The sequence below is a fragment of the Equus quagga genome, chromosome 6 (assembly GCF_021613505.1).
Source record: "Equus quagga isolate Etosha38 chromosome 6, UCLA_HA_Equagga_1.0, whole genome shotgun sequence".
NCBI classification, from domain to species: domain Eukaryota; kingdom Metazoa; phylum Chordata; class Mammalia; order Perissodactyla; family Equidae; genus Equus; species Equus quagga.
Window position 1 is genome coordinate 11240465 of NC_060272.1, and position 144179 is coordinate 11384643.

Sequence of the window (144179 nt, forward strand, 5' to 3'; positions counted from 1 at the left end):
AAGTGTTGTTTGAATGGTTTTTGAAGACCTACTTGAAAATTTCTGATGGTGGTCTCTCTTTAGCATGACAAGGAAGCCACGTGTTCATGCCCCAGCCAAAACCAAATCCAGAAGAGTTCCATTTTAAGATCCTGCTTTGGAGGCTTTCCATCAGAGATGCTTCTAAGGGCTGGGGAGTCTAAATCTTAACATCCCCCCATAGCAGCATCAATGGACCCTTTCCCTTGACATTCTCAGGGGCTTCCCCCAGAAGTCTGGCAAATGAGAGGGCATTGTGGCAGCCCTAAATAATTTCACACAGAGGATAATGAACTTTGAGTCACTGTGTTACCAGATAATTGAGGGACCAGAAATTATGGAACTGCATTTCGCTGTGACCAAATATTTTCTGTGTAACATACTGAAAATCACACACATTCTTGAATGTTAGCGGTTACCAGCAGTTTTAGAGAACATCTCGTTCTCCAATGAAACCCTTACCTCTCTGGAAGTGAATTCCCACCACAGTCTCTCCTATAAGTAATTAGCCATACTCATATCTCTTATATTTGTCTAATCAGCATCCCTTCCTTTGTGGAAATTGTGGGGAAGATCAGATGACAAGAAGTGAGCCTCTCATTCATATTCTGGGATGAGAAGAGCAGCCCATAGAAAGCAGTGACGAAACAGCTTATCAAGTCATTGTCTGTGGTCACCTGGGATCATGGGCCTATTGAGGAAAAGGACATCATCTAGAGATTTGAACTCGGAGAAGAATGGTTCCATTCTTTCTAGATGCAATAGACAATGAGACTTTAGGTTATCTTCCATTGTAGAGAGGATAGGTCTCCATTCTGAAATTGTGTTTATAGAAATAAGCAAGTTGTGTATGTACAGGGTAGCCAGGAAGGAGAGGAAGGCCGTACATAACTCTTGCTTGTTATTGGCACAGCATCCCTCTGTTCAGCTGCCAGCCCTACACTTCATGATTTGGTGGGATGCTTCTCATACCACTCAGCTCTGACTATAAGGGTGAGCTTATGACCAAGTAAGACCCATTAGAATCTTTTCCCCTAGATCTTGAATCTCAACCACAGTTACACAAGCCAGAAGGTGATAGCGGCGGAGGCCTCCAACAGCACTATTTAAAGAGAAGGTCCATGAACTCAGGCTGCTGAGACTTCTGGGACCAGAGCAGCCCTGGGTCCTTTATTTCTCAAGCCCCAGTGCTCAGCATTTCCATTTAATTCAGTGAGGGACCCAAAATCCTTTCAAAGAACTCTGCTGATTCAACCCTCTACTTGAATGGCATACAATTTAATACAAGACATTTATTTATTGATGACCTTCTAGGCACCACGCATTGCCAAATTCTTTCAGATATGTAAAATAAGGAATGATAACATCTTATGAAGCCGCAGCAGATGCTGTTGAGGCCACACTCGCCTCTCTCAGACATATCTGAGTGCCCAGCTGCTAGTCCCTACATCTGTGCTGAGTTGTTGGTGTATCAAGATCCCAAAAGCCCTCTGAGCCTGGACTGGAATAATCCTGAGGTGTGTATTTTGCCCTGTTTCCCAGCCTTTCCCCACGGGTTTCAGTTTTCATCGCCCACTGTGGTAGCAGGCTTCATAGAACACTCTTTGGAGGCTGCCACCTGTCCCTGGGTTAGTCTCCCTTCCTCACTTCCCAAATAAAATACTTTCTCTCAAATCCTTGTCTCTGAATCTGCTCCTGGGAGAAAGCAGATGAAGCCAGGGGCTGCGGTGTTGGATCTACATGAAGATGTGGCTAAGAATCTGGTATAAATGCTAACTCACACCATTGTATAGATGTGGACACTGAGACAGAGGGGGCAGGGGTCACCTTTCTAGAAGATGGTATATATAGGATGGCAATGAAATACCCTGAATGACAACTCCAATCCGTCACCTGGTGCAGGGTTTCTCAGCCTCGGCTCTGTTGACATTGTGGGCTGGGTAGTTCTTCTCTGGGATGGGTTGTCCTGTGCAATCTGGAAGGTTTGGCAGCACGCCCAGCCTCTGTTCAATAGATGCCAATAGCACCCCATCCCAGTTGTGATAAGCAAAAAAGTCTCCAGATTGCCAAATGTCCCTGGGAGGCGGGGAGGATTCCTCCGTGTTGAGGACCACTGGCCGAGAGAGTTGGGTTCAGTTGGAAAGAAGCCCCGTGAGAGATCAGAGGTCTACGATGATGGAGAAAGGCAGATGACAGCACACACACAGCCTATTTATTGACCCTGTACAAACCTTTGATTCAATCTTGTGTCTTCTGACTTCAAATCTGGCCCACTTTCCATTATGCTAGGCTCCCTGAGATCAATTGTTCCATTGCTCTGCTTGTTAGAAAGTTCTTTCCTGTTGAGCCCAAATCTGCTTCCAGGGCACTTACTTCATCCGTGTGCCCTCTGGAGCCATGCAGAGGCCTAATCCCTCTTCATGGGGTGGCACTTCAACTATGTGAAAACAACTCATGTGTCCCCTGCCCTATAGATTGCACCTCCTGCGTGCCAGGTGCTGTGGACACACAGGGAGCAGTCGTCAGACTGGGAGTTCTAACTTCTGGGCTCTTTCTCAGTCCTTTGAAGAGGAATTTCCAGGGCCTAGAATCAATGTATTGTAAAGCTTCCAGGTAATTCTGATGTAGCCCATCTACTGTCTAGAATTTAGGAAACTTGAACCTAACTTATTCCAGTTATAGGTCAATAAAGTTCCGTTTCTTAAAGCAGCTACCTGAAAGGTGGTTTTTGAAGAAAGCATTAAAAAAAAAACTCTTAAAATAATAGGATATTCCATACTAAGTCAAAGAGGTACCTGTTTCTGTCCAGTTTCATTTTCCGTAAAACAGCTTTTAAAGTTTATACAAAAAAAGCCTGGAAGTTGATACCGAAAAATGTTAGGCTTACTTCTCCAGATAGTGAGGTTAAAGCAGATTGAAATTTTTTTTCTTTTTTTGTCCTTTTCTTCATTTTAAAGCTTGTAGAATGAATACTGCGTGTGTGTAAATATACATATATACATTCATATACATTGCAATTGGTTTTCAAAAGTTATTTATAAAACTGTAATGACTATCTTTTTGCTATTCCCTATAAGGATGATGACATCTGGTGGAAATAAGTTACAGACTCGCAGGACACAATCACAGAACTGGACCACTTGGGGAATGAGAAAGCATGACAATGACAGACTTGGGAAAGACTCCAGGTCACCTCCCTTCATTGAAGGGAGTGGGAAAGAAGACCTAATAGTCATGGGACCACCGCACATTCGGATGAAGATCCTGATTTAAAAGAAACAGGCGTAAAGCAAAAAAAAGTGACAGCAGAGAAGAAAGTACCCAAGTTGGGTAAAAAAATGAAAATAGGCTCTTACATCTACTCAAACTAAACCACCATTGGTTCAGTCCACTGGTTAAACTAATTGTTTAATTCCCATTTACCTAAGGCTCAATTTACACGCCATATGTTCTATTTGAAGGGTTTCTAGGCTCCCCAAATAAGCACATGATTTCCCTCCTCCCTTTTTAACTCTGTCTTTTTTCAATTACATAAATGACAATGACTTGCTTTTTTCTTAGAAGAGTTTTTCTGATTTCCTAATCACGGCTGCCCCAACTAAACACCCCTTATCCGACTTGAAGCCTCTGACTCACGCCCCTTCTGGTGGGTAGCTGTTCTCTTGTCCTCCTCTTGGCAGTCTTCCGTGATTTCTGCTGCTAGAAGCAGACTTTAGGGCAGAGCCCACAGCTGCCACGCCCCTTTCTTCAGCCACAGGAGTTTGGCTAATGAGCACAAAGTCTGCAGGTCCATACAAAACGCCAACTATCCAACTCCTACTTCTTTTGAAAGTGAAATATAAATCTACATTTTAAACTACATCACAGCAACTGGATACCATAGAAGACAGCCTCTGTTCTGCTGGAGTAATTTTCTGAATCTTTTGAGGGTGATTCCATTTCACGTTGCAAGGATTGTGTTTGTGTATGTAAGAGAGAGAGAGAGAAAATTGAGAATTGAGAAAGAGAGAAAGAGAGAGGAAATACCAGTAAAGTAATGTGTCTGAATACTGGTGGATAATGCTACCCTAAATAACTTGGACTCCCACTGGCTGGCTTTTGTTCATAAAATGCTAATCCTTTCAGGTGCAGATCTATATAAAACATTGGGGATTAAAGTGTGCACAGAAATCTCAATCTCTTCCGCTACATAAGGTAAAGATATATTTAAACTAACAGTTCAATATTATTTTGAGGTTACTAACAAGGAGTCATTTTAAAAACTCCCCAATTCTTTAGTAAATACTGACATAAGCTATATAACACATGATGTGTGCAACTAATGATGAACACTAGGTAGATTACTGTAGTTATTTTCTAGGTTGCTTTTCAATGCACAGCTGTCTTTGGGAAAAAGTTACTTTCTCATGTCAACTATAATGGTGGGGGAGGGAGGCAATTCATTTCAGGAGGGAAAGTGCCACCTGATGTTTGACTGAAAATGATTCTTTCCTTGCGGGCAAAATGAAGAAACGTCTTAAATTTAATGCGCAGAGTCCTGTGGTGCTGGATGGAAGTCCTGCAGAGTGCTGTAGTGCAGAATATCTCTAGCTTCTTGAGATGATGGCGGTTGAGACTGCATGTGTGAGAGGCTTTGTGTAGATTACTTCTCAATTCCTACACCCACCATGTGAGGCAGGTCTCACCATTATCTACCTTCGCAACAAAGATTGTACATGGCAGAGCCAAGATTCAAGTGCCGGCCCACATCACAGCTCTGAGCCTTCTGCACTGAAGATGCTCTGCGTCTTCATAAACAACCAGTCTGTTGTCTTTTAGCGGGAACAATTAACTTCCTGGAGTTGTAGGAAGGTGCAAGTAATTATCTACAAGAGAAAAACTTCTCCTGCAAAGCACAGACAGGTAGAGCATGCTTGGCTGGTTGATGAATTGGAGAATTGGAGTAAATATTTGACTACTTGATTCCAGAGCCAGTGAAAATGCTAACTTACTTTCACAGCAAAGGCATTTGCTTGAAGTCCTGTGGCACATTAATGTGAGGGACACACAACCTCTCCAGGTGCGGAATGGGATTGTGTTGGCTGTGGGGCTGGCACTCTTCCTTGCGTCTTGTCCGTTTGCTCGATGGAGTGAGTCAACACCCAGTGGCTGGATTTCGTGTTGGTTTTTAGGTCAGCTGGCTAGTAGTGGCGTGGCTGATGTGTTTAGCTACTATCCTCAGTGGGCTGAAACAATAAGATGAGGCGACTCTGCACGTGGAGAATAAACTCAGGAGGGTACACGGAAATAAGGAAAATCAATTACATTTTGTGAAAAAGACTAGAAAACGTCATTGACAGCTAAGGATTATGAGTATTTTCAGGGCAAACTAGGGCAGGAAACCCAAGGCTGACGGAAGGCATCTCAAGCTGTGTCCAGCCTCGTGGTTAAGAAGGTAGATTGTGCAGCTGGAGCTCCTGGGTCTGACCCCATCTCTCCCACTGGCCAGCTCTAGGGCTGCTTTTTAACCTCTCTGTGCCTGAATTTCTCTCATCCGAGAGTGGCACAATAATAGTGTCCACTTCACGGGGTTTGTTGTAAGGACTAGATGAATCGATACCCTTAAGGCGCTAGAACGGTCCTTGGCAACAACCCGATGGGTCCTGTGGTCAGGGCAGGTGTTACTATTTTGATGCAGATCAATGATCCCAACAGCCAGGTCGCCTTTTGTGAAACAGGTAGAGTTTTCCTGTGCTGGACGAATCACTTTCGCTCTTCTGTTTCTCGCTCTGGGGGTTAGCGGATATTATTATCCCCTTTTTGCTGATGAGGAAATGGCTCGGAGGGGATTAAGCGAGTTGCCAAGTGTTAGCGTAGGGAGCCAAATCAGGCTCCTGGCTCTCAGCCCCCAGCGCTTTCTACTGTCTTGCGATAAAGCCTCAGATGAAAGGGGAGCAGCCCTATGTTGGTCCAAATCCCAGCTTCTCATCCATGATGTCTTTAACCCCTCAATCCACAAGGTACTCGCAATGGTACTTACTGCTGGACCAGATTTTAAGATTTAGTTCCAGATGCTATTGGCAATACATTTTAGAGCTCAGCCACGTAGTGCCTGTCCTCCGGCTACCATTGCTCTGTTTTTGCATTTCTTCATGCACAGCACAGGTTTGGTCATGTTTGATGGTCTCCCTCCACTTTGCTCTGCAAAACCAGGATGGCAGCTCCTCGGGTGGCCACTTTGCTCGCCTAGGGAACTAAGCTGAAAAGCAGGTGTTCTTTTCGGCTCAGCAGATACTAAAGCGATAAGCTGCACCTTTTAGAGCCTTCCGGGAGATTCAGACAGCCTGGGCTGAGCACCTCGGTCTTGTGCAGTTCTCTCCTCTCCAGCCGGCTCCAATTATGGATGTGTGTCTGAGCTCCGAGCAGCAGCCCGGGCACCTGAACGAAGGACCGAGCACCCCAGATGGCTGGTTAGAGGCGAAGGAGGAGGGGGTGCTCCACGAAGATGGCACCGGCGGACCCCCAGGAGGTAATCTCCTTCTTCCTCACCTCAACACCTCTTTTCCTGGTGATGGCATTTTCCGGTGGGCTTCAGTGACAAGAATTTCCATTTCCTTTTAACTCTAGATTTTTCCAATAATGAAGCGTGGTAGAAAAATGCCTTTATACAAGCATAAGCATAGCATTAAAAGTAATCCTATTTTTTATTATTTACTTATCAAAGTCCACAAATTTGTTTTATCTTGTCTGTAAATCTCAGATTTTTATATTTTTTGTAACAAAAACTTTTAAAAAGAAACAAAATCTAGATTCATTTCTGCTTTTTTCTAAAATTTATTCCTAGCCCAACGCCATACAGTGGATCCTTGTAAATCGAAGTGTAGCTTCTCATTAAGACAATGTAACCCTTAAGGCTGCCTTTCTGGACAGGGACTCAGTAGTAAATAGATAATAGACATAACAAATGCTGTCATAAAGTCCAAGATAGAGCATTTGAAACTCCTACAATCATTTAACATGGTAAAATTTGGTTCCAACGCTACTAAGATGTTACTTATTTTTACTAAACTTTTTACACAAAAACGCAACTCTACCTACCTCTAAAATCTGATCTCTCTAAAACTATCAGGCTAGCATATATACAATACATGAAAATATTTAATGCACAATAAACATAAATTTCTGTATCTTAGTAGAATGTAAAGGGTCTTATAGGAGAATATTTATATGCCCATGTTTCTTTACATTGTTGATTGGGGAAGTATAACCGTCAGCTTATTATTTGTTGGTTTATTTCCCTGTGAAATGAGCCATTCAAAATCAGTCCATTGACATTTCCTACAGTCCCAAGAGAAAAATAAGTCCCCAGTTGGTGATACGTGGGAGGAGGGAAGGAGGAACAGTCTGGGTCATCCTGAGGGTGGGGGGAGGAAAGGCTGCAGGAGTTGGCACGAGTCCCTGATGGTCTGGCTGCTCTGAGTCACCTACTGCAGTGAGGAAAGCCTCAGAGGAAAGGAGAGAAGCCCTGTACCGACTCCTGGTACCGACCAGTCTGTACCAGCTCCTCAATTTCAGGAATTTTGTGAGCTGGTTGTTAAAAATGGCCCTTACTGACATTTAAGTTATATATACTTAGATTTAAATAGATTATATAAAAGGCAAAAGTATAGGACAAAATGCAAGTAATAAATACGACTCATCGTGAATCATTTTACGATAATCTATGCTATTGAGGCTATTGACGTCCATTGTATCCGTGTGGCAGAAACACCACGTGAGGGTGTGCTGCTGCGCATCTTTCCCCAGTGACGTCCCGTGGGTGGTTTGAAATCGCAACAGTGGGAGTATTTACACCAGGGTAATCGTCAAACCCTACGAATCAGTGCAGCTTCTCCTCACCCCAAACTGGTTCTTAAACATTTACCAACATGTGGAAGTCCGTTCCTTTGCCTTCTTATTGTCTCCGAAACAGAGTTCAGAGTCAACCTCTGGTACTCAGTCCTGTGGGGGAAGCTGGGTCATTCATAAATATTGGGTTCGCATTGTTAGATGTCAGTGGTTTCCCATAATAAGAGTAGGCCAGGGCCACAGGTCTCCTTCCCTCCCCTGCAGCCCCCCCACGGCCTCCACCAGGACATGTGACAGGAAAGGACAGTGTCTAGGGCTGAATGGGCCACTATTTAGTGGCAGATTCTTGCAAGTTCAGTGAAGACCCAGATCTCTGGAGCTCACCCTTCCGGTTAGGGCAGGAAATTTTCCTTCCGGGGTGGAATACACTAAATCGGAACCTGGGGCCCAGAGCAGTGCTCTGAAGAGCTGTGGACATCCGTCATGCGAGTTTACAAACCAGTCCCTTTGCTCACGCTGTGGTCAAAGACTGTTTTGACACTTTTTTGTAAAATGAATTTCTAGAAAAACAAAATGAAAATACACACAAAACACAAGACACGTTTCTTTGTAATTAGATTCAAAAGACATGGCCAAATTATTATAAACATTTCTTTTTTTTTTTAAAAGATTTTATTTTTTTTTCCTTTTTCTCCCCAAAGTCCCCCAGTACATAGTTGTATATTCTTCGTTGTGGGTCCTTCTAGTTGTGGCATGTGGGATGCCACCTCAGCATGGCTTAATGAGCAGTGCCATGTCTGCGCCCAGGATTCGAACTGATGAAACACTGGGCTGCCTGCAGCAGAGCGCGTGAACTTAATCACTCGGCCACGGGGCCGGCCCCTGTTGTAAGCATTTCTAAATGCTTACTCCAAACTTCTGTGCTTTTTCACTGTGAACTTCTTCTAAAAGGTTTGCAGGGCAACAGCACAGAACTGCTCTGGTGCACGTGGAAATCAGTGCTACTGAACCGGCCTGTCGGACCTGCCTCGGAGGGGTGCATTGCACTCTTGATTAGGTTTCTTCAAAGGCCCGTTACCCTTCACCCTGTATTCCTGCCCTCCACCCCTGCCTCCTCCTCTCCCAACTTAAGTGTATACGTGTTTCTGGTGAGAGCACCTCAAACGTTAACTGACTGCTCCTTTCTGCTATTTTCCAAAGCCCACATTCCACCCATGGTTAAAAATGTCCTGGGCGTATCTCAGGCAACAACAGCAGGTTTCAAGCAGGTTTCCCCCACAAGCTCCTCGCTGCTAATTCCTTCTCCCCACTGGTACCAACAGCTTCTCCTCTTCTGCTGACGGCCCCTAAGTGTGCCTGCTCAGCACCTTCATTCCTGACATTTTTACTCCCTGTTCTTTTCACTCTGAAACACTCTGCAAAGCCTTCAAGAACTTGTGCTTCTGTGATGTCAGCCCTGATCAGGCGCTCTTTTCCTCTCATTTTATATGATATTTGAGAGCTGCAAGAGTGGGTCATGAGAGTAAAGGAGTATTTAAAGCAATAGTAACTTAATACCCAGAGCTCATCTGACAACCTCCCCCAGGACTGTGGAGCTGGCTCTTCTTTGGGTGACCTGTACCTTTTGAGGAGCAGTTGTAGGAAGGGTTTAAGGAGCATGCTCCAGCCAACATGTGGGAATGTTACTTCACTTCAAGACCTAAAAATAGGCAGGTTCATGTTTGCCTAGGTCTTCCTTCTCCAGACAGCTCATTCGTGCCATTCGGCTAATAAGCTATCTTCCCCCTGTCGTCAAAACAGAGGGTAGGATGGAGCCACTCCTCGCCCATCCTCTCCTAAACACAGGAAAGGACCCAGGGCAGCCTTTGGTATTTCATCATATTGTAAAAATGTCACATCTGAATCCACGTCCCTGTCACCCCATATCATTCAGTTTTGTGCCCATTTGCTGGCATTATCCCCTTTTTGTGGGAAGATTGCTCAACCTGTTCCCCTCCTGCCATTTGTACCTCGTGTACACACTGGATCAACAAATCATGGAATCTACTTTCTCTGCCCCACAGAGTCTAACAAGATAGAACCATCTCTTCAGAGTCTCCAGAAATTTGTTCCTACTGATTATGCCAGCTACACTCAGGAGCACTATCTGTTTGCAGGCAAGAAGATTGTCATTCAAGAATCGATAGAGAGTTACGGAGCGGTGGTGTGGCCAGGGGTGAGAAAACCGTTACATTTGGGATGTCAGGATTTCTGAGGACCATAATAACAATTTCGTTCATCTGTGTTGCCCTGGATGATTTGCCAAGTGCTTTTGCATTCTGTGCTTCTCCAACTGACGGGCAATTCTCAGCCCCTAGAGGATTGGGTGGTGTGCTCAGGCTCCGCAAAAACGCAGCATGTCTCTCAGAAGCATTCCTTTCCTCTATGCTATGTTTCTTGAAACATTATTTTTTACATTAAAATAAACTTGAATATATCAGGAAGCAAGATGAAAGTTCATATGAAACATTATGAAATTGAATTGAAGTCATATGAATGAATTGAATTTATATGAATTGTTAGCATGGATGTGAATCATTTTGGGTTCATGTTAAAATGCAGGTTCAGATTCAGCAGGTCTGGGGGCCTGTGCGTCTGCATTTCTTGCATGCTCCCAGGCAATGCAGACCTGCCGTCAAGGGACCGCACACTGAGACATCATGATTACAGGTTCCGTGGTGCTTCCTCACGGCCATCTGGGGTACTGGGGGCAAGTGAGAGGGGAGAAGAAGGAGGGGGGAGAGGGGAGGGAGGGACAAAGGGCTCCAGGCTCTCAGAGCTCTACCCTCTTCTCCCCCTAACTAAGGAAGCTTGATCTCTGCGCATTATGCATATAAGTTTGATTTCCTTCAAACAAAGGCTTTTCTTTAGCTTAACAACAAGTTTGAAAACCACCAAACGACTCCACAGCTTCCTATTATAGTATGTCTGGCAAATGGACCACTATAGCAGGGGTATCAGAGATCAGGAACGGAGAAAGAGCAGTGGTCCACCGGCCTGTTTCATTTTTAATAAGGCCTCAGGCTTTCATGCACCAAACGCTGGCCTCTCTTGGGACCTCAGTTTCCTGAAAGCTGCAAAAAATGGGGGTTATGTAAAGTGGGAGGACACCCTTTTCCTGTGTGACTTCATGCTGTGAGAGAGGTCACTTTGAGGAGTTTGCTGCGAGGCCTGAGGAGCGGGTGGGGACTTTGCAGAGAGCATTGGGTGGGCTGGTCTCTGCCAGCGGTGAGGGAGGAAGCCTGGGGGTCTCTTCAGAAAAGCCCTCAAAGCATATGTCCTCTCGATGGCCCCAGGTGACACTCTTCCTAATACTGAAACCCCCACAGAGGAAATAATTATCCTTGCTCCTCAAGAACCAATAGACTCTTTTCCTCACAACCTCCCGTCCCGCCCCAGAGCTCCTTGCAGTGGGCAGCACTTTGCTGCTGTCTCACCTGCTGCCCCTTGCCTGGTGTGTCGCCCCCTCCTTGTGTGTGGTCACTCATCCTTCAACATGCACGTCACCTGTCACTGGGCTTCCCCTGAGTACCCGGTAGTGCCTCCTGCAGGCCTCTTACCTCCCTGTCCCCCACTGTCGTGCAGTTTAGAATCAGTTTACAGGCCCCTTGCCCCACCCACACTGAGTCCCTTGAGAGGAGAGATGACCATGTCATGCTGGTCTTGGCGTGTGACTGCTCAGTATGAACAGAGGAGGATGAGAGGGAGTGACCTATGGGGTTAGTTTGCTCCGGATCCTGCCACCGGCCATCGTGAGAGCAGCATGTCTCAAATAATCCTGGCTGCCCCCCTCTGCAGCCAGGCTCAAAATAGAAAGTGGGGTCATAACGAGTCCTGAGCATCTGTAGGAAGATGCAGGCTAAAAGTGTACACAATCTAGAGAGTTCGATTTGTTTTTCCATCTCAGTGTTCACATTCCCAACTCAAGTAATTTCCTCGTGCACGACTTCCCCCAGGCCCTCGGATCCATGACATCGCTAACTGCTACCCTGTTGGCATAAAAGTGAACACCTCATGAATCAGTGCAAATTGCATATCCTTTATCTCTTCTAAAAAGGTTAAGAAGGTGGAGGCAGAAGAGAACGAATAAAGAAGGAAAGGGACATTTGATTTTCTGTATAAAAAGCTACCTTAACTTATTCACATATAATATGTTTTTTAACATCTCTCTGCTAATACTCAAAGAGTGGTCCACAGGCCAGCAGCATTGACATCACCTGGTGGCTTGTTGGAAATGCAGTCTTGAGCCCCCAGACCTACTGCACGAGGATGTGCCTCTTTAACCAGGCCCCGGAGGATCTGCGCGTGCACTGAAGTTTGAGAAGCACTGTTCTGAGCACTAAGTCAAAGCCCTAACCAGCCTGGGTTTTGATAAAGGAGTCAGGAGGCAGGTGTTGAAGAAATCTATGCAGCAACATTCTTAAAGCAGGTGGAGGCCTGACATGAATAAACCAGAGGAAGAAGTTGCTGTTCTTTAGGCTTCCTTTCACAGATTTGTAAGAGCTCAGCTGATCTTCCTATTTCTGGAGATTGACCCAGAGTCTTCTGATATAGGCAATTTAACAAATCTGTTTCTCCAGTTCCTTTGATGCATATTGTAACATTCATATTCCAGAGGTCAGAATATGGCATTGAATGTATATTTTGATTCTTACGAACCCCTCAATAAACTGACACTATCAATAAGATGTCTTTTAGAATTTAACTCGGGGTGGGGAAGGGGATCTCCTGGTTTCCAATGTTCCAATGCCCAGGTGACAACTGCAAATGTTTTTTAGGCAACGGCTCTGTGTCAGTATTTGGAGGAACACACAGAGGAACTGAATCTCCAAGATGCTAAAATACTTGAAATTGGTGCTGGACCAGGCCTTGTTTCCATTGTGGCCAGTATTTTAGGTTTGTGTGTTTGTTTCTTCCTGACCTTGTTTCAAAAGACCTTTACTGTGACAACAATGACAGTGAGTGCTTACTGTATGACTGGCTCTGGTTTAGGTGCCTGGCCAGGATTTCATTCACTGAATCTCCCCCAAATGTCCCCCTAAGCTGTTATCCCAGAAATGAGATAATCGCATCTTAGAGAGGTTAAGGAACTTGCTCAGTCCACTGATCCCTGTGTGATGAAGCTGAAGTTCTGGAGCTGTGACCCCTGAATCCCTGTTGTAGACACTATGTTCTATTATGTCCTGCTTTGGGCTGCAACTAAGATTTTAAAGAAAATAAGTGTGTTAATATAAGATGAAGACAGATTTATACCCCAAATGCAGGTTGTGAGTTCCTGGGCTACTGGGCAAGAAGTGGGTATAAAGCTGGCATACTTCTGCCTACACTCTTACAGTTCTTCTCTTAAAACCAATCTGGAAATACGCTGATCTACTTTGTGAACCCTAGTCACTAGCTTTAAAAGGCCTAAGAATTAATTTAACGATGTTAGGCAGCGGGGAAAGTCATGCAAAATGGATTATCCTTTGTGGAAAGAACTGGGTGCTGAACGCTTCATATAAGAGAAAAACAAAATCTTCAAACAAATACAATTTTAGAAGGAAGAACATTATGAATTATTAATATAATAATGCTAGGAATCTTAGTATGTTTAGCTAATTATCCAGAAATCTCCCAACATTGCACCGCTGTTTAACTTACAGTGTTGGCTGCCACACATCTTGCAGTGCACAGGGCAGGGCTCCCCACGAGAAAGAATTATCCAGCCAGAATTATGTCAAAGATGTCCAGCCCATTTGTCAATAGCCAAGGCTGAGAAGCCCAGTTCTATTTCTGTGTTTCTCCCTGAGAGTGTATGTCCACTGTGGCTGCCCAAATGTTTCTAGGTAATTACAATTTTTCTCTTTCTCTCTTAGGAGCTCAAGTCACAGCAACGGATTTGCCTGATGTCCTAGGAAACCTTCAATACAATCTTTTAAAGAACACACTAAAATGTACAGCACATCTGCCTGAAGTGAAAGAACTGGTGTGGGGAGAGGGCTTGGAACAAAACTTCCCCAAGTCAAGTTTTTATTACGATTACGTTCTGGCCTCTGACGTGGTCTACCACCATTACTTCCTGGACAAGCTGCTCACCACCATGGTGTACCTTTGTCAGCCAGGGACGGTGTTGCTTTGGGCAAACAAGTTCAGATTCAGCACCGATTATGAATTTTTAGATAAATTCAAGCAAGTTTTTGATACAACACTCTTGGCCGAATTTCCAGAGGCATCAGTCAAACTTTTTAAAGGAACACTAAGATGGGACTAAATTAAACAAATGTCTCTCAAAACATTAGTGTGTCTTTTGAGCAGTGTTAGAAATTGTATTGTTAATAAAAGACTTCTTTTATAAGATTGAGAAGATAGTGCATAAAAATAACTCATATGCCTAGAATAGATATAACTCAGTATCACAGCCGCTTTCCAGACTAACCTATTTAAGATTATCTGGTTCATCTAAACATTCGGAAAGAATAACATGAAAACAGAAAAGTAGCTTTGTTGGCTTCCAAAAGTTTAATAAATTTGACAAGAATAAATTAATACACAAGTGGGTTTCCCCTTGTTATTTCTGCTGTAGATCACGGTTTTAAACTTGTCAATATACTTTTGTCACATGATGTTGGAAACTGAGCTTGACAGCGTCCTTGTGCCTTAATTTGAAGAAGCTGCTTATATGCATTTTAACTGTAGCAAAGGGAGAGAATACTGAGTGACAGGAAACAGTTACAGGCTTAACATTGATTAAAAGTGAAAAATACCAAAACAGGGCTGGAATGAGGAAATGGATGTTGTCTTAGGAACTTCTTAGGAGAAGTTACTCTACAAATACTCTCCTTTTGTGTCAGTTGTCTAGGACCACTTCAAGTTAGATTTCTGGATTGTCTGCTTTTTTTTTTAATAACTGATCTATAATTAAAATTCTTGGAAAAGTAGGAAAGAATGGACTTTTTGTTTGTTCTCATAAAGGAAGGCTACAAAACAATGTAAAACAAACATCATAATTATAAAATGTTAAAGGCTTCTCCTTTGAGACAGGGGAAGAATTAAAAGTTCCAGCTAATGCCATTTCTCCATATTTTACTAGAGATTTTAGTCAATGTTGTAAAGGAAGGGAAAGAAATAAAACCTGCAAATTCAGAATGGAAGGAATAAAAGCAACACTGTTCCTGGATGATACGACTGTCGTTTACATAAGACAGGCCAGCAAACTTTCTCTTGAAAGGGCCAGATGACAAATACTTTAGGCTTTACAGGCTACATACTGTTTGTGTAGAATTTTTTTTTTTTACAATGATTTATAAAACTGCAAGAACCATTCTTAGCTTGTGGACCCTGTAGAAACAGGCTATGGGTTGATTTGACCTGGAGGCCATAGTTTGCTGACTCCTGAAACTGGGAATAATCTACAATGGAACTATTGGAATTTTTAAGAGTTCAGCAAGGCTGCCAAATGTCAATATATAAAGCTCAATGGTTTTATGAATTCGAACTATAGATAGTTAGAAAATGAAATTTAAGTAACGATATCACTTACAATAGCAATATTAAATACTTAGGATAAATCTAACAAAAGATATACAAGAACTCTACAAAAATGTATAGCCGCATTGAGACAAATTAAAGATAACAAGTAAATAGAGAGACACCCCAAGCTTGTGCACCGGAAGACATTATCAAGTTGCCAGTTTTTTCCAAATTGATCAATAGATCACGTGCAGTTTCATGTAATCTTTCTTGTGGATCTTGTCAAACTGATTCTAAAATTATATAAAGATCAAGTCTAAGAAGAGTCAAGGCATTCTTGAAGACGAACCTGGTGGGAAGATTTGCTCTACAAGAAATCAGAGGTATTTTAAAGATGTAGTAATTGAGAAAACAATTAGTATTAGTTGCTAATACTAATACACATTGGTATTTCTTAATACACACACACATTGGTATTTCTTTCTTTTTTTTTTAAAGGAGACACACAGGAGGGAAGGCCAGGTGTTTCCCTGTACAATTTATGTTTAGATGGTCTCATTTTTTTTTTTTTTAAAGATTGGCACCTGAGCTAACATCTGTTGCCAACCTTCTTCTTTGTTTTCTTCTTTCTTTGTTCTTCTATATTCCAGTTGTGAGAGCCTCTGGTTGTGCTATGTGGGACGCCGCCTCAGCACGGCCTAATGAGTGGTGCCATGTCCGTGCCCAGGATTGAAACCGGTGAAACCCTGGGCTGCTGAAGAGGAGTGCATACACTTAACCACTTGGCCATGGGACCCGTCCCTGGTATTTCTTAAACTTTAAAGCCAACTGTAAACCAATTAACATAAGTATCTATGAATTTAAAGGCCAAATAAGCATTCTAGATACAATTCCAAAGATTTAGCTGCCTCTATATTCTCCTTTATTGTTACTGCATATTAGAATTTGAGTCTCTAGGGTATTTATTTAGTGATCAATGTTTTTAAACAGTCTTCAATCTCTCTGGATAGAGATGAAAATTTCTTCTTTCTTTTATGATAAATAATGTGTTCATCAACTAACAGCAAAGTCTATATGGTAAAAGTACTTCCCTGATTTTGAAACTAATACTTGAAAAAATAAGCAGAGGAAATTATTGTGACCCCTACCCCCACCAAAAAAAATAAAGTTCTTGGCCAAGACAAATGCTTTAATTTCCTTCTCTTAAGCAAAGAGAAAGAAAATAAACATGCCTTTCACAATGCCCTCCCTTAGGATATGGAACTTACAAGATCAGGTCCCTAAAAGCAGAAGAAAAGTTGTGGGAAGAGCAGGATATCTTTCATATCCAGATACTGTGTGGCAAGCTCTGATGTTCACGTGGTGATTCCTGATTATTCCACCCAATTCTATGTGCTGCTGCTTCTCTGTCTCTGGTGAGCAAGGGCGGCAAAGACAAGTCAATGTAGAAAACACCGGTTAGTGTAAAGCTCAGTAATCACATCAGCTGATACCAGCATAAGGATGGACAGAGAGGTCAATGGAATAGAAGAGAGTTCAGAAATCAGCCCACACATGTGTGCTCTACTGATTTTTGACAAAGGAGCCAAGGTGATTCAATGGGGGAAAGTATAGTCTTTTAAACCAGTGTGCTACAACAACTGATTATCCATATACAAGACAACGAAGCTTGAACCTTCCTTCCTACCATATGTGACAGTTAAACTGAAATGGATCATACACCTAAAGAGTGTTTAAATACTGTTACAATTCTAGAAAAAACATAGGATAAAATGTGTTACTTTGGGCTAGACAAAGATATCTTAGATAAAGACACCAGTAACACAACCCATAAATGAAAAAGAAAGTTAAACTGGACCTTATCAAAATTGAAAACTTTTGCCCTTCGGGGCCAGCCCCATGGCCAAGCAGTTAAGTTTGTGCGCTCCACTTCTGGGGCTGGGGTTTCATGGGTTAGAATCCTGGGTGTGGACATGGCACCCCTCATGAGGCCATGCTGAGGTGGCATCCCACATGCCACAATTAGAAGGACCCACAACTGCAATATACAACTAGGTACTGGGGGGATTTGGGGAGAAAAAAAAACTTTTGTCCTTCAAAAGACATCATTAAGAAACACACTGGAAGAAAATATTTGCAAAATATATATCTGATAAAAGACTTTTAGCCAAAATATATAAAAACTCTTACAACTCAACAAGAAGACAGACAACCCAACAGAAAAAATGGGCAAAACTTTTGAAAATTTAAATAGAAACTTTACCAAAGATGATATACAAATATCTAATAAGCTCATTATTTATTAGGGGAATATAAATTAAAACCACAATGAGATCCTCTTACACAACCACTAGAATGGCCAAAGTTAAAAAGGTGACAATACCAAGTGTTGATGAGGTGGTGTAAAATCCGCACCTCTCACACATTGCTGGTGGGAATGTAAAATGGTACAACCACTTAACAGCTTACTGGTTTCTTAAAATGTTAAAAAGAAACTCAGCAATTTCATTCTTATGTATCTACCCAAGATAAATGAAAACACACGCCCACACAGAAGACTTATAAATGAATATTCATAGCAGCATTACTCGTAATAGCCTCAAATATAAAGAATCCAAATGTCCATCAACTTGTGAATGGGTAAACAAAATGTGGTCCATCATACAATGGAATATTGCTCAGAAATAAAAAGGAACGAATAACTGAGAAATTCAAGAACACTACGCCAAGCGAAAGAAGACATAAGACTACATGTTGCCTGATTCCATTTATATGAAATGTATAGAAAAGTCAAACTTGTATAGATAGAAAGCAAAGCATTGGCCGTCTGGGGTTAAGGGTGGGAGTGGAGATTGACTACAAATTCGGAGGAGGGAAATTTTACAGCCAATGGAAATGTTCCAAAACTGGATTGTATTGATGGTTGCACTGCAGACAGTGAACTGTACACTTAAAATTGGTGAATTAAAATGAAATAAAGCAGTTTTTAAAAATTTCATGGTTTGTCCCAAATGTTTTGCAAATTCTCTTTCAAATCTCTTTGAAGGACATGACGTAGAGAAATTTGTTAAGAAAATTATAGCGATGGGACCTGACCCCTAAATTTCTTCCTAGACTTACCAATGGATCGCTTTCACACTCCCAGGACAAAGGGATATAATGACCATGCTTCTTTTCTTTTCTTTTCTTTTTTTTCCTCCCCAAAGCCCCAGTGCATAGTTGCATATCCTAGTTGTATGCCATTCTAGTTCTATGTGGGACGCCACCACAGCATGGTTTGATGAGTGGTGTGTAGGTCTGCAGCCCAGGCCACTGATGCGGAGTGCATGAACTTAACCACTTGGCCACAGGGCCGGCCCCTCATTTTCTAAATGGATAGAGGCCTGCCTTTTTAGAAATCTGGACTGATTGCCATTATAAAGAATCTTTGTCTTTAAACTTTTACTATAGAAAAGTTTACATATATATAAAAAGTAGACAAATTTAAATATGTGCAGTTCATTGTATGGCAACTATAGCTCAATAATGCTGTTTAAATAAGTAGATGAAAGTATGATGAATCCTCATCCCCATATGAATTTTCATCTCATGGCAAATCTCATTTCACAGATACTTCCACCTCTCTCTCTGCTCCTATATTAACTTAAAGCAAACAACAGACACACCCTTCCTTCTGTATATTCTGTTCATATCTATATAAGACACAAAACCATAATACTATTATCACATCTAAAATACATTTTATATAAAATTTTTATATTAAAAAATTTAAAATTATTCATATATTAAAAAATCCAGTGTTCCAATTTCCAATTGTCTCATAAATTTCATGAAATTTATTTTTAGAGTTTGAATCAGGACTCAAAGAAGGTCCACGTTTGATTAAATGATTGATCGGCATGTCTCAATTCTTGTAATCAACAGGTTCTCCTTCCATCTTGCTTTTTCCTCTTGCCACTTAACTTGTTGAAGAAGCCGAGCTGTCTGTCTTGTAGCATTTTTTTTTTTTGAGAAAGATTATCCCTGAGCCAGAATCTGCTGCCAATCCTCCTCTTTTTGCTGAGGAAGACTGGCCCTGAGCTAACATCCATGCCCATCTTCCTCTACTTTATATGTGGGACGCCTACCACAGCATGGCTTGCCAAGTGGTGCCATGTCTGCACCCGGGATCTGAACCGGCTGACCCCAGGCCGCAGAAGCAGAATGTGCACACTTAACTGCTGTGCCAGAGGGTTGGCTCCGGTCTTGTAGCATTCCTGCCTGCTGCATTATGCTGACTGCATCACCAGGGTATCCTTTCATACGTCCCTCTAGTGTCTGTTCTTCCTGTAAATTGTACATTTCAGTGACTCGGGCTGGGAACCAGCCAAGCCAAGCCCAGCTTAAATCAAACTCCACCCAAGTTACACTCTGAGTGAAAAGCAATGATTGTTGTTGGAAACCACTGGGTTTTAGGTAGCTTGGCACATAGAATCACTGAGACATACGTTAGTAACTTTTAAAATCATACATAAAATGAAAGATATTTCCCATTGCTTTGTATTCTAGTCACGTTTTGGATATGACCTGGCATGGTCAGATTCTGGGATGAATTTGGTTTACACGATTGGAAATGCAGGCAGGCCCACCTGCATAGTGAAAACTGTGGCATCTGGCCTTGATACTGCAACTGTAGCCACTCATGTTTGACCCTCAAGAGGACATGACTTGAATCAATCATACACTTGTTTGTTAATTCTTTGAAATCCTCTCACAAAAGCAGGGGTTCTAAATAAAATGCAAACACCACCTTCGCAGAATAGGGTGTGGCCTGTCGTCTCTTGGTGGGACAGCCCAAGCCCTTGTGTTAGGGCAGTAGTTACACCTTCCTTCTCTTTCCTAGTATCCTTTTTCAATTATTACTAATGTAGTTTTCTCTTCTTGTTAACTACGCTCAGACTAATAGAGCTTAGAGCTTATTTCTTACTTTCTTCTTCCTTAGAAAATTCTCTCGAGTTTTTTCAGAGTGGGAGAATGAAAAGCATTCCTCCTTCCCATCCCTCTACGCATGCCGCTCTGACTTACATCCTACAGGGAAAGACAAAGACATACAGTTTAATGCTGGGCCATTGAGAGTACAGACAATGAAACACTGCTGAGAGAAAGACTCAGTTAACTCAAATTAAATGATTTTTGACTTGGAACAGACATACACCACCTTAATTTTCTTGATGAAAACCATGGCGTCAAGTGATTTGGCTTGTCAGTGCCTGAGTCAGGATTAGTGAGCAGAGACGGGGCTGGGCCGTCCAGCCAACTGGTCTCAGGACATTTCATCATCAGATTTGGTGGGGAGGTGAGGAGGGGACAAGAGTTGGAAGGAGAGGTTTGAGATTCGTGGTGCCTCAGGAGAGGACCAGGCAATGCTCTTCCGGGGCAAAGGGAAGTTATCCTGGGAAGCACCTACTAAGGGAGAAGTGAGAAATCCCGTGATGGCAAAACTCCTATCAGTACAATTGGGAGCTGCCTCCTGTCACTGGAAAAGGGCCCTGGGGCTAGGACTGAGCACACACCCTGAACCATCTCTACTGTTCTTTACGAAGTGATTGTCACCTAGCTGACTCCCTTGTTTTCAGTGGGTGTGGTGCAAACATTGGCCACCGTTACCAGAAACAGGAAAACTCTCCCTGACTTTTTAAAGCACCATTTTACCTCCTGCATTAATCTAATCACACAGAAACAGTAACGATTCTACTGTGCACATCTTCTGGAGCTCATTTGGTCCAGCTGTCCCCGTGGGGACACAGTGTGATCCAGACAGAAAGCAGAAGCTGATGAGGCCACCTCGTGTAAGTGCCCGCAGCTCACAGCATCGCTTACCTAGGGTCCCCTGATGGAACCGGTCTTTCTAGGAATCTCAGTTCAAAGCAGGTTTTGCCAGTCTGTGGGTGCATCTCTAATTTCCATAGCAAACTTAATAATCATCATTCTAAAATTTTATCTGAGACTTTAGCCCTATGGAAAGAGATAAGTAAAAATTACAGATACAGAAGTTCCTGTTATAAAAGAAAACCAGAAGTACTTTAGGGAGCCTTTTTAAAAAACACTTGCCTATAAATTTTCATGCTGTCCTGAACCTCCATTAGTCACTATCTCCCCCCGCAGACACACACCTCTTTTGTCTGCTTTTCACTACCAGTGAGGGAGGGCTGTGAACCCACCAATTCGCAGCACCAGACTGTCAGGCTGCTGTGACCTGGCCTGGCAGGAGAGCTCAGCTGCTTATTACACCTGGAACGCTACACTTTTCTCAAAAAAGAGAGTATATCCAAAACCCGCCATGGGCTTAAGTTGTCCCTCAAATTAAAAAATACAGTGAAAAACCCAAAACCTGAGGAATAAAGTGGGAAATTAGGGAGCTTAGGAATGATGATGCCTTTATGTAAAAATAAGTCATATTTGAAGAATCCTAGAATTTACTGTATCTTGACATAACTCAGAAGGTAGCACTTTGAAACAAAAGTATTACCAGCAAGTTTCTAACCCTAAGATTACATTAAAATTGGATACTAAATTCATGTGCTAAAAAAAGAAAAAGTGTGACATCAGTGAACACGGTGCACCAATTCCTTAGTGAGAAAGCACCTCTGAAAATGCTCTCCTCCATTAAAGCCATGGTAGAACGGGAGAAACAATCAGAAGCAACTTTTTCAAAACTCTGGAAATGAACCAAAGGCATGGAGCAACCTGAGGCATGTTCACTCATGTAAAATGGCTGAGTCTCGGTAAGAGGAGAGCACTTCGTGATGTTTTAACCTGCCCTGACCTGTCCCATCTCCACGGCAGCCTTGAAAACCAGCAGTCTGGCGATCACTGGAGGGGGCTGGAGAGGGTGGGCACTCCTTCAAAGCTCACTCCCAGAGAACTGTCATCATCTGACTTGTCTGGTTGTTCCCAAGAAGACTCCAAGTGCGAGGCCGACTTTAATTGACAGGACTCAGATCTCTCTCAGGCCAAGAAGCCTTTTCCCATGGGGTGTTTGTCTAGATAATCACAGGCAACTCTGTAATTCTGTGGCTGCCTGAGATGGTGAATAACAATTGGGACTCATCAAAAAACTTAAAAGAAAATGCTGGAGAATGAGATGTCCGTAGGGGCTCTGACATATCCCTGGGGATCTAGAAGGCCACACACGTCGTGGGGCTGTGCACATCCTCGGGAAAGACCTGAGAAGGACCCAAGCTCTCCCCTCGGGCTGACCCTGAGCTCTGTGCAAGCAAGCAGCACTAGCCAGGAATGGCAAAACCTGGGTTGTAAAACAGGTTCTATATTTAATAATCAATCAGTCACTCAGTCAGCAGTATGACCTCAGGAAGTCACCCTAGCCTTCCTGAGCTTCTCAATTTCCTTATTGGACTGAAACTGTACATATGGTGACCTGTGTGTGTGTAGGTGAAAGGACGTGTGTTCGTGAGGGAACATGCATGTGGCTGTTCACGGACTTCAGACTCCACATGGCTCAGAAATTGTGTGCAAAATGTTTACATGCATATGTGTATTTCTCCATAAAGGCTCTAACGTTTTCATCAGATAAAGGGGTTAGTTACCCAAAAACCAGTTATAAATGACCAGAGAAGATTACTGGTAGGTCTTTTGCAGTATTAAATCCTAAGGGAACAAGATTTAAAAACCATACAAACACACACACAGACACACACACATGCATTTGCTACAAGTGAGTAGAAGCTTTTTTATATCATCTATATGTGTCTGTTTATGTTTTGGAGGAAGGTTGAGAGAAGCTAGTAGCCAAAAAGATAGAAACAATAAAAAGTTACACATATAAAAAAGTTAATCACATAATTAGAATTGGAAATATATTTAAATAATTACAAGCCTGTAAGAAACACTATAAAATAATCTCATGTTGAATTTTTTGTCAATGGATTTAATATTTCTGTTCTAACCCCAAATTTTATTCATGAGAAATTAAGACCAACTTTAAGAAGCTTCAATATTCACTTTTATTATTTATAAAAAAATTAAGGTATCAGAGTGATATGGTGTACTGTAATCTTGGTTTTGCAATTTATTCACGTGTTTACATTATTTCAACTTTAATAAACATACCATATGTGTATCTTTACAATACCTGATAAAGATTTAGCTGTCTGGCACTTATACATCTATTATTAATAAGTTCATTCTGATGCTCTGCACGTCAAGAGGATGTTAAAAATGATTGGCCTGAAATAACTCCAAAATGAAGATTTATTGAAGCAGTTATGCTCCAGCAATTGCCACCCATTTATTTGTGCTGGTTTCATTTTTTTCCCCTTAATTGAATGTAAACGTTTGCCAAAAAAAAATCTGAAAATGAAGTTCTGTTACTTTTTAGTCCAATAAATAATTTCAGCTACGCTTAATGTAGCTTTTTTAAGGCCTTCATACAATTGAAAAAATTAAAGTCAAGCATGTTAAAACCCTGTTCATTTATAAAATAAAAAACAGAATTTTACTGGTTTGCAGTTAAAAGTTATGGTTTAAAACCTATCATGCATGTAATAGCTGCAACCCAACTGAAAGTCCTTGGTGCTGGCAGACAGGGCATGGCCCGGTGCCAGCAATGTGAGGCATTAAGAAAACACCATGATGTCAGAGGTCTCGGTTTACATGTATTAAGCCACACAGCGAATTCTCTGATAAATACACATCATTTTAATAACTGGTATTTGATAGCGGATGAAAACATGCATTAGACTAAAAATGCGACAAATTTGTTTTTATATCCATTCACTATAAAACTTTCTTTTTTAAAATTTAAAGTCCTGGTTCCTATTTTAGAATACACAATAATCAGGAGGATACATGATGGGGAGCCAGTTTTCAGTAAAAGACGCACAATGGGTCCATCCAAGCAGCTTCATCAGCTATAACAAAACACAAGGATATATTATTAAAGAACAGATTTTTCAAGCTCAATCTTTCGGGTAAATTCTGAATTAAATATTTAGTAATAATACAGTAGTAGCATGTAAATCTTCCTCCCCCCAACCTGCCATCAACCCACCCAGCCACCTTCCTTCCTACCAATCACCCTTCCTACCAGCCCACCTGGCCTGGCAGTCATCACCACCCCTGCAACTTTCCTTCTGACTTAACTCACTTGCTTCCTTCCTTCCTACCAGCCTGGTCTCCTTTCATTCATTTTTTCTGAGCACCTACTCTAAGTCCAACACTGTTATAAGCATCAAGGAAACAGCACTGAACAAACTCACTTTTCACTTTCATTTATGGAAATTTATGTTCTACTCAGGAAAACCAAACAATAAGCAAATTAATAAATAGATGAGTAAGTAAAAAAATTGATATATATCATGTATGCAGTAAAAATAGAACTTGACTAGGAAGTGAGATGGTCAAGAAAGGGAACTCTGAGGAGGTGACATTTAAGTTGAAATTGGAATGACAAGAAAAAACCTACTCTGTAAATGTGGGACAGAGCTTCCATGCAGGGGAACAGTTAGGGCCTCTGCTGGGAAAGCGCCTCGCTCTTTCAGCCAGGCCGAGAGGGGTTTGGCGCGGCACAAGCAGAGCGCAAGGGGAGGTGTGATGTGAGATGCGGCTGGAGAGCAGGGCAGGAGCCAGATAACATGGGCCATGTGGGCCGCACTGAGGAGTTTGCATTTCACTTCAAATGTGATGGAGATTCACTGGTAGGTGACTAAAGCCGTCATTTTTGGCTGCTGGGTAGGGAGATCAGGCAGTAGGGGAGCAGAAGAGAGAGGAGACAAGTTATAAGACATCGCTTGATGTGAACGTGTAGGTGGATCACTGGTTCACAAATATAAGAGCTGGACTGACTGATGAAGGCACAAAGATAACCTACAGTTTATACTAATTAGAAAAACTCTCCACAGGAACCTACTGGTTAGTTTTACATCCAAGGACTACCTTAAATACAGAGATGAATCCCTCAGCTGCACTTGGCCCAACCAACATTCCCCAAGCTCCAGACAGCCTTTAGGCCTAAACCAATTATGTGCGTCCAAAGACAGGGCGAGGTCCAAATAATTTCCGTTGAATTCAGTAAGTTTTTACACTTGACAAGCAACTTGTATGGAAAGCTCAACCACAGAATTTCTCTGCATATAATACAATCTTCGGTAAAATAACAAAATGGTCTATCATCTCAAATGAAGACTAAAATCAAATATAAACTCTAATAATAGTTCAACCATTTTAGAATTGAGCCAACACGTATTTAAACTAAATTACCTGTTTCCTTCATAAAGGAAAACTTTGTCTTTTAACTATACAAAATACATGATGCATTTTTGTCTGTTAAAAAACATTTGAGGCTAAATACAGGCTTCCTAGATAGGAGTAAAACATGTTTTAAAAATTTAAATAGCTTACTGACCATGTCTCATGCATTTATTTGATAGTTCACATTACGTTAGAGTACTAATCAGTCAGGATAAAGTCAGTATCGTTACACCACTATCATAAGGCCTTTTAGCTATCTTGTCGCTATGCAATACTGAAACGATACTCAACAGTGACAATTTAAATATCACTTACTTGAATACAATTTTTCCAGTTTTCTTTTGTTGGCTTTTCTTCCACAAGTTTAGTTGCAAATTTAAGGCCTCTCCCATACATTTTATTTACTAATGCATGTTTGTATGCAAATGTCAAAACCTATAACAAAAAACAAGACAAAGCTTACCTATGAAATATTTACATTTTAAGTCATATAGCTTTAATAATGAAAGAGTTAAGGCTGCAACAGAAATGTAGGTTTTAAGATGAACATGTTACATCAAGTAAGTTTTAAAAAATTTTAAAACAATTAAATCTTCAAAAGAACTAGGTATTCCACAGAACAGATAATTTACTGGGGGGAAGAAAATTATTATGATAAATCACTAGCTGTTAGAATCCATACCAAAACACCTCTTTATGCAAAATAAAGCAAAGCTAACATAAATGATTACAAAACTGCAAATTAAGATAGAAGCACAAAACTATGAAGTCACTATAATTTATCAAAATTGCAAGAGGATAAAAATAAAAAAAAGCATTAGATTATATAAACATGTTAATTTCAACTACTTCCTTTTGTACAAGCTTTGTATCTTTAATTATTGCATCTGTCAGATATACTTGGAACCATTTATTTGTATTTTGGGGCTTCACTTTTAGAATGTGGAGAATGTCCTCAAAGAAGGGAATCATAGCACATTTATTTGTATTCGAGAGCCAAACTGCAAAAACGTTTGACAAATGTTGCTAGAAACGTAGTAAAAAGACAGGTAATGTAATGCATGGCCCCAACACTGTAGTACTAGGGCAGAAAGAGAACTATTTATAACAACTTTATCATGATGTTCATCAAGTGTCTATCGACTTGCTGTTGGACCAGGTTCTTACTCATCTTTTGCCAGCCGCGCCCCCAGTGTCTGGTACACGGCAGATGTGAGAGCCTTCTGGTTAGCCACAACAGCAAACGTTGTTGAGACCCTCCTACGTACTTAACACTCATTCACAAAAGCCTAGTGTAGCAGTGTCACTATCCTCCTTCAACAGATGAGAAAGTGAGGCACCAGATTCAGTAACTTGCCTCAGGTCACACAGAGAAAGTGGCAGAGGCAGGATTCACACTCCAGGGGGCTGAGGTCAGGTCCAAATTCTTAACCTCGGTGCAATACTGACTCCTTCAGTGTCCTGAATGAAACTGAGTTCCTTCTACGCACGCACTACTGTACTGTGCTGGAAAACCTGACGCTTTCCAGAAAGGAAGGTTTTCTCACCCGCTCCCATGGTTCTTTACCACAAATTACCATAATTAATCCTGAAAACAAGCATCCGTCTACTAAAACAAAACAATGGTTTGTGCTGAGTGAGAATTCCACTTTTACTTTTTTTTTCTTTATCTCCAGAAGAAAGGAAGATTGACAAAAACTTGTAGTTATACAATCTCTACTGTAAGAATTATGGTAGAGAGCTAAAAGGGATGTTTCCATAATCAAAATCCAAAAAGTTCATCAATGTTTCTTTTTCTAAACTGGGTTTTAAAACTGATCAGCTACAAACCAAGATGATAATTACTTAGAATTTAAAGAGTTTTGAGAAAAATAACTAATGCCTAAACTAACCAGAATACCTCCTTCTCCGTTCCTGACAAATTAACACACAACTAGACATGGTGAGGCATGAAGACAGCTTCTAGATGTTCTTCATTTTAGCTTCACACATAACTGGCTTAAACCACAGACCACTACATACATTCTCAAACTGTTTTCCAAATTAGTGTGGCTAAACAGCCGCTTTGCAGACAGATAAAATAATGGTAAAATGGTTTTAAAACAGGTAAGCCAAACATGAGGTCTCGCTAGATGCACTGTCTTCCTCAGAGCCCGGCTTAGCCTCCTTCCATTGCCTCCATTCCCCTTCTGGCTGGTCAAGTGGGCATCAGTAAACAGCAGGCAAATGGGGCCCAAGAGGCATCCGCGAAGTCACCACCAAGAACTGTGCGCAAACCAGAGGCAGAAAGTTACCTTATTGTCAAAAAGATCAGTCCATTTTGTAGTTTCCCAAAAAGTTTCCACCAGAGAATCCAGAGTACTTTCTCCTTCTTCCTCCCTTCCCTCTGCATCACTTGACACGGCCCCGTCCTGATCCTGTGCGTGAAGAAGATGGTCGGCCAGGGCACAGCCTTTTCTACAAAGGGCATCTACTAGGGTGGATTTTTGTTTGTCCATGTCACTGTATGCCAAACCAAAAAGCATTTCACAGATCAGCAAAACTTCTTTAAAAGTACAGCCTTATCTGAAATTAAATTCATGCATTCTTTTGCCTGAGACTTAGAATGCAGAAATATAGTATAGCCTACATGTACATAAATATACATTTATACTGTACATCAAACAAGATTTCTTATTAATAAACAGCAAATGAGCCACGATATTACACATACATTAAATGAGTTAGGATGGTGGTATCCAGTTAAAACAGAATACTATAAGCAATAGAACTAAAAGATTATTTAGTTCTAAATTCTGTCAGTTACATAACTCTTCATCAGAACAATATCTTTTAAGTGTTTAAATTTCTTACAAATAGCAATTATTACATATTTGTCTATGCGTATGTACAGATGCACCAAAGTTCTTTTAGTCAATAACTTTCCTGTATAAAGAGAGCAAATATAACACATACTCTGAATATGCCAGCAACTGTTCTAGCCTTTTAACATATTAACTCAAGTAGAGTCAAAACAATTTTATGAGTAAGACACTATTTGGCAAAGGAGGAAGCTGAGGCACAAAAAGATCCAGCGATTTGTTCAGGATCCTGCAGTTAGGAAGTGGCAGATCCAGGATTCTCAGCTTGCCAGCCTGGCTGTGCACCCGGTGCTCTCACTCACTAGCGTAGACTGCCTTGCTCCAGGGCAGGCATCTTTGTTTTCTTCTGATGCATTCCAAGTGCCCAGAACAATGCCTGGCACAGACGACACTCAATAAATCACCATTGAATGAAATATAATAACCTATGCCCCAGGGGAGCGTAGACTAACAGTGTTAGTCTCTAGAATGCTTGCTTATTTGAGGTATTTTCTCCGACTCCTGTCGGATATGTGTGAAGACAATGAGGATTACAAGTGTTGAGAAAATGACCCTAAGGCACTCAGATATGGGAGGGACAAACCGTCCAAAAGTTAAGAAGAATTCTGAAGGACCCAGCGTGAAATGAACAACATATGAAATCTGCTGGGACTATAAAATCAACAATAACTAGTATGAAAGATAATTAACAAAACGAGGGGGGAAAAAACCCCAAACCACCCAACAAGGTGTTACAAGTGACAACTTAAAACAAGTTGCAACGACTTGTTACAACCCAACAACAAAACTATCGACCATAATACATTTGTGATGTAGATGAAATTATGGCTAAAGGATGCCTAAGAGTACATCAGCAAAGAATTTCAAAGCTTAAAAGAAGCAACTTTCATCTCTTCTAGTAGAAATGTGTCTAGGGGCTTCTTGGTTACTTTGGACTTCAGAAAAAATGGATTTACAGGTTTGGGGCATCTGCACAGCTTCTCATTTACTGAGCGCTCCCCTGCTCCCCATTTTGGGGGGGGGGGGGGCGCCAGCTGAGATGTCTTAGCAGTACTTCATCTATGCTTTACAGCAACCCTAGGAGTTAGGCACAATCACTGACCCCATTTTGTGAGGGAGAACGGGGGCCCTGGAACAGAACTGGATTGGCCAAGCAGGTTTGGCCAGTTTCATCACCCCCAGCAGTCCTGCCTGACTGGACCTAGCTGCACAGAGAAGGGCTGCATGTATGCAGAATTCAGAAGGCAAGCTGAGGGGGACACAGGTGTGTTGTACTTGCCAGTCCTAGGTCACATTACCTGTAAGATCTCTTTCTATTTTAGCACTCTCTGATCCAATAACCTAAATTCCACATATCCGGACTATTTCTTTCCTATCCTTTTCTAACTTACAACTCATCTGCTCATATTTAATACCTACGAATCCATGAAGCTTTCTCCACCCAAAAGAAAGTCAGCTCTCCTTCCCATAGGCTTTCGAAATTTAAAATTCAATTCATTACATCTCTTAATCACCTCCTATCTTGCAATTCCATCTTTTGTATTAGTGCATATGCTTTCTAAGAGTAGAGAGTGTCTTGTTCATTTTTTTTTACATGTTTATGTGTTTGCTCACTGAACATCTCCGAATCAGATCTAGGTAGGCACCAATCAAGGGGGTAACAGCTATATTTTAGGAAGCAACTTGAATCATATATAATGGCCTAAATGGGTAAACTGCAGCTTAAATTTAACTAAAACTTAATTATTAGATGCCCTATAAAAAAGTCAATATTTTTAAGATGACAAAATGGCTATCTTACAACTTTTGACACGAGTGATTTAAGTGAAAGCAGTTTTGCACGGAAATGAGAAGTGAACGCCTAAACTGCAGCTACCTGCCAGCAGATACACCTACAAGGAAAACAGACGACTCCTGCGAGCAGCTCGCCGGGAGCGTACGGCCTCTAAGGCCTGCACAGGCTCCTCTGCTCTACGCAGCCGCCTGAGCCCACTTCGGTCTGCTCCAAGGCCTGGGGCAAACACTGTAACTACAAGGGGGGACAAACTGACCCCATGTTGCCAAAAACTTAACCTATCTTCACTCTTAGCATTTTTATAATGCTTTATGGCTCCTTTCTAGTTTTATCCCAGTATTATCTGAAACTCTCTACAGCTATAATCTTAAAGCCAAGACCCTATTTTATTATGTTTTTTGATAGCCGCGAGAATCAGTGTCTGAGATGAAAAAGTGAGAAAAAAGACTAATACGTGTGAAAACACAACTGATCTTGTTTGGGCTCACCTGAACCTAGAATTAAGAGTTTCCTCTACGGATGGTAAAATTTAGAAAAGACAGGCCAAAATATCAGCAGGGATAAACTGACCTTAATATTTAATGAAATTTCAAAATGAGTCACACGAGTTATTTCATATATACCTGAATTTGAGGAACCCACATTATTTCCACAAACTGTAAGACATAACAGATGCCAGAAGCACAGGGCACAGCTAATGGCAGATGCTGCCACACGGTCAAGGATGATGGAATGGGCCATTGTTTTTGGCAATTAGGTTATCAACAGTGATCAAGGCCAGATTCCTCTTGTAACAGGATTAGCATCACCTGGTATTAAGGAAGTAGAAGGGCAGTGTAGACTACTCCCGCAATAAGCCCGGGGCCTCAGGAGACAGGAGGTGTTTGAATATGACCACAGGCTGAGGTGAGGATGCCTGAAAGGAGCGACTGGTCAGTGGAGTGCAGTTATGAAGGAAACGCAGGGGAGAAGACGCAGTGTTGGGACAGAAAGCTCAGCCTTGGAGAAGGGCATCGCCTCACCCCTGCACAGGAAGGAAAGCAATGACCAGGGGAACAGGCAAAGTGGAGCTGATGCTCTACTTTTTTCTGTGAGAAAAAAATGAGGCATGCTACTCTTCTCAAGATGGGATAAAAATGTAAGGAGTTTCTTATCAACAAACGAAAGGGCATAGCTTGACAGACCCTGCTTGAATCCTGGCTTTCCCACTTCCTGGCATGTCACCTTAGGCAAGTCATTTAACCTCTCTGAGCTTCAGTTTCCTCTTCTATAAACATGGCATAAAAAGGTCTCCACTTCGCCTGTTATCTAGAAGATTAAATTTAAATGAAATAGTTTTGAAAATGCCCCAAATAATTCCTTGCACATAATATGCACTTCATAGATGGTGGCTATGCTTTCCTCTATTACTATTATTAACAACAAAATAGCAATGTTTCACACTGTGGAAAGTGTGAAAGGTGGTGATAAAAGCCAATAGCTATTCTGAATAAACAGGTTGAAAATTCCTGCTTGTGCGATTCATAAGACCTATAATTTAATACAGTATCAGTATAAACAATGTAATGCCAAGCGTTCTAGCAGTTTAGAATCAAGTATTTTCTATAGCAAAAATACTCTGACTGAAGCAGATGGGATCTTTAAGGGAAATTACAGTACTTTCAGGCAGCCTGAACAGTTTTGGTTTATTAATTATAACAACTATAAGAGAATATTTCTACCCTTGTAAGTTAATGACCCCCTTGGGTGAAAATAAATGCAAGCGACAGAGTAAAAGCTGATACTGGGAGAGTCAGCATGAGATGAGGCGAGAGCACATGGGATGGCCGGACCAACACACCAGCGTGTGGAAACCACTCTCTCACGTGGAAGGAACCATGAGGTACTGGCTGAGGCTGAACATAAGCGCCCCTCCCCTTCTCCTCAAGTAGTACTGCAAAGCCAGTTCCAGAAAACTGAAGTTGCCAGATAATGGTTTTAATTTAATTTTATTTCTCAGGCATTACAAACTGCACTTGGGTTTTTTCATGCCATTGGCTAATAAATGGCTTAAAAACTAATTTTAACGGGTATAACGTGTTTGCCTTCTCCATACATCCAGTTCACACAAACCCCTAAGTGGCTGGACTGCTTGATCACAGCTACTGAAATCTCTCCATGACTGTAGCACCTGATGGTAGAGAAGGCAAACCACTTTTCTTTTGCTCAATCTTAAACAAAGGAAGAAAATTACTACAAAATAGCTAAGGATAGAATACGCAAATATCAATAATTCCAATTATAAGGATATAACAAATACCAGAAAAGAAGAATATTCTTAGTAATTTAAAAAAGTAACTAAGAAATGAGATGCAAGAAAGATTATTTACTGGTTAGGTACTTTTTTATAGTAGCTGCATCGGGCCTGGGGTCAGTCTTCATTGCAATATAAATGGCTAGGGCCGTCTGATCTATATGAGAAATAACAGCATTTGCGGCTTCAACAATTTCATTAAGTCTTTTCATTCGTTCCTGGGGAGGAAAAAAGGAAGAAATAAGAAAAAAATGATGTATCCATGAGTACACTGAAGCAGTTTCCTTTCTGTTGTCTCAACCATGAGAGTTACAAGTCCAGTGTGAGGGACCATGTATTTACTTGCAGCCCAGGGGCTCTGCGCTGTCTCATAGTGGGATATTTTAACTGTCAGCGTCTCTAGAAAACCTGAGCTCAGATGGGAAAACACCTAATTTACATTCCCCACTGTGGTGTTAAATAGCGAGAGTAAGCAAGATACGAAGTTCATAAAAATATAATAAGGTGTTTTCTACAAAGGCACCTCCTTTTCTGAATATCTTAAGAAAACATTTTAGAAACGTGATTGGCTATGTTACTCCAATCCCACATCACATGAAAACAGAAGTGAAGAAAGCACTAGCTGATGAAACAAATTCTTTCTAATTTATAATTAAAAATGAAAAGATGAGGGGCTGGCCCCACAGTGTAGTGGTTAAGTTCAGCACCAACTGCCTCAGCAGCACTGGTTCGTGGGTTCAGATCCCAGATGCAGACCTACACCACTCGTCAGCCATGCTGTGGTGGCAATCCACACATAAAGTGGAGGAAGACCACCGGCACAGGTGTTAGCTCAGGGTTACTCTTCCTCGAGCAAAAAAAAAAAAAAAAGAAAAAAGAGGAAGATTGGCAACAGATGTCAGCCCAGGGCTAATCTTTCCCAGCAAAAAACCAAAACAAAACAACCAAAAAAACCCAAGAAGGTAAGAGTAAATAAGAATATACTCAACAGAGTCCAACTATGATTACCATGGTGTTCTCAGCAATTTGCTTCTCTCTTGTTAAAGTTTAGATAATTTCTAGTTCTAGTTCAACATCTTTTAGTTAACTCTAAAAGTTTTAACTGATTGTTAAGTTTTACTTGATTATGGTAAGTTTTAACTGATTATGGCTAACATTTTCCTACTGCCATGATTACTAATGAGAGCTGGTCCCTGGTAAGAGACTCTGGAACTAGGGCTCATTCTTAAAAATGAGAATCATTAACAAAGTTAATGCAAAGTAGGGGTTCTTCTGTTACTGAAGGCATTTATATTTGCAACTGGCCAGAACCACTGCCTTTGGTTCCTTGCTCTTCAGGTTATGGTCAGAAAAGCAATGCTTAGGGTCCTCTTATCTACTCCTCCTCCTACTGACCAAAAATGTGAGCAAGACGCCTAAACTGAATTCATAGTATATGGCTAATTTCTGTAGTTAGCTTAAGAAAATAGTTTAACAGAACATTCAATTTGAGGAAACATGCTTTCAGTCAGGCCAGAACAGAAGACAAATATAAGGTTGCACTCTTATTCAAAATATAAACCTTATCTAATATTAGAAACAAAATAGGATACTCAAATAAAAAATGAACACATCCAACCTTTTCAGCATCCAACTGATGAAGTCGAGCAACATATAGAGGAAGATAATTAGGATACGTTTCTTTCAATTCATTATAAATGTCACTAGAATCCAGCCTATGTATATAAGAGAGAAACATTCATTATTCCATTTCTTTTAGAAAGAAAACAATTTGTCTTTTCTATTATTTAACATTGTTTTGAAGTTCCAGTCAATAATATAAAGCATCAACACGAAATATAATTATTGACAAAGATTATCATTATTTGCAGGTAACATAAATATACTTACCTAGAAAACCAAAAAAATCAAACTGAAAATTATTTCAATTAAGAGTTCAATAAGATAGTCAGATAAAAACAAGCATCAATAGCTTTCCTATGTACCACCTATGACTAGATCTATAAAAAGGAGGAAGGAAACATTCACAAATAGCAAGACAGATTAAAAGAATTAGAAATGCCTAAGAGATCTATAAGAAGAAAAATTTAAACTTTCCTGAAAAATCTGAAGTTTTGAATGAATGAAGAGAGATTCCATGTTCCCAGGTGGAAAGCTGAATAAAACTATATTCATTCTTCCTGACGATACGGAGGAGTGCAGACCACAGCCTGAGGTCTTCCTGGCTTGCCCCGCCTGGCACGAAACCACTGCTTCCCAGGCCGAGTGGGGACGACCAGGCCTCAGTGTTCTCGGCAGCGCCACACCCAAGACACTCCCTCCAGTTCACAAGTAGGGGCTGAGCAGAAGGAGGAAGCCCCATCCCTCGAGTAAATCACCCAGAACTTAGCCTCAACAACAGCAGCGGGGCTGGAGGAGCCCTGCTGACATCCTGCTCCTCCAGGGAGAAAGGGCTGTGGACAAAGGGAGCCCCATGCTCGCAGCTGCAAGCAGCCTGGAGTAAGGCCTCTGCTTCACTGAGCTGCGAGTGTGCAAAGAGGGAATGGTCTGGGCTCAAATGCCACAGATTCTCACTTTTCTTACTGAATTTTTGTAGATACTCTTGAACAGATGTTTCTTCATTTGCTGTATGCTCTTAGGATCATTTCCAGAGGTTTTAGAAGGTTGTTTTTAAAAAAGAATTCTCACTAGTTTTCTGGGGAGTGGGTTCATGGCACTCTTCATACTGTCGTGTCAGAAGTCAATCTTTGCCATTTCATTTGGAAGGATTCTGTATTTTCCACTGTTTATAACACTCTACCATCAGCCAGACAAAGACTCTGACTTCTGGGGCAGATACGACCTAGTTTTAAGTGGAAAGGTGGGTTTGAATGTGGATGACATTATAACAGTTTAATCCTTGGGAATTACTTTCACAATAAGATGACGTGTTCTCTGTGAGACCTCATGACTGCAAGGCTGCAGACAGATTCAGCTAATGAGGACTCTTACAGAAAATCAGTGGCCAAAGAAATACTGCATAACACAAATGGATAAAGCAATTGATTTGACTACACAGAATAAGCTGAAAGTCAAAGAATAACTGGGTGAAAATATCTGCGACAATACCTTCTATGTTGAAAAAGTCAAAAGAAAGATCTGATACCCCAATAGAAAAATGGGTAAAGAACATGTTCAACTGACAGAAGCTATACAAAGAAAGAAATAACATTAACAAAGGTCAAATTTAATAATAAAGAAATGTAATTTAAGACAGCAACAATGGCCTTTTCTTTTTGCGCCTACAGTAGCAAGGCTTTATTTTTATTTATTTGGCTCATTGCTGGCAAAGGTACAGGGAGCGAAACAGGCTCCCTCATACTCTACTGGGTGGAGTATAAATGGCTATATTCACTCTAGAAAGGAATTTGGCAAACCTATCAAGATAGCTTTTAAAAATTAATATTTCTGATTCAATAATTCTACTTTTATGATGCCGTCTGATGGAAATTAAGAAAAAAAACTTATATGTATAAAAATGTCCATTACAGCATTATAGAGAAAAGCTATCAACGTATGTGCCAAATAGAGTACAATCACGCATTGCTCAACGACAGTGATACGTTCTGAGAAATGTGTCATTAGGCGATTTCATCATTGTGTGCACATCAGAGTGTACTCATACAAACCTAGATGGTATAGCCTACTACACACCTAGGCTGTATGGTACTAATCTCATGGGACCACCGTTAGTATATGTGGTCCGTCCTTGACTGAAATATCATTATGAGACACATGACTGAATTTAAATAGGTTCTATTACAGCCACAGGACCATAAACTGCATAGTCCTTACAAATGGCATTTTAAAGGACTATTAAATGACATAGGAAATGCTCATAATCAAACAGTAATTGGCAAACTGGGACATAACATCATTCACACTGCTACACGTACAAATACAGAGACATAACAACAGGACAAATGATTATATTTGGGAAGTGGGCAAAAAGCGATTTTTTTCTTCTTCTTTATGCCTTCCAATAAAATCCTCTTCCAAGAGAAAATCAGAAAACGTAATTAAAATAATATTTAAAAAAATCCTTCTCACAAAAAGGAATTAAAAATAAATATAATTACAAGAAGATGTAAAAGCACCTGTAACCCTCGCATCTGCTGTGAACATTTGTGAATACAGCCTATGGACACACACACAATACTGTGGTAATTGGGAATATAAAAGTAAACACGTAGAGGTTTAAAATCCATCAAAAAAGCTTACTTTGTCATCCATTGAATTTTAAGATCTCGTAATGCTTCAGTAAACTCTTCTTTTAAATCTTTATCTTTTTCTGAATCTTTTTCTTTATCTTTACTGCCATTCTTACTCTTTGTTGGTGGAGATATTAGGTAGTAATGAACAGGGATTACATCCTGTGAAGGTGGAGAGACAGTCTCAGATTCACATGCTTAATTTTACATATTTTAAAATCATCTTCAACAGCTGAGCATCACATAACACGGGCTGCACCTGAGTTGGGCTACTTCGTATTCCAGATTCTAAGGGCCACAATACATCAAAAATCCCGATCTGTGATCAACTAATTTTCCCCCAAACTTTAAAGTACCGATGTTTCTAGTATCTCCTTTAAAATAAAGGAGATAAGAACAAACTTTTCTCCATTTGAGTGTATTTAGTATTCTTAGTTTTACTTGACAGACTAGTTACTAAAGTATATTGATCTTTCACATTTTATAGCTGAGAAGTGGAGGAAATAAGAATTTAAAAAATCCTCTTCTCAGTAATTTAAAGAAAAATTTCTTTATTCAATCCACAGGACTTACGGAGCCCCTGCCATGCGCCGGGTAATGCTCTAAGAGATGAGGAACAAAGCAGACTTTCCTGCCCTCTGGGAACATATGTTCCAGGGTGGGAAGACAGACAACACATAAGTAAAGAAATATTTTCAGATAACAACACACGATAAGAAGAAAATAAAACAGACTAAAGGAGGAGAGAGTGACTATTGGGTCGGGTGGGGAAGACAAAGTGGTTATGGAATGCTGCTTTAAAGGAACCCAGATGACCTAGATGAATGAGGCTCAATGAGAAGAGGGAGTGTACGAAGGCAGAAGACGAGCACGTGCGAACACCCGCAAGCACAGCTGTGTGCAGAGCGAGGGGGCAGCAAGCACAGTAAGCAGGGCTGAGAGACAGCGGTGAAAGAACGTCGAGTCGATTCTCCGTCCCACAGGAAGCCTCCCAGAAGAGTTGCACGTGAGGCAGTGACAGGATTAAAGACATTTGCTTTCTGTTTCATGACTCTGGATCCTGTATGGCTAAAAACTTTGGTTTGTTTTTAACAACTCTGGATACTATCTGGAGAATGGATGATAGAGGACAAAAGTAGAAAAGGAGGAAGACAGGTAGGAAGAAACCTGGGTGTCCCAGCACCACATGGGACTAAAGAACAGGCTGCAGAAAAGGAAGGAAACAAGTGAATTTCCTTCTGAATTCTGTGAAGGCAGAACCAACAGTGTTTGCAGATGGTGTTTAAAAGGAAGGGATGAGTAAGACCAGGCATGGATGGGAGACGGGAAAGAGTAAGCCCAGGACTTGGTCCAAAGCATCCTACTATCTAGATGCTCTGTGAGGGAGAGACAAACCAGAGAGATTCGCAGGTCATAGCGGCCCTGAGGGAAGGCCAGCGTGAAGAAAGAGGGAGTGACTGACTGACCACTGTAGCTCAGAGGTGGTGGCAGACGGGAGAAGGAAACAAGTGTAAAACGTGGCAGCAGTGGCTGCTGATCAGCATGACCAGAGCAGTTTCACTGGACAGTCGGGGGGAAAAGGCTAAGAAAGAGATGAAGAAAGAACGGGAAGTAAACAAGTACAGATAGTTCTTTTGAGAAATTTTGCTTTGATGAGAGCAGATAAGTGTGTAATTTATATCTAATTACATCTATTTCTAGCTACTTGATTGCAGCATGTAAGTCTTTACCTATGAAAAGTAATGCATTATTTGGGAAATGAAATCATATGTTATACTTGCTAGATTCATTTTTGGCACAATAACTAGGTTCCTTTAATCAAATCATTATTTATTAAGTCAATTTTTCAAAAAAAAATTTTTTTGAGGAAGGTTATCCCTGAGCTAACTACTGCCAATCCTCCTCTTTTTGCTGAGGAAGACTGGCCCTGAGCTAACATCTTTGCCCATCTTCCTCTACTTTATACATGGGATGCCTACCACAGCATGGCTTGATGAGCGGTGCCATGTCCCCACCCGGGATCCAAACTGGCAAACCCCGGGCCACCAAGAAGTGGAACGTGCAAACTTAACCGCTGCGCCACCGGGCCGGCCCCTGGTTTACATTTTTAATGCTGCTCAGTTAAAACCTTATGCTTGTTTTAACTAACAAAGTCTCTAAAATCAGAACAAACTGTTACCAAAAAGACTTTTACTGCCTAACCATAGTAATTTCAGAAAATTTACAGAGGTTGAGTCAAAAATAGTATTGCAAGCCCCCAGCTTCCCCAAAATAGGATTTTCAGGTGTAAATACTATACAAGTACACCCATTTTCACAATTCAACTTCATTTGGGGTATAATTAAAATAGTAAGTAGAAGGAACTACTGTCGTAGTGGTTTTAATAGTATTCCAACAGAAAACAATAAGTATTTCAATATGACTCATTTAAGGCACAGAAAACCACTAATGTGAAACAACCACACAAATCACTTTTTAGCCATTTCAGTGCCACTCTCTCTCGGGTCAGAGAGCCAGTGCCTGCCAGCAAAGGTGTTCTGTGAAGTGTGAGACGGGTAAAGGAAAAGGTACTGAGCTTGGGCTCACTCCCTCCCGACCCTGCCACCCACCCTCCTCCCCTTCTTAAGGTTCACTTTCCTGGGTGGGTACTGCCCTGGGCAAAGCCAAGTTAAAGTGTCTGCAAAATCTGACTTGATAATTTGCCAAGTTCTTCGGGAAACAGACTGCTTCAGTGTCATCTGTATAAGCACAGACAACATACCTAAGAATGACAGGTATAAATGGCCTCCAACACTTACTCTCTGTTAATACAGTTCTATTCTCCTTGCAATCACACTTCTTTACTGGCCAGTACACTAGAATGTGAATGATACCTGCCCAGATGAGGAACCTTGGCAGTTCACACACATTCTCCCCTAACGTGAGCCTTCCTTAGTTCCGTCCTCCTCACTCAACTAGGGAGGTGGATGACACTGACACTTCAGGGTGGGAAACCTCTGTGTGCAAGGCAATTCCTTCTCTGAAGCTCAGAGGTAAGGCATTTGCTATTATGTTTTAATACTGAAGAGAGAAAATAGAATTTAACTTAAAATGAGCAACCTATTAAACTTAATTTATGATTAACAATTAACTTTAACTAAGATCTATAAATAGAAAGAAACCCTGTAAAATAGCAGACACAAACTATTACTAAAAGCACAAAAGAGACAAAGTTTATGATGAGTGACCTTAGGGGAAAAAACCAAGGTTTTGTAATCAGCATTTTATATATTAAATATATCAAATTAGCAATTATAAATGCTAAATAATCCTATAAAATATTTCCAGACAAGAATTTTTATTACTAAAAATTATGAATGTGGTAGTTTCAATTACTGATCAAAAAAAAAATGGAGTTATTTTAAATTTGCCTTATCATGGTCATCTGTTCTTTTTGTCAATAAGTGTTTTTACAACTCACTTCTCAAGGGCTTAGCATACAGTCAGTTTAATAGAAATGATTTTGTACCATTAAATCTTCAGAAATCTTGATCACGATTTAAAAAAATAGTCAAGGAGACTCTTTATAGCAGAAGTGCTAAAACCCTCTACAGTAGATACTTAACAGGAAGTTTTGTTTTTCTTTTTTTTACAGATTATTCTAGTTATTCATAGAGTATTTCAACAGTGTGTGAACTGAACAATGTTATATTAGAAAGTCAAACCGATCTGCCAAACCCATAACTATTCTTTGGGCAAGATAACACACCACTTTTGACATTTTGGTTCAAAACAATAATTTCCTTAGTTCTTATTAATAACTGTAAATTCAAAATTTTAATACCTTTACACAAATGAAAATAGCTATATTAGGGATTAATATCTAATTTGAATGCTGTTTATGATCTGTTAAAAGTAACTTTCATATACAATGAGCTTAAGAAAAGGTAATACACACATTTTCAAATAAAAAGTCACTGAAATCCAGAGAACAAATCCATCAAGGATTACGCACAAAAAGCAAGCTGTTATTTTGTTCAGACAATAAAGTTTATACATATATAATTTTTTTTGGTAATGTGACTATAAAACTATAATAATGATTATTTTTAAAACAAGAGCATCATGCGTACTTGCACTGAAGGCAGGGACAAGTGGGAAGAGGTAACTCTAGCTGCCAGGCTCTTTACACACAGCTTGACTAACCATCAAGCAATAATAACCGTGCCGTTAATTTGATAGTTTTCTATCTCACACGACCTAGTCCAAACAAAATCCACCAAAACTCCCAAAAGATCAACCAAAATATACACTAGGAAGAAAAAAAACTGGTTATGTCTTTATGATATGCAGCTTCTACATTTCTTTTTTTTTTGAGGAAGATTAGCCCTGAGCTAATATCTGTGCCCAGCTTCCTCTACTTTATATGTGGGACACCTGTCACAGCATGGCTGGATAAGTAGTGCATATGTCCGCACTCAGGACCCAAACCGGCAAACCCTGAAGCAGAGCAGGTGACCCTAACCACTATGCAACCGGGCTGGCCCCAGGCGCCTTCTACTTTTAATGGGCTCCTAGACTACCTTTTCCTCATTCTCTAAAGCAGCAGCTTTCAAGCTGTTTTCACTATGACCCAAAGATAAACAATCTACACATAAAATGAAATCATAGTTTTATGAGTCTGATGAATTCAAATTTCCTATTTTATTGTTTCCATTTTACTGCTGGTTATGTTTCAGTAGGTGAATTTACCTGGCCCCTAAATGGGTCAAAATGCTCAGATGAGAAACACTGCTCTACAGAGAAGCAGATATGCCTTCATCTGGAAATGTGATTCCTAGTGGGGTATTTGGTTTGAACAAAGTGTTTACCATTACACAGAAATACCGACATTTCAGAAGCTTTTATTTAATAAGGAATTTACCTATTATAAAATGGTGATCCTCAGTTTTACACCAGAATGAATTAAGAAATAGAGTTACCTTTTGATTATACCTTAAGATATTAATCCTCCCACTGCAGTGCTTCCTGCTCGAATGCAAGAAATCACTAAGATGCTCAATGACCTCAGGAGGTCTTCCCCAGAGACCACATCGAATAATATATCCCTTTCTCTAACGTACACCTGAAGTAGAATTTTTCTGTTTTGAGTTAAATTTGGCTCTAGTAGTCAACTGGAGATGGTCTAATAAATTGCTGGAAGCCGATCACATCACTTACTAGTTATGGTCTTAAAATCTGCTTGTGCTCTTAGAGGGTGAGTTTCAGCTTTTAGTCAACAGTCCTGATTTCCATTCCTACTATGTCCATTGCTCTGTATCTGCCCTTCCAGAATTAAGAAGATGCAAGAGCAGGGAATAAACTTCACTCCAAATACTTTAATAATATCTTATTAATCAAATCATCCAATTAAAGAATGTTTTAGACTTAACAAAATCACATTCATCTCTCTACAGGCTTTTAGATATGCAAAATTTCAAATATTATTACTTAGTATCATATCTGTAGTAAGAAATGAAGAACCGTAAAATTTTTTCTATACACATGTAAGCCAGGGGTCTTTCAGCAATTTATGGTATTAAAAAAAAACCTTATTAAGAAAGTAGAATGTCAACATTGATAAGCTAAGAGCACTATGCTGCAGAACTTAAAGAAAGGAAACTAAGGGATAGATTTATAATAGTGACAGAAAAAAAGTTTAACTAATACGCAAATAAGGCTTTAAGATATCTTTGTTAAGAACTGACAATCAGTACCTTTTTAAACTTTCCTTGTCGTTTTGCTGCAGACTGCCCCTGGGAGTTAGAACGACATTCTGTAAGAAAACACGCATAATCTACACAGGATGGAGACACCTCCTCTGTCTAAGTTTCTTCCAGGTTACGTTCCAGCTGTGTGTGTCACAGTCCTTAGAGGGGTCAGGTCTATGGTCACAATGGCAGGCTTTTAAAGAAAGCAACATTGCCACTTTCATTTTTTTAAATAAAAATGCACTCAAATATCTTAAATTTATTATTCCTAAGGGCAAATGTTTTTCAACATTTTACTTCAAAAATTTAGTAGAGCAAAAGCCATTAATCATCAAAACAGTTTTGAAAACATTCAGTTTAGCTGATGGTCCAGAGTCTTATTTTCAGGGACATCACAACAATCACACATGCCCATGCATTCACAGAAAAGCATCCTTCAAAGTGACTGTGAAAGTCAGGGAGAGTACAGTGAACAGGAATCTTTCCAACTACCCAAACCACAGGAAATGCAAAACCAGGGAGGTAAGAGGATGTGAACAATGCACCAGGAATCATCATTAACCAGACACCTTTAGGTTTTTGTTCTCTCAAGACAATCTACTCTGGTAAGTAATAACTATAGTTAATCCCACGTGTTTATAATTTAATTTTTTACAACTGCCTCCGAAAGAATGCAGCCAGGAAGTAGTACCCATCTCTAAATTTCTAAAAGCATACTTTTAGTAACAATGCTCTTCTGTCATACTCATCACAAGGAAGTGGGCACTTCAAGAGCTATCTGGGTGAGAACCTCATGGCTGAAGCCCCACAGCAGAAGCAGCAGGCTGCCTGGGAAATGAAACCTACAAATAAAGACTACTAGAACTTGTTAAATCAGTTCAGCTATGAATTCCAGTATCACTAACTAGCGACTCACTTCAAATTATATTAAAGTATATAGAAATAAATAGTAATGACTGAAATGAGACAAGAGATGTCAGGGAACAACTTTTTCCAAACACAAAATTCCAAAGTTATGCTTCTGTGACAGTGAATAAACGACCTTTGGTTCAGCAGTCGCAAGCAATAAGTATACTTGTTTAGATGTATGTGATCTATTCATTCTGATAACAGCATTTACAGATTCTAGCATTAGGTGTTAGACCTACTTAAGTGTCTAAGAACTAAAGCAAAAGAGAAATAACAACTGTAAGAAAGACAACTTTTAAGGAATTGAGCTCAGATTACTTTATGGCAAAAGGTGCTAAGTCTACACAAACACTATTTCTCATAAAAAATTTGTAATGAAAACACATGGAAATCCACAACAGGTACTTATAAAACTGTAACATTTATCTCTAAAATGTAACAACCAGAAACAAGTTTTTAACAAAAAGCATAACTGAGACTACAAAATAAAATGCAATGCCAAAAGAAATCTCGTAATTATGTAATTAACACAAAATTCCAACAATGAGAAAGGCCTGTACAAGTGTGAAAAATACTGTTCATTAGTAATAATTATTCTGACTGGTTTTTAGAAGTAACCCAAGAAGATATGATTTATTCCTATATCCATAATATTACATTGGCTAAAATTCTACAAAACGCTCTAATTTTAAACATTCCATTCACTTAAGATAAGAGTGCTTTGGATGTACACATTTCATAGGAAGTTCACGTATACTAGCCACGCAAGGTAGGACAGGTTCAGGGCCAAAGTACTCAGGCTTGGGAAAAAGAATATCAAATATTTAATTAATTAATTAATTAATTTATTCATTCAGGTTTTTTTTCCTTCCTTGTGAGGAAGACTGGCCCTATGCTAATGTCTGTTGCCAATCTTCCTCTTTTTGCTTGAGGAAGATTTTTGCTGAGCTAACATTTGTACCAATCTTCATCTACTTTATGTGGGATGCTGCCACAGCGTGCATGGTTTGATGAGTCGTGCTAAGTCTGCACCCAGGATCTGAACCTGCAAACCCTGGGCCAGTGAAGCGGAGTGCACGAACTTAACCATTATGCTACCAGACCTTCCCCCCAAATATTTAGAAATACAACTGAATATTACTTGATCTTTACCAGTGACTTGGGAAAAAAGTATTAAACTTTTTCCAGGAAGATCTTCCCTTTTACTCAATCTGAAATATGGAATTAATTCCCATCTTTAAAGAAATGGAAATTTTACAATAGGTAATTTCAGTGTAAAAAACCTAATACTTACAGCTTTCTTTCCAAGTTCAGTCTTTGACAACGTTAAGGATCCTGCAAGGTAGCATCCTGGTCCTGCTCCTTTGGGTATTCTAATAAGAAGATTCAAAAGAGAAAAAAAAGAACAAAAAAAGAAAGTTTCACAAAGATAATGTAGGGGTAAAAACATCAAAACAACTGCATTTAAAATAATTCCCATAACTAAAATTTCAAAAATCAAAGGGAGGATTAATCTCAGTCTCCAATGGTAAATGACAACATACTATAAATTTAGCCTAACGTAACGAACTAGTAGCATTAAAAGACCAGAGTGTATAAGATGGGCATTAAGAGTAATCAACCTTATCACTTACTTATCATCAGGTAAGGAAGTAACAAAGAATGGCTGATTATACTTGGGTGGTAATGTCAAATTACTTGATTTCTTCTTTCCTAGAAGTGCAAGGCTATGATTTTCATGAATATCTAAGCTCAAGGTATTAGACAACCTATGAGACACAATAAATGGAAGATCTTTGAGACGTTCCAAATCACTGATTTGCTCATGACGAATCTGTAGTCGAATTGTATAATCTCCTTTCTCCAGCTTCAGAGAATACTAAAAAAGAAAAGCAACATTTGGGAAAAGTAAAGTTTAGCCAAGTAAATGGAAATTACAGTAAGAGGATAAATAAGAAATAGTGACTACTTACAGAGCACTTACATCGTGTGAGGAACACTGCCAGTTACGGCACATTTATTTACATACACACAGACAGTCCTGACTGCGCAGGTGAGTAAGCAGGAGCAGGGACATCAGGTGAACTGTCCAAGGTCACACACAGAGTAAAGGACGAGGGGGCTGAAGGCAGGTCTGACTCCCAAGCCCTCATTCTTTCCACAAAAGGTCACTAAAAAATCAGGGTCTGCTCAAGACTGATAAAAGCAGTAATTTTCTAGTCCATAGATCTTCAGAAACGTATAAACCACCACCAAAAATCAGCAAAATTTAGGCGCTAAATATAAAGTCAAGACAAATATGCACACGTGTGTGTATACATGTGACTGCTAATCTTTATATTGTAATTGAAATGCCACACTTCTTCATGGCAGACAGGAAAAATAGGGAGCCAAGAGCGATGGAGGAGTATAAATCCACTAAGCTTCATCTCGATGATCTGCTCAAGAGGATGGGAGCTGTATTCTGCAGCAGCAGTTTCTTCTGGGGAGATTTTAAATGCTAAATTTTAGAAGATTTTAGCGATCACTGCAAAAATCCAGTCTGTACTGAGGAGATGTGACTGGGGCTTGCTTTGACAAAGGAAAAAAGGGAAATCATACCTTGAATGACTAATTGAAAAAAACCTGTATAAATTATTTTTATTATTTAGCATAAAATTATAAATGTTATAGCAAACACCTCATATTTCTTTGTAACAATATTTCAATTAGAGATAAAATTTCTATAAATTACAATTAAAAGATTTTTCTTTCGGGGCTGGCCCCATGGCCAAGTGGTTAAGTTTGTCCGCTCTGCTTTGGTGGCCCAGGGTTTCGCCAGTTTGGATCCTGGGTGGAACATGGCACCACCCATCAAGCCATGCTGAGGCGGCATCCCACATAACACAACCAGAGGGAGCTATAACTAGAATATACAACTATGTACTGGGGACTTTGGGGAGAAGAAGAAAAAAAAGATTGGCAATAGATGTTAGCTCAGGTGCCAATCTTTAAAAAAAAAAAAAAATTTAAAAAAAGATCTTTCTCCTTCAATACAATAGTGCCAAGCATGGTGCTTGGCATACACTAAGTGTTCAATATGCTATTGTCCAATGAAGAAACAAATTTGAAAGTTCTGATAAACTGAAAACACTTGGCACTGTTGTAGTGCTCTTTATCCAGTTCAGACCAGGGATTATTTCAAGGTGCTCACATAACTAAGATGATCTGTTTCCAACCTTCAGATGGGTGGAAGCAGTGGGAAGGAAGGAGAAATTCTAAAAATAAAAAGGTATGCTGGCCAGTATGTGCAAGTGTCATCCCCACCCTCCTCAACCCCAAAACTTGTTTCAGCTGAACTACATGGCTGAAAAGTTGTCACAGACTGTTCCAAAACAGACAAGTGAGATTCTAAGGGTGTGCCAAAGTACCAAATGCAAAACTCTGACATTAAAAAAACAACAAATAATACCATAACAAGAAATCAGGGATTCATTAGTTCAGGAAACAGCTTTCGTTAATTTTAACAATCACTGCCAATTTTATACCTGATGTGGATAGGCATCACCTGAACCCATCTGTCTTTTATTCTGGTCAAATATGATCCACAGTTGGCTGTCAAATTCTGATTCATATAATAATTCACAAAGTAGCGGGCAGCTTGGAGTTACTTCCCCACTCTTGGGCTATAAAGAAAAAAAGAATGAATACTTGACATGGTTTATGTGATTTCTAATGCTGATGAGATTTTTACATTACAAGTATTAAAAATATTTTCTTGTGGTAACCAATTTTAAAAATGCAGAACATCCAGTATTTTGGTACTAATAAAAGGTACTTCTCTTTACAAACTTTTAAAAATACAGACCTAGCTATTTGTATTCATTAATAAAGCAATACATATTCTTCAAGGACCTCTAATTACTTAAAAAAATTGAAATTTGACAATTCACTGAAATCAATCATCTGAACATTAAAACCAAATCCATATTATGCCTCAGTAAGAGTTTTACTGAAATCTTACTGATGTTACATGAACTCTTTGATCCAACATTTACACTAGTCTCATAACTACCTTCACCATTCATTCAACTGAGGAGTTATTGTGACGCCTCACTCTCTGACGTCTGCTTCCCAGAAAGCAATCAGGCCCACCACCATAATCAGAAGGCATCTGGCACAGACGAGACACCTAACCACCGGACAGGAGATACTGGACAGGTACCAATGAATAGGCATCACTGATTACAAACACTAAGGCTCCAAGGCCAGGTCACCAGTAAATTAGAATTAGTGACTTCAGACCTGAATGGTACTTAGATCATTACAAACCATAATTTCCCAAAGAATAATTTCAAATTAACCAGTGTTAATCACTCGATCCCATTTCATACACAGACACTGAATACATCATCCTCCCATTTTTGATTTTATCATTCATAAACAAAAAAGTTCACTGTAAGGGTATACTTTATTATACACACACTTACTTGATGAAAGTTATATGTCAGGATCATCTCATAAAGTTGACGATTATTTGGCAAAACATCTCTTGATCCTAAAGGCTTTGTTTTTGCACTCAGTGGGCTGTAATTAGACAATTGCATAACTGATTTGAGTTCATTTAATGAGATAAATCTATAATCAACAAAATCTATAATATATCATCATAAGTGACAATGAGCATTCCTAAACACTGTCCTTTTCAGTATATTTTATAACATTTAAATCACTAGCTTACATAATTCTTTACTGACTGAACCACAGCGACACACACAGTTTAAACTTTGCCATATTACAAAGGTAATCTTTTCATGATAAAAACATTTTCAAATGTCAACAATAAATATAATCGGATCCCAATACTAGGGTGACAATTGCCAACAGTGTTGAAGGACAGGTTTTGACTGCAGACAGTGCTCATTTGCCACAGGATGGGTCCTGCCAGGTGCCACAATAACAGCTTTATATACATGTTATTTAAGGCTAGACGCTGCTGCTGGGGCTGCCTCTCAAAGACCTGCCAGGATTCCTAGGCTGGAAAGTCATAAACTTAATTTTCATCTCTAGCATTCAGACGGATTTAAAATAATGACTCTTTTCAAAGAGTGTAGGAGATCCCGTGCACACACCACATCAGTACTCAACATCTGTAGCCCTAAAACATTCAAGGATACCGTAGTGTTTGAACCCAGCTCTTCAAAGTTATGCACGGAGCCAGATCTTCATATTTCAAGGAGGACTGAACATCAAATCGGTTGATTCCTTCCGATGCATGCTACAAAGGATATTTATCAAATTAGTTTCTCAAACTTTATTGCAAATAACTGTATCTTTAAACAATATTGAGACTAAAATAAATGTCTAATGCAAAGTTTATAAGCACCCATGAACAAATACTACCGTTATTTTCAGAAACACAAGTAATTTCCCTATTAAAGTTTAAATCCAACCAGTGAGACTATTTTTCAATAACACAAATAACTGATATGAAAAATGATGAAAATGTGGAACTCACAATGTTTAACTGAGGAGCAGTGCACACTATCCCATGGAAAGAAATGGTATAATCAATATTGACATCACTAAGACTTGCCCACCAACGAGCAATGCAAAATTCAATTGCTTTCCCACCCTGCAAAGAAAAAGAAAAATAAATTATAAACGTGTAAATCCCTTTTCTCAATTTCCTTCAAATTATAGCATATAAATGGTAGGCGTTTGAAAGCAATTCTATGCTTTCAAACTTTTCTATTGGTACAGCAAGAAAACCCAAGGAACTTTTATCAGCTATGTTTGGAGCTGCGCAAATCACAACTGCATAGATAGAATGCAGACATGTAAATCCACAAAGTTATTTACTCATAATCCTACACTGCTTGTCATAAAAGATCTGAGGCAGCTTTGAAAGCACATACAATAAAAAACAGTGAAAACAAACTAGAATAAAAACCTGGGACGAAAGGAAAAATTATTAAGAGTAATGAGAAGAAAAAGGGTATTGACAGCTTTCTAAGGCATATTCAACAGCCACAGTTGAGTTTCAGGCTCAGAGCTGCCTGGCAACCAAAGCAAAATGAAATTATGGTCACTTACCTCTTCCTATTAAAAAAATTAAAAACAAAAACTGTCTCTAGCAATGAGTTTTAAATTAAGTGTTCTATTACTCAGCACATTAGAAAGTTTAAAGAGGTGTCATGTGACACTGCCACATACATGAACATAAGTGAAAGTAATCAGAAACATGAGAGATACAGGAAAGATCATATAACCAACTAAAAATACAGTATAGCAAGTTTAAGAAGAACATCAGTACATTCACCTTCCATGGAGGAAGGACTGGTCTTTCTAACACTACTAGTAAGAATGGAGACTGCCATACTTGAAGTAATTTAAGTAGGAAGCAGCAGTAGCAGTTTCACCAATAAAGCAAATTAACCTCATGGATTCTTAACAATAGGGCATTAATAAAATAACATAAGTGACATGTAGAAAAGTCTTAAATAAGGAAATAATCTACTGTATGATGAGGAAACTATCTCAATCAGGGTCGACACTGCTAGGTGTCAGAATCTAGCACAGTAGCATTTTTCTTTGACAATTACTAAAGAGTTAAAAGAAGGTTAATATCTACCTCCAACTCGGTCAAGTATCCTAATTAGACTATGTATCTTCATTTATTCAGCATTAACAGAACACAAAGCCCCAATATGCTCTGAATACAAACTATAAAATTAAATTCAAATAATTAGTCTCAGTCCATACCAAAGATGAAAAGAAATCGTTTTAGGATTTTAAACTATTAATTAAAACTTACCAAGACAGGAAAAGCCTCGGTCAGTGTTCCTTTTTCTGGAAGGGAACAAAACTTATAGAATTCATGACTTCGATATGCTCTTTGCTTCACAAGCTGTACTGCGTGAAGAACAAATTTGGCGGACACCTCAGAAGAACATGAACACACTGTAACTTCTAAAATAAGAAATGAAGAAAATTTTAAACTTCTAAGATTTAAAATGGCTATAAAATGGTTTTAATAATACCTATTTGTTAGGGAATAATATATCAAGAATAAAATAGTATATTCAAATGAAATCTGCATATTCCTTAGAAACAAAGTATCAACAGAATATTAATAAAACTGAAGAGGTAGAAGATTTAGCTATGAAAAATACAGAAATCAGTATTAAAATGAACAATCACTATGCTGTAAACACCACGGAGCAGCAAGCTGTCCACAGATGGACAGAAAATTATCCTAATCAGGTACCTTTTAAAATCCCTCTCTCCTCTGTTGCTAAGTTCAACCTTTCCTCTTGTTTTAGCTGGAAACCAATCAATTCCTGATAAAGTAAAGAGGATTTTAATTTTAGAAACCTCTATTTGTTATCATGCCATTAGTATCTATTTATTCAATCTCACTGATAACTTTTCTTAGTCACTCCCTCTTGATTTATTTGTGCCTTGTTTTGCTTCTAGAAAGTCTGACCATCAGAACTACAAATGCTCAGCTTTATTCTGAGGCACAGCTGGAGGGAAGCCCAAATCACTGCGAAGCAAGATTGGCAACCTGTCTAAAGAACAGCTACCGTGACACAGGTAACTAACTCAAGGTCAAGTGGACACAGGCTCTGTGAACCTAATCAATGGTTAAGAATACAAAATCTAGTGTGATGACAGTATTTCCAATTATTTGAAACAGGAATCATCTGCAGTACCTTTCTTTTGTTTTTTTGCTTTGACTCATTCCCCCCCAGCTTTATTGAGAAATAACCAACAACACTGTGTAAGTTTAAGGTGTACAACATGATGATTTGAAACATGTATACATGGTGAAATGACTACCACAGTAAGGCTAGTTAACATATCCATCACTTCACATAGTTACCATTTCTTTTTTCATGGTGAGAACACTTAAAGTCTACTCTTTTAGCAAATTTCAATCACACAATACAGTATTGTTAACTACAGTCACCATGCTGGACATCAAGCTCCCTCAAACTGATTCACCTTACAACTGAAAGTTTGCATCCTCTGACCAATGTCTCCCCATTTCCTCCACCCCTGTAGTACAACTCTAATTCAAGACTGCTAAATGCTCTGAGGTATTTCCATTCTGGATCATCCAACAAATTCTTATTAAAAAAACTAATTATTTTCAATGCCAACCTAAACAAACCATAATTAGGGCATTATAATTAATGACATTTACCATTAAACAAATATCAGATTCAATATTAATTAATTATAGATTTTTATTCTTTAATATTGTTAGCGCATATTTTGTCAGAGCCTAAGGTTAGACGACTTCCAAGGGCTCTATGTGGACGGCAGCCTGGAGTCGTTCAACACTGTGACTCTGACTCTAATCATTAACAGGTAAGGCAACATTCTAAACTAAAATCTTAAATATTAAAACATCTTAAGATAGCCTAGATGATTTGATGTATGAGCCAATGCAAAATAGTAGTACTAGATCTTAAAAAAGTTTTGAATCTAACACAAATATGGGGTGCCAGATACAGTATTGCTATGAGAACAGTATGTATTATCGATATACAAGCTTTATGTAGTCATCACCATAACAGAGACAGAATGTGCATAAAGATAGGTGGTCAAGATAGACTTTAATTTTACTTACCAGCCCACGTTGCACCCTCAGGAACCTCAATAAAATGCCTTCGAATCTGACCAGGTTTAAAATGTACATCTGTAAAGGCTAGATCATAGTGTGATGATTCACTTACTCTGAAAATTAATAAAAATAAATGATTAAATGTAACACTCTCATAAAAAAGGTTTATATTATAAGCCTACTGGCACTCTAGATTTTAACAGTCCATTAGAAATAAACACAGGGACTTAAAAGCTGGTTACAAAACAGTATGCAAAATATTATCTCAATTTTGCAACATGTTAGCAGAGAGAAATTCCGGATAGCCCAGTATAGATGCTTTTTCTACTTTTTGTCTATTTTATAATTTGTCCGTAAGACACACACACTCTATAAAAAAGCTCTCCCTCTTTTTCTGTGAAAGAAATGGTACAACATTCACTGGATTTTCCACCTACCACAGTCTAGACTCTAGTGAGTCCTACATATGGAAATCAAAGGTAATGTTCTGTGTCAGACTGTCTTGCAGCTGTGACGCTGGTATTAAATTAAACCCCTTTTGAAGTTTTGAAATGCTCCCCTACCATAAGGACACGGTAAACAAGAAACTACTGGGGCTGGCCCCGTGGCCGAGTGGTTAAGTTCGCGCGCTCCGCTGCAGGCGGCCCAGTGTTTTGTTGGTTTGAATCCTGGGGGCGGACATGGCACTGCTCATCAAACCACGCTGAGGCAGCGTCCCACATGCCACAACTAGAAGGACTCACAACTAAGAATATACAACTATGTACTGGGGGGCTTTGGGGAGAAAAAGGAAAAAAATAAAATCTTAAAAAAAAAATTGCTTACAAGAATTAAAAAAAAAAAAAAGAAGAAACTACTTTCATAACATTTTTCTAAGAAATCAATGAAACCCAAAGGTCAAATGTATAATTATCCATATGGAAACCTAAGTATAAGCTAAGGACAAATTCTAGTCAGTGTGTCAAACATTTAATGAGTGCCTACTATATATGAGGCACTATTGTCAGGAGCCACAAACACAACAATGAATAAAATATTTTCCTTTGTCCTAGACAATCTAGTGGGGACAGAAAAACCATTAGAGACGTTTAACGTAACATGCTCTGGGTAGACAGGAAGCGTAGGGAAAAAGAGATGAAGAGGACCTGGTTCATGCAAAGGGACCAGGGAGAGCTTCCCGAAGGAGAGGGTGTCTCAGTGGTTCCTGAATCTTACATATCCCTTGTCTAAATTCCTCCTGGACTTGTAGGGAATATATGGCTGAGAATTTAACTGTTCTGCAATGCTTCCATGTGTATGTCACTTTTTACCTCCTCAGTTTCATCCTATGTTTGTTATGGGTTGAGACCTGTTGCATAGTTAATACTTACCAGTGTAACTAACTCAATAGAAACTGCTAATTTAGAACTTTTTATTATTTGCAGTATTCTTATAATTCCAATTTTGTCCTTCACCTACTAACAATTTGTTTTCTTTTGTATATTCTGTATAATGGGCTCCAATAGGAATGCGTGAGATACAGTCCCTCTGTCTTCAGTGGGCTCAGTCAAATGGGGTAAATTAAATTAGAAATGACAACATACTGCCTAAAGTCTGTACCGCAGGCATGTAAAAAATGCCACGAGGCAGCAAGAAGGGCCTCCCTTCACTCGGGGATGACTAGGAACGCGTCTGGTCATTACGTTAGGAGACAGGGAACTGAAGCAAACGAAGCAGCTGTGCAAACGCACGGCGTCCTGAGGAAACCTGCAGGGTCACCAGCAGTGAGCTCACAGCCATGTGCAACTGGGTGGATGGAACGACAGGAAACAGCAGCTTGTGAAAGATCATTATTTGCCACTTAAGGAGCATGATCCCTGAGTGTGCCACCAATATATTTTATACAGGAAACAATATGATCCAATCTGAGTTCCTTGGTTCCAGGGTGGAAGACAAGATGGAATGAGAAGAGTCTGGAAATAGTAGGTGACTGGAAAAGTGGAAGTAGCAGAAGAAAACAGTAATCCCAGAGACAAGCAAGGAAAATGGGGTGGGGGTGGAAGGGGACCAAGCCATGTCAAATACTGCAGAGGGATCAGGCAAGATGAAGGCTAAAATGTTCTCTGAGTCAGGCAAGTAGGGGGGCATTGCCACGCTGGTGGAAAGCAGTGTGGTGCAGGGGTAGGGCAGACGACAGATGCCATCACTTATTTTCACAGTGAACAAGGAATACCATGACTCTACGTGCCACCCTGAACTTCAAAGGAAGGAGCAGAACTAAATCCCATTATCTAGTTCTGGCCTATTAATCCTTCGAAAGTTTGCACTATTTTCATAAACAGCCATTAAAAAAATTACGGTTGACAGTAAGCTGTTGGTAACTTGTTACTTACTTTGCTGCTATAACTGCAGTAATTGGAACTCTGAACAGAGGACCTGCATTAGGTGATGCTATATCATAGCCACAGACCTTGGAAAAAGAATATTAAGTTTCAGTATCTGTAAATAAACTTTTAAAAGAGAGAGAAGAAAAAGAAAAAAAGGTGTAATATATTCACAGAAGAAATTAATAGTAAAATTTAAAGGACCTAAGCACAAGCTGACATTAATTTTCTGATGTCAGGTCACATAATTAATGGCAAATAGCCTAAACAAGTACATGGATGACAACCCTCGACTAATTCAGACTAATGGGGAAATGGACTGCCACAAAAAGTACTCAAACATTTTAAAGAGTAAAGAAAGTAGAAATAAAGATACACCAATACCTCTGTGTAATGCAATCCTTCTCTTAAGCCCCTGGGATCCACACGTATGTTTATGTGTCTACACTGATTCATGAGCTCCAAATGGCTGGGACACTGAACCCAAGATGAATTTGAAGTTAAAGCTAAATGAAGCTGAAGGGATATTTTTTCAGAGTTTTCTGGAATTAAAAAAGACCACAAATTAAAGATTAGTATTTTTTCCTTTTCTTCCATTTTATAAAGTTTTATCTTCTCTGAAGAAAATTTAGCAAATGAGTTTGGTTGGTTGTAAAATGCACAAAGCATAGGCATCCAAAATACAGCTTACATAAAACAGTCACAGAAGTTTCCTTAAGTTTTAGTATGCTTGTGATCCACTGACATCCAACACTGCTACAACCTTAAAATAAGGAGTTTCAGTGGATATTTTTCATAACAGCATTTTATGGAAATGACTGCCAAGTAGACACTGATGATTATTTTGTTCACACCTCACTGAGCTGTGGCTCTCTTTGGCTGCTTCTACTTCCCCCTTGCCAACCCAAAGCTTAGTGTTACATCCAAGTAGTAAAAGTGGGAAAGAACAGGAATTTGATGTTCTATTATCCACAATTTAATAAAACTGTGGGTCACTGAATGCCCATTTTACTGTTTTTCTCAATAGACACAATACTAACTGAACTACCACTGTATTGGGATCCTAATTACCATCAGATTTCCCCTAAAATCTTCTAAGATTTGAAATATGGTCAATTCATGTTTTCTCTTTAGAACATTAGCCCAAACAGTGTTTCTCTATTATGATACTATTCATTTGAACCATACATGTGAGCACTTGAGCTTACTGTCCATTTATTACTTACCCGTATTTTCTGGAAATACAGGTTCAATGCCAACACCATGATCTGAAGGTGCAGCCACCTGAACAGGATCTCGGAGGTAGATGCCACGGTTATTTCCAACAGTAACAGTGAAACCTAACTTATTAGCAAATGATGTATTCTGAACGAGGTAGTCATAGGCTTTATCAACCTAATTAAAAGAATACAACAGTAAGATACAAATGGTTGGGTCAAGAGAATGTCGTGTTGCAAATTACCAATCCGATTTCAATTATGGCAAAGTGCAAGCAAAAACTCAGTTTCCACATTCACTTCTCTAAACTACATGGTAACCCCAATCAAAAGGACAATTCTACCTTTTTAGACAAAATACTAGTCTGACCCCTGGACTCACCTTCCACTCCACTCTCTATTACCCTCTTATTCCCAAGTGACCAAAGTTAGGAACTCTTCCATACGCCATTATGATGTACCAGTTTTTGCCCTCTACCTTTTTGCTTTAAATTTCCATCCTCTGCACGTCCTACATTTATTATATTTCTCTTACTCCAACAAATTTGTCTTAACTACAGAATTTTTCATATCCTCTGCTTATAGTTCAGAGACGACTATGGCCAAATAATCTAGAATTAGATATACTCAATCATCATTATAACTAGAAATTTTATCCAGTAATAGCTAAGATATTATCTTAATGATTTACAACCCATTTTCATATAAACAACCATACCTGAATAATACCATGTCCTTGGGCAAATACTTCTATATTATCAGCCTTCACCGCGGTGTTTTCTAGAGCTCTTCTGACTGAATGAACTGTGTAGTTAACATCATTAGTTTTCAGACCTAAAGTCAAAAAACGAAAACAAGAAAGTACTATTAGAGAAGCTTACTACTTGAAACCTTTTCCCCTCACCAGGAGCAATAACATGTACATTCTCTGGTTTTAATGTCTTGTGTTTCAACATTCATTTTTAAGTCTTTAAAAAAATTTTTTTTTAAACAGAACAATATGACTCAAACTGCTTGCATCACACAAAGACTTCATTCAACAAAAACCACTGCGTGCCCACTAAGCAAGGGCACAAACACAGGCTATGCAGAGGTAATATGCACGCAGGAGGCAGATACCTAAAGGCATTCGAGTGCCATTTTCTTTCAAATACTGCTGGTCAAACAATATGGTCACTGGCAGTGCTTTTCAACCCAGCTGCATGTTATAACCACCAGAGGAACTTAAGCAAAAGTGATGCTGAGGCCTCACTACAGACCAATTAAATGAGCATCTGAGACTGGGTCCCAGGCACTGATACTGATTAAAAGCTTTCCTGGGTGACGCTAGGGAGCAGACAGGCTGGGAATGACTGTTCTATGGGAAGGATGTAGAGGCGCCAATCCGTAAATCTCATATTAATGACTATTGTTAGAGATAAAAAATGAGTAATATAGCATTCCTGTCCTCTCCAGAGCTTATCAAACATGTAATCACCTACGATATTGTAAGAAAGAAGCAAAACAAACAGGGAAATATGATGTTCTAAGAGCGAATCAAGAAAGTGACCAATTTTGTCTGTGAGAATCCAAAAGAAGGGGAAGCTCTATCAGAGGGACAGATACATGAGTCAGCTCTTACAGAATGCACAGGAGTTTGCAAGGCCAAAAGACGGCAGGCATGAGCAACCTTGAAGTATCTTGTGAACTTGAAAAGCACTAGAAATGAGGGTGGAGAGTCCGGGATTGATTATAGGGACACTTCTGAGGTGGCATCTTCACGACAGCCTGGTTGCCCTAACTCTGAGTCATAGCCAGCACCAATGCCACCCTATTTAACACTGTAAGCCTCCTGCACACCACCCTAGCAAGTCCTCCCTCCCTCTGCACTTCGTTGTGCTCCACAGCAATACTCACTACCTTCTAATATAATAGAAACTATTTGTTAGTTTGTTCATAGTCTGTCTCACTCAAGGGTAATATAAACTCCACATGGGCAAGTATTTTTGATGTTTTATTCACCAATTTAGCCCCAGAGCTAAAATAATGCTAGATAGTCATTAATAGTCAATAAATACATGTGCTGACTGAATGAATACACATTCAAATCATTATCATCACATAAATATTCTCCTCCTTACACTTTACTCTGAGCCAGGACATCACCAATTCTACCACATTTTACCACCATGAGAGCTCCGGAAAACAAAAATATCTGTCTGCACTAAGGTAAGAAAAATTCATTCTATTATTTTTTATGGCTACTATCTGACTATTTTATGCTATGAACATAAAATTGTCTGGATACTTAACTCTTACTTACCCAAGTTTATAAATACATCATAGATTTTAGAACCAGGACTAAAGTGAACTATAAAATGATACATGTAAAATCCATTTTATAACGCCACTCCTATCTCATTAAGCAAAGTAATTAAACTGTAATTGAAATACATGTAGAATAACCCAAAAACTTACGATCACCTTCCTGGAAATGTAGAAGTGGTAGTAAAGTTAAACCATGGAGAGCACTAAGCCACGTCTTTACCTGAAAGTATCAGGGCGATGCCCCCACACGCATTGGGAGAAGACATAGACGTCCCGTTCATTAGCTGAGTTCCTCTCAATGTCCAGTTAGGAACAGAAGCAATGGCTCCTCCTGGTGCACTGATACTCACTCCAAGGGCTCCATCAGCACTGAACAAAAAGCCATTAAAGTTTGCTTATGATGGTGAAAATTGGATACACATGGGCATTCATGAAAAGGGCCACTAGTCAAATAAATTACAGTACAAGACCATGGACTATTTGCAGTCATTGGAATCAACGGGGAAATAATATACAACACAGCTATTTCTCCATCATGCAGCAATTTTTTTCCTTCAAGTGGACAAAATGTGTACGTGTGTGTGTGTGTCTGGGCTTACATGTGAAAGATATCAGGTATATGTATAGAGGGAAAACAAATGAACATCACTGCTCAGAATCCTTGATGAACGTACTTTTCTCTTGTAATAACAGAAGCTTTGCCTTTGTCTAAAGTCTAATATAGCACTGTCCAATAGAAGTATGTGGGACATATGTCATTTTAAATTCTCTAAAAGTCGCATTAAAAAAACAGTTAAGAAACTGGTGAAATTAATTTTAATATTATTTTACTTAATCCAACATATCCAAAATATAATATCAATATGTAATTGATAAGAAAAAAATGAGTTAACTTATATTCTTTTTTGTGGTAAGTCTTGAAAACCCAGTGTACATTTCACTTTCAGCACATCTCAGTTCAGACTAACCTCATGTGACTAGTGGCTGCCGTACTGGACGGCTCAAGCCCACAGAACTGCCTTGCTGTGGGCTTTGGCAAGGCAGGACCTAATGAGTCAAAGCCCGTAGAGTTCACCATCACATCATCACCAAACACACACACTGCCCTCTGCCCCAACTACAGGAGTAACACAATGGCGCACTACTTCCTCCTCCCCGGAAGAGTGGCCATAAACTCCCCAGATAGGCTGGGTCCCTTCTACCATTCTTCCCCGCAATGAGTGAACTATTTTTATTCCTGGCAAGGAATACTAGGGTAATTTGGTTCCACAATTTTATACAGGAAGCTCAACGCAATACAGATAGTAGCTTCCTCCTGAAATGGGCTGGTGGCACCCCCTTTAGTGAATATCTTAAAACAACTATTAGGTAAATACCTGTTGACTTGTAAAGATGTTCATACTGTATCATCGAGTGACAAAAGTAGGTTACAAAAATATCTGAACAGTGTGTTCTCCCATTTATGCACACAAGAATGACTAAAAGGGTGTTCAAATGTCATCTGAATGTATTCTTTGCACCAATTATATTGACTACCAATGTTCACAATGAGAATTTGGTATCTTATAATTTAAAAAAACAACTACAAGAGTCACGAAATCTGACTACTTTCTATTGCTCTCTATTAATTTTCCAGATAGTCTGTTAAAGTGGCTTATGAGAAACTATTTAATCTGTGTTCCGAAAATGGGTTCCATGAAATGTAAATAAGTTTTATTAAAATAAAAAAATAAAATTTTTCTTATTTAAACCTTACAAATTCCTTATAAAAAACCTTATATAAACATTACATGAAATTTTCCTTAACAACAACAAACACACAGACACAGAGGACAGATTGGTGCTTATCAGAGGGGAAGTGAGTAAAGGGGTAAAGGGACACATTTGAATGGTGCCAGAGGGCAACTAGACTTTCAGTGGTGAACACAATGAAGTCTATACAGAAGCTGAAATATAATGATGTACATCTGACATTTAGATAATGCTAAAAACCAATGATACTTCAATTAAAAAAAAGGATAATAACAGAAACTATCTCATAATTTTGAGGTTTGATCAGATGAACTAAAAAAAAAAGTTACCTTAAAATAAAAAAAAGCCAGTAATATTTTTCACCTAAAAGACAGTACGTAACAAAAATTTGAAATGTTACATAGACATTATTTGGTAATCCGTCTTTAAGAAATATGCCATACCTGCAAACACCAGGAAGTCAAGTAAATTCTCTATGTCTGACAGTCTTTCCTGACAAAAAGGATTTTTCAAATGGTACTACACAACATACTCCGTTCAGTGATCATTAACCAATGTTTTATATTTCCTACCCTTTCTAATAATTAAATCTAATAATCAAACCATGTAATTGCAGTAACAGTCCATTTATAGTATAGTAAACATGAAATAAATTCTCTCAACTCTTAGAGTGACTGGCTTGTGAACCAGTATCTGCTTTAATCCAAGCTTCCCTCATAATTCAGGAACTCCTTGCTTTCTTAAAACAGTTCTTTAAATGTTCTACATGCAAATAAGACTGAGAAAGCCTGGCTTAAACATTCCCCAATATTTTGTTTTTATCCTGACTATTAGACAAAACATTTCAAAATCAATCTTAGACGAGAATTAACAAGTTTAATAATACTTTCATTAACTGAATATAAAACACAAAGCCTTTGCCCACTTTGACTCTCACCCCTGGCCACTCTTATTCAGTGATGTGGAGTTTTAGGCCAGTTAGTTGGGCTGTTGAGGGCAGTCTAGGTGATGATACAGGCAAAGCTTGCTGATCTACATGGAGATCCATAGCCTGATTGTTTTCAGTGGCAAACAGTAAGAATAAACTATCGAAATAAGTTTATTTTTGAAAGAAGAAATTACCTAGAGAAGGCTAGACAGATACCCGTAACTCACAAGGTTAAATTTAGCATTACCAGATTTGATCTGATCCCAACCAAGTTCTCTAATCTTATCTTCCAATATTTCCTTTTATCTATTTTATGCTTCAGAAAAACCCAACTACTAGTTATTTCCCCCAAAAACCTTACACCAAAACCTGTTCATCTTTAGTTTATGATATTCTTGCCATATAGAACTTCTTTCTTCCATCTCTCAAAATCCTATCCATCCTTCAAGGCCAACTCCAACACCATCTCCTTCTTGAGGGGTTCCATTCAAAGGGAAATGATGGCTCCCACCTCTGTAAGCCCATTGTGAACTCAGATCATGACCTGCTGCAGGCAGTAATGTATTTGCTGAACTGAATTCAGAGTCTGGTCTCTTTAAATAATAACTCCAAAGAGGTAAAGGGATGAATTAAAATAGGCTTTATTTTCCAGAAGGTGTCTGTACCCATTGACGCATAATGAAGGATTATATAAAATAGGATTTAATATACCTCTTTCTCTATCTTGAGAAAGATAAGCAGTTCCTGGAATCAGATAAATATAGTTCACAGAGGATTTCAGGGAACCAAAATAAATGAACTTCATTTATCAAATATAACTTGCCTACTACGGACTGTTCCCAAAAACTGTTCGAAGTAGGTTATAGCTTCAAAAATGTGAACACAGGTATGTAGGCCTATAACTGGGATGCTTTACAAAAGCTTAGGGCTTTTGTTTCACCAAACTTCAAATATCAAAATTATTTCAAATGGCTTTCACTACTTTCTAAAGATAATCAAGTCCTTACTTTTTATTTAGATCCTTATCAGTGAAAGATTATGGGCACAGACATAGGAATAAACACTCAGAATAGTTATGTCATAACTGTATTTTACTTAATTATCTGTTTCCCTGACATGAGACTGTTAAAATGAAAATGCCGAACAAGCAAAAATTAATAGAAAGAACTAGTAAAATTACTGAAACTCTGCCTTTTGCCACCATGTAAAATTTAACCAAATGTTTCTAATAGTCCCATGTACTACTCTCAACCTACCTGGGGCCTCTAGAAGACCACGTGTATTGATTTGCAGGTAATTTCTCTCTCAGAGAATACTCAGCAACCATCATATCAGGAGAAACATAGGCACCAACACCTGTGGGATGGATTTCATTATTAACAAAAGGACACAAAAATGGATCCTAATTCTAATCCACTATTCACTGGGCTATGTGACCCTGAGTGAACTGCTTGATTTTCCTGTACCACAGTTCTCCCTCATAAAATGGAAAGATAAGAAAACTTAATAACCAAGGAAAGTTTACAGTGTCCCAGACATTATACTACATACCTTGCTTTTGGATATAAAAAAATCTACCAGGATTATTATATGGATTAAACATAATAATGTGCCTAAAAGTGCTTGTATGTGTAAAAGAAACAGAGGAGGAATGTGTTTTAAACTACAAAATATAACTTCAAATTTAGAAAAATAAAGGACTTAGTTGACTGTCTTCATTTTTAAATGACCATTATATCCAAAATTCTACCCAGAAAGTTGGCAGTATCCCACGCCTTAAAAATATTTGGCTGTAATAATGAGCAAATAACAAAGATATAACATGCCACAATCTTCTAGAAAAATATGTAGATGCAGATTAATTAGAGAGACTCTGAAACACAGAATAAAGAGATCAAACTCAGTTCCTGCATTTTAGAAATTTGGAAACATGGCCTAGAGAGGCTGGAAAAAAGTACTAAACACACACGTGACTGGCAGAGACGAGACTTAGGATCCAGGTCCACGAGCTCCTAATTCTTCTTTATAACATACACATATTCAGAGTAGAAAACTGGGCAAAACGTGTGAATTAAAGGGATTTAGGTAAACAATGCTGCTACAAAACTGAAATAATTTTGCAAAATTTAGTTTAAAATTTCAATCAATCTGGGGATAAGAAAATGACCAAATACTAAGATTGCAGCAGAGCAGCGTACTTTTTGATCCTTAGGTACCTTTCAGATCTATTTTCTGTTTCATTTTAATTTGTGTACCTAAAATATCTAAAGAACTGGAATACACAACAGATATATCACGGGTAGGCACTGAACCCATGATTTAACACAATTACTTAAGCAAGAGGTTTTAAATTACATACAGTAAGCTATACTTGACTAAAATTTAGAAGCTATGAATAAAAGCATGTCCTATAAATCTAACATCACTGTTATTTTGAAACAAAAAATTATAAAAGGACTAGTTTCTAAACTTTCACACTCAAATGTTATTATATATCTATAACATCCATATCTGTAAACCTGTAATAACATCTGTACCCTCCATATATCTATGCAGTTATTGATACATACATCAGAAATACTGCTTGGGACCAAACAGTTTCTATAGTCCTGCATCCAATCACAAATGTGAGGAGGTATAACCTTATACTGATCTCACTTAAAAATAAACTATGTTAGTAATTCCTCAGACGAGGGAAACAATAGAAAGAATAAACAAATGGGACTTCATCAGACTAAAGAGCTTCTTCAAGGCAAGGGAAAACAGGATTGAAACAAAAAAACAGCCCACTAATTGGGAAAAAATATTTACAAGTTATTTATCCGACAAAGGGTTAATCTCCATAAAATATAAAGAACTCACACAGCTCAACAACAAAAAAAATCAAACAACCCAATCAAAAAAAGGGCAGGGGACATGAACAGACATTTCTCCAAAGAAGATATACCGATGGCCAATAGACACATGAAAAGATGCTCATCACCACTAATCTTCAGGGAAATGCAAATCAAAACTACACTAAGATATCACCTTACACCTATTAGAATGGCAAAAATATCCAAAACCAGGAGTGACAAATGTTGGAGAGGCTGTGGAGAAAAAGGAACCCTCATACACTGTTGGTGGGAATGCAAACTGGTGCAGCCACTATGGAAAACAGTATGGAGATTTCTCAAAAAGTTAAACATAGAAAGACCTTATGACCCAGCCACCCCACTACTGGGTATCTATCCTAAGAACCTGAAATCAGCAATTCCCAAAGTCCCATGCACCCCTATGTTCATCGCAGCATTATTTACAATAGTCAAGATGTGGAACCAAACTAAGTGCCCAGCAACTGCTAATTGGATAAAGAAGATATGGTATATATATACAAAGGAATACTACTCAGCCATAAAAAAGGACAAAATCGTCCCATTCACAACAACATGGATGGACCTTGAGGGTATTATGTTAAGTGAAATAAGCCAGACAGAGAAAGACAAACTCTGTATGACTCCACTCATAGGTGGAAGTTAACACATAGACAAAGAGAACTGATCAGTGGTTACCTGGGGAAAGGGGGAGTGGGGGGAGGGCACAAAGGCTGAAGTGGTGTACCTACAACATGACTAACAATAATGTACAACTGAAATTTCACAAGGTTGTAAACTATCATAATCTTAATAAACAAAATAAATAAACTATGTTAGGCATCATTTACTATATACTTGTTCTCTCAATTCATCCTCCTCATTCATGCCTCATATTAAAAAAACGGTATGGGTTTTATGGGCTTTTTTGCACAAGCTGGCAGCTACATACTATAATTAAGCTAATTTTATTATTTTCATCCTATGACTGCATCTAATTTTGATTTCCCATAATTCTTATTGATAGGCATTTTTTCCATTAGAGTACAGTGAAACAGACAAAAAAAACTGCATCATAGCCTAAAGAACAAATAGTGTAAGAAAAGCCACATTCACGGAACAAATGTGTTTTAACTGCTTTCTCATCACGAAGAAGAAGGGATCTTCCGCTACACCTGAGTCTTTCTGCAGGTCCCAAGGGAAGTTAAAGGTGGAAACCCACTATAAATAGTCTACGCTATAAATAGAGAGTGAGGCAAGCCTCCTTATTTATGCTGTTCAGTCAGTCTGGAAAGCCTTTCCCTTGCTCATTTCTACCTACTGAAATCCTCATCTCACACTCCTTCCAGAAAGCCTTCATTAAACTCTCAAATCAGAAATAACTGCGCTTTTGTAATCCCACAGCACTGCGGCTGTACTTTCATTAAACCACTGACTCCCACCTACTTTAAACTAGAGTAAACTCTACATTAGCTGGTCTCTACTAGATTTCGGTTTCCTGAGGGTATACTTAAGGGTTCACGGTGCCTTGCATATAGCAGATACAATTAACACTGGATTAACTGAGTTTTTCTGTTTGCTTGTTTTAAACAAGTCTACTTCTAAAACAGGAAAACTAACCTATTACACTTGACGTAGTTCCACCTGGACAACCGACTGTAGACAGGCATGGACCGTTATTTCCGGCACTTGAAACATAAATTATATTGTGCTTCCACACTGCTTCACTAATTACTTCACAAATTCTCCTGAAAGAGATCAAATTCCTTTGAACATAAAAAATTGTCCTACTTTTCAGGAAATATATTATCCTAACTGTGAAAATATTTTCAAATATGGCTTATATAAAAAACTAAACTAAAACATGGGTTCCAAGGAGTAGAACTAAAAACAGTGGCTATAAATAAGGAGGAGTGCATCAGAATCACGCAGAAGACATTCTCAAACTAAAACGCTTAGCTTCCATACCCAAAGTATCTACACCACCAAAGTATTGTTCAAATGTATGGTTAAGTAAATTTCAGCACATCCACCATTGGCAGAACATGGAACGTACAGCCACTCCAAGTGATACGCCCTAGTGAGGATGTACTGTAGGGAAGGAGTTATGAGGTGAGATTAAACGCGGGGCAAATGCTGGATACAAAATTGAATATATATAGGAAAATAAACTACAAAAGGACTGAAAGAAAATACTGAAATACTGGCAGTCATTGGGGGATGAGGCAATAGGTGGTAAAGTAACGTATTCAGAAAAGACTCTTCAGGGGATTCCTATATCTATTTCTGATTAGTGGCAAAGGTGAAGGAGAAATAAGGCAACAGGGAGAACTCAAGATTTAAAATCTATGAAATCTGGCTTGAGAGCAAGCAAGAAAAATGTACTGGTATTAACTGAAGGAGATGAAGTTAGACCATGAGGAAGAAAATGGAATCAATATAAAAAACATATAGGGCAAAGGACACTCCAAAGTTGTAAGTGTGAAGGAAAGAATATTAGGGAAAGATGACTTTAAAAGGATGAATGTCAGAGAAGGAGAGAAAGAAATAACACTTAGGTAAGTAAGATACTGAAGCAAGAGAACAAAGGGCAAGATCATGTTCACGAATGAAATGACTGAGGATGACAGGCTGCTTGTTACAAGGCTGGGAAGGGCACGTGTCACAAGAAACCTAGAACCAGTTACCTGAGAAAATTAAGTTACTGAGAACAGCGAACCACATGGCCTGGCTTGGTAAAATTTGCATTTTGACAGGATTTTATTAAAGAGTGTCAGAAACTGGATGATAGGTATATATGATGGCTAGGTGGCGGGAGTGGGGGCAAGATGATCAAGAAGTAAACACTCTAAATAAGGTAATTTCAAGTAGTTACCATTATGAAGAAAAAAGAGGTGAGGTAACATGAGGTCAAGGCCAAGCCAGGAAGCAGGAAGACACCGACGACACTGGGAGGAGGGCTGGGCTGTGAGACACACCGGGATGAACTGAGGAGACTCAGAAACCATGAACACACACAACTAACAGTGAGTTTTGCTGGAAAAGTGTGTGAAGGCAGTGTGAAAGGAAGAGGTTTTTGGTTCATCTGTTTTAAAGCTAGCAGATTCTAGAGGATGTCTGTGTCATGATAATAATCCAGGAAAGCAGAGGGATGATGCTGGAGCAGTCTCTAAGGAGAAAAGAAATGGGAACTAGATCACAAGCGCACGAGAGACTTCTGACCTGGGCACTCCTTTATCACCCAAGAAGGAAAGGTGAGACAGCGGGGTGAGAGCAGGTCACAGAAAGGGCACAGACTTCCCCTCTGAGCGCTTCTAGGATCAGTGGAAAAGAAAGGTGTGGCCATCAGCTGAGGGAAGAAACGGGGTCTCTGAAGGTCTCCGAGGGAAAAGAAGGTGTAAAATGGTCACATAGGATGAAAAGATAAATGCGGTGTGATCAAAGGCGATGCAGAGTGAACATCTGAGATCTGTGGTCATAAATTTAAGCGTGACGTCAGGGGGGTTTCCAGCAAAGAGTGGCAGATCAGGTGTGGGATCACTTAAGGGAACGACAGGGTTTCTGCAAGTCTAGAGTCCTGTCAGGTAAGTACACCTCAAAGAGTTCAGGCTGTGGGAAGAGGAATTAGAGTGACAGATGGGCTTCAGGCTACCTGGCTAGGGGAGAACAACGACATCAAAGATTTGACCGTGGGAATGTGGGCTCGAGGTCTAGGAGACACACAGTTGTCATCTAACCACTGCAAGCACTCTTTTTCAGTCGTGATATTGAATCCAGTTATAAAAAACATCTCATACTCTTCATGAGCTAGGCTTCCACGGCTAACAAGTGTCAAAGAACACTCACCCTGAATTTGGCCAGTGAGTTGCTTCTCCATAGCTATAGTTGACAAGATCACACTTATGATTTATAACTTCTATCATCTATTAAAAAGATGAAGAGAGTCTAGTTTAGGCAGCAATTTATAGAAACAGATTAGCCAGTAAAATAAAGGCATGGAATCCCATAGTTTTCTAACCAACAATATTCTAATTCAAATCCAAATTTATAAGTTACTTCTAGGCATATGGTTGATAAATTCAAAAAAAAGATAGGGGGAGGGAGAGTAGAGTAAATGCTCAATAAAACACGAAGCTCACATTTCCAGAATGGAGTTGGGGAAGGGAGAGGAAGAGGGAATGGAATGGTCCTCATGAAATTCTAAAATTACTAAAGTAAATAAAATCTAATTCATATGCTAAAATGAAACATAGAATATTAGTTAAATTCTTAGGCTGATGGAGCAAGCTGGCTAAGAGGTCTTTTTTTAGTTTTTTTAAAGTATCTCAAAATAGCTTGCTAGGGGATTTACTAAAATGAAAAGTATAATATAATATTTTCATAAGGGTTATATCAAAAAGCTTTATCCTAATAATTTTTAATAAAAAATAGTTTAAAAATGAATTAAGCACTTTTGCTTTTTAAAACAAAGTCCTGTACACCAAATACAGTTCAATGTATTCTTGGTAAACCAAGGGCACTTTATAAGCCTAAAAATACCCAAGATCATCAATCATTAATCTTCTGAGTCAACAGCTCACAAATACTCACAGCTCGTATAAGGCCGGTGCCTGTCTCCATTGTGCTTAGTCTTGTATCACCAATCTTGACTGAAAGAATTTGGGCACCAGGAGCTACACCATTCCGTTCAGGTTCTTCTGGAAAATGTCCAGCAGCTATACTAGCTACATGTGTTCCATGAGCCCCTAGACACAAAAAGGGGAGAAAAATATTCTCAGAGACCCAAACTTTTAACCATTCAATTCAATTTGCATATTATTAATCATGATAAAAATAACTGAATAAAAATACACTCTCGAGGCTGGCCCCATGACCCAGCAGTTAAGTTCACACGTTCTGCTTTGGTGGCCCAGGATTCACTGGTTCAGATCCTGGGCACAGACCTACACACTGCTCATCAAGCCATGCTGTGGTGGCATCCCATGTAGAAGGACTAGAATGACCTACAACTAGTATATACAACTATGTGCTGGGGCTTCAGGAGGAAAAAAAAAAAAGAAAGAAAAAAAGAGGAAGATTGGCAACAGATGTTAGCTTAGGGCTAATCTTCCTCACCAAAAAAAAGTATATATAGATAAAATATATATATTTATATAAAAAACACAAATATATTTTTCTGATCTTAATATCTAATGGTATATTATCTTAAGTCTTTTATCAATAATTCACAAAAAATGAAACTCTTTGAATTACATACACTATTCTGCTACTCTGGATTCTATCCTCTTCATTCAGAGAGAAAATGCAAGTCAAAAAGTGAGAGGGGCTGGCCCTGTGGCCGAGTACTTGAGTTCTCGCACTCTGCTGCAGGCGGCCCAGTGTTTCGTTGGATCAGGTCCTGGGCGCGGACATGGCACTGCTCGTCGAGCCACGCTTAGGCAGCGTCCCACATGCCACAACTAGAAGGACCCAGAACGAAGAATATACAACTATGTACTGCGGGGCTTTGGGGAGAAAAAGGGAAAAAAAATAAAATCTTTAAAAAAAAAAAGTGAGAAAGTGATTGCAATATATATATAAATGACAAAGAGCTTATATCCAGAACATAATCTTTCAAATCCAAAAGAAAAGGAGAATCCAAAAGGAAAATGGGGCAAAACACTTGAAAAAGAATTTCACAAAAGAGGATAATAAGGAAATGGCAAATAAATATACGAAAAGATGTTCAACTTCATCAGTCATCTGGGAAATGCAAACTGAAGCCATGAGATACCTCTTGCTAAAATTTTGAGGCTGACAACAGCAACTGTGGATAGGGATGTGCACTTACACTGCTGGTGGGGCTGCAGACCTGCATTTTGGAAAGCCGAGCACAAGCATATCCTATGATCCAACAATTGCACTTGTAGCTATACACTCAACAGAAATGCAAGCACATGTACACTAAAAGACGTGCAAAAATGATTGTGGTAGCATTGTTTGTAAAATTCAAAAACTAGAAACAACCGCAAGATCCATCAATAGTAAATGGATACATAGCATATTCATAGAATTCATTATTATATAGCAATAAATATGCACTATTTCCACATACTATGTAATGAACACACAAAAATAAGGTTGACCTAAAGAAGTCACACACAAAAGGATATATACTTAATAATTCTATCTATATAACCGGGAAAACACTACATTAGGTTGAACTATGTGAAATTACCACTATTCGATCATCTCTGCCCTACAAAAACAGCAATATCGGATGGTTCACACTAATGTGGTGATAGAAATCAGGATAGCAGTTAGCTCTGGGAGGAGTGGGGGGTAGGTTAAGTGGTTAGAAAGAGGCATGATGGCAGCAGCTCAGATAGCATTTTATTTCTTGACCTGGGTGTGGTTACACAGAAGTGTCCACTTTGTGATAATTCAATGTGTGTACAATTTGTGATTTGTATATTTTTCTGTACATATGTTATATATCCATAAAGTAAAACAAAAACACTAGACTCTTTTTAAGTGAAAAAACTTCTTAAAAGACATGGCTACAGAGAAATGTCCCACCACTGTCAGATAAACAATAACACAAGTACAATGATAAATGACAACCGACACTGGGCTTTCATGTCTGGGTGACATCAGAGTAGCTGGAACTCCAGAAGCGAAAGCACATGACTCTTCCAGCTGGGTCTGCTGCAAGGCTGACTCCTGTGCTCTAGACAACTGCTGTCGTGCAAGAACATGGGCCCACTGTTACCACTTCTTCCATTTTTATTTTTCCCAATAAAAACAGGAAATGGATTTTAATGTAATCTTCTCCCCCAAAAAATACCTTGTTACCATTACCTACCAGTTACAGGGGCTAGAGTTTAGCAGACTGACCACCCCACGTATTGGTGAGGATATGGAGCTCCTGGAGGCTGACGCTGATGGCAGGAGGGTAAAAGGGTGCAGCCACTTTTTAGAAGCCCAAGAAGAAGGGCTTGGGAGTTTCTTAAAAAGTTAAACATATATCCATCATACCCAACCAGTTCTCCTCGATATCAGTCCAAATTAAATAAAAACGTATTTCCACACAGAGACTTGTACACAAATGTTGGAACAATCCAAATGCCCATCAGTAGGTGAATGGATCACTACACCTCAGTGCACCCACATGATGAAAGATGCCCCAGCAACAGGGAACTAGCTTATTATAATAATAATATTGACAAATTTCAAACCATTTTGCTGAAATAAAGCAGGGGGAAAATATTTTTTTATTCTACTTACATAAAATTCTAGAAAATTCAAAGCAATCTAGAGTGACAGAAAGCAGTTCAGTGGCTTCCCGGGGATGCGGATGGAGAAGGGCTGGATTATAAAAGACAAGCAAACTTTTGGGGGTGATGGTTATGTTCATTATCTTGACTGTGGTGATGGTTTCCTAGGTATAGACATGTATCAAACCTTACCAAATTTTGTGCGTGTGTATGTGCGGTTTATTGTACTTCAGCTACATGTTAATAAAGTTGGGGAAGGGGCGGTGGAGTTAGCTGCCCTACCTCATTCTCCTTGTTCCCTCCCCTGAAGTAGCCACCACCCTGAGGCTGGTGTGCACTTTCTTTCCATCTCTTTACCAAATATACACACATATCCATAAACATTATACAGTATTAATTGGAATGTTTAAGAATTTTACACAAATGTTTTACCGATGTATTTTTCATTAAAATTTATGTATTTGAGATTTATGCATACAGGCATATGTAGATTTATTCATTTTGATTGCTATATAATATATTCCACAGGATGAGTAATGTGATTTTTTTAGAAACTTGTCCTTTTGTTGATGGGTATTTAGATAGTTTCCAACTTTTTTGAAATTACACAGAATGGTGTGGTAAGGACCCTTTTACCTGACTCTCTGCATTCATAGGTGAATTTCTCAAGGGTTAATATCTGGAGGTGAAATTACTGTGCATAAGATGAATTATGTTGATGGATTTTCTGAGGGTGGACCATGTTTCTACTCTTGGAATGGATCCTACATGGCTATGACTTTAAAACAACATCATGCCAGGCAATCAAATCACATCTATTATTCCAGACCTAGTTCTTCAGTTGGGATTTCTAAATTCTCTATAAGGCTGCTGTTGGCTGTAGGAATTTATCATCTTACCACTTCATAAATTTATCTCTAGTAGGCAAATCTGAAACACAATACCTCCGCTGGTCACAATGGAGAGCAGGTTTCCATCATCATATATATTAACAGAGTAATTCAACATCTCAGCTGTGCCAAAAGAGCCATATTCCTGGGCCTCTTTGTAGTTTCTCAAAACAGTAGATTTACTCAAGTCCCCGTCTTCATTCGAATCAATGCAGGCTCTATAAATTGACAATAAAAAGTAGATAATGAAATTTATCTATTTTCTTATCTTTCTAAAAATCATGTAATATTGTTTCTCAGCTATCTTCTTACTACCCTTTCCATTTCTATCACAGCAGACACAGTAATTGCTTGGTTTAGATTCCTGTTTCATAGAGTCAGCAGTAAAGATTAGCTAAGACAGCTTACAGGACCCAGCCCTTAAATAAAGCCATATACAAAGGGCTTTATAAACTGTCCATCACAAAACTCCAAGCAGAAAATCTTCTACCACTTAAGAAAGCTTAGCTGAGAGCCTTAGAATAGCTTAGGATGATTCTGACACACAGCCTAGGCCTTACTTTCTGCTGCTGCTTCTAGAATTGCCTTCATGAATCTAACAGCTTATGTAAGCTCCTTGATAGATGAACTATACTGAGGCTTGGTCCCATAATTAGAACAGCCTTAGGCAAACGCTTATTTTTTAGGAAAGGCATTTTCTACAGAGTTTTATGGTGGTCTTCCTGTCTGCTCTTTTCCCATTTTACTAACTCTTCAATTTTTTTTATTAAGATTATGATAGTTAACAACCTTGTGAAATTACAGTTGTACATTATTATTAGTCATGTTGTAGGTACACCACTTCACCCTTAGTGCCCTCCCCCCATCCTCCCCCGCTTTCCTCTGGTAACCACCAATCAGTTCTCTTTGTCTATATGTTGACTACCACCTATGCATGGAGTCATACAGAGTTCGTCTTTCTCTGTCTGGCTTATTTCACTCAACATAATACCCTCAAGGTCTATCCATGTTGTTGTGAATGGGACGACTTTGCCCTTTTTTATGCCTGAGTAGTATTCCATTGTGTGTGTGTGTGTGTGTGTGTGTGTGTGTGTGTGTGTGTGTGTACACACACCATATCTTCTTTATCCGATCATCAGTTGCTGGACACTTAGGTTGGTTCCATGACGTGGCTATTGTGAATAATGCTGCGATGAACATAGGAGTGCATGGGACTTTGGGAATTGCTGATTTCAGGTTCTTAGGATAGATACCCAGTAGTGGGATGGCTGGGTCATAGGTATTTCTATTTTTAACTTTTTGAGAAATCTCCATACTGTTTTCCATAATGGCTGTACCAGTTTGCATTCTCACCAACAGTGTATGAGGGTTCCTTTTTCTCCACAGCCTCTCCAACATTTGTCACTCTTGGTTTTGGATATTTTTGCCATTCTAACAGGTGTAAGGTGATATCTTAGTGTAGTTTTGATTTGCATTTCCCTGATGACTAGTGATGATGAGCATCTTTTCATGTGTCTATTGGCCATCCGTATATCTTCTTTGGAGAAATGTCTGTTCATGTCCCCTGCCCATTTTTTGACTGGGTTGTTTGATTTTTTGTTGTTGAGCTGTGTGAGTTCTTTATATTTTATGGAGATTAACCCTTTGTCGGATAAATAACTTGTAAATATTTTTTCCCAATTAGTGGGCTGTTTTTTTGTTTCAGTCCTGTTTGCTCTTGCCATGAAGAAGTTCTTTAGTCTGATGAAGTCCCATTTGTTTATTCTTTCTATTGTTTCCCTCGTCTGAGGGGTTATGGTGTCCGAAAAGATTCTTTTGAAACTCATGTCAAAGAGTGTACTGCCTATATTCTCTTCTAGAAGACTTATTGTTTCAGGCCTAATCTTTAGGTCTTTGATCCATTTTGAGTTTATTTTAGTGAATGGTGAAAAAGAATAGTCAATTTTCATTCTTTTACATGTGGCTGTCCAGTTTTCCCAGCACCATTTGTTGAAGAGACTTTCTTTTCTCCACTGTAGGCCCTCAGCTCCTTAGTCAAAGATTAGCTGTCCATAGATAAGTAGTTTTATTTCTGGGCTTTGAATTCTGTTCCATTGATCTGTGGACCTGTTTTTCTACCAGTACCATGCTGTTTTGATTACCGTAGCTTTGTAGTATGCTTTGAAGTCAGGGATTGTGATGCCTCCAGCTTTGTTCTTCTTTCTCAGGATTGCTTTAGCAATTCGGGGTCTTTTGTTGCCCCATATGAATTTTAGGATTCTTTGTTCAATTTCTGTAAAGAATGTCATTGGGATTCTGATTGGGATAGCGTTGAATCTGCAGATTGCTTTAGGAAGTATGGACATTTTAACTATTTTTATTCTTCCAATCCATGTGCATGGAATGTCTTTCCATCTCTTTATGTCGTCATCGACTTCTTCCAAGAAAGTCTTGTAGTTTTCGTTGTATAGATCTTTCACTTCCTTGGTTAAATTTATCCCAAGGTATTTTACTCTTTTTGTTGCGATTGTGAATGGGATTGAGTTTTTGAGATCTTTTTCTGTTAGTTCATTGTTAGTGTAGAAATGCTACTGATTTATGTATGTTGATTTTATACCCTGCAACTTTGCTGTAGCTGTTGATTGTTTCTAATAGTTTTCCTACAGATTCTTTGGGGTTTTCTATATATAAGATCATGTCATCTGCAAACAGCAAGAGTTTTACTTCTTCATTGCCTATTTGGATTCCTTTTATTTCTTTTTCCTGCCGAATTTCTCTGGCCAACACCTCCAGTACTATGTCGAATAAGAGTGGTGAAAGTGGGCACCCTTGTCTTGTTCCTGTTCTGAGAGGGATGGGTTTCAGTTTTTATCTGTTGACTATGATGTTGGCTGTGTGTATGTCATATTTGGCGTTTATTATGTTGAGGAATTTTCCTTCTATACCTATTTTATTGAGGGTTTTTATCATAAATGGATGTTGGATCTTGTCAAATGCTTTCTCTGCATCTATTGAGATGATCATGTGGTTTTTGTTTCTCAATTTGTTAATGTAGTGAATCACGCTGATTGACTTGCGGATGTTGAACCATCCCTGTGTCCCTGGTATAAATCCCACTTGATCATGGTGTATAATCTTTTTGATGTACTGCTCTATTCGGTTTGCCAGAATTTTGTTGAGGATTTTTGCATCTATGTTCATCTGTGATATTGGCCTGTAGTTTTCCTTCTTTGTGCTGTCCTTGTCAGGTGTGGGGATCAGGGTGATGTTGGCTTCATAGAATGTGTTAGGGAGTGTTCCCTCTTCCTCAATTTTCTGGAATAGTTTGAGAAGGATAGGTATTAAATCTTCTTTGAATGTTTGGTAGAATTCTCCAGAGAAGCCGTCTGGTCCTGGACTCTTATTTTTGGGGAGGTTTTTGATTACTGTTTCTATTTCTTTACTTGTGATTGGTCTATTCAGATTCTCTATTTCTTCCTGATTCAGTTTGGGGAGGTTGCATGAGTCTAGGAATTTATCCATTTCTTCTAGGTTGTTCAATTTGTTGACATATAGTTTTTCATAGTATTCTCTTATGATCCTTTGTATTTCTTCAATATCTGTTGTGATTTCTCCTCTCTCATTTCTAATTTTATTTATTTGAGACTTCTCTCTTTTTTTCTTAGTGAGTCTGGCCAAGAGTTTATTGATTTTGTTAATTTTTTTGAAGAACCAACTCTTTGTTTCACTGATCCTTTCTACTGTCTTTTTTGTTTCAATATCATTTATTTCTGCTTTAATTTTTATTATTTCCCTCCTTCTACTGACTTTGGGCTTAGTTTGCTCTTCTTTTTCTAATTCTGTTAGGTGTTGTTTGAGGTTGTTCACGTAAGATTTTTCTTGCTTATTGAGGTGAGCCTGTATTGCAATGAATTTCCCTCTTAGGACTGCCTTTGCTGCGTCCCAAATAAGTTGGTATGGTGTGTTTTCATTTTCATTTGTCTCCAGATAATATTTGATTTCTTCTTTAATTTCTTCAATAATCCACTGTTTGTTCAGTAGCATGTCTAAATTTTCAATTTTTAAAATACATATTCCATGGGCTGGCCCCATGGCTGAGTGGTTAAATTCGCGCGCTCTGCTTTGGTGGCCGGGGCTCGCTGGTTCGGATCCTGGGAGTGGACATGGCACTGCTCGTTGGGCTACGTTGAGGTGGCGTCCCACATGCCACAACTGGAGGGACCCACAACTAAAATATACAACTATGTACTGAGGGGATTTGAGGAGAAAAAGCAGAAGAAGAAAAAAAAAAACAAAAAAGAAGATTGGCAACAGCTGTTAGCTCAGGTGCCAATCTTTAAAAAAATAATAACAATAAATAAAGAAAATACATATTCCAAACACTTTAGAAGACAGTCTGATTAAAAGTAAATAAATCTAAAATAAAAAAGTCACAAAAAGAATGCACATCATTTAAGGGTCAATACTGTGTGCACATTTTCTAAATAAGAACTGTGTTTTAACAAGCTCAGTCAGTCAATCATAACTGCTACAATGAATTAACGGAAGTCCACTAGTATAGTACAGATAAGATACTTACTATAAATACTAAGGCATATATTTCATTAACAAACTACGACAATTTAGAAAGAAGGATCTCTGAAATTGTTGGTTTGTTTTTATGTATACTTCAATCAACAAGTGCCTAAAATGATTTATGGCATTTCGAAGAAGGACATACAACACAGCAAGATATAGGAGATTGAACACTTAGGGGAAAAGTGAGGCAGAAAGAGAACAAGTAGCGTATGAAATGGAACCAGGACTGAGGTTACCAGGTAAAATGTATGCCATCAAATCCTCAATATTTGCCAGAGAGTAGCACTTTTGGTTCCAAAAGATAACTAACTGGCCAGCAAACACCCTGGAAATCATCTCTGAAGTCCTCCCCTTCTTTCACCCAGCCCACCAGATGCTCTAAATTCCTAACAGTTCCTCCCGCATCCTCTGGATTGGTCCCCTTTCTTCAACCCCCTTTTCCTACCCTCTCTGTTTAGCTGACTTGTGCTGATCCTTATTGAAATCTTTCTTACTGCTTCCTAGATGGTTCAGACGTTTCCAATACTTGCTTCCAGAGCCTAGGGACTGTAGAGTATGTTCCCTACAATCGGCCTGGTACAGAGAAGGTACTCAAGTATTTGCCAAATGATGAAAGAACAAATGCATCAACATCTTTAACAACATTCTCACAGCAAATGTAGTGACACATTTCATAGATCAGTTTCTTATAACCACCATCAACACGGAGTGACTCAACAAGTCAAATGCCATATTAATAAATAAATTATTACTGACTTCACTAAATAACACCACAGAGGGCAAATGTGAATGTGGTGCAAGGTTATAACCGTCTGAAGGTTTGGTTGGCTTAGTTCAAGGAATAGTGGCTAAAACACAGAGAAAGAGAATATGGAGAAGAGGCTGACGGACAGGATCAGAGTACACGTGTGTGTCGGGTTTTGAGTTATAAATTCCTGGACATTTTCATATATTTCTTTGTCCAATTTTCTATGGTTTTTTTATCCACAGCTTTCAACAGAATCTCAAAGGAAACCTGAGATAACAAGGTCAAAAACCACTGAAAAGAAACTAATTAATGGTCTTTCCTTTACGTAATCTTCTGTAAATACTATTTCTCTCAATCAGTTTTTGCTCCATATTGAGTGACACTGAGTTTGTACTATACATCCTGACAAATACTACAGTATACTTCTATGAGGTTAACTGCTAAGCACAGAGACGCGGGATCAACAATTAGTGGGACTGTGGCAGGGGGAGGACAGACTTGACACTCTTTGTAAAAACAAAAGCAAAACAAGGCACTTAAGGTCATTTTACCCGCCCTCAGAAACGGCTGGCATTTCTGAAAGAATACTGCAGATAGTGCCTAGATTCACCAGAGATAACTGAGGATCTTAAAGATTATCCTCAAAAATTCTGGATCTAACTCTGAGATGGGGTGGGGGAATCAGAGCCGTATATGGTATACAGTATTGTGCAAAAAAAGTGAAATTACTTCTAGTAGCACCTGAAAGCATAATTCTGTCGTATTTTTCATTGATTATAATAACATTTTCTAAAACGTTATTTGTGACTTCAGATTTTAGTTCATCTAACGTTTGATTAAATTTTATTTCCAACACAAAAGTTCTAAAAGATACCTTAGAATAGCTGCCCACAAACTATTACAGTATATCCCTTGCTTTGTCAACTGCTTTAAAGATCAAGGAAACCTTTTGGAAACATACACTGGCACTCTGGACATGCTGACCCCAAACTCCTTTTCCATGGGACAAAGTAATCTGCAGTAATTTCAGCATCTGTAGGAAATACTTTAATTGAAACCACCTGTTACCCCACCACCCAATCCCTGCCAGTATTTTAGCATTTCCTTAAGTCTTTGTGTAGTATATTTTCTGCAAATACTCAGTTTTTTATCTAGCATTTCTTCACATTAACTTTCCCTCCTCTCCCACACTAAAACCACCTAAGGCTTATCACTGTGAATGACTGTTTCATGTTATACCACCTAAAGGATGTACCAACATTTACTAAACCATACGCCTGAACACCTTTCTAATATTACAACTACTGTGATCAAAGCTTTCTGCAAAGCTTTTGGAAAAAATGTTCACAATGTGTGCGCACCTGCATACACACACACACTCAAACAACATACCAGAATCACACAAAAACTGCATTAATATTTAACATCATTTGGATTAAAATAATGTTATATGCAAATATTAACATTTTTAGTCCCAAATGAAGCAGGGATTTCTTATTCAATTGAAAATTTCATATACTCATTATCAAAGATGAGCTAGTACCCACATCCATGGGAGGAAAGCCCTCCTTGAGGAATGGTACATTGTGATACAATCAGAGAACAGAAATCAAGTCATCATGTTCTGTATTTGCCACATCTTAGGAAACAATTCTTTGCTTATGAGCAGGGACACAAACTAGAAAATGATTCTTGATTTCAAGTTTCAAGGAGCAGTCTCTCTGGTTTACTGCAGGTACCCTAAAACACACATGTGACTATCTATAGCAGAAACATATCCCTATTTCCATACACTAGCCAACCTTAAGAAACACAGTGTACGATTCACTAAGAAAAAAACTGAAAAATGTACATGATACATATCTCAGTATAAATCACCACTTGTAGTAGCAGAAGCAGGAGTAATAACTTACATTTACTGAGTGCTTACTATGTCTAGAAACATCAAATTTAATTTTCACAAACCCTCTATATAGGTATGATTACTCTCCCAATTAATAGATGAAGAAACAGGCTTAGAGTTCTACATTCAGTGTTCAAGGTCTCAGAGCTAGGATTCCATTTCCAAGATCGAGCTCTTCCCCACCGCATCATACTGTCTGTTTTCTTCCTAACTACCTTATCTCTATTGAGAAATCTTCACCCAGCTTTCCACCTTTGCCCTTAAATGTTTATAGTAGATGTTGGCAACATTCTCTGCAGTTACTTTCCAAATTGCCTAGTTTCAATTAGGAGCATTTCTACATACACAATGATCAACCTGCTAATATCTGGCTAATGATTACTATCTGGTTAACAAAATAAGCTTCTTTAAAAGAGACAGGAGTCAGGTTTAGTGTCTAAAATACTGAAGTTCAAACGGCTTGTCCAAAACTACCCAAAAGCCAATTTGGCTCTCAAATAGTTTTGCTTAGTGATATTAATATCACATGAACCAAATCTCTGGAGAGTTCTGAGGGTTTAATGTTCTTCAGAGTAGATAAAAAGATTTTTAAGTGAAGATCTATAAAATACATCGAGTTTACCTCCAGGCTTCACCATCATGCCATACCAAGCAGTCATACACAGGGCCAGGATCACTGTATTTTTTCTCAAAAGAATTTAGCAATTCCACTTGACTTTGAAGCTCCTCTTTGATTAGTTTATTTGCCTAATCAATCAGAAAATACATTAATATTAGCACATTTTGTACTCTTGAAAAGTTATATTAACATACAACCAAAGACACAGTGTGACTCAATAGTAAAGTCCTTTTACCCTGGAAAAACGTAAGAAAATTTTCTTGTTATATCTATGCAACTTGTAGTTCAATTTAATGAAGCCGATATTAATATGGTAAACATTTAAAAAATAATACTTCTTTTACTCAATCTCTCATTCAGTCACTCTCACTCCACCTGCTTTGGGAAAGATACTGTGCTACACGTTGGTGCTATCATTTGGCCAAGATATGTTGGTCACATATCTTTAATCTGTATACAGTCACATGTTGCTTAACAAAGGGAATACGTTCTGAGAAACGCTCTGTTAGGCGATTTCATCATTGTGTGAACATCATGGAGGGTACTTACACAAACCTGGATGGCAGAGCCTGCTACACACCTAGACTCTATGGTACTAATCTTATGGGACCACTATCATATATGCAGCCCATTGTTGACCAAAAGGTCATTGTGTAGTGCATGACTAACTCATTTCCAAAAGTAGCTCTAAAATTGCCATAAAATAGGCTATCTACAGTCTTTTATATCAGGATTATTTCCATTTCAAATCTGTTTCTTAAGAACCCAAATAAATAATAGAAACCATGAATCACCTCTTCTAGAATTTGCCACATTAAATACATACTATATTCATGACCATGTACATATAAGCTGCTACTTAACCATTTGATCTATAAACATGAGAATTTCACATTCTTCAACCTAAGTATTAGTTTAACTACATACTACATTAGACTGCTCTACATTAACCTGAATAAAAATTTAATTTTCACATGTTCCAAAAATCTTAAATTATGCTTTTTTATTTATTCAACATATTTAACATTTACTCCTCCTTAAAGAAACAATTATATCGACATGTTTGATACACAAAATAAAATAAAATGTACAATTAAATCTAGATCCCTCTTTTACAAAGTTAGCTGTATATGGGTAGCACCTGAAATCCTACATTTAATCTGTCTAATAAGAGGCTGAAACACAAATATTGATCTCATAGAAAATTATACAGCTGTTAAAAAAGGATGATGTACACAGATTAAGGAAATAAAAATTAAATACGCATATGGAGATACATACAAACCAGCAGTCCTGGGGAACTTTTAAAAATGCCTGCCTCCCTGAAAGGTTTTAATTTAATTCCTCTCTAGGGTGCAAGCACTGGCAGTTTCTAAAGCTCTTCAAGTGACTTTAATATGCAGCCAGGGATGAGAACCACTAAAACGATTCCATTTTTGATTAAGAAAAGGTAGATGCATACATAAAAGAAAAACCTAGAAAGATACACATCAAGCTGTTATCATCCTTGCGGGTGGCCTTGTGGAGCCCTTCATTTGCTACTTTATTACCCGTGCTGTCCAAAAGTTTCTGCAACTAGCACATATTTCTTTCATAATAAACCAAGGTGTAATTTTCATTTTATAAATTGATTTTAAAAAGTTTGATGGCTATTTAAGGATGTAGAACAATGGGTGCTCTCATATACTTCTTGTGGAAATAGGAATTGATACTACCACTTTATGACCTACCAAGAGACACCCACAAGAATCTTCAAAATAGCATTTCTTGTGATAGCCAAAATTGAAAAAAAAGTATCAATCTGCAGAATGGACACATCAACTGTGGTGCATCCATCACACTGCAACAAAAGTGAACAAACCACTTCAGCATCCCACACATGTACGAATCTCACAAACACAACCTGAGTGAGACCACCCACACATGAAAGAACATACACTGCTTCCATTTTACAAAGTTCAAAACAGGCCAAATCATTCAACAGTGTTAGAAGTCAGGATGGTGGTGGCCTCTGGGTAGGAGGGAGGGAGCAAAGCTTAGGAAGAGGCACGAGAGGGAGTCTGGGTGCTGCTTATATTGGACAGTTCACTTGGTGATAAATCATGACTACAGACTTAGAATTTATGCACTTTTACATGTGTATTGTATGTTCACTACGAAGGTTTTAAAAGTTGATACATACATATCTAAATTGATTTCAGGATAAATAATAGACGAAAAATTAGTAAAATTAAACAACTTAAAACTTGTGAAAAAACACTTGATTAATTCTCTAAGGACTCTATGGTAATAGGACTATATGGTAATGTTTAAGTAAAAGCGACTAGCACCAACTTGAGAAGGGCAATTGTTGGCAACATCAAATTCTTCCTGTTTTCTACAGGCTTCTGCAAGGGCCACTCTGTGAACAGGGTCCCAGATTTTTTCCTTCCGTTCTTTCTGCAAAGAGAAAAAAATTACCTTACAATGAGGTTGACAAATACTGGGTAAACAAATATGGGTAAACCCAGACAGTCATTTATATATGGACTTAGTTCTTATCAGCTGTGATGCTCCATAATTCTTACACAGAGGTTTAAAAAAAATCGTTTATAATCAAGTTGATAAAGCAATGGAACAATTATTGATTAGGTAATTCACTGCACCTAGGTTTTAAAAGAACAAGTTTACCACAGCACATTCAAACATATTTTTATACATCATGTGCCCCAATTTAAATCCTTCTCTTCTCTAAGAATGAATAATGCCATGTCAGATAAGTGACTGAATTCCCAGTCATTAAGTAGAGGCAAGTTCTGTATTCCGCACCCTTCCAGAACTGGGCAATGCCCTCAGCCAAGTGCAAGCAGAGGACAGGAACGAGATTGCAGCTGCATTTTGATGGACATGCAGGCTTCCTCAATTTCCTCCCTCTCTAGCTTATTTTTTTCCAGCCTCTTTGACTTGATAGGGTTCTTTGTTACTGAAATTGTTACTTACCTTCATCTCCAGCGTCTTTAACCCATAGTGCCTCCCAATGGGAGTCTGCCAGTTAAAGAAATCCTTTCTAGTAAAACAATCAACTGAGCTGAGGAGGAGGTCTGCTTTAACCCAACCACTCTATATTTGCATTACTTTGTACCTTATCCACACAGTTGATTAAATTTAGTATAGTGCATAAAAATGCTGTCCTGTCTATGTGTATTTCAGCTTGAAATTTTAAAAATAAAATAGTATTCAATTAACATTATGTGCATTATTATATTACTTATCCATTTGCTTTTGGGGCAGAATGACTGGAATCTGAAAAGTAAGATTACATCATATGTAATATACTGAGTAACTTATGGTTCATAGAGCCCTAGAGAAACAAATAGCAATATTACGATTAGATGGAAGGGCCCACAGGTCTGACCCATCAGGCTCATTTTCAAGGATTATACCTTGTTTTCCAGCTGAAACCCTGAATCTGTGTCAGCTACTAGTGCTCCAGCAATCTTCTCCAGCAGCCCTGTCAAACATGGTAGCCACTAGCCCATGTTGTTATTTAAACTTAAACTTTAAAATATTACATAAAATTAAGATTTCAGTAACTGAGTCATACCAGCCACATTTCAAGTTCTCAATGACTACCTGTGACTAGTGGTATAATGAATAGATACTGAACATTTTGAACATTTCCGTCATCACTGAAAAAGGTCTACTGAATACCGCTGTTTCAAAGCAGGTCCCTTAACACTCAGTGTACAATTCTTATTCTCTAATGACAGACTTGTGTTTCCTATACTTCAGCTGCTTTAGGTCTGAGTAACCCTTTCCTTAACACTAAAGATGGCTAACTGGAAGCAAGAAGGCTAGTTAAACAGTAATAAAAATGTGGCAAATTATCATAGAAACTATAGGAACAGGAATAAACAAGGCAGTACGAACTTCAAGTTAACTGCCCTTAACCTTTTGAGGTAAAGTCCTTCAAAAATCCAATGAAAGCATACCCCATCTTCCAGAAAGACATAAAAACATAAAAATTTGAATATAATTTCAGGGTTTTCACAGATTCCCTAAGCTTATGCATGTACTGAAGATTAAGAACATTCCACTGAACAGAATCTTTCTTCAAGCAGTCATCATTTGAAACCCTTAGCCCCCCAAATAATTAAGAGTTAGTGAGATTTTATATCTCACTAGATTGTACTAGACTGTACATTACCTGTATCCTTTCCTTGAGAGCCTTTGGATAGAAGTCATAGCCATTTTTTATGCCAATGTGATACCTGCCTGAGGGATTTATCCAACTCGCAGGAATCTGTAGGAAAGAAGTGAATTATTCTCTCATTAAATGCTTCCCAATTCCAATGATACACTACTAAGGAAAAAGATATCTTACTTTTATCCCAATGGCTCAACTTGGATGAGCAGGCTCACATATCAGAGCAATATTTTTAATATTCTAAGTTGCCACTTAATATTTCTCTGGCTCCTTTTTTCTCATCCATAAATAAGAGGGTTCAACTGGAATGCCTTTCATTGATACGATGCTTCATAGTTTATAAAGTGCTTTCAGCATGCGCTACCCCATTAAACCATGAAGATCTCTAGTTCCCAAGCATCAGCAACACCTAACCTACTGCTTCACCATTCTACTGCCCAGCAAGAGGGGAAACAAGTTACAGAGCCTCTCTACCCTTAAGATTTCCTGTTAAGAAAAAGAACTTCACTCTTGTCTATGACACAACAGGGATAATGCTTAGATATTAAGAAAGAGCTCTTTGAGTTCTTAAGAAAAAACTCCTATAAGATCATGTTAATTATATATAACATATAAGTCTTTTCAACTATCGCAAAGTATTTAAAAATAATACTTAAGCTTATAATTAAGAGAATGATGTAAAGAGTACGTCCAGTTTACAAATGGAGAAAGCAAAGAAGCAAAAAGAAATTATATTGCCTGCCCAAACAACAAGAAGGTGGAAAAGAAAACTGGAACCTAGTCTATCACGGAAACAAAAGTCCAGTGTAAAGGATATGGGATTTAAAGTCAGATAAACCTGGCTGTGAATCCAAACTCTATCACTAACTAGGTAGCACCCACAGGCTTCTACTTCCTGACGTGCAAGAGGAAGAAAATAATCCCTACCTTATGATTCTCATGAATAATAAAATGTACTGAACATCGACCAACTTGAAATGTCAATCAAGAAAATGTGGAGTATTCATATTCTTTGTAAGCACAGGACCCACGATCATTAAAAACAGCTTTTAAATGTGCATGAGTTATGACGTTGAACTATCAACCACTCAGAGTTGGGTGACTCATCACTTCTCACATATGCAATATCTTTAACTGACTCATCCCCACGTCCCTCATCAACTTATTCCCCAGGCAGGAAACCTCTGGATGAAATTTTCTCACAACTAAATAGAGGAAAACAATCATTCACAGGACTTCAAAGATCTACTCACTTTTTAAAAGCCTGCATATCAGTAATCATTTCTGAATCAATTAGATTTATGGAGTATATGAAATTTCAAATATGTTGGCATACAAATCAGTGCTTTTCATTCAAAACTTATCAACCTTCTTTAGAGAACAGGGATTCGTAACTGTAATATTCTTGCAACAGCCTGTGACATAACAACAATAATGAAGTGTTGCAACAACAAAAAGGTAGGTAGTCACCAACTGACAAATTCAAACAATATTTAATCAGGTGTCCCACTACACAGGTGGCTTTGTAACCCTAGGCTAGTGGTAATTTCTTTGTACAAAGAGATTATAAAAAGCTACAAAATGCCAAAGGATTAAATGGAATAACTAATTAAAATAACTGCAAAATAAACAACTGTTAACACATATTTAATCACAATTACTTAAGATATATGTAACATAATAGAAACAATCCAATAGACATAATTTATATTTAATTATAAATGAAACCAAAATCTGAAGGGTCTATCTCAAATCACTACAATGTAATTTCTCACAATAAAAGCAGACTAGTTATTTACAAAACTTAAACTAAAAAAATCAGAAAATAAAAGTTATTTATAATTATGGTTCTGCTCTCCAAACTTAACCAAATTAAAGTAAAGCTAACTTTACTCTATGAGGCAATTAGGGAATATGTCATTTTACATACTTGAATATTCTATACAAATGAAGTTATTTTTAGTCTCTTTAAGAATCAAAGCTTTATATTTAGACCATTTTAAGTTGATCCCTTTAAAATAGTTTTAATTACATGGAACTACAATATAATAAGACTGATTTTCATACGAGAAACAGAATCTCTTTAATTACTAATTACACCTCATTTCCTTGACTCTATCAAAGAAAAGATGGCTAACAAAGATTTTCTTAATGAGTCAAGTGTCATCAAAAGTGTTAATGTTTCATGAGGTAAAATCCTGTCCAGAGTTTTTCTGCCTGAAAATTCTATTTCCAATTTGTCAGCTTCCCGCACTGCCAGTTCACATGTACACTTTCCTTTAGCTGTCACTGCATCCATCTAGGGTGCTAAATCTGGCCAAGTCATTCATTGTGGCTGGACTTAACCATGTTTTAATATGCAAAGCTAAATATTGATGATTTAAAAAAATGACTTCAAGTTGAAAGTGGTAAAATTTAAGAAGCACTGTGCACCCTTCCAAAATGCTGCTAAAATCAGAATAAGGAAATCAGAATAAGGAAAAAGAAAAAAACCACATTGTGAAGGTTGCAAAGTAAAAGACACTAAAAATTAGTGGGGAAATTACAGAATTTTAATACATGGTGTTGAGACAACTGGATCTTCAGATGGGAAAAACAAATATAGGACACTTGTTTTGAACTAAGCATAAAATCAATTCCAGGTGAATTATAGAAAAATGAAAAGAAAAATGGTGAAAGTTTTCAGAAAATAATATAGGCAAATATCTTCATAATCTTGGGGTTAGAAAATATTTCTTAAGACATGAAAAGCCCTAATCAAAGAAACAAAGATTGATACTACACTACATCAAACTTAAGAACTTCTATTCATCAAATGACATTGTTTGGAAAGTGAAAATATAAGTGCAGAATGGGAGAAGACACCACATGCACTCAAAGGACAGGCATTGAGAGCCTATAACAAATTCTGTGGATCAGTAAGAAAACAACAGACAACTCAGTGTAAAAAAAAAAGGGCAAATAACTTGAACAGGCACTTCACAAAGAGGAAACGCAAATGTCTAAACAACACATCAAAAGGTGCTCAATCTGATCAGTAATTAGAGAAATGCAAACTAAAACCATAATGTGAAACACTTAGATTCCTAGCATATTTGCAAAAATTAAAAAGCCTAAAAACACCAAGTACTAGTGCAACTGCTAAAGCACTCACACACTGCTAGTGGAAATGCATTTTAGTACAAACATCTGGACAAACTGGCGTCACTTAGTAAAGGAGCATCTCCACGACGCAGCAATTCCACCCCTAGGTACACATCCTGGGGCTATCTAGACACATGTGCACAGGATATGGGCACAAGCACGCTCTCTAAAGGATTGTTAGTGACAGTCCCAAACTGGAAACAACTCAACTGTTGATGAGCAGAATGGAGAGAATGTGGTATATACACACCATGGCTACTGCACAGCTATGAGACTGAGCAAACCATCACCATATGCAGCATCACGGCTGAATCCCACGAATCGCACAAACCCCCAGGAAGAGAAGACGTAAAATGACACATAAGTAACTGATCACCAGTTTCTCAAGAAGGCCTAGGGCCAGCATCCTTAGAGAATGAGATTTCTGGAATGTTCAAAGCACTTAACTAGAACTAGATCTTAAACGGGGAGAAGAATTAGACATTAACCATCAGCAGTTTATGGGCTACTTGGAAGCAGGAGAAACAGAATATAGATATTTAATTCATTTTTAAAGCATGGTTAAGTCAAAGAAACTTGAAGACTTTACTGTGTTGCCTTCTGAAAACTGAAGAACTCTGAGAGATTCAACTAGCCAGGATCCCAGTGCCTAATAACATTATTCTGTTTAATAACTCCTGTAGAATCCTGAACACCTGCACATACTTGAACATGTGCATAAGTATGTTCTGTATGGATGGAGAAGGGAGCTAGAACCAAGAAGACTGGTGGAAAGTTTGTATGAGGAACAATTAGACTCCCGCTGCCCATCCCACATCCTGCACAAAGCTGACCAACCAGGCAACTTCCCCAACTTGAACCCGAGAGAAGGTGGGATGTCAACTTTCTGGAGAGGTTGACACAGCAGAGGGGAGAGAGGAGACGTAGTGGAGAGTCCTTAAGAAAGCTCCCCAGGCACCTTTCAAGGAGTGAGTCCCTGAATGCTGGTAGCCAGGCTTATCTCTCACTCTTCCCCACAAACCCCAGGCCAAAAAGGCTAGGGTCCTCTTTGAGATAACTGGGCATCTCAATGGAAAAAAAAATATACTGTATACTGCTATCTTGGGGTCCTCCATGACAGTGTCATTATCCTGCAGTGAGACCCACATGGCAACACCCTGCACAAGCAGAAGCAGCTTCAATCACCTTTTATGTGCTTTGCTAAATAAGAGACGGCCAGGGATGACTAGATAGCTGAGGAAAAGCTCTCAAGTAAAAGGCAGAGCACAGGAAGAAGAGGAAGCAGAGGGAGGAGACGAGGAAGAGGGGAAGAAAGGGGAGGAGGGAGGACGGAGCAGTAGGTGAAGAAAAAAGGAGAGACGACAGGAGGAGGAGAACGGTAGGAAGGTGAGTACAAAGAGCAGGAAGAGAACAAAGATATAACTAGGGAAAAAATTTAAGACAATACTCTCACAGATAAAATGTAGACATGATAGAAAAATATGCTCTGAGTGAATACGAACAGACTTTTGCAATTAAAAATAACAGGCAAAATTTAATAAAATTCAATACAAGAGTTACAAGAAAATGTTGAGACAATCTCAGAAATCTCTCAGGAAGGAAAACACAAACAAAAGCAATGAAGAAACAGTATAAATACATAAGAAAATTGGAGGAGCAACTCAAGAGGTCCAAGGTCCAATTAACAGGAGTTCCAGATAAAAGACAGCAAAAACAGTGGGAGGAAGTAGCCCAAGAGACAATATAAGAAAACGTCTCAGACATGAAGGATCTGAGAGCTAAACCCTCTTCTTCCAGTATTAATTCTACAGACAAAAATCTAACACTAGAAAAAAAAAATTCAAGAAACAAAAAGTATGAGCATGTTATTTAAAACTCTGAAGATAATATATCAAAGACTTAACCCTGGTGGAACAGAAATTAGGGGTGGAGGGAAGACAAGCACGATAGGGGACTGAACTTGTCTTGCTACAAGCTTTGTACATTTTAAACTACACAGACACGCTGAATACTATTAACAATTAAATTAAAAGCCCTCACTATATTAATGGGCTGAGAATATCTAATAGTAGAGCTAAAGAAATATGTCACCAGATTGAGAAAAGATATAAACAGCACTCTATCAATTTTCTGCTCTTATTCCACAGCCATGTATGTGATCCACAGGAGTCTACCTTCGAGCACTAGTGACATCAGGAGTGCATGTGGTTCAGCTAAAGCATGGGCTAGTACCGCCATTTAAAAACAAATGACCGAGGATAACACTCCATGAGATTGTGAATCGGCCTGACTGGCTAGGAGCGCTCTCCACTTTCCCAGAGCACTGTAACTCACAGGAACCTCACATTTCTCTGTGAAACCTACTCCAGATAACAAGGGTGAGTCAAGGGGAAGACAGGCAAAACTCTAAAATAATTCAGGTGCCCAGAAACTCACTGCCCTGCAGTTTACAATCCTTTTTTTTTTTTGAAGAAAAAGCACATGGTGTATTAGTCATCTTGACCTGCCATAAGAAAATACCATAGACTGGGAAGTTTAAACAACAGAAACTTATTTTCCCACAGTTCTGAAGGTGGGAGTACATGATCAGGGCTGGAGTCTGGTGAGACTCCCTTGCTGGTTTTCAGGCACAGCTTTCTCACTGTGACCTCAAAGGCAAAGACAGAGAAAGGAAGTTCTCCCCTACAAGGGTGCTAATCCCATCATGAGCGCCCCAGCCTCATGACCTCATCTAAGCCTAATCCTCCCTCGAAGCTCCCATCTGCAAATACCTTCACATTGGGCGTTAGGGCTTCAAAATATGAATTTTGGGGTCACACAAACATTCAGTCCATAACACATGGAAAAGGAAGCAAAACTTGGATATTAATGTCTGCTATCTGCCTGTGATAGGTAGATTCTAAGATGACCCACGCCCTTGTAAAGTCCTCTCCCCTCAGTAAAGGCAGGACCTTTGAATATAATGAGATATCATTCCTGTGATTGCATATTCCAAAGCTGAGGAGATTTTGCAGATGCAATTAAGGTCCCTAATCAGGTGACTGAGTTAATCAAAAGGGAGATTACCCTGGTGGGCCTGACCTAATCAGGTGAGCTCTTTAAAAAGAGACTGGTGCCATGCCCAAGGTCAGACAGATTCTCTTGCTGGTCTTGAAAAAGCAAGGTGTTATGAATTCTACAGCTGCAAGGAATGAATTCTCCCAAAAACCACATGAACTTGGAAGATGATCCTGAGCCTCAGATGAGACCATGGTCTCAAATCAATATACCTGATAGCAGTCTTATGAGACCCTGAGCAGAGAACCACAAAAAGTCTTGCCTGGACTCCTGACCCATAGAAACAGTGAGATAATCAATGGAAGATTATGTGGTTTTAAGCTGCTAAATTTGTGTTAATTTGTTATGCAGCACAGAAAACTAATATACTGCCATGAGAATCTTATCCAACAGACAATGCTTAAACATAATTCACATAGACAGTAACAGATAAGAAGAGTTAAATAGTTAAATACCGCTCTTTAGAAATCTACATAATCACAAATTTATCTTCCAAACTAATCCTCCTTGTTGGTTTTTAAAGGTAAGAGTACCGAATCATAATCAAATTCTTGCCATCTAACAAACTCACTAGCTAATATCTCATGAACTGCTTTATGTTTGTTTTCTAATCATTGTTCACATCAGCTTACCCCAGCCTTTCTATCAACTATGTGGAATAAGACAAAGCCAGCCACCGAAGTCCATAAATATTAATACTTACATATTTCACATTTAACTTCCCAGAAGGCACAGAAAAAGATGAAGGCAAAACTGACATCTGATGACTTTTCCCACCTTGTCATCCAAAACTTAATATTTTTAGAATTTGGCAACCATACTGAAAAAGTTATCCCAATTCTAAGCCCACTATCAAACAACAAAAACAATGACTTCTAACGTGGCCCTTAATGATCCAGACCTGCTGATATTCACGCCCTTGTAAAACCTCCTCCCTATAAGTGTGTGCGGGATTTACAGACTCCCTCCTAATGAAAAGAACGTGGCAGAAGTGATGGGCTGTCACTGCTAACAGTGATCTATAAAAAGACCATGGCCTCCATCTGGGGAGGCTCTCTCGGATTGCTCACCCTGGGGAAGACAGCTGCAGGTTGCGGGAGAGACCCGGGTGGGGAGGAACCAAGCCTGCCCATAACCACAGACTCCCCCACCCCAACTCTTTCCCACTCACTCTGAGCCTTCAGATGAAACCACAGTGCTGGCCAACAGTTAGCAAGCTCAGGAGAGACCCTGAACGAGAGGCACCAGCTAAGTCACAACCCGATTCCTCCCTCACAGAAACTGTGAGATGATAAATGTTTGTTGTTTTAAACCACAAGGTTCTGAGGTAATTTGTTATACAGCAACAGGTAACTAATACTCACCATACCACCAAATGTAAGCTAAAAAGATTAGATGCTTTGAGGTGACAGTACAAAAAAAAAAGAAAAAATTCAATAAAAAGATAAAAGCTCCAACCTTAAGCACTCTTCCTGAGAGACCAATAATTTCCCCGTCTTTTGGCTCTACTACTGTGGCAGTATTCACATCACCACTTCCTGTTGTGTCAATGATATCAATGATTTTTGGTTTTCCATCAGTTGTAACCTGAAAATTAAGAGACAATTAAAACATGAATTAGATATTTTAGTTTTTTATCCTTAAAGAAAGCAACACCAACCCACATGTGTGCATATGTACACAAATGTAAAATATTCTATAAAATCTGCATTCATTTTAAAAAGAGAATTGAATTGTTTTAAACCAAAAGCCTGAAAAATACTAACAAGAAAATTTAATCATGGAAAACACCACAGAATCCTTCAAGTGGTTTCATATATTCAGTGAACAAATACTTACTGAGCATTTACTATGGGCCACACTCTGCTTTAGGTGCTGGGGCTAAGCAATAATCGATACACAAAAATCCCTGACCTTGGAGATCTTATGTCATATGGAGGCAATAAACAAATGAGTGAAATACATAACATGTCAGATGGTGATCATTACCATGGAGGAAAATTAAGCAGGGAAAGGAGACAGGTGGTACAGGGCTTTCAACTGTAACTAGGCTGGTCAAAGGTCTCACCGAGAAGGTAACATTTGAGAAAAGATCTGAAGAAGGGGAGCTTTGGGCTGGACAAATGAAAAACTTTAGGGGAAAAACGTTTAGTAGCATTTCATTATTGGATGCCACACTAGTACTCAAACTTACTAAGTCCAAAGTTCAAACTTAACACTCAAACTTGTTCCTCTGCAGGCTTTGCCGCCTCAGGAAATCAACACACACCCAGATGCTCAAGCCAGAAACTTAAAAGCCCTTCCCTGACTCTTCAGTTTACTCCCATCAAATCTGCCAGGAAGTCCTCCTAATTCTACCTTTAAAACAGAGTTCGAATCCATTTGCTCTTGATTTTGACTCCCAGTATCCTGATCCTCTGCGCACCACCATCTCTTGCTTTCATAATGTGGACACTTCCGTACAGGTCTCCCAGCCTCCATTCTTGGCCCCCACACCAAGATCAACAGAAAAACAAGCTGTTATTACGCCACTCCTCCGCTTAACACCCTGCAGCAGATTCACCCAGCACTGGATATAAAAAGCCTTTGCCGGATCTGACTCTGGCCACTCCCAGTCTCTCCCAGCTCTAACCACATTGGCCTTCTTTCAATTCCTGGAACGTGCCACGTTTTTTCCTGCCTCACAACTTTTTGCACATGGTCCTTTTTCTTGGACTTCTCTGTCCCTTCAGTTGTTCCACAGGGGTTCCAATCTCATCCTTCAGTTTTCTATTAAAACAGCACCCCTTCAGGAGGCCTCCCTTAAGACCTCTGTTAAGAAGCGGCCATCCTAACCCTGATTAATCGTCTCACTGTACCTCGTTTCCGTCAGAGAACTGAATTTGTAATTATACAGTTAGGTGACCCCGTACCTATTTCTACTATGAAAAGATGAGCTCTGTAAAGGCAGTGACTGTGTCTATTTTATTCACCAAATTACCCCAAACCCAGCAGTGCCTGTTAAGTACTCAATACATACTTAACTACCGAATGATCAGACACTAATTATGTAGCAGTAAGACTGACTTTCCTGAGGTCCGGTTTCTGGCCAGCCCACAAACTTTCATTTGGGCCATGCTGACGGCTACAGCTAACAGTAATACCGTATTTCCTTATTGCTTTTGTGGGGAAAAATCATTTCTGGGCTAGCTTTGCAGAGGGAATTTGTAGCAATCAGCACATATGTACTGAGTTACCAGGAGGAATCAGGCACGGAGACACAGACCCCCTACCCCAAGAAAGAAATAGGAATGCAAAAATGCCAACAGCATGAGAAGAGCACAAAGCCTTCGGACTCCTTTTCCACCTGGAGAATTCACTCTTTAAGATAAAGCTTAGTGTCTGTTTCTGAGTCTTCCCAGTCACATGCCCTTGTCCCCAACGCCAACTGCAGTGTCCTCAAAGCTCTGCAGTTAAGGTGAACGTGCAAGGAGGAGAGGGAAACTCACAGTGTGGAGGAAACACAGGTAGACATTTTTTTTTAGAAGGCAAAGCAAGAGGGTGGCTGCTGCACCCCAATCTCACATCACGTTGCCATCAAACGACCAGGGCTGACAGCTTTGTCAGGCACTGCACAGTTGTTATTTTCAGGTATGGTAATTCTTAAGTACATGTTTATTTCTTGGGGGCTGTCTACACTAGTAACAAGTAATTCTAATATACTCAGAAAGCTCAAAATCATAATTTAAAAACATCACAGTGGAAATCATACCAAACCCTGATAAGATTATAGTAAAACTTAAATCAGATACTGATTTTAAAGGGACCGGCTAAGTATCTTCAAGAATAAAATAAAATGAAAATAAAGTAATGAAGGAAAATGTAAGAAAATCTACCAAGATAAAAATGAAGATTAAAAGGACGTTAACAGTCTCCTATAAAGTTAAAACTAGCTAGATCATGTACTAAGAATACAGGAAAATAATCTATTTGTAAATGTATTCCAAATAAGTACATAATTTGAAAGAGACATCATAGTGCTAAGAGCACAGATCCATTATCTTCATCTCATTCAGTGAGCAACTTCAGTGAATCGAGATCAAGAATCACAAGAGATCACTAACAAGTCAGACACAGATCCCTCTCATTAGAAGCCTCATTATCAGTATGTGAGCAAAGAAGAAAGCCTAATGAGATTTAGTGGCTTATTTACCGTCTACTATTGCCACAAGCTTTATTACTAGGATCTCTCTCTCCCTCTCGTTAAAAATTCTTCTATGTGTAATTTTCTATCCATGCACTTCTTACTTCACCACTAGGTAAAGGCAACCACTCCACTGGAGATAATAAGACAAAAGAGGGAATTTGGGGTTAGGAAGGAGAGGTTTTAAAAAATGCAAACCAGCTGAGAATGTTGGAATGGAACTCTGAGAGAAGGAAAGGAGGACACTGAACTGCTACCATTAGAACTACACCCCTCACCTTTCAAGAGGGGAGGCATCACATGGAGGGAGGGACTGAAGGCAGGGACAATTATAATGAGTAAAGCTAAGGTAATAAGCCCTGCGTACTGGGTGAGAGACTGAGAAATGCTTACCAGGCGATGCTGGCTGGACAAAACAAAAACTGCCCACAGTTCTCCCCCATGGTCAGCAATCTAAGTTACTTTGTGTCTCTACTGAAACAGTTATGGTGGAGGAGTTGGTGAGGGTTGGGAGCTACCCACTAAACATTTGTGGAGGACCAGAACAAAAGGAGGGAAGTTAGCAAATTATCCTAAACAAAACAAAGGGAAGATATAAGTACTTAACTTGAAATCTCAGGGACGATACCAGAACTATTCTTTTAAGCAAAGGAAGATACTTCATAAACACTGTTAAATGACTATCATTCTGAGAACATAACGATGAATGAATAAAACAGGCTTTGCTTTCAGAAAGCTTACAATCCAGTTGGGAAGAGAGACAAGTAAAGAGATAACTGTAGTGTATAAATACTAAATAATGCAATAAATACTAACGGTAAGGACAGTATCTATGAAAGCATGGAAGAATACAAACCCAGCTTGGGAGAATCAGGGAAGGTAACTGAAGGAAAGGAAAGAAAAAGTAAAATTAATTGATAGTACCCTCTATCAGCGACCAATTAGATATCTATGATACTTAGTGAACTTTTATATATTAGTGAATGTAAAAATAGAAAGATTTTTATAGGACTACTTGTACCCTCCTTCCCCAAACCATTTTTTCTCTATGAGGAAATTATGTACATTATGCACATCTATACATTTTTTCCATTCAGCAAAAATATTTAACATTGTGACATTTTATACAAAATAAATTTGGATATATGCTTTCAAGGAATTTTAACTTAACCAGGAAAAATGTATGTGAACAGAAATACAAAAATGAAACATTTTAAGTGCTACAGGGGGTATGAACAAATTGCTATGAGAGCAAAGAGGGGAAAAAAAAGAACTGTTAGCCCGAGTTGGGCCTTCTTCGCCGTTGAACCCCCAGGTCCTCGCACAACAACCGAGACATACACACCAATACATGGTGGGGGATAACTTAAATCAGCAGATATCCCAGAAGGTAATGGTGTCAAGACCCAGCCGGGACTTAAAGGATTAAGCAGGAGTTTACAGGTGATTGAAGGCAGCCTGCTGGCAGATTAAACTCCACGTGCAAAGGCAGGTGTTGAGGAAAGACCCGAATCATTTGGGTGAATGGAAAAGAATGAAATGTTGAAGGCAGACGCACCGGGCAAATGGTGGGTGGGGGTGGAGTGGATATGGACAGAGGAAATAGTGAGAAGAGAACTAAGGCTACATGAGGAGGTGGAGTGGGGATGCTGAAGGGCCATACAAAGTTCAAATTTTGGGATTTTTTATGCAAAGGCAACTGGGATGCTAAAATAGTTTTGTCTCCTATTAAACAAGGCTGTAATGGAAGGTTTTTTTTTTTTAAGGAAAATAACTTTGGCAATGTGACAGATGGATCAATGTGAAGCAAGACTGGTGGCAGGGAGACCCATGGCTTACTGCCTATTTATTTCCAGGTCCAGTCCAAGCCCCAGCTCTGGTCTGTGAAGCCTGACTGGTCCAGCTCTGGCTGGTCCCCTGATCAATCTCTGTAACAGTGACAGTCTGCAGGACTACATCATCTTTTAATACAACATCAGGCACCTGGCATGTGCCTGAATATTTGCTGAGGAAAGAGTTAATCACTTACGTAATTATCACTCCTCTCACGCTGTCCACCCTCCACTTTTAACAAACCCACACAGCTGTCACAAGAGAATAGGGCCCAAGGCAGTTACCAAAGAAGGAGACAACCCAATGCGTTCTTCAAAGTTTCCACTCGTGCCTCTAGTCCTCTACTCAGACCCCATCTGGCTTTCTCAAGGTCCAGTTCGGCCTCCTCTTCCTCCTATTTCCTTCTTTCCTTCCTTTTATTTCTAACCACCACAATCTTATGGTAATGTATGCATAGATCTACAAAATAAATTTGTTAAAGGTAAGGGGGGGAAAAAAACCTTAAAAATTCACTCATGTTTGCAAACCATTACTGAATTTTCTTTTGGCTGGCTGTGTTTAGGTCACTCTCTCTGAGTTACAGTTACAAGAATTGTTTTCATTTTACTTCAATATTTTATTGCTCAAACATTTGTTGTTACATGCAAATATCTAATGCATATTCATATTTATCCTTCAGCTAGTGATTTAAGATGCAACATAAACTCCTACTAAACATCCCTGCTTTAAAAAACTAGTGTCTATTTAACACTTTTCTTGAGCATTTTAAAAAGTTACATGTAACTGATCTCAATCAATTTTCACAGCAACACAGTGGGATGAGAATTACTGTTACTTTACAGAATGTAACGGAATAACGTGATAAGCAGATATGGGAAATTCCACAAGACCATTTTTACTGAGACAGTACTCCTCCAAACTCTTCTGATCCTCTCATTATCCTGACAAAAGAACCAGTGAACCACTTACTGTTCTCCTCCCACCTACCCCTATAAAAAGTAAACGTACACCACGACAGAACGGAAACCATTACTACTCTGTAATAAAGGCTCCATGAGGTGATAGCTGTCACTGTTGTAAGTCTTCCGAGCTATTAATACAACACCTGTACCACTAAGCTACCAGGAGGGACCTCATCACTAGCTCCTCTTGATTCACCACAGCTGCCTGGCAGGACCACCATAAGGGGTGCTGTACTCCAGAGTCCTGTTGCAGAATGAAGAGGAGGCGGCAAGATTTCGAGAGATTCTACACAGTCAGGAGACTGGTTCCCTTCCTACCCCGCATTACATTCTAACTTCCAAAATGCTACCTCAAGCATTAGAGAGCACAATAAGGGATCCAGAGGGAGAGGCTTGTGGAGAGGAAGAGAATTATTAAACTTCAGCGTTTAGTATAGAAAGGCAGGTAAGATACACAGATGAAGAACTCATACAAGGAAGAGATCAGCATACAGTAGGATTGGCCAGGTTAGACATTGGGAGATGGATCTTGAACAACGGTGAAATTTTATTACTGGATTTCAGTAAAAAGGCTAAGGCTAAATTTACAAAAGTCAAACTTTGAAGATTTTAAGCGGAATACCTTTGAGAGATTTTTAAAAATTACCTTTCAGTATTACCTTCTGACCAAATGATTTGAAAGGTGCCTAAGGCAAACTAAATAATTTTTAAAAATCGTAAAGTATGTTGTCTTATACTTTGAGGCTAAAAAAATACCGAAGCATAATTTAATAAAGTCTGCAGAGTTCGCCAAAAAAACTAAATTGGGTCCTTCTTATGTCAAAGACTAAGCCATGCGTTTCAATGACCCTAAACAAGTACACTGCAGAAGACGGTTTAAAAATAGAATGCATAAAACTACCAGAGGAAACAATTCCGGAAGTTGACCGAGTTATCTTCATGAAACCCGGCTTTCGTGTTTAAAGATATAAGAATTCTTCCCCCAACCAAATCTCTCGAACGACAGCCATAAAAATGAAGCCCTAATAGGTCATTTGTCCCCTCGCTATTTCCTCCCCACCCCACCCCCCTACAAATACCAAAAACTGTAAAATCTTCATTTGAAAATAGCAGGCACGGGTCGGTGCCCGAGACACGAGGGACCTGCGGAGGAAGGCGGTGTGGAGGGAAAGAGCCCGAGGGTCCAGGCCTGGCAGAGCCTGGGCAGGAACGGGCTTCCCGGGCGAAACGCGGACCCAGGCGCCCCGGCCAGCCGCGCCAGGCACGCCGCTTTGTCTGGGCCGGGATCACGGCCCAGACGAGCCCCGCGCCCGCCCTGCCCTCCGCCGCCTCCCGGTGCCCGGCTCCCGCTCGGCCACAGAGCGGGCTTCGGCCTGAGGGCTCGGAAGCCGCGTTCCTTCGGTGTCCCCGGCCGCCCGCCAGCTGCCCGCGCCCCGCGCCCGGGCCCTCAGCGGCTGCCGCACCTGCATGCCCGGAGCCCCGGGGTCGACCCCCGTGTCCAGGACGGCGATGAGCACCCCTCGCCCGTCATATTCCGGGTAGCGACAGAGGAAGGAGGCGGCCCCGGTCTCTTTCTTCGGGAGCAGGCCGTGGAAGGGGAAGGGCTCCTCAGTCGCGGCGGTGGCCATGGACGCAGGCTGGAGGACGAGGAAGAGGCAAACTGCCAGGCTGCGCGCGGACGAGCTGCCGGAGGACACCCCGGCGGCCGCGGGCCTGGGCGGGGGCGAGGGGCGGGGCCTGCCGCCAGCCAATCCCGGACCGCCAGGGCGAGGCGGCCAATCGCGTGCTGCTACGTAAGCCTTGGGCGCCGCTCTCAGGAGCCGAGCCGGAGTGTTGCCCGGGCCGCAGAGAAAGAGGCGGAGTCTGAGACACTGCTCGAGGGTTCGGTTCGGGAACCTGGGGTCTTAAAGAGACCCGCACTTGCGCTTTTCGGGAGAGAGCCGGCCTCCAAGCCAAGGGTCAGTGTGTCCCGGGCCGAAACTCTCCGAGGGACGGGGAAGGCATGGGCCGCCAACCTGGAGTAGCGGGAACAACCGCCGCTGGCAAGCGATGGTTTCCTAACTTGAGGTTGTGGACGAAACTTTTCGGTCCGCTGCTGCAGCAGGAGCCCCAGCTGACCCGAGGGAAGGGGCCGACTCACGCACCCTACCCGCCTGGGAGTCGTGGGATGTTGGCGAAACGCCCGGACATAAATTTTCGAAAGAGCGTTCTTTGATTCAATGCTGTAGGGTTTGTGTTCCCCTGCCGGTCTCGAGTGTGCCCCTTTGATGGGGGCTGAAGAGGAACAGGGTTGGGACGGGCCAGGGCTCCAGTCAACAGGAAGTGGGTTGTTGACGATTCAGTCGGCCTTGTAACCAGTAAAAAGTATGAGCCTGAAGTGGGCCCTTCCTATCCTCATTGCTTACCCTTGTCTTCCGGGATTGCTGAAAAACTTTTTTTTCTTCAAATTGAAGTTCCTGGTTGCTCCTTGAGGGCCTCCGCTCAATTATCTAGTCATACACTGCAGTTTTTCAGATTTACAGTGGCGGCTATCAGTTGCTGCATGCTGCACTAGTGGCCTTTTAGTGATTTTGATGTCTGTATTCATGCCAGGATAATCTTAGTCTTTTTGTGTGTGTGCCAGAGACCCCTTTGCCAATCTGGTGAAGCTTACAGACCCCTTCTCAGAGCAATGTTTTTAAACGCATAAAATGAAGTACATGATTATAAAGGAAATTATGTTGAAATATGGTTATCAAAATATTAAAAGCAACTTTGTTATATAGCAATAGTTTTGTATTTCTGTGTGTATATAGTAGTATGTGTGCTTTTTGTATTAAAAGGAGCTCGCACTAAATCTAATCAGCTTCCATAATTTCAAAATAGTGAAGAGCATAAATGATATTTTGAGATATCTGCAACAGCTGTACATTATAGTACCTGATTTTTATTGGTGACAAAGTAACAAACATTAACTGCTAATACTAGTCTGGTTATTGCCTACATCCTTAATTGAAGGGAACATTTAATTAAGAAGTTAGTGAAAATAAAGATGTATTTTTTTTCTACACAAGTTTTGAACCCCTCGGATTCTCTCATGGACCCCAGGTTAAGAATGCCTGATGTAAAGGGAAGTCCTATGTCGACCAGATTGCAATACACAGGATTTAAGAGATCCTCTGTGAAGTCTCAAATGTTACTATCATGGCTGTGCAGTGGTTTTAATTGATTACTTGGCCATTTATTCATAAGTCTTAGAGAAGCCTGTTCCCTTTAGTGGAGAGGAAAAGGAGAATAGTTGTTTTCCTTTCTATTCCCAACTGTGTTTATGTTACCCCTAGACAAGAACTTCAAATTGACGAGAAGAAAAGAGAAAGACAAACTCTCAGAAGATACTCAATGTAGAGCTTATAGTGACAGAATGGAATAGCTCCCAGTTTCAAATGAACCTTAGTCCAATCACTTCATTTTACAGATGAAGAAACAAAGGTAGACAGGTTAACTGACTCCCGTGGGTCACGAAACCACTTAGTTAAAAAGCTGGATTTCTGTTCTCACAGTATTTTCTAGCACACCAATTGTGCTCCCTTGCCAAAGTATCCAATGATTGGGTTGGGAATGAACTGTTCATTATGAAACCAAGTGGCGGGCTTTAATTTTATTAGACTCCTGTAACAGTGTTCTTCAAAATTTTTTTTGCTTACGGATTCCATAAAAATGTTTTAGAAAAATTATGTATCCTCTTGTACAGTTTTAAGATAACATTTGAAATTTGTCATCATAAGCTTAAGAAAATATAAAAGATTAGTATCTGGCATATTATAAATATTGGCATTCTTTAATGAAACTTTTACATCACTCATTTAATTATAGCCAGTGGAATGTTACCCTGATACCTACCATTGTCTGTTTATAAAATACTTGAACATATTCCATTTAAAATCAGTCAGACCTTTTACATCACTATTTCTTCTTGAAATTTTATTTCCATTCTACACAGAATTTTATCCTAATGTAGTTTACATTTATAATGGAAAGTTTTACTGATCATTGATCATCTGCAACAAAAATATGTATGTTAATATTTAATTTTTAAAATTTTCCTGGAATCAAAGTGGTAAAGTTTTTCTTTTGGATTAAGTTATCTTTAAATGACTGGAAAGTTGATCAAAACGACATGAATAAATCTTAAACTTTGATTAGAAATTACAGAACAAAAAGATTTGTATTGAAAATGCAGCACTTAAAAAGATGCATGTCATTGGACTTTGGTTAAAGAAGGTTTTACTGACTATTTCAAATCGTCCCTTTATTTGATGCCCAAGAAGCTATGTGCACAATAATTAGATGCCTTTTTATCTGAGAAGTGCGAGACCTGGCTGTGAAACAGGAGCGGAGGGGAGTAGATGTGTCCTTCCACCACAGGCACGTGGTCAAGCAGATAAGTTTAGAAAAGAGTAGAAATGACATTTGAGCGTCTGGAAATTGACTGTTGAAATTATCTGACTTTGTACCCCGGTTTGAAAACCACTATTTTATGTAAGCCCTGAAACCACTTTGTCAATATGAAGTCCTTTACTCTTTGTCTTTAAGTCATAGTATTCTCCACGTTATGTGTTTACATCTCTTCTTCCCTTGATTTAGTGACTGTCTCAGCCAAGGGAAACCTTTCAATGCTAAGTCAGTTTGTGCAACTGGGCAAACACCTTGTCAGTTCTTTTGGATGTGGGAAGAAAACACGTAGAGGATACTTGGAAGAAACAATGAAGATATAGATAAATAAAACAAGGGTTTAGGAGTGGGAGGAGGAAAGGGAGGAAAGGACACAACAGGGTCACTAGACCCAGGCGTCAGTCACCCTATCTGGGGTACAATAATAGGCCGGGTTCACGAAACCTCCCACACAGCATTGTTCAAAGCAGGAAGCGCAGAGCCGGTGTTCTTGATGCTCACCCCCCTTTCCCATCACCTGGCCGGTTTGAGGCCAGCGCAGAGGGGCGGTGAGAGGCAACAGCTTTGAATAGCTTCCCGTGAGTCACCTCTTTTGCAACTATTGCAGCACCATATTATTTAGAGAATATTTTTCAATCAAGTTTCCAAATCTGTGTAGGGGCTGTGAAAGCAGCGTGAACTAAGGGCTGGGCTTTGAAATCCTGCGCAGCTTTTGCAGCGAGGCCCCTCCTCCCGTGGGCGGCTACTAGGCAATAACTGAGTGCAGTAGGAACGCCAGAGCCAAACTGTTCCTGGGAGACGGGGAACTCCTTTGACAGCCGATTTAGACTTGAGGACTCCCGAACAAGGGGCTTGCCAAGACTTTCCTAGACGGCCTGGTAATCTAGGACGCTTCCATCCAACCTTCGTTTCTCTCTTCTTTACTCAGGGTCAGACTTGCATCGCGGCCTGATGACTCTCCCAGCCTTATGTGGACTCTTGACTATTTCACTTTGCACAAGCATTTCTCCCAATAGAATCCTTGCTTGTTTAGCCAGTCTCGGCGTCTGCTGCTTCTCAAAGGACCGGGACTAAAATAGCTCACACCAATGAAACTGCGGTCCAGATGCTTAAACATTCACCCCTGCTGCCCCCTAAAGGCAAAAGCCGTCATTGCCATTCCTACCAAATACGACTGCTTCCTTAGCCGTTTTTCCAGAGCAAAGGCAGATGGGCGAGGGGATTTGGCAAAGCTTAAGTGACATGTCTATGCCTAGCTGTGAAGGAGGAAGATTAAGTTCTGACTTCTTACATGGACAGGCAGGATAATGTGGGAAATTCTATAATCATAGGAAGGCTTTTCAAAAGATGCCAACAAATCATGATAAATATCCACTCTGCCAATTTATATAAATACATATATATCCATTTAGCCTTAAGACTTCTATGACTTGAATACTTGAAGTTATCCTTGCTATCCTCCCACTTTCTATTCTTTCTACCTTCAAACCAAATTAAGCTATATAACACCAAGTTCCAGGTACTTGAACTTTCAGTAATAAAATGACAAACTAGGCAATTCGGACGAAGGCTCCTGGTAAGAATAATGAGAAAAACTGAACAACATAGAAATATATCCACTTGGGGGCTGGCCAGTGGCATAGTGGTTAAGTTGGCACACTCTGCTTTAGCAGCTGGGAGTTCAAAAGGTTCAGATCCTGAGTGCGGACCTACACACTGCTCATCAAGCCATGCTGTGGCAGCATTCCACATACAAAATAGAGAAAGATTGGCACAGATGTTACCTCAGTGACAATCTTCCTCAAGCAAAAAGATGAAGATTGGCAACAGATGTTAGCTCAGGGCCAATCTTCCTCACCAAAAAAAGGATAAATATCTTCTTGAAAAATATCTTCTTGCAGAGAGCTAACAGTGTGGTGAAGAATTTCTGGAGCAGATGCAAACTCAGAGACTTGATGCTACCATTTGGGACAGCTTTGCCTTTCGGGGATTTGCCAGTTCTTAAAGATGTAGTGGAGAGGCTGAGAGGTCTTTTTCCCCCAGACCTCCAGGGCTATCAGTACAAAAGTTGAGTCCAGGGCCTGTCAAGAGAGGGCAGCCACGGTAAACTTCGCATGTTTTGGGTTGAGACCACAAAGTACTGCACCCTAGAAGAAGGAATGAATTGAAAGTAGACTGAGACTAGCCCTTGCAAGGACAGCCCCATTGTAAGTAATATTAATTTCTGAACTTGGACTAAGGCAAAGATTCTCAGTTTTGGCTGTTGGTTGGAATCCCCTGGGGAACTTTAAAAATATTGCTATCTGCGCCTAGAAATTTCCAGAGATTCTTATTTCATCAGTCTGGGATTTAGCCAAGGCATTAGGATGCTTTATATCTCTTCACTTTATTGTAATGGGCAGCCAAGGTTGAGACTTACTCTGCTAGTGGTGCCTGGCAGAAGCAAAATACTTTAAAATACCTATGTTCACTATATTTAAGAAGATAAGGTAGAGAATTTTGGCAGCGAACGACTAAGTGTCAAAATAAAGACTACAGCAGATTTGGAAAAATAGCCAAACAGAAATTCCAGAACTTAGAAATACAGAAACAAAACAAGACCTCAGTGAATGAATTTAATAGCTAATTTGATATAGCCACAGGGAGAGTTATTGTGCTGGCAAGCAGGTTGGAAGAAAACACTTGAAAATACCTACAGAGATAAAAGAATAAAAACACAGAAGAGAGGAAAAGAGTCAAAGAACTAATAGAAGTTCCAACAAGCTTTTAGGAAATGAGAGAGAGAATGGGGTAGAAGAAATATTTGAAGAAGTAATTTATGAGAATTTGCCAAAAGTGATCAAAGGCATCAAGCTATATTTATATATATATGTATACACACACACACACACACACACAAGAAGTCCTATGACCCCTATATGCAGGATAAATAAAAAGAAGTTCACATCTAGGCACATAATAGTGTGAAATAGTGCTGAAAGAAAATAATTGCCAACCCAGAATTCTGTGGGTAACAAAAGCATCCTTCAAGAATGAAGATGTTTTAAACACACTTACAGAAACACAAAAGTGAGAGAATGTGTCACCAGTAGAGGGAAAAAGGAAATTCCAAGGCAAAATAAAAATGATCCAGATGCAATGTTGGAAATTCAAGAAAGAATAAAGAGCAAAGAAAATGTAAATATGTGGGTAAATCTACATTAATATTGATTTCAGAAACAACCATAATATTAATGTATTGTGAGCTTTAAAATTTAGAATTAAATTTAGAAGTAAAATACCTAACAGTAATAGCAAATAATTGAGAGAGATGATAAATGGAATTAAAATTAAGTAAATGTCATTGTCTGGAAAGTGGATGAAAGTAAAAGCTCAGACTCTGATAAGTCAAGGGTGCATATTTGTGACCACTGAGAAGACAGTAGAAGAAGATACAGCAAACAAACTCTAACCAAGGGAAAGCTGGAGAGGCTTACCAATCTTAAAGTAAATGTTGGGGCAAAAAGCATTAATAGAGCTAAAAATTGGCATTTAATAATGAAATATTTATAATAATTAATAAAATGGTTCTAAATTAATGTGAACCAAAATATGTAAAGCAAAAGTAGGTAGTACTAAATGAGGAAAAAGATCTGCAATTGTAATGGAAATTTATCATACTTTCCTAAAAACTGATAAAACCTGCAGACCAAAGACAAATCATTAAATCTGTAGAAGATTTGAGCAGCACTCAGTTTCCAGGTCCAGTCTTCCTCAGCAAAAAGAGGAGGATTGGTGGTGGATGTTTGATCAGGGCTAATCTTCCTAAAATAAATAAATAAACATATTTTTAAAAATCTATCACTTTTGGGCAAATTTACCTAATAAATATCACATCCAGGGTCCCTCTATTATCTTTTCATAGCTAAGTTTCCGCTTATCCCTTGGGTTCTGAGCCAATCCTTGCTCATCAGTATATCTATAAACTAGTATATGTGAGCTGTATGAACATCCAGAATTAGTATGTATGAGAAACATCACTGATACATTCTTGGTTTTGAGAGAGTTTACTAATGAGAGGCCAGACAGCTATACAGAATTACAAGGGAAGTGGGAAAAATCCTGAAAAATTAAAACTGTGACGGCCATGGGCAATGTCAGGAGGCCTTGCGTCTAAGCCCGTGTAGAAGTCTGTGTTGGGAGCTAGGTGACAGCTGTCTTTAGGAATCTGGAGATCTGAGATTTAGTCCTCGCTCTGTCTTGGCTTGCCATTTTAGACAAGACAATGAAATTCTCTGGACCTCAGTTTCCTGGTTTGCATGGGAAAGAGTTAGAGGAGCTCCCTTTCTTTGTAGATAGAGGGGGCGAAATGCGAATCAATTTCAAAATGGTGCATTTTATTGTCAGTTAATAGAAGAAAGTTTTTTAAATGTCCCCCGGGGCAGAGAGGGGCCATGTGCTCTTAGCGTAATAAAGCTGGGGTTGTCATTTCAGAAGAAATTGAGTCAATGTTATATAAATAGGAGAAATAGGAATTTCTTATATAGGAAAGATAGGTGCCTTTGAAGGAAATTAATCCCTGAAATGGTGAGATGTGTTTAATTTCAGGTATTTGGTGGAGGTAAAGAAGCCACAAGCCATAGTGAAAGTCTCTCACCATTTTCCTCTCATCTATGGGACTAGAGCTGCCCTTTCTCCCTTCCTGACAGCTCTGACCAGCTGCCATTGGGACCAGAGGGCCACCCCTTCCCTCTGCAGAATCAGTAGAAACTGGGCAGAACAGTAAATCCATTGACTTCCAGAACACATTGGATCCTGTAGACTTAGAGAAGGATAAAAAGTCTGAGGCGGATTGGGATTGATTTGTGCAGGCGGGATGGTATGTCCTGGGAAGCAGGTGGGGAGGGCGTAGGCGGTGAGGCTTCCCTCTGTGCAGAGCACAAACAGATAAGGGAGCTCAGTCACAGGCATAAGGCCCAATTCTGCACCCCTCTCCATAGCTTTCTTCAGCTACATTCACTGAATTTTCTGTAGAGAACTTCTTAGGACCTGATTGTCAATCAGAATAGTCCAGGCTACACTATAGCAACATGCAAGCCCAAATTTCAGTGATATAAAAGACATTTTTCCCTCATGCTTCATCTCCATTCCAGGTCAGCTGGAGGCTCTGCTCCAAGTTCTTCTCATTCCTGAATCTGGGTTGAAGGAGCAGGCACTATCTGAAATGTTGCTGGTCACAACTGCAGGGAAATGAGAACGTGGGGAAGCATGCACTGGCTCGTAGAGCTTCCATCACTTCTGCTCACACAATTCATTGCCTGCAGCAAGTCCCAGGGGCGTGCCCACCTTCAAGGGGGCAGAGAAACACAGTTCTGTCATGTGTCCCAGGGAACAATAACCAGGATATTTGAATAGTCTTAATTACTACTACAACGCCTTTGATGTTCAGTGTGTTTCACTCTGGTGAAAGATTGGTAATGTGACATCCAGAACAGAAATGTTCTCCTCCTCCATGGTCAGTATCCTTGTATGAACTGCTGGATGGACGGTGAGGGGCATCTACTCCTGAGTGACCACCTAGGGGGAGAAACAGGACAGCAAATACTCCAGGTCGCCTGAGAGGAGCTAGAAATACATACATCTGTGGTTTAGAAAGAGAAGGGGCAGCTTGTGACTGCTAAGCTCTGACAGTTCTGTCTACTCCATACCACCCAGCATGTATGTGCTCAATAAATAGTTGAGCTACACTGTGTCCTCCTTGAGTAAAGAATTGTGTTCTAAAATGGCCAATTGTTTCTCACAAACACAGAATAAGTTCTCAAATCTTTGTGCATTAGCCTAATTTATTTTAACCTTCAAGTTTGCACACTATTTGGTTATTACTGATTGCATAGTCTCTCCAGCTTTATTTCTTTAGTGTTCTTATAGGTGACAAAAGAAAAATAATAGGAAAATAGAGTAACATTATACTTTCTATTACCATAGGTACATAGAAACATCTCATCTGGAAGTGTGTAAAAATCTCTAGACTTCTTTGAATTGTACATCCTTCCAGAAATGTTGTACATGTAAAAAGAACATGTGTGTGTGTGTATATGTGTGTATATACACGCATGTGTGTGTATTTGTATATGTATAATTCCTCTCTCCTTTTTTACACAAAGGTAATATACTGCACTGTCCTGCACCTCGTTTTTTTACTTTACTCTTTTTCCTGATGAGTATTAGTAAGTAGAATTTTTAATACCTGCATGCTATTTATTTCTTTGGTTGTGCCATCATTTATTTAACCATGTGAGCTTGTTTTAAAATCTCTTGTTTGTGAAGTTGGAAATGGGTACTTCCTTGCTCATACCATTGTTTCCAAAACATAAACCTCTCAGTCCATAAGAATCTTCATTTACTTTAGTTCTGATAAGTCAGATTTCTAAGTCTAACTTCTATTAGTCTCCCTCCCATACCTGGAGGAATTCAGCCCACAGTCCCCGCTCAGTGGGCAGCCGGGATGTAACCCACCTCCTTTCCAGCTGTTGATGAGGGGACAAGGCGTGGACTCCTGACCTGAGGAGGATGAAAGAAGCAGGTGGGCAGGCAGTGTGCAGTGGAGCATTAGAGCGAGGCTCTTGAAAGCTGGATTCCCAGGGCCCGCTGCTGGGGGCCTAAGAGCCCGCTTTAATCCAGAACAACTTGACCGTTCTATTCTCAGAAAAGCCCAGACCGCTGAGCTTTTGGGGTTGATTTGTGATTCCCCCATATCTTATATAAACCATTCTTGCTTGATATTCTGTGGAATTTTCTCTTACTTAATCAAAAGAGCTTTAACTAGAACGGAGCGTATGGTACTTATTTTGTTTCACCCCAATTCCTGATACATGGTAGTTAGCAAAAACATCCTCCCACTGAATTCTATGAAAGTAAATCATGCTTGTGTTGACAGACACGAACTAAGTGGTGCAATGCGGGAATTGTTCAAGGGTGGTTCCTACCCTCTATTGGTTCACTTCAGGAGGTACCTCAGAGTTCTGGGTCTCTCGATGGGTGCAGGCCTGCATCTGCCTAACTGTGTCTGTCATCACCTGCAGCACCTGAGTGGGATTTTATAAGTCCCATTCATCTGCCCAAACTTGCAGTGCCAGACAAACATGTTATGCTTAGGATTCTAGTTATAGGTGAATCCTAATGATGACCCAGAGTATCCTGCGTTGAACAAGAGAGGCAGAGAATATGCTAGTAAAAGCACTTAGAAGTTGAAGTATCTTGCCTTCCAGGACTAGTTCTGCCATTAATTAGCTTCAGGACATTTAATAAGACCTCAGTGTCCTCGGTCACAAATCGGAGTGTTTTAACAGTGTCAAATAAGGACAAGTAACTTCCACAGTGGCCATAAATAATTGCTATTATTATAGCATAGCTGGTATGTAGTAGAGACCCAATGCACTGGGCTGGTCATATCATTTGGCACCTCAATACCTAAAGTTAAGGCTTAGACAAAGTAGGAAACTTCCTTTTTTTAAAGGATTATTTAGTTTCAAGAAATTGTTTTAAAAGTCAATTTAAGGCATATGGTAAAGAGACCTTATAAGCCTGTTTCCTTGAGGTGAATAGATCAAACAATTTACCCCACAGCCTGCAAAACGTAATATAGAGAGATAAGTTTTTACTCTTTCCAGAATTTAGTTTTTTTTAACAAAATATGTCTCCAATCTTACGGAAATATTCTTTTTTCCTTTAATAAAAGAATGACAAATGGAGGACAAATGATAAAAATCACTCTGTGTGCGTTTGCACACACAGCCACATACCCTGGGGTGGTAGCATTTGGGGTGACAAAGTGAGAATTCTCTTAAGTCTTGATCTGAATTATCCCGCATTCTTGTTAAAAATACAGATTACAGGTGTTCTGCCTCAGACCTACTAAATCAGCACCTTTAGGGGAGGTCCATGAGAATCTGCATTTTTAACAAAGATCCAAGTGATTCTTCTCATGAGGAAGAAGTTTGGGGAACTGTGCTCAACTGTACTGATTTGCTGTGGTTCTAAGACATCTCTGCAGTGCAGGGAATTAACACTGAAAAGTTTGTTTAAGATTTTTTATTCCACTGGGTAGTGTGCCAGTTATCAACGTACTGCCTCTCAGGTTCAAATCCACCCTTCTCTGCCTGCTCTGTGTTATGGGAGCTGCACACCGTAGATATGTCCTTTGCCATGGACACAATTTTAAGCTTTGCCAGTTTTCTCTATTTCTTGTCTCCAATTTAATTCCTCCCATTTTGTTTTCTGCTGCAGTTTTAAAAATTATTTTTATTGATGTCATAATAGTTTATAACATTGTGAAATTTCAGGTATACATTATTATTTGTCAGCCACCATATATATGTACCCCTTTACCCCTTATGCCCAGCCCCCAACCCCCTTCCCCTCTAGTAACCACTAATCTGTTATCTTTATCCATGTGTTTGTTTATCTTCCACATATGAGTGAAATCATGCGGTGTTTGTCTTTCTCTGTCTGGCTTATTTCACTTAAAATAATACCCTCAAGGTCCATTCATGTTGTTGCAAATGGGATGATTTTGTCTTTTTTTATGGCTGAGTAGTATTCCATTGTATATATGTATAGCACATCTTCTTTATCCATTCATCAGTGGACAGGCACTTGGGTTGCTTCCATGTCTTGGCTATTGTGAATAATGCTGCAATGAACATAGGGGTGCGTAAGGGTGCTCTTTGAATCGTTGATTTCAAGTTATTTGGATAAATATCCAAGTATTCCACCCAAGTAGTGGAATAGCTGGGTTGTATGGTATTTCGATTTTTAATTTTTTGAGAACTCTCCATACTGTTTTCCATAGTGGCTACACCAGTTTGCATTCCCACCAGCAGTGTATGAAGGTTCCTTTTTCTCCACATCCTCTCCAACATTTGTTGTTTTTTGTCTTGGTAATTATAGCCATTTTGACAGGTATAAGATGCTATCTAAATGTAGTTTTGATTTGCATTTCCCTAAAATTAGTGATGTTGAACATCTTTTCATGTGCCCGTTGGCCATTTGTATATCTTCTTTGGAAAAATGTCTGTTCATATCCTCTGCCCATCTTTTGATCAACTTGTTTGTTTTTTTGTTGTTGAGTTGCATGAATTCTTTATGTATTTTGGAGATTAACCCCTTGTTGGATATATGATTTGCAAATATTTTCTCCCAGTTGGTGGGTTGACTTTTCATTTTGTTCCAAGTTTCTTTTGCCTTGCAGAAGCTTTTTAGTCTGATGTAGTCCCATTTGTTTATTTTTTCTTTTGTTCCCCTTGCCTGAGTAGACATGGTATTTGAAAAGATGTTTCTAAGACTGACATCAAAGAGTGTTCTGCCTATATTTTCTTCTAGGAGTTTTATGGTTTCATGCCTTACCTTCAAGCCTTTAATCCATTCTGAGTTAATTTTTGTGTATGGCAAAAGATGATGGTGTACTTTCATTCTTTTGCTCTTGGCTGTCCAGTTTTCCAAACACTGTTTATTGAAGAGACTTTCCTTTCTCCACTGTATGTTCTTAGCTCCTTTGTCGCAGATTAGCTGTCTATAGATGTGTGGTTTTATTTCTGGGCTTTCAATTCGGTTCCATTGATCTGTGTGTCTGTTTTTGTACCAGTACTATGCCGTTTTGATTATTAGAGCTTTGTAGCATATTTTGAAGTCTGGAATTGTGATGCCTCCAGCTTTGTTCTTTTTTCTCAAGATTGCTTTAGCTATTCGGGATCTTTTGTTGCTCCATGCAAATTTTAGGTTCTTTGTCCTATTTCCATGAAGAATGTCGTTGGGATTCTGATTGGGATTGCATTGAATCTGTAGATTGCTTTGGATAATATGGGCATTTTCACTATGTTTATTCTTCCAATCAACGTGCATGGAATATCTTTCCATTTCTTTGTATCATCATTGATTTCTTTCAATAATGTCTTATAGTTTTCAGTGCATAGGTCTTTCACCTCTTTATTCCAAGATATTTTATTCTTTTTGTTGCAATTGTAAACAAGATTGTCTTCTTGAGTTCTCTTTCTGTTAGTTCATTATTAGAGTATAGAAATGCAACTGATTTTTGCAAGTTGATTTTATACCTTGCAACTTTGCTGTACTTGTTCATTATTTCTAACAGTTTTCTCATGGATTCTTTAGGGTTTTCCATATATAGACTCATGTCATCTACAAACAGCGAGTGTTTCACTTCTTCCTTGCCAATCTGGATAGCTTTTATTTATTTTTCTTGCCTAATTACTCTGGCCAAAACCTCCAGTACTACGTAGAGTAAGAGTGGCGACTGTTGTCTTGTTCCTGTTCTCAGAGGCGTGGCTTTCAGTTTTTCACCATTGAGTATGATGTTGCCTGTGAGTTTGTCATATATGGCCTTGATTATATTGAGGTACTTTCCTTCTTCGCCCATTTTATTGAGAGTTTTTTGGTCATAAATGGATGTTGAATCTTGTCAAATGCTTTCTCTGCATCTACTGAGATAAGCACGATTGTTATTCCTCATTTTGTTAATGTGGTGTATCACATTGATTGATTTGTGGATGTTGAACCATCCCTGAGTCCCTTGTATAAATCCCACTTGATCATGGTGTATGATCCTTTTAATGTATTGCTGTATTTGGTTTGCCAATATTTTTTTGAGGATTTTTGCATCTATGTTCATCAGCAACATTGGCCTGTAATTTCCTTTCTTTGTGTTAACTTTGTCTGGTTTTGGGATTACCGTGATGTTGACCTCATAGATTGAGTTAGGAAATTTTACATCTTCTTCAATTTTTTGCAATAGTTTGAGAAGGATAGGTATTAAATCTTCTTTGAGTGTTTGGTAGAATTCTTCAGAGAAGCTGTCTGGTACTAGACTTTAATTTTTGGGAGGTTTTTGATTACTATTTCCATCTCTTTAATTGTGATTTGTCTATTCAGATTCTCTTCTGGATTCTCTATTTCTTCTTGATTCAGTTTTGTGAACGTGTTTGAGTCTAAGAATTTTATCCATTTATTCTAGATTGTCCAATTTGTTGGCATTTAGTTCTTCATAGTATTCTATTATAATCTTTTGTATTTCTGTGATATCTATTGTAAGTCCTCCTTGCTCATTTCTAATTTTATTTATTAGCGCCTTCTCTCTTTTTTCTTACTGAGTTTGGCTAAGGGTTTGTCAATTTTGTTTATATTCTCAAAGAATCAGCTCTTAGTTTCATTCATCCTTTCTGTTTTTTTAGTTTCTATTTGATTTATTTCTGCTCTAATTTTTATTATTTCCCTCCTTCTGCTGGCTTTGGGCTTTGTTTGTTCTTTTCCTAATTCTGTTAGGTTTAGTTTAAGATTACTTATTTGAGATTTTTCTTATTTGTTGAGGTGGGCCTATATTGCTATGAATTTCCCTCTTATGATGATTTTGCTACATCCCATATGAGTTGGTATGGTGTATTTTCATTTTCATTTGTCTCCAGATATTTTCTGATTTCTCCTTTAATTTCTTCATTGATTCATTTGTTTTTCAGGAGTATGTTGTTTAGTCTCCATGTATTTGTCACTTTCCGAGCTTTTCTCTTGTAGTTGATTTTTAGTTTCATAGCATTATGGTCAGAAAACATGCTTGATATTATTCAATCTTCTTAAATTTACTGAGGCTTACCTTGTTTCCCATAATATGGTCTATCTTCGAGAATGTTCCATGGGCACTTGAGAAGAATTGGTATTCTGCTGTTTTTGGATAGAGTGTTCTATATATATCCAGTAAGTCCATCTGGCCTAGTTTTTCATTTAATTTCACTATTTCCTAGTTGACTTTCTGTCTGGATGATCTGTCCTTTGGTGTAAGTGGGGTGTTGAGGGCCCCTATTATTTTTGTGTTGCTGTTAATTTCTCCCTTTAGGTCTGTTAATAGTTGCTTTATGCACTTTGGTGCTCCTGTGTTGGGTGCATATATATTTATAAGTGTTATGTCTGCTTGGTGGAATGTCCCTTTTATCATTATATACTGCACCTCTTTGTCTCTCATAGTCTTTTTTATGTTGAAGTCTACTTTGTCTGATATAAGTATGGCAACACTTGCTTTCTTTTGTTTGCCATTTACTTGGAGTATCATCTTCCATCCCTTCACTCTGAGGTCATGTTTGTTTTAGAGCTGAGATATGTTTCCTGGAGGCAGCATATTGTTGGGTCTTGTTTTTAAACCATCCAGTCACACTGTATCTTTTGATTTGAGAATTCAATCCATTTACAGTTAGAGTGATTGTTAACATATGAGGGCTTAATAATGCCATTTTACCTCTTGTTTTCTGGTTGTTCTGTATTTCCCTTGTTTCTTATCATGTGTATTTCTGACTGCCAGTACAGTTCGGTGATTTTCTTTGATGGTTTTCTCTCTCTTTTTTTTTTTCTTAAAGTTACTTGACTTTTTTTTTTAAAGATTGGTAACTGAGCTAACATTGTTGCCAATTTTCTTTCTCTTCTTCTCCCCAAAGCCCCACAGGACATGGTTGTATATTCTAGTTGTAGGTCCTTCTGGTTCTGCTGTGTGGGACACTGCTTCAGCATGGCTTGATGAGCAATGCTAGGTCCATGCCAAGGATCTGAACTGGTGAAACCCTGGGCTGTCAAAGCAGAGCAAGTGAACTTAACCACTTGGCCATGGGGCCAGTCCCTCAGTTTTCTCTTTATTTATCATTTGTGTCTCTGTTCTGATTTTTTGTTTAATGGTTACCATGAGGTTTATATAAAAGATCTTGTAGATGAGATAGTCCATTTTCTGATAGCTTCTTCTGTCCTTAGCCTAAGCACGTTCCATCCCTTTCCTCTTCCCTGCCTAAGTTATTGTTGTTACAAGTTATTCTGTTTTGTGTTGTGAGTTTGTGATTAAAATGAAGTGATTATAGTTATTTTTGATGCTTTCCTTCCCTTTATCTTTAATGTTATAATTTTTTGCTAACCTGTTCTGATAGAGAGCTGCAATTTTCTGATTTTGTCTGCTTATCTGTATCCTTTCTCAAGGCTTTTTAAACCTTTTCTTTTGTTTATTTCTGGTATGAGGACCTTCTTGATCATCTCCCAAGGGGATGTCTTGTGGTGATATACTCCTCAGCTTTTGTTTATCTGGGAAAGTTTTTTATTTCTCCATTGTATCTGAAGGATAGTTTCACTGGATAGAGTATTCTTGGATGAGGGTTTTTGTCTTTCAGAATTTTGAATCTATCATTCCGCTCTCTCCTAGCTTATAAGGTTTCTGGTGAGAAATATGCTGAAAGCCTCACAGGGGTTCCCTTGTAGGTTAATTTCTTCTCCCTTGCTGCCCTTAATATTTTTTCTTTGTCATTGATTTTTGCCAGTTTTATTAATATATGCCTTGGAGAAGGTCTTTTTACACTGATGTAATTAGGAGTTCTATTAGCTTCATTTACCTATAATTCCAGCTTCTTCCCCAGGTTTGTGGGGGAGAAGTTCTGGGAAGTTTGCAACTATTATTTCTTCGACCAAGCTCTCTGCTCCTTTCTCTCTCTCTTCTCCCTCTGAAATACCTACAATCCTCATGTTTCATTTCCTAATTGAGTTGGATATTTCTCAGAGAATTTCTTCATTTCTTTTTAGTCTTAGTTCTCTTTCTTCCTCTACCTGAAGCATTTCTATATTTCTATCTTCTAAATTACTAATTCTGCCTGCCATAATGTCAGCTCTGTTTTTTAAGGTTTCTAGATAGTTTTTTTTGTCTCATTCATTGTTTTCTTCATCTCCAGCATTTCAGTTTGGATGTTTGTTTTATAGTTTCAATCTCTTTTGTGAAGAATTCCCTCTTCTCATTAATTTCATTCCTGAGTTCATTGAACTGTCTTTCTGAGTTTGCTTGTAACTCATTGAATTTCTTTATTATAGCTATTTTGAATGCTCTGTCATTTCAATTGTAAATTTCTGTAACTTCAGGGTTGATTTCTGGGCACCTGTCATGTTCCTCCTGGTCTGGAGTGTTAATGTATTTCTTCATGCTGTTTGACAGGATGGACCTTTGCCAGAGCATAGTGGTAGTATCTGGTTGCAGGTTCCACCTGCCACCACTTGGAGGGCAGGAGCTGTGTTTTTTGAGCCTGCCATGTCCCCTGGCATTGTACCTATCCATTGGGAGTTGTGCCGATAGGCTCTCAGAGTCTGGCAGCTGCTGCTTCATGCACAAAGGTGCAGGCATTCTGGCAGGGATGCCCTGTCCTGGCTGACCAGCTGAGCTCATGTGCCAGGCAAGATTGGGGAGAGGGAGCTCTTTCTTTACCACCTACGCTCCCTCTCTGCATTTAATGGTGGCCCACCTGGGCTGCTCATCTTGGTGGGTGCGCCCCCACACTGACTGAGCTGCCTCTGCGTGGAGCATTCCCATGGGCTGGGAAGAAACTCCGAGAGCAGAAGCATTCCCACTGAGGGCTGTCTTTTCCCTTGTGTCCTCTCAGAGCTGCATGCTGGCTGCTATAAGAGGTCCCACACCCTAGATTGCTGCCCCTGGGGAGGGGGAGATCTGCTTCCCTTCTCCCACTGCTTCCTGTGTGATCCAGTACCCCTACCTTCAGATACATGGCTGTGGGGTCTCTCAGATGTCCATTGTGTTGTGTGATGTCCTCTTCTGGTTAATGAATGTCCTTTTATTGTTGTATCTTAGGGGAGAGATAGTAAGGGAACAGCTCTCTCTGCCTTGATGCTGACATCACTCTCTCTCAATTCCTCCCATTTTTTTTAAGAATCCACCTGGAGTAGGGTTTTTTACCTACCTTTGAAACTGCTCATTCAAGGACCTCCACACTGGTAAATGGGAAAGTTGATTCTCATCTTTTTACTAGACAATTATCAGCCATATTTGACCTAGCTGAATGCTGCTTCCTCTGATAGACTTTCTTTGTTTCATTTCAAAGCAAGAAATTTGTTTGGTTTTCTCCTTCTTGTTTTCCTGTTTCAGGGCTTCAGTCTTCTTTGCTGGTTCCTCCCTTTCTCCGGACCTCTGAACTGGCACTTGCCCTGGGACCCAGTCCTTGAACTTCTCTCTTCTATCTACACTTACCTCCTTTGATGATGAGAAATTCTTGCCTGACTTTCAGTGTTGTCTACCTTCTGAAGATTCCAAAATTTGAATTGCCAACCTGAATTCCATCTGTCTGTTTGATATCCAATTCTGATATTGACTTGGTTATCTAATAGGAATATCAAACTTCACATGCTCTGAAGCATAATTGCTGATCTTCTCCAAACCTTCTTCTTCCAGTGATCCCCTTCTCAGTTATTGGAAACTTCATGCTTCTAGTTGCTGAGACCAAAACTCTTGAAATCTTCCCTGTCTCCTCACTCTTTTATCGTGCATCCAATTCATTAGCAAGACATGTTGACTCTGTCTTCAAAATACACCCAGAAGCTGACTATTTCTCATTACCTCCACTGCTAACTCTTTTGTCTAAGACAACAGGATGTTTTGTGTGGATTGTACAGTAGACTGCTCTAGCATGATGGGCTAGGTTATGTTGTTGTCAAAATGAACTTTATCTTAGTCTGTTCAGGATGCTATTAACAAAACACCAAAATACCATAGGCTGGGTGACAAAGGGATGGCTTTTGTAATGGCAATGGTTTCAAAGCTACAGGGGTCATATCATACTTATTTGATGCTTAGAGTTCATAGAGAAGAGAATGTGTCACCACTGCCAATGTTATTCTCCTCTAACCGGATAGTCCAGCTGTCCACAGAAAATGCTTTACCCTGAGTAAGAGGCTGCACATAAGGCAAGAGCACTTTACTCAGTACATGGTAACTGTTCAGCAAATGGTAGTTATTATTAGCAACAAAGTTGGAATTGAAATCTAGACCCCTAGTTTTCTCTATTATCACCCATAATGGGACATCCTAAACATCTCATTTAGAGCTGTTCACAGTGTCAGACCTTTCAATTTTGTTTTTTTTTTTTTAAAGGTTGGCACCTGAGCTAACATCTGTTGCCAATATTTTTTTTTTCCTTCTTCTTCTCCCCAAAGGCGCCCAGTACCTAGTTGTATATTCTAGTTGTAGGTTCTTTTGGCTCTGCTATGTGGGATGCCGCCTCAGCGTGGCTTGATGAGTGGTGCTAAGTCTGTGCCCAGGATCCAAACTAGTGAAACCCTGGGCAGCCAAACTTAACCACGCTGAAGCAGAGCATACAAACTCAACGACTTGGCCACAGAGCCAGCCCTGGCCTTTCAACAAATATTGACAGAGTGTCTACCATGTGCCAAGTGTTCCATCAGGCAGAGAAAGATGATCCCTATTCTCAGGAAACTTCACTTTTATGTTTAGTGTCATACAGTATGAGGAATCCAGGGCTGTGAATTTAATACACTGTTCAGCCAGGCAGAGTAGTCTTCTTTTCTTTTGTCTCAGCCACTAGAAGATTCTTTCTTTGTGAAGCAACTCTAAGAACAAACTGAAGCTGCTCTGAACAACCTCCAGAGATCCTGGACTCACTGTTCGTTCCTCTGAATTTCTGGCTGAGAAACTCCTGAATTTACTCCATAAGACTCTCAGTTTGAATTAAATTCTATCCATTCCACTTTTTCTCAATTTCTAATTTCATTTTAATTTATTTTGGTCATCTAGAAAGCAGTAATTGTTTACCCACAAACCAGTAAAAAGAAAAAAATTACAGTGAATAGTATAGAAAAGCAACACGTTTTACTGAAAAAACTTAAATTCAGATAGCCCTAGTGTAAATTCTGTCTGCTGCTTACTGGCTGTGGAACTTTGGTTAAGTTACCTTATCTTCTGAGTCTCATTTCTTCATTTGTAAGGATGTGATTGCCTTGCCTCCCTCACAATATGGTAGTCATATTTTAGTCAAGAGAGTGGTATGAGACAGAATCTGGTATGTAGAAGGTGCTTAATAAGTGTCAGATCTACCCATTCACATTCACATTACTCTGAATTAGACTAAAAAGGTTTACTGGAATGGAAAATCATGCTGGAGATAGAATTTCTTGTAACATAAGCATAGTGAATAGCACGGTTAGTCAAGAAACAGCATAGGAAGAAATAAGTAAAGAGGCATAAAGCTTATCATAAGAATTTCAACTTAATTCAAATAGCAAAATTTTGAGTTGCAGGTGAAATGACCCTTGAAGACAATGTTTCTTATTCCAAGAAGAAAATTGACATAAATGGAAAGAATTAAATATGTCCACACTTAAATTTGAAAACTGATTAATAATGTAAAGAAAGAAGTGAAGAACAATGTCACAATAGCCAAAGGGAAAATTGGATTCTGCTGAATGGTAGAATGCTACTTAAATAACCTGGAATATTTAACCAATCAGCAATATGGTTAGGACAAAACTCATTTAGAAAATCTCAGTCAGTGAAATTAATAGCAGGATAACTCACATGAAGAAAAGTTAAGTAACTGTGCTCAATGAGAATATATATCCCACCAAAAATTTTGATTGCCAAACAAATTATGGATACGAGATATTTAAAGAACCATATAAAAATTTTAGAATGTCCATTACCTCTACCAAACTCTAAGGATTAACTACACAAATTCCTCCAAAAATTGGTTATTTGAGGATAGATGGCCAAGTGAAAAACTGGTAAAATATATTTTATCCTTGTTCTATTCCTCAATAGAATATGCTTAATTCAATTTCAACAGAATTTACTAGGAATAGAAATGATATTCTCACAATAAAAAATACTCACGGAATACTGGCATTCCCTAACCAAATAATTAAGAGTAGATCCTTGTGGTACAAATTTCCAGTTACAAAATAAACAAGTCACAGGAATGTAGTGTACAGCATGGTGACTATTGTTAATAACACAGTATTATAGGGGCCTGCCCGGTGGCATAGTGGGTCGTGTGCTCCACTTTGGAGACCCAGCGTTTGCCAGTTCGGATCCTGAGTGCAAACCTACACACCACTTGTCAACACATGCTGTGGTGGCATCCCACATAGAAGAGCTAGACAAACTTACGACTAAGATATACGACTATGTACTGGGGCCTTGGAGAGAAAAAAAGAGGGGAAGACTGACAACAGATATTAGCTCAGGGCCAGTCTTGCTCACCAAAAAGTATACCTTAAAAAAATTAAAAAAAATACTGTATTACATATTTGAAGTTGCTGAGAGAGTAGATCTTAAAAATTCTCATAACAAGAAAAAAATTTTGTAAATATGTATGTTGACAGATGTTAACTAGACATATTGTGGTGATCATTTTGCAGTATATACAAATATCAAATCATTATTTATACACCTGAAACTAATATAATGTTATATGTCAATTATACCTCAATAAAAAAAAGAGCGGATCTTTGTATTCCCTCTCTGGCTGGTATTACACCACTTGTATGAGTTATATTGAGTATCTAATACCTTAAATTCTTATGAGGTATAATTGGTATTCAAAAAACTGCACATAATGTATATAATTTAGTGAGTTTGGACATATGTATACACTATGTTACCATCACTACAATCCAGGAAATAAACATATCCATCACCTCCCAAAGTTTCCTTGTATCCTTTGTGTGTGTGTGTGGTAAGAACATTTAACATGAGATCTACCCTCTTAACAAATTTATGAGTACACAGTACTTTATTATTAACTGTAGGCACTGTGTTGTACAGTAGATCTCTGGAACTTACTCATCTTGTCTAACTGTAACTTTATACCCACTGAACAACAACGCCTCATGTCCTCCTCCCCCATCCCCCAGTAACCACCATTCTATTGTCTACTTCTATACCTTTGACTATTTTAGATGCCTCATATAAGAAGACTTAGGCAATATCTGTCCTTCTGTGACTGATTTATTTCCCTTAGCATAATATCTTCCAGGTCCATCCATGTTGATGAAAATGATAGAATTTCCTTCTTTTTTCAGGCTGAATAATATATCATTGTATGTATATGCTACATTTTCTTTTTCCACTCATCTGTTGATGGACATTTGGGTTATTTCCGTATCTTGGCTATTATGAATAATGCTGCAGTGAACATGAGAGTGCAGATATCTCTCTGAGATCCTGATTTCAATTCTTGTGGATATATATTTAGAAGTGGGATTGAGGGAGCATATGATAGTTCTATTTTTAATTTCTTGCGTGACCTCTATACTGTTCCCATAGCAGCTACACCATTTGACATTCCCATCAAGACTCTACAAGGGTTGTAATTTCTCCACATCCTTGCCAACACTTATCTTTTTTTTTTAATAATAGCCATCATAACAGACATGAAGTGATAGCTCATTGTGATTTTGATTATAGTTAAAAGCATTCTTATTTCACTGTGCTGAAATAGAGGCCAATGACCAAAATTAGACTTCTTCAGTATATTAGAATTTCATATATGAACTTTCCATTTAATGAACTTTTCCATATAGTGTTCACATTTTCAGAGTTTAAAACTTATGTACAAACATGATTTGTACGTAGTTCAATGAATATACCCAAACTTTTGGAACCATTCCCAATTTTTGAACATTTAAATTGCTTCTAAGGTTTGCTTTTATAAGCAATGCTATAGCAAACCTTACAAAACCAAAATCTTGATTGCGTCTGTGATTACTTCCTTAGAAAAATTCCCAGGACTTTTGGGGAATTTCTCAAAGTCCGTGAACATTTTTAAGGTTCTTAGTCAAAATGCATGAAAAATTTTCAGATTTGAATTCTGAAAACCTGAACTTCTGGGAAATAAATGGTCGTGAATTGGCAAGAAATGAACATGTAAGAAAGTGGATTCTAATTAGGTGACTTCCCCAAATAACCTTGGCGGCCAGGTTTTTGAGAGCATTTCAAGCCTAATGGACCAAGCTCATTTTCAGATGCTAGAATGCAGGTCAGCAGAGAGTGGAGCACTGGGTAAAAACAGCCAGAGAGGGTCCTCACTCAAGGCCTCTGAAGAAGAGTGGTTTCACCAGCGGTCCAGTCTAAAGATTAGTTGATTTTGTGTAAGATGCTTGGAACTATTTCTGGCACATAGTGAGGGATGTAAAAGCATTTGCTGCTTTGCTTAAATGGTTGTAATATTTACAGCAGAAAATTGGCTGCAGTGGAAAGTAAACTGCAAATTACATATCGTAGGAAAGCATGCTGTTGTGGTCGCAAACTTCAAATCTGTGTTCAGTTTGCAATTATAATTTCATTATAATTATCCTTAACAAGAGGAAAAGTTTCTCAATTCTTTTAACCATATAAACTTTGATTCACTATCTATTTGTGTGTGCGTGTGAGTAAATCCTAGAAGATGTACCTATATCAAAAGCATTGCATTTAGGTTTTTCACTCAGCACTGGTTTTGCAATAGTGCCACCTTCTGGTTGGAGTTTGCCTTTACAAGCTAGCTTGTTAGATTCATCCCACCCCTGCTTGGTAAACTGTGATTTTGCTCCAGGGGATGCTTCAGTGAACCGTGGGAAATCAATCTCAGCAGACTACCCCCTAAAGATGCTGGCCTGATATGTGCTAGAGGATTAAAAAGCGTACAGAATGCACGAAACACAAAGAAAAAAGAACTAAGAAGTTATGCCAAGCGTATAAACAAATCAATAGTGTATCTAAACTTGGAATGTTTCTTTGCTTCTGATTGACCGATTCTCCTTTAGAAAGATTCAGCGGAACTGATCTCTCTCTCTCTGTCTCTCAAACCCTGGAGTGTAAATAGGTCAGGAACCGCCCAAGATGGGTCTCTCAGGGCCACTAGGGTACCTGCTAAGCTTTCATATAAGCATTTGAACGTAGCATTTGAGTTCATCTAAAGAGATAGTTCTTAAACCTCGCCCCCTCACCTTTTTCCTTTTTTAAGTATGAAGTGAAAATTTGAGACAGCTGCTGTCGGCATACCCAGGTTTTTACAAAAGCTCCTCCCTCTTTTATTTTGGTAAAAATAATGCGTTACGGTAACTTGTATGCAGCACAACTGTTCAGATTCGATAGTAAAGATTTACTTACTGCAATTTTGATTAGGGTGGATATGTCCTGTTCCCCAGCTCCAGCGTTCGCTTTCTCACTCAGAGAAGCTTGTTGACAGGAGTTAGTGTCTCTGTTCAGAAAAACTCGCGAATTCCCTCCGATGTATAAAGTTCAGGGACTTTTCCACTACTGCTTATTGGATCCCGCCTCAGGATAAGGATAAGAAAATCCTCACCTCCTGGTTAACACAAAAGTGGCAATCTGATTGAGACAAACCTCACAAAGGAGGAAGACAAGGTTAACTGAGGCTCTCACGTGGAGAACTTCCCATCTAAATGTCTCCAATTCAGTGACCATAGGTGCACTATTTACTCTCATTTATTCAACCTTTCAAAATGTACATAAAGCAAAACCTTCCTACAGCCAGACCTACTAATAGCTTACTATATTAATGTCTGGATGCGTGAACTCCTTTGTCATATTGTGATACTTTTAAGCAAGAAACATATACTAATTTTTAATCATGGAAAATAATACAGGGGTCTTTTCCGAGATAAAAATGAGCACCTCAGAGAGTTAACTGGCACTTTTGTTTAGTTTCCAAAGTTGTCAAGTTTCTCAACAGAAAATAAAGCAAAGTGCCTGTTGATCTCACAAACTAAAATCTAGTCTTGAATTGATATGTGAATACTAAGAAATTGATTTGATTGCTTCCTTTTTATTCCTTCTCTAAATCTGAGGGCAAGTAAAGCTCTTACATCACACCCACATATTTAGATATTCATTTGTAAAAGCTGCTCATGTTGTCTGGATGTCTGTCAGTCACCAAAACTAAAAGGAGATTTGATGGACCAGATCTGATGACTGGTAAATATCGATTTCCCTCTAAGAACTGGGATCTGAGCCGTCCGAAACAAGGAAGAGCCTATGGACATCTCCGCTTCACCTGCTATATTTGGGAGATCGTCAGTCAGCTGCATTATTTATCTCCTGCAAAAAAGTATTTCAAGGTATGTAGGAGTTTTCTCCTGCTAAGGTTGATCAATCTTCATTACTCTCAACTTATAGCTTCCCAGCTTAAGAAAAGTGAGTTCCTTGATTATAGTCAATAATACTGTATTATATACTTGAAAGTTGCTAAGAAAGTAGATCTTAATGTGTTCTTACTACAAATAAAGGAATGGTAATTATGTGACGTGATGCAGGTGTTGGCTAACGGGTAGTAATCACTGTGCAGGATATAAGTGTATCACATCAAACGGTGTGTACCTTAAACTTACACAATGTTATATGTCAAGTAAAAAGAAAAGAAACCCCAGCTCCTTATTTGCCTTCCTTTAACCATTTCGATGACCTGAATTCACGTGGCTATTAAAAATGAATAACAGAGAGACTTAAGGAGACTTTCTTTGAAACTCTCTAGAAATATCTACAGCACAGCATAGCATGATAAAATAGGAGTGAGGGGAACATATTAACAGGTTTAGGCTTTTGAACTCACTATGATTTCCCTGAACCTTTTGAAAAATCTGTGAGCTCTGTATTTTTAAACTGAGGATAACTACAATTTGATTTGTTCAGCTAAATAAAGCATTTATACAGGAGGAGAGATTTTGTGCTAAGCTCTAATTTACTGTGAAACAAAGAGCTATATTTAATATAATTGTGTTTCTTCTTAAAATAAAATTTCTCTATAAACTTTATCCTGAGAATGAACTATTGAGTATTCCCTGGGCTTCCAGGTGACTCTGGTTTGTTGCTCCATGCCATTAAATCGGATTCCTTTTCTGTAATTGCAAATCTGGGTTCCCCACGTTGCATTGTTATCCTCAAATATTACCTTTTCCAGTATTCTCTTCACTATTTCTTACCAATAAATGGTGCAAATTATGTGATCCACAATTTCTTCACGAGTGAAGTGAACCATCCCACCTGTGGTTCTTTGCTGAGTTCTCCCGGGACTCCCAGGCTATCGTGGCTTCTGTTGGTTGGTTTCCATCTCCACCTCTGGCTGTTGCGTCCTGGTCTCTGGCCCTGTCTGTAGCAATGTCATCTTGTCTTGCCCCCCTTCTCTCCCCAATCCTTTCCCCAGCAGATTCCTTTCGGGATCCTTTCTCTCTTATCAGCCAAAGACAGCATCAGAGAAATAACCAATTTTGATATCTACACCTGTACTCTAATTCCACTTTGCAGCCAGCCGTGGGATTTGCCTTAACTTAATTTCTATGTTAACCTACTTAAAATGTTCTCAAAAGTTACTACTTACATTTGTACTCATTCTGCCAATCAACAAATATGCCACAAATTTGGCATTTAAAAGTCTCCTGCAAATGTAATTCCAATAAGGGGTTCAATTTAGAAAAGGCTTCCCATACGCCATCTTAAGATCCCCAATGGCAGAATCTTGTGGAATAGAGGCATCTATGCAGTAGACAGGAACAGTTCCCTACTATGAAGACTATTCAATATCTTTAGATTGAAAAAAAATACCATATGTGTATAGTGATTCTTTTGCATGACTGTCAAGGAAAAAGGAATGTGTAATATTTCTGGAGAAATTAGCTCCATGCCTCAATGGGGGTGAAGATTGGAGGAGGTACTTTCTTCTGATACAGTAAGTAGGCTGGAAAAGTGTTATTTGCAGGGACTTTTTTTCCTTTAAAAAATAAGACACTCAGACACTTGTGAAGCTGGTACATAGGTTGGAGGGGGTGAGAGGTGGGAGAGAAGTTATGAAAGTAGGAAATAGAGCAACTTTATTTTCATCCCAGAATTTAACAAGTATGACGCTGCCTGGGGGTGATTGCACTGGATGTGAGGCCGTCATCAGAAGGCTGCAGTGTGGTCCACGCACTGAGCAGAGGGGAGGCGCTCAGTGTCAGGAACAGCTGGAATGGAATAGTCCTTGAACCACAGAAGGACCACCACGCAATGAAATTTGCATGTGTAACTTTTGCACATGCTCCTTTGTAGACTGTCTTCCACAGTTCCTATGTCTCTTCCATTTTTTATAGCCCTTCATTGCTGAGGCATTGCCCTCTCTCTCTCCTAAGTTGGACCATTTCACCCAGTTCTCCAGGAAGTATAACCTCCTTAGTTGAGGATCGAGGAAAGCTCCCAAGCCCTGGAGCATGCCTTCTATGGCAGATGTCATACACAGTAAAGGCTCTTCTTGGCTGTTAGGCAAAGCCATGCACTGTAGTAAGAGCTGCTGTGTGTTGCAAGAAGTCTTTGATATAACAGACTCTTAGATTTTCTGAGCAAAGTGCCTTGAGCACAATAGATACTTCCAAAATATTTATGACTAATGATTTCTAGGGCTTGTGTTATTGATGCCATCTTTGCTGCCCACCATTCTGTCTGGGGAAATGGAAATTCTGAGAAAACAAGCCAGCCATGTATTTCTAAGCATAAAGATACCAAAGGAAACAATCTAATATAAATGTCCTACCAGACTGAAATTTCCCAATTGTTCATGCTGAATTCTGTTGAACATACATATGTGGCAACTGCTCAGACAGTTCCCTGTGAGACCCCCTTAAGTGGGAAGGCATCTGTTTGGTCTCAGTTGGAAAAACATGCTAAAAATGTCTTCAATTTGGCATTAAATCAGTTTATTGGAACAGTGTACACTTCAAACTAGGCATTTCTTACTTCTCTTTTTAGTGAGATATTTCACATTTATAATCTATTTCTGGAGGATCCCGTGACTTTACACATTGCATTGAACCTGAATGCAAAGGTGAGGACATGTTTTTTGCCAACTAAAAATAGCAATTTTTAAAATTATAATGTAAAGTGATCAGAGAGGAGAGTTTCTTAACTAAACATTCGAAAAAATTTACTCCTGAGATAAAAATTATGAGGACACGTGGATATATTATTTTAGCAGAAAAATCACCTCCTACCCTAAGCCAAACATATGCCGTCTAACAAAATTGATCCCAGAAGGAGGATTTTCATAGTTGGTTTTTAAAAATAAGCTGAAATTTTACTTCTAAGCAATGGAGAATGGTTCAAGCTCTTCAGGTCTTCATAAATTAACTAATTCACTTATTTAGTTAGAATATGAAACACTGTTATGATAAGGGAACATTAATAGGTCGCTTTTAATGCTTTGGTGATAGACGAGAATTTGCTCCTAACCTGTAATAATGATGCTGGAGTTTAGTGCTAGATGAGAGCCATTCTAGGTGACAATAAGAGGGTACATGAGTTAGTAACTGGTGACATCCTGGTTGTAAATGGTGGCTAAAATAATATTGTTGGAAAAATAGATACATTGGTGGTGGAAAGTCTCTCTCCAAGAGAGCACTGGCAATCCTCTTTTTTTGTTTGTTTGCTATTCTGAGAAAATACTCATTGACATAGAACTGTGACTTACATTGCATAATGTGGTAGGTGATTTCATGGACTTTCGGTGTTTCTGCTAGATTTGGGCCAGTTATGATCGTCCCTCACTGGGAAGCTACATTCCCTCCATACCAGGATGAGCATCATACTTATCAGAATGGAGATGTGCGGACCATTTGTAGCTGTAAAGGAAGAGCCCCAGATGAGAAGCAGAATGTTCTCTGTTGGGGAGGGAGAGTATGTCAAGGGGAGGGGAAGCAGTGACTGGAGTCTGTGGGGGAGAAACCAGAAGAGACAGGTTAACGTGTCTGCTGGCGCTGCACTAGAGCACAGACAACCTCTGCAACTTGTGGTGTCCTCAACGATTCCTATTTCCCCAGCCACCTTGGGGATGTCACAAGGACGTTAAGATTCCCAGGAAATGCCTCTGTTCCCTGAAATGGGCACAACAAGACTCTGAGTTACTGAGGAAATCTATTAGATTAAAGATGCGGTGGCCTTCTGTTGATTAGTTGAGAACTGCAGGCCCCAGGGGAGTCTAAAGAAGTGTTGACTATACAAAACTCTGGAAGAGAAGAGATGCAGCAGAGTCTGAGGACTGACTGAACCAGGGACACAAATGCCATCAGGGGCCTTTTTTCCAGTTCTTGACTCTGCTTTACTCAGTATGTTGGCTTCATTCTCTCTTATTTCATACACTTCCTGCACTTGATGGGACACTTGGCCACTGACTTGAGCTTTATGTCTCATGGTTTCAGCCACTAGATAAAGACTAGTCTTTGGTTCTCTCCAGTATCAAGTCAAAGTCTTTTGGATTTTTTTTTTTTTTTTTTGAGGAAGATTAGCCCTGAGCTAACATCTGCCAATCCTCCTCGTTTTGCTGAGGAAGACTGGCCCTGAGCTAACATCCATGACCATCTTCCTCTGCTATATACGTGGGACACCTACCACAGCATGACGTACCAAGCAGTGCCATGTCCGCACCCGGGATCCGAACGGGTGAACCCCGGGCCGCCGAGAATCGGAATGTGCAAACTTAACCACTGCGCCACCAGGCCGGCCCCAAAATCTTTTGGATTTTAATGTCTGAGAGGGATGGCTAATTTGGACTTCTGGGTCAGATAGTCAAAAATCCCAAGGAAATCCCATTGGACCACCTTAGCTCACAAACTCATCCTTGTATGAATCAGCTACGATCAGAGGGGTGGAGTCAATGATGACATGGAGCTGCCACTCCAGCTGGGTTGATGGAGCAGAGCAGCTCCCAAAAAGACAGAGATGTGTGTGAAAGACATATCATGGATTTTGACTACAGGAGGAGGATCATTCCGTTGAGTCACGCATCTAGGCAGGAAGTCAGTTCCTTTTGTTAGTTCTTTCTGTATGATCCCAATTTTATTTTAACTGAACTCTAAGCTCTATTTTTCTGTTTCTCTTATTCTTACCAAAAGTCACAGTGAATAAGAGATGCTAAAAAGATCTTTGCTATATTGAATGGGATTTGTTTTCATGTCAATTATGACATGCAAATGTATTTTACAATTTTAAAATACATAGTTGAGAATTATGGAAATGAATATTCTAAATTTCCTTTGCACATCTGTCACAAAATTTTATTTTGTAAGGAGCCATGGTCACTACCCTTTGTACTTGCTTTATGCACATCAGTGAAGTTCAGAGATTAAGGAGAGGACCTACCTACTTTCTTTTTGAAATCTACAGTGAGGTGGCTATACAAAATACAAGGTGGCTATTTTTCTATTATTTACTCTTAGGCCATATGGTGTTCCACATTGAGTGTCAGTGTCATACAACAGGGCTCAGAATGAATTATGCCTCTTCCTACGGCACAGGCCTTATAAGAGAAAGGGAAACAAGGCAGAGTCATCAAGAAGAGAAGTCATGAGTCTCCCATTATTATTTCTCTCATTATCCCAAGAGAGATGTACCAGAGTACATTGGACACACAATATGGGTTGAGGTTCAGTGGAAAGACCATCGTGCTAGGGATTTTCTGTCTTATAGAATGAAAGTGACAGCAACTGTGTCAATGAGGAACACTCCTGGGAGCCAGGCAGTCTGGATTTGGGTGCCAGCTGTCATAGGAGTTATGTGAGGAAACAAGTTGCTCAGAACCTGGTGACTTTGGGGGACATGGGGTCATGAGGGCAGTAGAACTATGGGAAGATGAACTTAGAAATAGCCCTTCCTGCTGGAAGAAAGGGGGAACCCATGCTGCTTGTTCAAACTAGCTCTTTACCCTTACAGCCATTTTGCAGGGTTGGGGGATGTAAGGGTACAGAAGAGAAAGATTGCTTTTAAACTGAGAAATCAACGTGCACTGGATATTTTCCATTTACTCCTCCAGATCCACTTTCCATTCTTCTTCGCCCTTCTCTGTGCTCCAGGAAACTGATTTTTATTGTCACTGCACTCCCTTTCTTCTTAGTTTTTGGCCAATGGGAGGCCTGGCAGGGATGGGATGAAGAGAGGAGAGGAAAGCAGGGGTATCTATTTCTATAGCTTCACCGTATCTGTGAGTTAGCTTTATCCCTCTGCCAAAGGCTACAGCTCTTGTTGGTTGTCACTCTTTTATAATAGCTATTCTCTCTGATTTCCAGTACATCCCCCCTGAACTTGCCCTGTTGCCTACAGTGATAACTGCTCCGGGAGGGGGCTGACACCTGGAGGCTGCCTGTGACAGCACCGCCAGCAGCTGGGCTACAGGTTCCGCATTGAAATGAGATGGTGGTGGCACATCGCTGTGTCCACCACAACATTTATGGCTTCCAAATCTGTATTCAGCTTTCCCCCGGTCTTAAAATTCTTTTCCAAATTAAAATTTCTTTGGTTCTGATTTTTAACTTTTTATTCATATTTAATAATTTGAACTTCTACTGTAAACCAAGAAGAAAAAAATTAACATTGATTGAAGCCTAGCTATAAGTCTAATACTATGTTAGACATTTCCATAAATTGTATGCTTTACTTTTTTTCTCAATAACTGTGTAAGATATTGTGAATATCACTGTGAGGCTCAGGAAGACTGAGCTGAAGACACTGTGTCTGTTTCGCGTGGATATCTGCATCATATATACCACTATACATACCATCCTTGCTAAGTCCCTCATGCAGTGAGGGAAAAAATTTAATAACTAAGTAAAAGCAAGAACATATCAACTCTATATTCTCTGTTGGTCCCTTCCATCAGATGAAGATGAAGTTAGGACCAAACAACAATGTTAGAACCAGTGAGTTCTAAGCTATTCATTTAAAAATGCTACATTTTTTCTTAAACTCATTTTGGGCTGTTTCCCTAGAGAGTCCTCAGCTGTTGCTTCTGACTGTCTTGGCTCCATCTTTACCACCTATTCATCTGCCTTAAAATCAGTTCACATCGCTCCTGGATTTCTTGGATCCCATCCTCATCTCTTCGTCATAGGCACCCATCTGTTTGCCGTTGATTCCATCCCTGCTCCCTTCCTTGGCTTTGCTCTGCTTTTGCAACTCTGATATTTCAGCTCTCCTGTCACAGCCAGTCTGACCAGCCCCTCCCTCTAGCTTTTGAGTGAAAGAAGACACCTTGTAGGAGTAGATGTGGTTTCCTTGGCACTGGGCTAGGCTGGTGGATGTTGTAAGTTAGCATACAGTCCTGAGCTTGGATGGCACATAGTTTGTCTGGAGGAGCGTGAACTAAGAGAGCATTGCTATAGTTTGGGAAAGGCAAAGGATTCAGCGTGACCAGAGCCCACGCTGTGAGATTATGGGGGGCGGTGTCAGGGCAGGCAGAAAGAGCCATAGGTAAACCACTAGGGTCAGTCATACGTAACAAAGCTCCCAAGTTGGCAGGGATGTGATCTCTAAGCACAAATTCCACCTACATTTGGTCGTGTTGATGAAGGTTATCTCCAGCGCTCGCTGCCTCTGTTGCGCCCTCCTCCTCCCTACCTGTGTTTACACGTGCTTTTTTCACTGAACATTAGAAGGTCTAGTTGATACTAGGTGTTTCTGAATCCTACACAGATAATAGTTTGCTATTGTTTAGAGACTTCTGAAAAATAAACTACTCAATGTTTTACGAGGATGTATGTAAATAAAAGCAATATGCCGTGTTCACTAGAAATGGCCTGTAGAGGATTGAACAGTGTCCCCCTAAAAGATAGGTCCAAGTACTAACCCCTGGCATCTGTGAACTTGAATTTGACCTTACTTAGAAAATGACCTTTGTAGATGCAACTTAGTTAAGGATCTCATGGGGCCGGCCTGGTGGCGGAGTGGTTAAGTTCGCATGTTCCGCTTCTCAGCAGTCTGGGGTTCGCTGGTTTGGATCTCAGGTGTGGACATGGCACCACTTGGCAAAAGCCATGCTGTGGTAGGCGTCCCATGTATAAAGTAGAGGAAGATGGGCATGGATGTTAGCTCAGGGCCAGGCTTCCTCAGCAAAAAGAGGAGGATTGACAGTAGTTAGCTCAGGGCTAATCTTCCCCAAAAAACAAACAAACAAACCAAAAAAGGATCTCAGGATGAGGTCATCCTGGATTTAGAGTGGGCCCTAAATCAAATAGTTGGTGTCTTTATAAGAGAAAACAGACGGAGATCCGACACAGACACAGGGGGCATGCCATGTGAAGACAGAGAAAGACATGCAAGTTAGGCAGCTAAAGCTAAGGAGTGCTGGCAACCACTAGAAACCAGAAGATGCAAGAACCAATGTTCCTCTAGAGTCTTTGGAGGATGTGTTGCCTCCTGATCTCTTGATTTTAGACTTCCGGCCCTCAGAGCTGCGATAAAATACATTTCTTTTATTTTAAGCCACTAATTTTGTGGTAATTTGTTACAGCAGCCCCAGGAAACTACTATATAGCCTTTAATTGAATAGGAAAGGAGTCTTACCCATAATCATACATCTGTTTTAAAATAGAGTACTATCTTCAGAATTATGTAGACTTATATCATCATGGCCATATTTAGAAGGTATAATCTCATGAGTAAAGTGATCTTCTTGATATGATTAACAAGTCTATCGTGACGGTCTAATATTTAACCAAGTCTGAGTGCACATTATATGTTTTAATCTTTGATCTCTGCAAATATTTCAAGGCGGTAATGACATTTTTTCAAATGAGCTACATAGTTTTGATCAGGTTTCATCTCATTTATTCATAAAGTCCGCTCAATTTTCCTGCCAACATTGATCTCCCCTTCCTAATGGCCTTTAGTCCTTCAGTGTCTGTACTACATATTTTGACATATCAATTAAATTTGATCCTACATCATAATTTTTATAATACAGGTTGATCATGATTGTATAATAATGGCTACCATTTGTTGAGCATATAGTGTTTACGTGTTCTTAACATATGTCATTTCTTAACCCTTCAGCAAAGCTCCAAGGTAAGTATTATGCATATTTTTATGATGAGGAAACTGAGGTTCAGAGAAGTGAACTGACAGCCAATATGGGGCAGAATAATAACTGAAATATTGTCTCTTTGACTTCAAAGTCTAAAGCCTTTCTGCTGGGCTATCTTGCTTCTTAAAAAAATTCTGTAAGTCAGTAATTTTAAATTTTTTTCAGAGGAACGATACCTCCCATGTGTTTATTTCACCTACAGTGTACCTGTACAACAATACATACAGCCATAGATAAATGTTCACGTATGAATTCCACTTTGATTTACTTTGAATATATCCCTCCTAGTTTGGGCAGCAGAATTTGGGAACTTAAATTCCAGATTACCGGAAAGCAACTGAGTTCCCCTTGGCTTGGCAGAATTTCTGATGAGACAGGGACTTAAGGTCATGAAAAAGATCCAAAGGGTTTAGGGAGCAACATGCTTGGGAGGGTCCCTTTATGGTCTTTTGTTAGATAAGACACTGACTGGACTCCTCTGGGCCCCAGACTCTCTTCCTTCTGCCTGTCACTTTACGAAGAGTTCTGTGGTGCAGAGTGGGCCGGTCAGCAGGCTTTCATTTCCACTGCATTCAGCAGTTGGTTCTGATGGGAGTTCTCCCCTCCGGGCGTCTGATGAGTAGAACAAGACCTCACAGTTTTTTCCAAGTAATTGGAATAAACACAAAGCCCTTTAGGTATGTTTAATGGTTTTTAACAATTAGCATCTATGGATAAATATGAGATAGAAACAATAAAAATGTGAACTCTGACAAGTTAATATGTCTCCCCCACAAAAGCCCTCCCGATGCTCATTGGACACAATGAGCAAGGATTCACTCCCTTCTCTTTGCGACAAAGGCTTCTCCGCTCTTAGAAGCCCCAGACAGCGTTCTCTCCCTTTTCCCTTCTAGAATTAGTGGGCTTGGGTCTCACTCCCTTATAAAACCAGGCTCCATTCCATGTTTTCCCTTCTCAGTTGCTTGACTCTTGGAATTAAATGAGTCATCCTTTCTATATTTTGGAGTTTTTTGATTAACCTCTTGGGGGCAGCAATCCCTCAGTACTTAACGCCATTTTTCCCAGATGAGATGTTAAATTTCATGTGAATCAGCGTCAGCTTATTTGTTTTGTCTTCTCTATTGCAGTTTGTTATGATGCCACTGTATTAATTCTATGCTTCATTCCATTAATGAAAATAGTAAACCTATGAATCAAAGTCAGATGTTTTTGTAAATTAACAGAGGACAAATTTGCATGTTCAATGAAAGAAGCAGTTGATAAATTGGCTCACAGCTTAATTTAGCTCACTTTCATTCCTGAAAATCTACAGTGAAAAATTCATCTTTTTCCCCATTAAGTCATCTAAAGGATTGGATTGTTTTTTAAGTGTTTTGTGTATTTGTTTCCATATCTGACTGTAACCTCCGTGAGGTCAAAGGCTACAAGTTATACTTTTCATTTGTTTTTTAACTAGCCCAGTACTATGAATGTATTTAAGTGGGTACTTGATAGTGTGAAAGCCATTGGCTTGAACTGAATTAAGCTCTTTTCATGGATATTTGTGTCCATTTTAGAGAAGGCATAATGCCAGATAATTAGGACACAAAGATAAATAAGATATAATTCCTTTGTTGTCAAGGACCTCACATGTCTTTTTTTAATCTTTGTGTCCTAAGTCTTTATGTATTGTTTTGATTAGGTAATAGAGATATGTGGTTCCAAATTAAAACAATATTTTGAGATTTACGTTGAGAAATGCAGCTCCTACTTTTGTCTTCCCCCATCCCTCCTCCAAGTCTAATCAATCTCCAGTTGGTAATCATCGTCATTAATTCCATGTGTCCTTTTAGTGTTTCTTTATGTAGACATAAGCAAATACACACATATATATTTTTTCTTATCTTCTTTCTTTTCTTATGAAAAGTTAGTAAATAAACCATTCTGACCTTGTTATTTCTGCTTAATGTACTCTACAAATCTTTTTTTCCCTGTACATAGAGAATGTTTTTATCCTATTTTTTAAATGGCTGCATAATATTCCTTATGTGTATGAATGTTTAACCCAGGATTTCTCACCCTTGGCACTATTGAAATTTTGGGCAGGATAATTTTTAGTTGTTGAGATTGTCCTTTGCAAAGTAGAATGCTTAGCAGCATCCCTGATTTTTACTTTCTAGATGCCAGGAGCATCCCCTCCCCAATTGTGACAACCAAAAATAGATTACCCCTGGTTGAGAACTCTTGGTTTAAGCAACCCTCTAATAAGGAACACTTGAGTTGCTTCTGATCTTTTATTATCATAAACAATGCGGTAATGAATAATCTTGTTGTACATGTGTTGTTTGGTAAGTGTGCAGGATATAAATTACCAGCCATGGGATTGCTGGTTTAAAGTGAAAGGACCCTTGCAATTATAGAAATATTGCAAATTTCCCCCCATAGGGGTCATGCCGTTTGGATTCCCATCAACAATGTATGAGATTGTGTCTATTTTTCTACGTAGAAATCATAGGGTTCTTATGAAATGGTTGAAGGGAGAGTCAGAGTCAGACAGACAGTGATGTGACCACAGAAGCAGAGATGGGAATGATACACTCTGATGAGGAAGGGTCCATGAGCCAAGGAACTCAGGCAGCCTCTAGAAACTGGAAAAGACAATTTCCCCTGGAAATCTCCAGAAGGAATCAGCCCTGCTGACACCTTGATTTCAGTCCAGTGAAACTGACTTTAGACTTCTGGCCTCCAGAATGTAATCTAATCAATGTGTGCTATTTTAAGCCTACATTTGTGGGAATTTGTAATAGTAGCAATGGGACAATAGTAACTATTAAAAACATCTTTTATTATTATCCACCTCAGGAGGGACAGTCTGGTGATCAAGGGCAGGGCTTGAGCACGAGGCCGCTGGCTGTATTGCTTACTCTCTGTGTACTTATCCAGGTTATTAGATCCCACCAAGCTTCACTTTCCTCATCTACAAGATGGGCATAATTATTCTTACCCGACAGGTATTGGCTTAAGATTGCAACACATGTAAAAGTAGGTAACCCTGTCTAGTGTAGAGGCGGTTTTCACTAAATGTTCAAATACAAGCAGTGGAGGAACAACCACTGAGTTCACTGCGTGGCCTTCTCCCTGCCATGCATTCAGAATAGGGTTTAAGACATTAAAATTCCATTTAGATCTCTCTTTTCAGGAACTCGAATAACCTGCAACTGTAGAAGGTTTTCCAACTGTCACTTTGGGCTTTCTTCTTTTCTCCTTGCATTAATTATGAAAATAGAACATTTTAAACTTCTGGATCAATAGAAAAGTTACAAATTATTTTGGGGAAGCTGTATGCTCCTGTCTCAATCCGTTCAGACTGTTGTGACAAAATACCCTAGACTGGGTGGTGTAAACGACAAACATTTATTTTCTCGTAGTTTTGGAGGCTGGGAAATCTAAGATCAAGTTGCCAGCAGATTTCGTGTCTGGTGAGGGCCCACTTCCTGGTTTATAGACGCATGTCTTTTTGCTGTGTCCTCCTCACATGGCAGAAGTGGCAAGGGAGCTCTCTGGGGTCTCTTTCATAAGGGCAATAAGCCCATTCTTGAGGGCTCCACCCTCGTGACCTAATTACTTCCCAAAGACCCCACCTCCTAAAACCATCACATTGGGACTGGGTCTCAACATATGAATTTTGGTGGAATAAAAACATTTAGTATATAGCACCTCCCTAATATCTCTTTATTAATGGCTTAAGATAGTAGTTTAACCTACAAAATCCCTTATTTAGAAAACAAAAACATTTAATGAAACAGAATAGTTTGAACATAATTTAAATGAAACCCTAATAATTTCTGTATCTTTTAGGACTCTCTCAGCTTCAAGTAACAGAAATCCTGACTCAAACAACACAGAAATGTGTGATCTGACCATAACAGAACATCCAGAGGCAAGGTGGCTTTCAGGGTTTGGGTCAGTGGCTCTGAAATCCTTGGTGTTGGCTTCATCACCAGACTGGTGGCATGATGGTTGCTGCAGACTTCTCCCCAGTTCCCCAAAGCTCAGAATCCTGAGCCAATTGCTAGCAAAGAGAATGACATCATCCTGGGATGGGGGTGGAATCAGCAGCCCCTGTGGCCCCTGGCTCCCCGGCAGAGGGCATGCACAGGAATTACTTTGGTTATCTATTAGGGAGGAAGAATGTGGGAATGACTGCTGGCTAGGCAACAATGATCATTATGAAGTTGATTTTCTTTTTCACATTGAATGCCTCTTAAAACTGCTTCAAGCTTTTCTCAGGATATCATCCACATGTCAAAAAGGAAATATTCTATTTAGACATTTACAAATAGCTAAGTACACAACTTCTGGTCAAATTTTTAATCAAGTTTTTTTTAATGGAAAAAGACAACCATATTTTCTAAAAGTTTAAATAAATTCTTTGGATTGAGATAGACTGTAGAAAGTTTCATGCGAGAAGGTGATTTAAAAATACCCAAGAGCTTATTGAAGCAATATCTTATTACTGTAGTCACAAAGCTTTGATGGCCATTGCATAAAAGAACCCCACTGTCAATTAAAAAATCTGTAAAATTTTCGCTGTGCAACTGTAAGTGACTTGATAGCGATATCCTTATATATTATATATACATATACACATGTATATATACATTATATACATATACACACATACATTATGTATAGTGTGTATATATATTATAAATAGCACATGTATGTGTATATAATGTATATGAATGGTGTGTATATTATATATACTACATTATACTATATATTATATGATATATAATACACTATATAGTATATGATATATTATATATATAGATTTATATCTATATAAATATATAGAGATAGATATACGTTATATTATGTATAGCATATGTATATAATGTACATTGTGTATATATATATAGCTATCTATGTATTTATATTTAGTTATCTATCTACGTACATATATAGTTATCTATGTGTATATATATTATAGTGTATGTATGTAATGTGTTTGTGTGTGTATGTATATATCACTATAGTTCCATTAGAATGCCAATAGGACTCTATATTCTCATGTTGATAAAATAGTACTTATTCTCTCATAAAGCTCTCCTATACTTGGTAAGTTTTAGTTTTCTACTTTGTGAATTTTTCCGGAATTGTTCCTCCTGTTGCTTTTGGTCTTATTTGCCTCTCTCCCAAGGCTTGCTCCCTTTGGACTATTTCCTAAGGCTGTTATGGTCCTTGTTGCTCTATTTATTATAAAAGGAGACAAAGGAGGTGGCTACATTTTACTCAGAAAAATAAGGTTAAAATGCCAGGAAATATTAATGGGAATTGAAGAGATGTAAAAGAAAACCAAGTTTTGGGATATTGTTTTGCTTAAATTTGTTAGCAGTCACAAATTATTCTCCATTTTTCTGTACAAGGATTATTTAATCACAATAATTGAGATTTTCATTTCTAGGGCAATTTAAAGTGTTTTGTGAAGGTTCTACATTGACTTATTATTATTAACCTCAGGGAGCAGAGAAATGTAGAGAAACAATGTGTAAAGGGAGGGAGGTCCTTAGAGGGTGAGAGACTTACACGGAGGAGAATCTCAGCTTTTTCAAAAGTGAGGCATTTAACGTAAACAGACTTGGGAGGCTCATAAACACAGAAGCTTGACACATAACAAGGCTGACTTGGGCTTTAAATATTAAAAGGGTAAAATTAATATGTTTAAACACCCCTCAGGTTCAAGGCTGTCTTTAAATCACTTTCCGTGTACTTTGCCGCCTTAAAATATGAATTAGCCATGTCAATACACAAATGACACCCCTTTATAATCACTTCTGTGGAAGCCTGAAGGCTAATTATACAGTTTCTATAGCATGCCACCAATCTTCTAGATCTTTCCCCACCTCTCTACTCAAACCTACCTCACCACCCCCTGCCCAGAGTACTTTAGGGACCTCCAACTCTACTCTTAAAGCCAACTGGGCATTTTGTGTATAGTTGTAGTCAACATCTACAATGATTGGTGCTTTCCTACTAGAGCCTGAAATATTTGAAGGCAAAGGCTATCCCTCACTCATTTTTGTGTCCACAATCATGAGCACAGTTTGTGACACATGACGTTCAATATTTGTATTGATGAAACTAAATAAAGACGGTGTGATGTACTTTTTTCAACTGAGTTTTCCATTTAAAAATTTCCATGATTGTCTCTGAAATATGTGTATTTCACTTTAGTAGGGGCTAACGATGTGGCTGGCTCCTTCTGGTTGTATTCCAGTGTTGGAAAGGAGACTGATGGGATGCAGTGCCTCTCCCAGGTGCTCTACAGTCCCAGTGGGAAGTAGACAAGCAAGGGAATTGTATAGATGGTTTAAGACTGAAATGATTTTCCCTCAAATATTCAGACAATGGAGTCTGAGTCTATTCAAGCTGCTGTGGGGAGATGTAGAGTAAGCATTATTTGTTTAATTTAGGTTGAATGGATGGCACAAATGGCTAATTTATGATAAAATCCACTTTGGGTATTGCAATGTCCTGATTTTTTACTTATTTATTTTGTTACCAAATAATCACCAAGACTGGTTTCTTTCCTATCAGACAGATACAACCGAATCATTTGTTTGAGTTACTCTGATGATTGTCTCTAGTTTCCCTTTCCTGAATGATAAGTTTCAGGGGATTAGATCACTTTCTATGACAAAACAATAGTCATAATGAAACCAATTGGTCAATTGATGAGGGGGTAAGGGGAGACCTCTACAACAGCATATCAGGAGAAAAAGAAGCAGTTGAACTATTTGTGTGGAAATAATGGTTGTGAGACTGGTCATGCTGTTATTGGGAGCCTCATAACAGCAGGGGTTCGGGAATCTCTTTGGTTCTCCAAAGTGGTCTGAAGCTCAGGTCTGTATTGACAGTGGCCCCAGGACTACTCAAGGGAAGAGCCAGGGGACTTGGGGCTTGAAGCAGTTCCTTTAGTGTGGATCATGGAAGACTGCCATGGAAATGCACTTATGTTGGGAAGCCTGCACTCTGGGGAATCTCAGCATATCAGATCTCCCAGGTGAGTCAGCTAGCTGATGGTAGGGTTGCTGTAGCCACTTGGCATCACTAAGTATCTGGGGATGGACACTCTGAAGGAGAAGAGAAATTGTGAAATGTGTTGAAAATAAATTTTGCCTGAAATTTTGTTTTATTCTTGAGACCAATTTGTTTATTACCCAGAATGGAAAAGATAGCTCTATCAAATAAATAAACTGTAAAACACTTGATTGAATTATCTATTTTACGTTTATATCCTAGTTAAATGAAATACATAGTGAGTTTATTTAAAAGAAAAAATCTTGCAAATTTTCCTTACTTTAACCTTGAGTCATTTTGCTATTTTTTCATATAAAACATTCAATTAATTGTAAGACATTTGTCCTGGGCCATTACCCTTTCAATTATTTAAAAATACACAGACTGTAATTAGATAATTATTGGTTGTTAAAATGTGAATGCTTACTTTTTAAAATGTTAAATTAGATCCAAAAAGGAAGATATGCAACAGAAATGTATTTGTTGTATTTCCATTAGCACCATCAAAGTAAAATAATTTCTTTTTTTTAAAGATTGGCACCTGAGCTAACAACTTGCCAATCTCTGTTTTTTTTGCTTTTTCTCCCCAAATCTCCCCCAGTAGATAGTTGTATACTTTTAGTTGTGGGTCCTTCTATTTGTGGCATGTGGGATGCCACCTCAACATGGCCTGATGAGTGGTGCCATGTCCGCACCCAGGATCCGAACCGGCGAAACCCTGGGCTGCAGAAGTGGAGTACGTGAACTTAACCATTTGGCCACGGGGCCAGCCCCAGAATAATTTCTAGTCTCATTACACAAACATCACTTTTTTCCCCTCTATTAAGGTAGAAGAAATAAAGGAACTATTTCTTCATCAATTATCCTCATAGTAACTTCAAAATGTTTTGAAATCTACGTGACTGACCTACTGAATATCATTTTAAAAATAAAGTGTAGAGGAAGGAAAAAAAACTTGTGAAAAAATATTTCAGCAAGGAAATGAAAATTAGATTGCCAGTTTGCCTACCTGAATGAGTGTAGTCAATTAGTTGTTTAGTTCAGACAAAATTGAGCCAGGAAATAATTTAGATTTGAATTCTAAAGCAAATTTTGTTTGAAATAAGATTAGATCTTTAGAATTATCTTAACTATGATATTGTCTACTTTGAATCTTACCTATAGCCTTTATATTTTTTATTAAAAAAGAGTACATATGAAAAGAAAAAGGAACATTCTTTTATTTACAGAACCCTCCTATCAATTATTTGGTTTCTAAAAATTCAGAAAAGTTTTATATATATGATATATTTTCAGTGAAATGGTTCTCATGTAACTTAAAGCTGAACATTTGTGAGCTTCTGCAATAGGTCTGGTTTTCTTTAATTTATAGAAAGCATTGATTCTGGTCTTTCCTGTTCTCCAAGTTTTTTTTCTAGTTGATAACTCTATTTTGCAGAATTTCCAGCTCCATCCCGGCAGCGCTTCTCAGACTTTAATCCCCTGGGTGGGGGGTGGGGCATGTGAATCCCCTGGGCATCTTGTTAAAATGCAGATTCTGATTCAAGCAGGTCTGGGCGGGGCTGAGACTCTGCATTTCTAACAGGATCCTGGGTGATGCTGATGCTGCTGGTTCAGGAACACACTTTAAGCATCAAAGACAGAGAAATGCTTTATTTTTAAACCTTTTGTTTGTCCGCACTCCCTGAAAGCTGACACGCTGGACAGAGCCCGGGCCTGCCTGTGTAGACCAGCCGTGGGACGCAATCATACGGATACTTCCCCTTGCCCGATCTTGACTGCTTTAAAAGGATTTACTCTGGACAATTTCTTTAGCATTATAAACTTTAAAATCTTGGAATAAAAGCCAACTTATTCTTTTAAAGAAAAATAATCTTGCTTTAAAAAAATCTTAGTTACTTTTGGGGCCGGCCCGGTGGCCCAGCGGTTAAGTGCGCACATTCCGCTTCTCGGAGGCCCTGGGGTTCGCCGGTTTGGATCCCAGGTGCAGACATGGCACCGCTTGGCAAGCCATGCTGTGGTAGGTGTCCCATATAGAAAGCAGAGGAAGATGGTCATGGATGTTAGCTCAGGGCCAGGCTTCCTCAGCAAAAAGAGGAGGACTGGTAGTAGTTAGCTCAGGGCTAATCTTCCTCAAAAAAAAACACAAAAAAACCTTACTTTAAAATTCTAAAATTGGATCTGTTATAAAACAAAAACTCTTTAAAATAAGGTAAAAATTTATTTTAAAAAGAAACTAAGAAGGTAGAATTTGTACATCTTGAATGAAATGTATTAATAGTTTCTTAAAATCCAGGAAGTAACAAAATAGAATCTTTTATCTCCAGAAATGAATTTGTTTTAGCTTCTGAATATCAACATCTATCAAAAAGTTCTACACCCAGGACTTCAAGATTTCTCTCTCTCTCTCAGAGAGAGAGCCTTTGAAATTCATTATAAAATATGACCTTTTCCGTATTTCTGGGAGGGAGAATGTAATTCATTTTAACTCTTGATCTGGCCTGTTAACTCTAGTCCTGTGGTATGCAAAAAAAGAACTAAAATGTCATCTTTCCTGTTCTACAAGAGAGATTGGAAGGTCTAATAAATTTTAAAATTTCATAAAGAGATGTAGGAAGTAAGCATCATGAGGGATTTTCCACTTAGCAGCGTAAGAGTGATTTTCTTTTAAATAATATTCGAGGGTCACGTTATGGATAATGGAAACCTCATTTGAGCTTCAACTTCAGCCTGGGTACGTGGGATGAGGTTGTATACAGAACCGCCATGCTTTGGATCAAGGCAATCTTTGCTCGTTTTGATTATTCACTTTTTTTGGTAATGAAATATTTTAAATAGCAGACATACTTTTTAGGGATATACTTTATGACTTTACAAATGGTTTAGCCGTGTGGGTCTCAAAGTGTGGTCCCCGAACCTGCAGCATCAGCATCACCTGGGAACTTGTTAGAGATGCAGATACTCAGGTGGCATGCCAGACCTATGGAATCAGAAACTCTGGGGTGGGGCCCAGCCATCTGACGTTTAAGAAGCTCTCCGGATGATTTTGATGGAGGTTTAGTTAAACTAAATCAGTTGTTCTCAACAGGGGTGATTTTGGCCCCATCTCCTGGAGACCCCTGGCAATGTCTGGAGACATTTTTGGTTGTCACAACTTGGGGGAAGGGTGCCCTTGCCATCTAGTGGGTAGAGGCCGAGGTGCTGCAATGTCTTACAATGCGGCCCCCATCACAAAGTACTACCAGCCCAAAGTGCCAATAGTGTGGACGTTGAGAAATTCTGCACTAAACCATTTAGGAGGAATTTCCTGAAAGTAGCTAAAATTAGTCAACAGAAAAGCAGCGTGTTTTAGGGACTGAGCAAAGGTCTAGCATTCAGGTTCTGGCTCTGCTAATTAATAGTTGCGTAATTTCATGTAAATCTCTCAATCTACCCGTTTCAGTTGTCTCGTTTGTAAAATGGGAATAATCCCTGCCTATTGCATGGATTACTATGAGGATCACATGGGATAATGTATGAACACACTTTTTAAACCATAATGCTAATTAAATTGAACCAAAGGATTTTTCCAGCGGGGAGAACACATAGGCCAGAGGTGGGAGTAGGATGCTATAAAAGGTTAGAGCACCTGATTCAGCTCTCCGAAAATAACCAGATTCCTTAATGTAAATCTCATTTGTGTTGGAGACTTTTGCCTTGTGCTTCTTACCTCCTTTCCCGTAACTACTCCCGTTTAGCTTTTCTTACTTTCAATCATTGCCTGATACAGAAATAGCTGGCTCCGATTCTCTCTACACCAGAGGTTCTCACACTTTAGCCTGCATCAGGGTCACCAGGAGATTTTTATTTTATTTTAGTAAGAATACAACATGAGATCTACTCTCAACAAAATTTTGAGTGTACAATATAATACATTGTTGACTATAGGTGGGTATCGTGTCGTACTGCAGACCTCTAAAGCTTATGCATTTTGTTGGACTGAAACTTTGTGCCTGTTGATTAGTACTTTTCCATTTCCCCATCCTCCAGCTCCTGGAAACCACCTTTCTACTCTGTGCTGCTATGACTTTGACTGCTTTAGATACTTCGTGTAAGTGGAATCATGCAGTGTTTGTCCTTCTGTGACTGGCTTATTTCACTTAGCATAATGTCCTCAAGTTTCATCCATGTTATTGCGTATTGCTTAATATCTTTATCTTTAAAGACTAAATAGTAATCCGTTCCACATTTTCTTTATCCGTTCATCTGTCCATGGGCATTTAGGTTGTTTCCACATCTTGGCTCTTACGAATAATACTACAATGAACATGGGAGTGCCGATAGATATCTTTTTGAAATCCCGATTTCAATTTTTTTTGGATAAATACCCAGAAGTGGGATTATTGGCTCATATAGTAGTTGTACTTTTAATTTTTTGAATGACCTCCATACTGTTTTCCATAGTGCGCACTATTTCACATTCCACTATCAGTGTACAAAAGTTACGATTCTCCGCATCCTTGCCAACACTTATTGTCTTTACCAGGAGGTTCTTCTTAAAGGTTATTAAAATGCAGATTGCTGAGCTCAATCCCCAAAGCTTCTCACTCAATAGGTCTGGGAGGGGTCCAAGAAGTTACATTTTTCTAACAGGGTCCCAGGTGATGCTGATGCTCTGATGTTGTTGGTCTGGAGACGACATTTTTAAGACCCACTCTATACCCTATCACTAACTGGAGGACAGAAGATAGTGGTTAGTGCTGCTAATTTCTAGTTGTCACTGGTGAGCTTTGGCTTCAACGGTTCTTCACCAAGCCTCTTTTGACATAAGAAATAGCTTTTATTTGCCTGACAAGGGAAACCATCTCCCTTGTTAATTCCTTGCCTGAGAAGGTCCATTTATTTCTCTTTCCTATTCTCAATGATATTAACAATTTCAGCAATTTACTGTTGATAATGGCTTTGGCTTGTTCTCAGTTAATTGAGGCCACTCTACTTTAGCAATCATAGTTCATGACAGAGGATGTACACTTGGCTTAAACAAAGACAGGATGTCCTAATGAATTTTGGATAAAGAATAGTTTTGTTATTCAGTGTTTGTCTTCAATTCGGGAATTACTGTCCTATCACAAAAACAAAAACATGAAAATGAAGAGACAGGTCTGAGCTGAAGTCTTTGTATTGGAAATATTTTTTACAGTGTGGCTCACGGACTGTTTACTTCAGAGTGAATGGGGATAT

At 39.1% G+C, this 144179-nt stretch overlaps 2 protein-coding genes across 5 annotated transcripts; one reads left to right on the top strand and one right to left on the bottom strand.

Moving 5' to 3' along the window:
* Window positions 1–4123: 4123 nt before the first annotated feature.
* METTL21C (methyltransferase 21C, AARS1 lysine) lies at window positions 4124–14421 on the top strand. 2 transcript variants are annotated; one of them, XM_046663808.1, is made up of 5 exons: window positions 4124–4212; window positions 6370–6526; window positions 9909–10060; window positions 12663–12780; window positions 13740–14421. In XM_046663808.1, the coding sequence occupies exons 2-5, from the start codon at window positions 6397–6399 to the stop codon at window positions 14132–14134; spliced, it is 795 nt and encodes a 264-aa protein (XP_046519764.1). In that variant the 5' UTR covers window positions 4124–4212; window positions 6370–6396; the 3' UTR covers window positions 14135–14421. The 2 variants fall into 2 exon arrangements, with proteins under 2 accessions (XP_046519764.1, XP_046519763.1); XM_046663807.1 differs by lacking the exon at window positions 4124–4212 and adding an exon at window positions 5685–5735.
* An 8901-nt stretch (window positions 14422–23322) lies between these two features.
* TPP2 (tripeptidyl peptidase 2) lies at window positions 23323–99501 on the bottom strand. Of its 3 annotated transcripts, XM_046664310.1 has the most exons (30): window positions 98253–98539; window positions 91270–91398; window positions 83611–83706; window positions 81759–81863; window positions 79428–79552; window positions 71652–71815; window positions 68042–68196; window positions 67298–67374; window positions 65072–65199; window positions 61856–61955; window positions 58140–58288; window positions 56331–56446; window positions 55622–55790; window positions 54780–54937; window positions 54405–54481; window positions 52039–52145; window positions 50215–50369; window positions 48916–49032; window positions 48575–48675; window positions 47888–47984; window positions 46946–47083; window positions 45053–45297; window positions 44713–44791; window positions 42516–42554; window positions 36791–36942; window positions 34149–34245; window positions 32618–32748; window positions 27876–28083; window positions 25897–26016; window positions 23323–24242 (listed from the first exon to the last, which is right to left on the bottom strand). In XM_046664310.1, exons 1-30 carry the CDS (start codon window positions 98415–98417, stop codon window positions 24153–24155), a joined length of 3789 nt encoding a protein of 1262 aa, XP_046520266.1. In that variant the 5' UTR covers window positions 98418–98539; the 3' UTR covers window positions 23323–24152. The 3 variants fall into 3 exon arrangements, with proteins under 3 accessions (XP_046520266.1, XP_046520267.1, XP_046520268.1); XM_046664311.1 differs by lacking the exon at window positions 42516–42554 and having other exon boundaries at window positions 98253–98531; XM_046664312.1 differs by lacking the exons at window positions 23323–24242; window positions 25897–26016 and having other exon boundaries at window positions 27913–28083; window positions 32607–32748; window positions 98253–99501.
* Window positions 99502–144179: the final 44678 nt, after the last annotated feature.

Bases quoted from the DNA above. Each gene is read 5' to 3' on its own strand.
- METTL21C (XM_046663807.1), top strand. From the start codon at position 5,700: ATGATCCCAACAGCCAGGTCGCCTTTTGTGAAACAG. The intron at 6,527-9,908 runs GTAATCTCCTTC...TCTGCCCCACAG, and splicing joins CACCGGCGGACCCCCAGGAG to AGTCTAACAAGATAGAACCA. The intron at 12,781-13,739 runs GTTTGTGTGTTT...TTTCTCTCTTAG, and splicing joins CATTGTGGCCAGTATTTTAG to GAGCTCAAGTCACAGCAACG.
- TPP2 (XM_046664310.1), bottom strand. From the start codon at position 98,417: ATGGCCACCGCCGCGACTGAGGAGCCCTTCCCCTTCCACGGCCTGCTC. The intron at 81,864-83,610 runs GTAATGTACAGT...TTCTCTTTGCAG, and splicing joins CTCTCAAGGAAAGGATACAG to AAAGAACGGAAGGAAAAAAT. The intron at 28,084-32,617 runs GTACCTAACCAG...TTTGGCATACAG, and splicing joins GATGCAGCTACTATAAAAAA to TGACATGGACAAACAAAAAT.